Genomic DNA, 144,179 nt, shown 5'->3' with positions numbered 1-144,179 from the left:
CCCTTTCCTGAGACGAGGTGGAAAATAAAGATTTTATTCCGACGTAGGCCTATTTGAGAACAGTCTTGCTTGACCTACCAGTGAAATAGCTTCTGGGTTTTCTAATGCTGTGAGGACACACTAACCCAAATGTACAGTGTGCCCTATTTTTATACTGTGGCCTTACAAGGCACACCATGGTTTATTTATTGCAACAACACAAATGGCATCACACATTACTTCAGAAAATGAAGTATTTGGCAACATTGTTTTTTAATATTATGTAGAGCAGGAATAATAAATAATGGTTAATATGCCAGATTTCCCTACTGAAAATATTGCATATCACTGAAGTGCCATTTTGCATAGATTTACAGCCTGATTATAAGTATGACGGTCCTGGAACCACCGTACCCAAGGTGGTGGTTCAACTACCGCATCCTCGGTTGTCTGATCACCAGATCACAAGTATGGCGGTCGGACCGCGACTTGACCACCGCAACCACTAGGATCTTGGATCCCATAGTGGTGACAGCAGGGACAGTGGTGGTCAATCATGGCAATGCCAATGCAACCCTGCTGATCACAACCTGCCTTTCCGCCGAGCTTTTCATGGCGAGGAACCCGCCATGAAAAACTTAGCAGAAAGGCAGGGAAGAGGGCAACAAACAAGGCCCCAGGGTGATTTTGCCAATTGGGCAGTGTGGCTGGGGGCACATGTTGCGCCCCCTACGCCTGCACCGTCGGTGCACACTGTTGCTATGCACAACACTGTGCATGGCAACAGTGTGCCTGAGGTGCATGTGGCATTGCACTGCAGCAGCATGTACTTCAGACTCACTTTCTGAGCTGAAACATGCCGCCACAGTGACACCACCTCAGACACTACCGCCACCCCGGTGGTAGACATAATACAGTGGTGGGGAGGCTGCCGGCTTGGCGGCGTCCTCCCGACCACCGTATTGGCGGGCCGGTGGTCTGGACCACCAAATCATAATCAGGGTCTTAATTTTTTTTAATGTCAAATGCACTTTAATTCAATTTGATCAGTATCAAGAGAGGTTCTTCTTTCTTTGGTAGCACTAAACTGACAAATAAAGATAGTGAAATAGGTCTGGTCATGTGTTTGCAGCATCCGCTCACAACAGTGGCACTTTTGGTTTAAAGATTTTGTTATTTCTCATGCTGTTAGAACATGAACATTAGACTTTGGGAGATATCAACAAACGTACTGTGTTGGTGGGACAGTGCAATTTTATTTTGTAGGGGTAGAACAAGTACTTAATTATTTTTGAGGCTGTGGAACACACATTGTGTTTGGAATGGGAGTTACAGATATGCACTCATTATTTTTCAGGGGCAGTGAATGAACCCTACTGATTTAATTTTAAACATATGCTTCAGGTATCACTAAGAAAATACAACAAAAGCAATGACAATGCAACAGCCAATAACGGTCACACCAGCAAATGGGCCAACTGCAAGTGTGGGCACTAGGAATCTCTAGGGTGGGTGGTCATGGAGAGGGGCTTGTGAGGCAAAGGAGGTGGGATGGATGCTGGTGAGGGTCGATATGGATGGATATGCGAGGAACAAAATAGGATCACAGCTACTAGCTATGGAAGACTCCTGAAAGCAGTGCATGTAGGAGGCTTGCCCTCTATTGGGTATGTAAAGCTAGGCACACTGTGCAGGGGGTCCAGCCAACTGCACATTGGTTTACAAGGGTAAAAACTAGATTACCGAATGGTTGAGCAGTTAGGCTAATCTTGGAGAATTGCAAAGCATTTGCTGTACTCACAATATCAATCTTGTAACTCACACACTCAAAGGAATAACTTGAGACCAATTTATAAAAATACTTCAAATTGTTATGTAATTTTGAAGACCAAGGTTATCAACATTGGCTAAGTACTTTTTGAGATATGAATTTTTGAAGTTTAATAAACATAGGCGGTCATTCTGACCACGGCGGGCGGCGGTCGCCGCCCGCCATGCGGTTACCGCCGAATGACCGCCCCGTGGTCAAAAACCACAGCGGCCATTCCAACTTTCCCGCTGGGCCGGCGGGCGACCGCCAAAAGGCCGCCCGCCGGCCCAGCGGGAAAGCCCCTGCAACGAGGAAGCCGGCTCCGAATGGAGCCGGCGGAGTTGCAGGGGTGCGACGGGTGCAGTGGCACCCATCGCGATTTTCACTGTCTGCAAAGCAGACAGTGAAAATCTGTATGGGGCCCTGTTAGGGGGCCCCTGCACTGCCCATGCCAGTGGCATGGGCAGTGCAGGGGCCCCCAGGGGCCCCACGACCCCCGTTCCCGCCATCCTGGTTCTGGCGGTGACAACCTCCAGAAACAGGCTGGCGGGAAGGGGGTCGGAATCCCCATGGCGGCGCTGCAAGCAGCGCCGCCATGGAGGATTTCCTGGGCCAGGGGAAAACCGGCGGGAAACCTCCGGTTCCCCTTTTCTGACCGCGGCTTTACCGCTGCGGTCAGAATAGCCCAGGAAGCACCACCAGCCTGTTGGCGGTGCTTCCGCTGACCTCCGCCCTGGCGGTCACAGACCGCCAGGGTTGGAATGAGGGCCATAGTCTTTTTGTGCATAATTACGCACCATAGGAATCAATGAAAGATCACTTTTAAAAATATATATAAAATTGTAAAGTTGGTTTACCAAGTTCTTCTTTTGCAGGTTGGTCAAGGTTGTCGGTGGACACACTGTGCCAGCTGGAGAAATTTGGATGGCTCCCAGTTACGGCAGGAGCAGCGATGAAAGGTCTTTGGAGTTGGTGCAGGACCACTGTGGGCCACTACTTGGAAAAGCACTGCACAGGTAAGTTTAAAGATGGCTCCTTGGGGTCCTCTGAGAGTGTCGAGGTTGCAAGCCGTGGGGGACCCTTAGGGCACAGCAGGTTCTTTGTTGCAGGGCACATGGTGGCCAGGTGCAGAGTGAATTGTGAGTTCGGACCTGTTCGCAAGGATGCCCTCTGGAGCAGGAGGTAAGTTGATTCAAGGGTCGTTTGCAGGACAACGGGGGCAATCTGGCAGGATGTTTGGGGTTTTCCAGAAGTCCCTCGACTGAGGCTTCCTTCTGATTCTTTTTCAATCCCTGGCGGACTGGTTTTCTTGGTGTCTGACATAAGTTGACCAATACCCAGGGTGTTGGTACAGTTTGATCACTGGAGGGCGCAGTGTCACCAAACTTGGCACACTTACTGGGTTTGTCCTCGTGGTTGTTGGTGTGTCATTTGGTCTAGCTGTGACTTCCGGCTCAGGAGTTAGCAACTGGTCAGTGAAGTGACCCTCACTGGTTTGCTGGTTTCTTGCTGCTGTAGAGTGGTACCTCCACTCTGGAGGGAGTTCTATGGCGATTTTCAAAGCCCGGAGGTCCTCTGAGATTCTTCCAGTTGTGCAGCAGCTCCTCAGCGGTGATTTTCGGGTCCTGGGTGCAGCAGGCAGGATTTGGCACATTTTCTTTGTTGCAGCAGGTCCACAGTTCTCATGCCTTACATCTTCTTGTTTTTTTGATTTCCTGGTCTAAGGATGCCCACTAAATACTGTATTTAGTGGGCGTTTTAGGGGGAACCTGGTAGTGACCAATGGTTCACCTACCTTTGGGTGGCTACACCCACTAAAGTGACCACTTCCTGTGGGAAGGGTCACTTTCCTATCCCTGATTGGCTATTTTCCTTCCATGCAAGATGAAGGGAAATAAAATTGAGTGCTCACCTCGCAGGCAATACCTTAGGGGTGGTGCATGCCAGGTGGGGCCACTCCTCCTACGCTTTGTTTGAGTTTCCTGCTGTTGCTCCCACAAAAAGTGGGGCTTTGCGCAGCGGTTACCTTCTGCTCCTAGCAGCAGGCCTGAGGGTCGAATTTCAAAGGCGGTTTGCCCTTTGAAGCTTGCTGTCAGGGCAGTGCACATTCCTTATGGAGGGGGTATTGGCACCTTCACCCAGGAAGGGCTTTGTTCTACAAACCAGAGAGACGGATCTCTCCCCCAAGGTTTGTAGATTGGGTGTCTGGAGGTGGCAGGCTGGATAAAACCAGTCAGCAACCATGCCAGGGTAGATAGCTTTTGCATGAGGGATAAATCCAGTACTGGTACCAGGTTGGATTTATCATTCTGAGTTGTTTGATACCAAACAACCCAGGTTTCAGAGTGGCCATCATGTAGCTGGGAAACTCATATTGACCAGTGTCCAGCACATCTATTAAAATGGCTGCTCTATTCACTCACTGTGTCCTAGGTTTGGCAAGGACACAGTGGGGGCATATTTCTCATGCAGCTGTGCCCTCACTTATGATATGGTGCACCCTGACTTAGGGCTGGAAGGCCTGCCAGAGGGATGTATTACCCATAGTATATGCAGTGTCGGGTGGATAGGGCACACAGGCAGTGTGCCATGTCGAGTCTGTGTTTTAGGTTTGCACCAGGACACCCAGCCTGCAATGGCAGTGCTGGGTGTATCTGGGTGCATGGCCCTAGAGGATGGCACAATCAGTACTGTTGCCCTCAGGGGCCTACCCTTAGTATCCCATGCCCGGGGTACCTAAGTACATTTTACTAGGGACTTATATTGGTATCTAAAGGGGTATCCAATTGTGTCAATGAATCACAACAGTTTTAGGGAACGAGCTCTGGCCCAGGGAACCTGGTTAGCAGGGGCACTGGGAAGTACAATTTCTAGGCTACATCATTCATCAGGCAAGAAGTGGGGGGCTAACCATGTCAAAAAGAGGCTTTTTCTCACAGTGCAGAGAGTAGAGGAGTGTGAAAACAGGGTGTCTACAGACTCAGGACAAGGCAGTCTCATCTGTCAAAAAAAAAAGGGGACCCACACCGGATTGAAGGCATCCAGCTTGTCATTCATTTTTACATGATTAACTCATCCCCAGTCACTCTGTGAAGTTCTAACCACCACTTGTCACATGTAGGTGTGGTGGGTTGTCTCTAATGCCGGAGAATGCATAGTTTGGCTACTGCAAGAGAAGTAAGTAACTATCCACATTCGTAGGTCATCAAATCAGGCAAGTCAGCAATGCAATGTAGGAGAACCAACTGGGGGTGGATAAGCAGCTGTAACGGTGGTTGTGGCACCTGTCATTTGTCCGGTATCCAGTGAGTGCCAGGCATGAACACAGAATATGATTTAGGCCACAGTGCTCTGTAGTAAATTTCCAACAACATTTGTAGGGTAACAGTTTGGCCTGTTTTAGGCCCTGATTTAGAACTTGGTAGACAGGTTACTCCATCACAACAGTGACGGATGTCCTGTCCACTGAAATCTAAATCTCCTTGAATATAATGGGATTTAGGTTTCAGTGGATGTGTAACCGTCTACCAAGTTGTACATCAGGCCCTTAGTTTCCACAGGGATCAATTCCTATCATGAAGTATCCTTGAAGTATGGAAACTTCAATTTGGAGTCCCTGAGAGCTCTTTTGTGATCCACCAGGAAAGTTGATCACTCTTCCAGTGAGTAAGTCTTACCCTGCGATATCTGCCACACTAGTCTGGTCGTATTACAAGGGCCAGAGTGCAGGGACTTAATGAGTACTCAATTCAGCCCAAAGACAATGCGGTGGTACTGTCCCAAAGTATTGGAAAATAGGTGAAACAGTTAGTTCCAGCAAATGGGTGTCAAAAAAAGATAGCAAGGGATGGGTCAGTTGGCAATATCAACACTGGTCTGTGGGTTGGAGTCCAAATTCTGTCTGCAAGTCAGTTAACAAATTAAGCTGTCCACAGGCAACCATCATTTTAAACTGGTGAGGTATTATTAAATTATGGATTCATATTGTGGCCTTAAAAAGGGATTTGCAAATATCTGATCTGCTTAAGGTACAATGTGGGGTACCACAAAAAGCAGAAAGAGGTAAGAGCACACAAAATACCCAAAACAGTACTTTCAATTGTGCTTTACTGTCTTGCCAGAATTTGATTGTGAAGGAGGAGGCTGCATTCATTGCAACAGAGATTGGAACTTTGGTGATCAAAACAGTTGGGAAGCGAAAGCATATAAAGTAGCTCATATTATTGTGTCATTTGCCCATGGTGAAACTACTGCACTTAAGTTATTGACTCAGATGCTCCAAAAAAGGGATTTTTACAGCTAGAAAAAAAGAGGCTAAATATACTACCTTAACCAAACACTGACATAATGAATCACGATCTATTACATTGCTGGTGATATCACATTTACACTACTGCACAATCTTTGATGGCATCACTATTGGCCTAAAAGAGATGTTTAGAATTTAGCAATTTAATTACATTTTATTAAAATATTTTTTTATTATTTTTGTATTCAAAATATATTATGTCAATATTTTAAAATAAAGTAATAAATATATTTTTATTTTTGACATTTTTAACATTAAATGTTAAGTACGTTTTATTTAATGTAACTTTATTGCATATGTGGACATATTGTAAGTCCCAACCTCCATTATTTTCTATAAGAGGGTGTTGCAGTACTAGTAGTTGGCCACATGTGGTGCTCGACTACATTTATTACATATTATACAATAGTAAAGTGGTATATTTAATTAAAACTAGTGTAAGTATATTTGAATACAAATTAATGTTACATTAATTTATAAATTCAACAAGGGTTGTTAAACTATTTTATATCTACAATAGGTTTTATTTTTAGATGTAATTTTAACATTACATTATATTTATTTATATTTTTAACTATTTTAAATAATTGAATTAAATTTAGCGTTATTTCCTATGAGGTTTAATTTTAAGTCCCTACCTCCATTATGTTCTTAGGCAGGGTGCTGCAGTACCAGTGGTTTGCTATGTATGGTGTTGGATTTACTCTATCTCTGAGCTGCAGTATATTTACTACTGTTTTAGGTCCTTTTTGGCTGTAGTAACTTTAGAAATGCAGTTTAGGAACAGGAATGGGCTTTTTCTTTTGAAAGTGGATGCACCATCCAAAACCCTGCCCTACATCTCCCTGAAGATGTCTCATTTAGTAGTAAGTATGCACTTTTTTCCACCTACTCCCCCGGTCCCTTCCAAATTTACTGCTAAGTAGTGTGTGTACATGTGAGGATCTCCACATAGAAATGATAGGAAAGGTGAAGGTGAAGATTTACACATGGAGATTTGTGAACTGCATTTTGTACTAAGTAGTACTACTGCAGTACTACTTTACCTACTACAAAATGCAGTTTGTGAACCAGGCCCAGAGTGTAGATGACACATTGAATACTTGAAAGCTTCATTACTATGCTTAGTAGTCTTACTAGTCTTCCTTGTCAAAGTCCTTACTAAGTAAAGTTTTCCTCCTGCAGACAGAAATTAACTGAAAACCAAATTAATATCAAGCAGTGCCAAACTCTGCTGAGAAATCATCACACATCCTCAACCTGTAACAGGACGTGAATGTGTGTAGCGATGCCCAGGAGGCCATAATGCAGAAAGACTTTCAGGAATCACCACTGAAGGGTGACCAAGTGATACACATGCCCCCAGTGGAAGGTCCCTCGATTGAACCTGGAAAGGATGACCCAGAAGAAACATGTGCCAGGAAAAATTCTATATAAATGCAATGATTAGGCATGGAAGTAAAAGGCTTTTTTTCCTTGCCCAAAAAGTAGAAAGGTGACAAAAAGAGAATTCAACATTTGAAAGGGATTATTCTTGGTGATGTAAATAGAGAGAGTTGAGAATCCATTGGGTATCCATGGAATGGAGTGATATATTCTCAGAACAAGGAAATTCTGGAAAAAAATTCAGCTTGTGTTTAATAAAACAGAGAGGAGACAGTAGGATGGAAGCCAGGCATCAGTTGTAGGACATCCTGCACGGGAAGAAATAGAGGAAAGGATCTGAGCACATCACTTGCAAACCTTGTCTGTCTTGAACCCTGAGAAGATAACAACCCTAAATACCACTTTAGAGTTACTCAATTTGAGATACAGTGCATACAAGGGTTTGAAAGGGATCCTCTACTCCCCCGGGAGTACCAGAAGCAAATCCCTTGAGAGGGTAGGAAAATGTACCTTCAGGTGCTTATTAGAGGCTCTCCTTAGGAGCTGCTGGTGAGCTGATTCTCAGAATACATACATGGCTTCCCACTGATTCCACAAGGTGTAGACAGCCAGACCCACCAAAACCTGATCTCCTAGCACACAGCTAGAATAACAAGAAATGGCCTGCATTCCCTGTAGAGCATTAAGCCTGAAAATTCTTCCAATGTTGAACATAAACCTTAAAAGTAGCTAGATGCCGAGACTGTTAAATCCATTGGGTTCCTGCTTAGGTGGCAACCATGGCAGAGTCTTTAGAGTACCCGTGGACCAGAGGAAGCCAAAACATCCACTAGGACTTGAGAGCATTAAGCGAGATTGGATTGACAGAAGGCAGCCGAGGGGAGACAACTCATGTACCTTGTCTTCCTCCACATACAGAAGCAACCTGGAGAGACATACAATAGGACAAAAGACTGCAGAAGACTACTTGGCTGGGAATGACCACAGCATTGATCTCCAAACCTGTGGAGAAGTGAAAACAAATCAAAATGTGAGCCAAAGGCATTCTGTTCCAAGGTTAACAGGCACAATGAGGAGAGGCCATAATGCTCAGTGATAGTCTGAGCCAGTCAGACTGAGGCAGAGAGAGATGGAGTGTAACAACCTGTTCAACTTATCTAAATAGCCATACTCATGCCATATGAGAATACACAGTCACCAGGCACAAAGGCACAGGAGATGGAGCTCTGCCCAATGCTTAACTGTTTGAGCCTGAAATACCAGCTTGGAAACACTTGCTACCTTTGGTGGTTGATATAGGTTCCAGCTGGGCCACCTTTGGTGATCCACATAGGTTCCAGCGTCCTGATCGTCTGTTTGAATGTACATGGTAGCATGATTACTAAGAAGGTGATCAAAAGACAGAAGGGACTGAGAAATGGCTACAATTTCCTTCTAATTGAACCAGTTCTGGGAATTACTCTTGGACCAAAAAAAAACCTTATCTCCTAGGGTCACTCTAAAACAATTCCACTCATATCCTAAGTAAGGACCACAAAAGTAGGAGGTGACAGTGAGACATTCTCATTCACATGCTCCAGAGCAAAACACTACTGAAGGTCTCTTTAAAATACCTGAATCAAGACTGTAATCTTCCTATCAACGCTCTAATAGAATGCAGACTTTGTGGCATTTTTTTTACTAACTGATGTTTTGTGGTCTCACCTGTGGCATCTAATTAAACGGCACTACAGTTAGAGGTGGTGAAGTGACCATGGGCAGGGTGGGCACAACAAAAATGGCAATCACTGCAGGGTTGACACTGATCATGAAAGTGGGTCAGTGTTTGCCATGCAGTGAAATGTCTGCAAATCGGCTCCAATGCCCAAAAGGTTATAGACAGGGTCTGAAGGTGAAGCTGTACCCATGAAACCACCTGAAAGCAGAAATTGATTTCGGCTTGCACCCACAGCCATTCTCTCCACCAGTGCAGTCAAATGAGGCACTCGTTTCAACTTCTTTTGCAGGCTGCCCTGAAGACTCTTGAAGCCAAGGCAAGTCCAAATGGAAGTATCAATGTTGATAGTGTTTACTCTGGGTAGACTGGGATCTAAAGCCAGCTATAATGGAGATGCAAATAGCAGCCAAATACAGAATGGACTATAAAGTCAACATTTTGAAAGTTTTAAAATGAAGGTAGCCATTTACACTTTCAGGACCAGAATGGGATGAAGCTCTCTTGAAGGCTTCTGCAACGAAAACAGACTGGAATAGCAGGCACTTTTGCATTCTGTTATGACTTGTAGCACACTCATATGCTTGGTCACCAAGTCCAGAATCACTTGCAGTGGGGATTGCCACTTCTGGGACTGCATTGATCTGAGTTAGAACAGAAAAAGTCCACAAGAACTTCTTGGTACTGATTTTGGTATCTGAAGTCCAAAAAACTCTGGATTAAAGAATCACAGTTGGAAGCTCTCTAGGGAGCAGGAAACTCTTGAGACATCTCCCAATTAGCACATGGTATCCCAGCAAATCTTTGAAATAGCATTGCTTTGAGAGGAGAGGTGATGGGGGGTGTACAGGTTCAGGGCTGTGCCAGCATAAAGGATATGGACCCCTACTAGAAAATAGCTTATTAATATATTGTCGATATGAAGGCCTTGCCCAAACTCTTCTGGAGAGATAGATGTTATGAGTTTATGTTCCTTTGCAGAATTCTTGATTAGATGCTTCAAATGGGAGCCAAAGAGCTTTGCACTTGAATTGGTAAATGGTAAGAAAGGTAGTAATGCTTTTTGCAATTTACCTATCTTACAACTGCATATCTATAAGTGACGACACACTACCAATGCACTATAACTTCACAGAAACAAAAGAATTGTCCAAGAGGAAACTAACCTGCTATTCCATGATGACAAGGAGAGCTGTGAGCCCCCATCTATGACCATCTTATCAGTCAAAGCTTTGGAATCCACTCACAGTGACTGCACTGAGTAGGTTGGTTGGGTGTTGACACCGATTTAAAAATCAAAGTCAGAAAAGGAAGGATTAATGCAAAACTACTTTGATAACAACTGTATCCATAGAAGATACACCCTTGAAATGACGACACTCTATAAAGAAAGGGCAACCATCAGAATGCGGACGTTGATAACTGCTTCGAACGCCTCATGAAATTTGGCCAGATGGTGGAACTTGCATAGGAAACCGGGGCAAGTGGAACATACCACTTATTTCCATTTGTAAGCCAAAACCTAGCCAACCATGCCCTTTGAATCACAGCAGAGAACAAGCTGAAAAAGTGCTTCTCTTTAGCTGAGTAGCGGGGTCTATTAAGCAAATTTGGCCCTTAAGTACTGGAGAACATTTGTAAGTCGGCATTATGGACACAACAACCTCTCTGGTCCTGCTCCTCATCATCACCAGCATCTGCATTCCGCCCAAACAAATGTTCACACCTCGGCTATTTAGGAAGGCTGCAATCTCACAACATTGCAAGGCAGCAGATACTGCATCATTAAAACAACTGGTTAGCAGGCTGACAGAGGGTAGCATGAATGAAGGTAGTGGCTGTGTAGTCTTCTGATCTGAAGAACAATGCTGGCTCATTCACTGCAGGTACTTAAGGGAGAATTTGTTAAGACTCCATGGAACCAGACAGAATGTAGCAAGTGGCTTCTGTTGGGCCTCCTCTAGCACTGCACGCATCATTAGGGAAAATATTAGGCTTCCAGCATCTCCAATTACCCTGATCCCCAAACGATGGAGAGAGGAACAAACTCTTCTGCCCACAGGTGAGTAGAAGGCGGCAGCTCACATGCTCAACTCAAAGTGGTTAATTTTAGTTTTGAGTGGAACAAAATTACTTGATTTAGGTGGTATGACAATGTTAATTCTTTTGATTTCAGTAATAGTTTTTTTCTTTTTACGACAGAGGTCATTTAAATTTGTTTATAGTGTAATGAGATTGTATGAGCTGCATCTTGTCACATCTCTCCCAATCTACCCAAACTCCCCCCCCCTTTCCTTTTTACCACTCCCAAACAACCTTGCCTCTCCCCGTCCTCCCCCCTCCATCCTCTCCTCTCGCTGCCCTTCTCGTTGACATGGCTATTGAGGGGATTATGCTGGAAGAAAGCAATGATTCAGGTTAGTGGAGAGAGGATTAATGAAACAGAGCTCCCCTCCTGCCAACATGCCAATTGGGAACACTGGGTTAGGTTTGGGCTATGATTCAGGTTGGTGGAGAGAGGGTTAATAAGGAAAGACTGCTGAATAACAAAAGATGATTACGTCATCTTTCCGGTTTCGTAACGTCCTTGATGTTATCTGAATGCACCTAGGCGGGTGTTTTCAATTCCGAATTGGAAGGATCAGAAATAGTATGAACTCTGTAGCATATGGCGGTGAGTTAGCGTATTCTTGTTTTTTGAAGTTCTTTCTAGTGTTATAGGCATTTTCAAGGCCGCGGTTGTATAGATTGAGTAAATCTTTGATGTAAACGTCGGATGAATTTTTTTACTCATCGAAATTTTGGGAGGCTTGTGCAATTCCTTTGTGAGAAGATGTTCTAGGGAGAAGGTTTTTCTTTGATTTCCTTCTCCACATATTGAGTTGAGCGATTTGTGAGAGGGTGGATTTATGACATAGCAATTTAGTGAAACTGAGATTTTTGCTTCATATATGTAGACTGATAAATTTTTGAATTTTAATACTAGTGAATGGATTAGTATTTTATTTTGGTTTTCTGGATTAAAATATGATGATTATTTGGTGATTTGTTTTCTTTTGATATTTTATTTTTAGGAAAGATAAGTGTAGAGTGTCCCTAAGGACTGGTTTACGGAAGGCAGAGCAATATCACTGACCTGCCTCCCGCAAGTAGAGTCCTTCCTTCCTGTTTAATCTGACTTCTGTCAGGAGTTCGAGGTCCTCCTCCACTTGCAGGCTTCTGCCTGCGCCTCATCCCTGGTGTCTAGTGGGTTTAGTTCAGCGCTTCTACTAGGCTGCCCTCTGCCTCTCGTCTCCTTTTTTCCTCTTTTGCCTCTGTTTCACTCTTTGTGTGCTTTTCCTTCCGTGTTCTGTCCCTATTGTGTTCCTTTTGTCTTTCGCTTTCTGCGTTTCACTCTCTCCTCCCCATTTCTTTCTCCTCTCACTCTGCTCTTTCTCCCTCTCGCTATCTCCCTCTCTCTCTCAATAGCCGCTGCTGCCCCTGCGGCCCGCCCCCTCCTCTCTCTCGCGCCCACCCCTTTTTTTGCACCGTTTTCCGCCCCGCTCCCGTCTCCCAGCTGTCCTCTCCCCCCCTACTTAATGGCAGCCACTGCGCGGTAGGACAAGCAATATCACTGACCTAATCAGTGAACTGCTCTGCCTCCTGTAGCTCCACCGGCAAGTAGAGCCCTTTGATCCTCTGAACTCTGACCTCTGTCAGGAGTTCGAGGCCCCCCCCCCACACGCAGGCTTCTGCCTGCGCCTCATCCCTGGTGTCTAGTGAGAGAGCTCTGGTCTTCTACTAGGCTGCCCTCTGCCTCTCTTCTCCTTTTTTCCTCTTTTGCCTCTGTTTCACTATTTGTGTGCTTCTCCTTCTGTGTTCTAGTCCCTTTTTTCTTTCCCTTTCTGTGTTTCACTCTCTCCTCCTCGTTTCTTTCTCCTCTCACTCCGCTCTCTCTCTCTCTCTCTTATTCTCGCTCTCCCCCTTTCTCTCTCTAACCCGCCACTGCTGCCCCTGCGGCCTCAACTCCCTCCTCTCTCTTGCACTGCATCCCTGCTGTTGCTACCCCTGTGGCCTGCCCCCTTTTTTGGTGCCGTGCCCAGCACCGGAACCTCTGGTTCTCGCTCCACCCACAGCTGCGACCCACGATTCCGCTACGACGCCATCACTCTCCACGTGCTCAACGCCGTCCGCTCATCCACCTGCCACCAGCCCTCCGTGGCTCATCCGCAGACCCTTCTCCTGCCGGAGCTGCACCTTCACCAGCTTCCATGCCAGTGACCTGTCCGCCAAGGCAGGACGCAACCATCTCAGATGCATCTTACTTAACACCCGCTCCATCCACAAACACGCCATCAAACTCTGGAACCCACTCGACTCAGCCTCCCCGGACGTCACCTTCCTGACCGAGACCTGGATGAACCCCTCCTCAGTGCCCGACATCGCCATCCCGGACAGCTATAAGATCACCCATAGACCAGGAGGAGGCATCGCCGTCATCCACAGGAATACCCTCAGAATCACAACCAGCACTGAAGACACCCTCAGCGCCGCCGAACACCTACACTTCCAGATCCACACCGATCCAAACACCACCCTCAGAGGGACCCTCGTCTACAGACTCCCCCCGGACCCCAACAACAGTTCAGTGACTCCATCACCGACGTCGTCAGCACGCACGCCCTCGCATCCACAGACTACATACTCCTAGGGGACCTGAACTTCCACCCCAAGAACACCAGCGACAACAACTCCACACCCTGCTCATCAACCTCGCCAACCTCGGACTCAAGCAGCTCGTCACTACACCCACCCACTTCGCAGGACACACTCTTGACCCCATCTTCTCCACCAGCAAACACGTCTACTTCAGCCACACCACCGAACTCCACTGGACCGACCACCACTGAATCCACTTAACCTTCGGAAACCCACAACGCACCACCACCCGCAGCGGATTCCCGACTGCAGATGGAACAAGGTCACCAAAGACCAGCTGATCACCACCCTCTCCCGGAACCCAGCAATCTACACCACCGACACCGACACAGCCACCCGCAACCTCGGCCAATGGATCGACGACTGTGCCAACACTCTCTCCCTGATCAAGAAACCTTCAAACAGACGCACCAACAGAAAGGCCTTCTGGTTCACCGCCGACCTCCAAGAATCCAAGCAAACATGCAGATGACTCGAGAAGAAGTGGCGCCAAGAACAGACACCGGACAATCACACAGCCTTCAAGAACGCCATCCGCAGACACCACCAACTCATCCGAACCACCAAAGGAACCTCCTTCAAAGGACGCATCAACAACAACGCACACAGCTGTAAGGAGCTCTTCAACATTGTGAAGGAACTCTCCAACCCCGGTTCCAATGCCAACGACATCCTGCCATAGCAAGACCTCTGTGACTCCCTAGCCACATTCTTCTACTGCAAGATCGCAGACATCCATGACAGCTTCAATACCCAGACCCCCTTGTCAACCACCGACACCACAGACTCACCTCCCCACAGCCACACCGACCTCCTGCTCTCCTGGACCAATGTCAGTGACGATGACACCATCAAAATCATGAACACCATCCACTCCGACTCACCATCCGACCCCTGCCCTCACCACATCTTCAACAAAGTGAGCTCCGTCATCGCACCCCAACTCCAGAAGATCATCAACAGCTCCTTCGAGACCGCCACCTTCCCGGAGAGCTGGAAACATGCCGAGATCAACGCCATCCTCAAGAAACCCAAGGCAGACCCAAAGGACCTCAAGAACTTCCGGCCCATCTCCCTGCTCCCCTTCCCAACAAAAGTCATTGAGAAGATTGTCAACAAACAATTGACCCACTTCCTCGAGGAGACCAACCCTCTGGACTCGTCCCAATCCGGATCCTGCAGCAACCACAGCACCGAAACCACCCTCATCGCCTCCACCGACGACATCAGGACCCTACTTGACAACGGCGAAACCGGGGCCCTCATCCCCCTGGACTTCTCGGCCGCCTTCGACACCGTCTGCCACCACACCCTACGCAGACGCCTCAATGACGCAGGGATCTGCGACAGAGCCCTGGACTGGATCACCTCCTTCCTCACTGGCAGAACCCAGAGAGTCCACCTCCCTCCATTCCTCTCTGAAGCCACCAAGATCATCTGCAACGTACCCCAAGGGTCAACCCTCCTCCAGACCCTCTTTAATGTTTACATGAGTCCGCTCGCAAACATCGTCCGATCACACGACCTCAACATCGTCTCATATGCCGATGACACTCAGCTGATCCTCTCCCTCACCAAGGACCCTGCCATCGCCAAAACCATCCTCCACAAAGGAATGAAGGCCATCGCCGAACGGATGAAGAACAGCTGCCTGAAACTGAACTCTGACAAGACTGAGGTCCTCAACCTCAGCTCCACCCTCTCCGCCTGGGACAAGTCCTGGTGGCCTGCCACACTGGGAACCGCACCTACACCCACCAACCACACACGCAACCTGGGGGTTCTTCCTGGACTCATTGCTATCAATGACCGAGCAAGTCAACGCCATCTCTTCCTCCTGCTTCAACACCCTCTGCATGCTTTGGAAGATCTACAGATGGATCCCCACCGGAAGCAGAAGGACGGTCACCCAAGCCCTCGTAAGCAGCAGACTGTACTACGGCAATGCCCTCTACGCAGGAACCACGGCCAAGCTCCAGGAAAGACTGCAACGCATACAGAATGCATCCGCACGCCTCATCCTGGGCATCCCCCACCACAGCCACATCACAGCCCACCTGAGAGACCTGCACTGGCCCCCCTTCAACAAGAGAATCACGTTCAAGCTACTCACCCATGCTCACAAAGCACTGCTCACCGCCGGACCAGAATACCTCAACAGACGACTCACCTTCTTCATCCCGACCTGCCAGCTTTGCTCCGCTAACCTTGCCCTCACCACCGTTTCACGCATCCACAGAACGAACGTTGGTGGCAGATCATTCTCCCACCTCACCGCCAAGGCGTGGAACACTCTTCCTATCCATCTGCGACAGACAGAGGACCTGCTAACCTTCAGGAGTCACCTCAAGACCTGGCTGTTCGAGCAGTAGCAGCACCCCCCCGGCCCCTTGAGACACTCATGGGTGAGTAGTGTGCACTACAAATGCTTGATTGATTGATTGATGGATATGAGACCAATAAACCTTTTTGAAATTGAGGATGGCATTTCCCTGGGAAGAAATAACGGGGAAGTTATATGAGGATTCTTCTTTTTTGTGAGATGCTAATGGTGAGTGTTTTTTGATAAGATGTTCACTTTATTGTTTAATCCAAATTGGAAATGATGACATTGATTGACGTTTGGTTTTCCAGGTATGAGATCACTTGATTTTCTAAGTGAAACAAACCATTTGATGAACATTAAAGATGATAACCTTTATGTGAGTATGATGTCATTTCTATTATTATCATGCAGCATATGGTATTGGGAAGATTAGGAGATTAAGATTGGTACGCTCCCCTCTTTTTTTGATATTTTGATAGGTTGCCCCATAATATGGTTTACGTCCTGATGAAGACCCACAGTTGAGGCAGAGAGTGGGCCCTAGATATTTCGCCGGGTCGAGATGTCGATGACTTAGATTGAGCCTGGATTGCATTTTGGGGATCAATAAAGGGGCAATAGTGATTTGGACCCTTTACCCCCATAAAATGTGTCATACACATTGTTGTAAAGTGGTCAACTGACAGGCACCTATGTATCTAATTTGTATAATAAATAAGAGGTGTCTTCTGAATTCTCTTTTCTTTTCTTTCTTTCACAAGCACTTTTTTTGTACCCTATATTCTTGGGTGTTTTAGGGCAACAATTTATTTTTTAATACATTTTGTATTTATGAATAAATTGCATATATTTTCCTATGATTGGTTTAAGGATATTATTTGGCATTCTTTACATTGAAGTCTGCTGCATGGATATATTTATATATTGAAATATCTTTTTTGTAAAGAAAATTTCCATTTGGACCACCGTAGTGTGTATTGCATGATTTACCCAGGTCCTCTTGGCTACTATTGGGTTACACTTGGTGTTTCTAATGGTCAACTCAAACTGGAGTACGCCCACAAGAGTCCTATACGCAAACATGACCCTCTCTCTTTGCCATAATTTCTCCATGGCTGCAGATACTAGAGTGATAGGGGATCCAGGGCCAGCTCTGTAGGAGAACCAATTGCACAAAAGATCATTCTGAATGCAAGATCCATTTGCATTGGATAGACCCCAGTCAGAATGAAAGTACAAAGTATGAACATAATGCACTTACCAAGGGGTAGCAATTAAAATAGACATTGCTACAAAGCACTGGTGTTAGATCTGACAGCCTAAGAGGTGGTGTTCCCTCACCTTTTTGCCTGCTTCTGCCCATTTTTTCTGATCTCATTTTTGCTAGTTTTAGGACTCTGTGCACTTTACCACACCTGACCAAGGCTAAAGTGCTTGTGTTCTCTCCCCTAAAAATGCTATCATTGGCTCCTACCCAATTGGCATATTTAATTTACCTATAAGTCTCTAGTAATGTGCACAATATTGTCCCAATGACTGTAAATTAAGTGCTACTAGTGGGCCTGTAGCACTGATTGTGCCACCCACATAAGTTGCTCCTTAACCATGTCTCAGGCCTGTCATTACAAAGACTGTGTGCAGTTTGACTGCCACCTCGACTTGGCATCTAAAATTCAGATCCCTTTCCCAATCCTTAAACACCTTCTTATTCCAAATAAGTCAAGCTTAAGGTAGGCCCTATGTGACCCACAGGACAGGGTGCAGTGTACTTTAAAGGCAGGACACATAGGTTTAAGTTTTACATGACCTACTAGTTAAAAACTCCTAAAATCGTTTTCCATTATTGTGAAGCCTGCCCCTCTCATAGGCCAGTATTGGGAATTCCTTAATATACTTTATAATGTCCTGATCAGAAAGGAGTCAATAAATCATGTTTCTTATCTTTGGAATAGTAATGATAAATCCTCTTTACTGATTAGGTGGGATTTAACGTTACTATTTTAGATATGCCACTTTTAGAAAGTAGTAGGCATTTCTCTGCTCTTACTGCTCTATGTGCCTTACAGCCTGTCTCCAATCCAGGTCTTGCCTGTGCTGGGTGACAACTTCCTTTGTTCATTCAATCCGGACAGCCATAAACACAGGGCACTCAACTGCACCTACATTCTTCTGCATACTGATGGGTCTCCCTGGGCAGGAACGGTGGAGGAGATCTCACACTTCAAAGGGTGGTAGCCTGACCTCCCACAAAGGACATATAATCCACCACAGATCGCCTGGCAGATAGGACTGGGCTGAAAAGGGAACAGGTGCACTTCAAAATCAATCTTTGAAGTCTCCCCCACTTCAAATGCACATTTTGGTATAAGTACTGGGTCTCTGGCCCCATCAAATCAGACACTTTTGGACCTGGAACTGAATCTCTGTCAGAAGGACTGCTGTACTGTGCAAAGGACTCAACTGATGTGCTTTGCTAGGAGGACTGCTTTCTTGCTTGTTGCCCTGCCGCCTGCTGCCCTCTGACCCTGCTGGACGGACTCTGCCTTCCTTCCCAGAGGAATCTCCAAGGGCTTGTTGGCTTGCCCCATGTTTCCGAAGCCTCAGAGCCATCAAGGACTTCCCCATTGCCATGGGACTCCACACAACGTGTGTCCGGCACCTGTAGCTGACAAGCACTTTCTGAGGAGAAGATTGAGCATTATGTGCTTCCCTCAGGTAGCGTGTGTCTGATCTTCAACTGGGTGAAAAAGAACGTCCAAGCGCCGCTTCTGTGACTCAGATACCAAGCATGCTGCTGTATGGTCAGGCGCCGATGCGCTGAAGGAAATTCCTTCCAGTTCAACCTTGCAGGTCAAGTGCCGCCACGCCAAAGGAAACTCCTTCCAGCGCAACCTCGCTGGTTCCCATGACAATGCAGAGGTTTCTGTTCGCCGCCAGCTGGGAGAAGGACTGCCATGTCAGTGGGCTGTGCCAATCATGAACTGACCCCAACTCCTCGAGGACAGTCTGGTGTGACTCACCCCTGCATTGCCTCCCCAACCTGGAGAACCTCCAGAACCAAGGTACTGGCCATCGGACCTCAACCTGCGAGGCCCGTAAACGCACCTGGCACACCTGATGACGATTGTCCTGTGCTGCACACTCTGATCCCAAAGGAGTGATTGCTCTGTACAGACTCCCAAACAAGTGCCAATTGGGCACAATACTACAGAGGAACTTTTGAAAACCTTTAATGAGCCACTGTGGGATTAGGGACACCTTTCCCCATGATTTCTCTAGCACTGTATTTCCACCAGAATACTTTCAAAGTTCATATCTAGAACTGTACTGCTGGTATTTTTATTGTTTTGCCTTATCTTTTTTTGATAAAGATTCTTACTAGTGTGGAGTATTTTTGTGGTGTCACACTGTTACTGTAGGAGTTATTGCAGAAATGCTTTAGACATTGCCTTCTAAGTTAAGCCTTTCCTTTCTGCTCTGTGCCAAGCTACCAGAGGGTGAGCACAGGATAATTTAGGTTGTGTTGCGATTTACCCTGACTAGGATTGTGATATCTACTTGGACAGGGTGCATACCTCTGCCAGCTAGAGTCCCAGCTTCTCACAACTGGATTTGTACAAGGTTCAAAAACAGGACATTTTTGGGAGTCATTATGCTCCATAGTATTAGGGTAATCTAGGGACTTGGAAGAATTATTTATGTTTTGTCTTATTTCGGGGAGGATAAGTAACACGTGTGCTGGGTGAGGAAAACCTCACTTTTAAGGACTGTTATGAGGAAGACGGACAAGACATTAATGAAAAATAAAGGACAGAATGTGGAAATACATCTGATAATAATAGAACATCTGAGTTTGTCATTGATGAATCTTCTTTGAAAATGATGAGTTCTGTGATTTATAATGCATGTGTTCGTCATTCACTGGAATGGTAGGAATTAAAATTGAATTTTCTAACAACATTATTCTAATTGACAGTTAGTCCCTAGGGGCCTGAAGTAGTACTGACAGATCGCAAGTAGTGGGTGCAAATTGTACGTCCACTGCATTTCTGCAAAGTGATCTATGTACTAGTAGCTCGCATTGCAAAAATCTCCATTCTAAGGTGGTTGCAAAATTACTAATGACTATTAATTATGCATATTCCTCCCACTGTCATTCGCTGCAAATGCAGGGATGGAGGCAAGTAAAGGACAATAGATCTTTGCCCTGTCTTTTAATTCCCAAATGCTAAACATTGTATTTTAAAAGTGGCCTCTCTCTATAAAAAGAGGCAGATGAAGGTCGTTTGGGCCACTATCAGATTTCCTGAGGCTACCAAGATGATTCCCAAAGAGGAAACTGTGCATGTGGCCAGCTTTTTCTTTGTGAAATAGTTGCCACCCCAGCTCCGGGGTCTGCAATCAATGGTTTGTGATTGCTATTTCAGTCACAACAATTGATATATTCTGTTCTGACTTGCAAAAAAAGGTGTGGTGTCCTGTTTCACGTCCATTCAATTTGTGCTTGGCAAAGGGTCACAAAAGTCATTTCCTGAGTCAGAAAAACTTGTACAAAGCTCTGTGATTTGGCAAAAGGGATTTGTACACTGGGGCCCATATTAGCATCCCTCAAAATGAATATTTTATGTAATAAAATAAGGCAAAATAAAAGGCGTAATCATCTCTGAAGCGTATCAAGAGTGACCTGCTACTAAGGCAACTATGAAGATGATAGGAGCATGTCTGCTGACCAAAATTAGTCATTATCAAAAGAACAATGTCTTGAGTGCTTTCCTGGAATTCAGGTGACCAGATATTAAGATGAAAACGGAGGATGTTACACTATTTAGGCACCTGTAAGGCAAACATGAGTACCCAGAAAACAATCCGTGTGGCCGAGAAAACAAAGTGACATACTGTGAGGTGGTAGTGCTAAAATTTAGCTTGCACATAGCTCAGACTAAGAGCCTTGAACAGAAACCCTTCTTTCTTGAGGTAGCCAGTGAAGCAGAATTTCAGAAGGAAAAATGTCTGTACCTCTCGGAAGGTCAAAACAATGCAAATAGCCCAGTTCTGAAATAGGTGGATTCTAGTTATCAAGCACTTGGTAGAGCCTACGAATACTGTGTTGCAATAATCGAGCCTCAAAATAATCATTGGCCTAGCCACAATTTTTTGTCATTCAAAAGCTAAAAACAGACAGATTTTCTTCAATATTTTAGGTAAAGGAATCAGGAAGAGGAAACGGTTATCCTCGGATCTCATTGATAAAGAAATGTCAAAACAGAAGCCCAGGTTCTTAACTGTAGAACCTGGAATGGTCAGTCAACTAATATATAGGGGCCACCGGTGGTCAGAGTAGGTTTCATTAGAGCCACCAAGTAAAAGCATCTTAAAACTTGTTAGTGCAGAGCTTTAAGGCACTGCCTCTCATCCATAAGGCTAATGCTAAGAGACAGCTTTTATATTTCTCTTTAAACTGATTTAGCGCACTATCCAATCACATGGTCAGTTGTGTGCCACTCATATAAGCCAGTAAGGTAAAGCCATAGGACCTAATCAAATAGGCCAACAAAGTGACACACGCATTAAACAAGGCAGGGCTCAATGGTGAGCCCTGTGGTAGTGCATGTGGCTGATTTGAGTGCAGAAGAATTAAAAGAGATCTTTCTGACTGGAGTTCTATCCTGGAAATATGAAACAATCAGTTCAGTCAAGAGCACCATCCCCTACCCCAATCTCATAAAGCTGAATCAGTAGGATATCATGGGATATAGTATTGAAGGCGGCAGAGCAGGAGGTTGAGAAGTATCAAAGTCACCCCTCCCCACCCGCTTTATTGATCAGCTATTGCACCACAGGCCAGCCACAAGGGTCTAATACCAGACTGAACTGGATTAGGAATAGAACGGTGTTCCAAGAAAATGTAAGAACATTATTGATGTGTTGATGCTGACTGGCATACAAGGGTGGTGGAACAAAGCATCACACAAAAAACAACTGTAGCAAAGGAGACATATTGATTCAGAAGGAGAATGGTAAGGGTTTGATATGCAGCCAGTGTTGGATCATGGAGCACACTCTTGCAAATAGAGGACTAAAACACAGTCTGGTAGAGGACTGTCATTTACAGACAACACATTTTCCATCAAATTGGTTACTGAATGTTCACAGATGTGAAATTTAATGATAAAGTAATACAGCACTCAAACTATAATATTTGTTGAAATCATGGTTAATTGACTAGCTATCATTTGATCATCAGTAAGCAAAGTGTCTTGGTGTATTTTGATTCTATTAAAATCTTTGTTTACACCACACTTCAAAATTACAAACAGATTGTGCTTCACTTGTGCATTCCAAACTGCTGATATATTTTGAAATATTCTTACAGTTCATTTACAGATATCTAGATTTTCTTGTGTGTTGGCAAAAAGTACATCATGTAGCCTTTCCTTTCACACTCCCTATACCTAAGAATATTGTCACATAGTTGACTTTAAAAATCCTCCCACTTTACAGTCATAGAACGACACATACACATCAAAGTCCATGTTAAAAGAACAAGCAGCAATTTGTCTGAAAACACAGTCTGGCATTTGACCTCTGTCTTTAAACGCATATCAAATTGGACAAGATAAAAACAAAATGTAAAGGCATCTTTATTGCTCATTCACCTTCTGAACTCCAGCATGGATATGTTGGGGGTGTTGCAGTACCTCCGCACGTCTATTTCCATTACCTATGCTGGCAAGAGGGAATTTGACCAATGATCACTAAAGATGCTGGGTCCACAGAAGGTTCTTTTAGTTTAGGAGAGAATACTGCATGCTGTGAGGCCAGCAGCACCTTGGAAGCAGAGACAGGCATAGCATTAAGCCATGACAGCAGAGAACTGTCTTTTGAGCTCCAAAGCAGAATCTGTACTGGGCAAATTTCACAAGGTGATCCTGATTTATTGGATTGAAGTATACCTTTAACAATATAAAGAGTAAATGTATCAAACTGGGTGATGATGCTGCAACCTCTGTCTTGGCCCGTGTGGCCCCTTGGCACTGCCGTTGCGAAAACTGGCCTCCTAGGTGACATTGCATTTTCTGTTTGGTAAAAAAATGCAGGGCAGCACTTATGAATACATCATAAAATGAAACACCTTACAAATACATGTTTTTTAAACTTGTTGTCGTGCTTCATTATTGTGAATACATGAAAAGCAAGCACTGGCAAAGTCACAAGGTCAAGTCTTGGCAGTCTGGTGAGATATCTACTGTTTATTAATTGAAGGATAGACCACAAAAATAAATGAAGAAAATGTCGCCTAAATGTGGTGCCATAAACTTGCAATATCAATTTTAAATAAAAAATAACAATTGTGTAAAATTTTAATAGAATAGCATGTGTCCTTCCTAGCAGTCATGTGTACTTAGAACAGTTGGAGAAACTTTGGGCCAGAATAAAGAAGCCCCTTGTCCCACCTTGCCCCACATTAACGTAATTTTTCTGATGCTAATGTGGCATTAGGTTGGCAAAAACATCGTGCCTATTTTCAAAGTGGCGCTATGCCTAAACCCTTGCCCCACATTATGCCTGCGCCAGGCATAATGTATGCAAAGGGGGTGTTCCGGTGTTAGGAGTCCCAGAAAAATGGCGCAGTAGAATCTATTAGATTCCACTGCACCATTTTTAGCATCATTTTTAATGTAAAGCAGACAATGCACATTCCGACGGTGCTGGGCAGGGGGCCCCCCAGCACTGGCTTTCTGCCAGCCTTTCATGGCAGTGTCCTTGCCATGAAAAGGAAGGTGGAAAGTGGAGTTGTAATCAGCCAGGCGGCGCTGAGTTCAGCGCTGCCATGTCTGATTACAAGCCTGACACTGTCACCCTGTTGGGATCTATGATCCTGGTGGGATGGGGGTCTTTAGGTGGGTCTGCCCGCCTAAGTCATAATTTGGTGGTCAGACCGCCTGGAGTGCGATGGTCTGACCGTCAACACGAGTGTGGCAGTCCTTGGACCGCCACACTCATAATGAGGCCCTATATTTTAAACATAAACATTGTTTAAAAATATATAAAAACAATGTCCTTATCTTAAATGTCATGACCATTGATAACTTGAGTACAATGTAATTAACAACTGATATTTAGGAGTTTTTAGGTACCACACTGTAGAAACAGCCTAATGGTATGAGTACAATCTCTCCTTTTTGGGAACTCTGTAGAGCAAAACCTTTGTCATATAAGAGAGATTTAGAATTAGTTTGATGTTATCAACTATGGTGATAACAAAAACATATACTTTCACCATTATTGAAATCAATTCCTCTGCTTGGCCATTTACTAATCTTATCACTTTACCACAGATTTTACACAATGAGCTCTCTCTTCCTTGACAGCAACATTTTGAAAATTCTGACTCACATTTCCTGATTGGATCTTCTTTGTGAGTCAAAAGTTCATCCCTGGGAACACCCCTGTAGTTCTGTTTTACACACCCATGTAAGTATAAAGTAGCCTCACTCACGTCCAACTTACGTCAGTCACTTCAAATGACTCTTGTGGGACCCACACATATAAGCCAATATACCCATTGTAATTATTCCTTTTGCCAGACAGTTTATCTCTTAGTTTGAGAGTGTTAACAGGCAAACTTAAAGCAGTGGCAGATATTTTTGGCCTTGTTTAGGCTTTCTCATAATTGCTGAGTAACAACAACTGATGTAACTGGCCAATCTGCTCTTTGCATTACCCCAAGCGTTACCACCTAATAAAAGCTCACTTCAAGAGGCGATGGCTGGGAGGTTTAGCAGGTTCTGCATTCTTTCCTTGTCTGGTATTTGCTCAATTTGACTCTTCGATCCATTACTAACCATCAGGAATTTAGCAACCATTTCAAAATCCACTGTTTTCTGTCACTAGCATGCTCACTTTCCACTCTGGTCAATTTCTTTTGACTTAGCAACATATCATTTATTTGTGCACGTAGTGCTAAATGTGCATAGCTATGCACTTTATCTTATTTTGAATAGAACATTCTAATCGTATGCTCTGTAGGCATATTTTGGAAGCATGTTAAGGCAGGTAGAGCATCCATTTTGGGCTTAGAATCAAGGTGTTCATATGAAATTTATGTTTCAATAAAAATTGTAATATATATATGTAAATTTTAGGGCTCCATAGGCCAGAGAAGTGTCGACAGAATAGGGTTGATTCATCAGGTACTTCCTGACAAACTATATAGAAAAGCTATAGATTCCCCCATGTGACACAATTTTAGTAGTTTCCCATAGCTTGGGTTACATTCTGGAATAACTTATAGTAAGTTTTAACTTGCAATATTACCAAAAACTATAGCATTTCTAAGACAAAGGATCATGTTCATTGAGGTCATGCCCTCTGGTTGAGCATGCACAGGACTTTGGACCTAATTACAAGTTTGGCGGTCTTGAGACCGTCAAACTCATAGTCGGACTGCCGCAATCCTGCTGGTCTGACTGCCAGGAGACTGCTGCCTCCGCCGGGATCAGGGATCCCGACCGGTTGGCAGTGGTCGAAGTGGCGGTCAACCATGGTGGTGTTAAGTTTGGCACCACTGTGCTGATCACAACTTCACTTTCTGTCAGCCTTTTCAAGGCGGGGTCCAGGCCGTGAAAAGACAGGTGGAAAGACAGTGCTGGTGGACACAGGGGGGCCCCTGCACTGACCACGACCATGTCATGGGCAGTGCAGGGGCCCCATGCCAGCACCCTTGGAATGCATGCGCATTCCTAGACTTCTGTGTGCAACGGCATTAACCTTGTCTCCCTATGGGTGCCGAGGCCGATGCCACTGTACTGTTTCCACCAGTTTTACTGGCAGAAACGTGGTAATATGGCAGTTTCCAATGGTCAGCCCGGTGGAAAGATCGTAATTCAGCGATGGTGAGACCGCCGGCTTGACGGCCGCCTCACTACAGCCGTATTGGAGTTGTGGCAGTTCAACTGCCCAACACATAATCAAGCCCTTTGTCTACAATACTCAGACTCACACCTTGCCCCAGACACTATTGCCTTAGCTCCAAGGCCAGAGGCACATGGAAGCTAATGTAACATTGCAGAGTATCTACCTGAAAAATAAAATAGTGAAAACATGGCCATTGTTTCACCAAAATGCCAGCGTATATACCTGAACAATAAAATAGTGAAAACATGGCCATTGCTTCACAAAAATGCCAGGGGTAGCAGAAGGGACATTACATAGCATTTTAACTTGATGACATTAAGAAGAAGCTAAAAAACATGTCCTTCGATCTATACTCCCAGTAACAGATGCCACATGACTTTATCCTGAAGACTGCACAATAATTGATGTAAATGAAGCCTAATGTATAACTTAAAGACAAAATGTAAAAATAATTAACAAGTAGATTCAGAACAAAGAGGTTTAAAAAACAGTAGTGGTCATGCCTAATGGTATTAAATAGGGGCGGGTGGGTGTGACTGCTGTAATTCTCTCTGGCATAATTTTAGCAAAATAACTCCTAATTATGTGTAAATATATGAGAAGCATAATCTAGCAGTTAGTGATATTTTCTTAATGCACCCTCGCATCCAGTATGGGCCCGAGGTTACATTTTGTGCCAAGAAAATAGCTTAAAATCCTACAAGAACAGCAGTAGCCAGTGGCCACTCATTCTCTCTTAGATCATTGATCCTGTGCTCCTTTGATAGGATTCTTGACCCAAATTACTCAAACTGGTGTAATCTCCTAATTTTGGTAATTTCAGATCACAAGAGTAGTTATTGGAATTACTCTGATTACTCCGGCGTAAGTAAAATATCTTTGGGGGGGAGGGTGTGTGTATGTATGTATATTTCATATATACTGTCTGTATGACAGTAAAACCTTTTACCTTCACTGGAAGTGTCTTGACCTTTCTTGTGGTCACAAGAATTTGTTTAATTTAATTAATGGTTTTCCCGAAACCATGGTCAGACCGCCACTTTTAGAGCCTCAGTATTTCGGGACTTGCTTGGTGGATATATATAAATATATACATCCTAGTGGTGGTTGCCACGAGGTAGTTATGCCCTCATTATGACTTTGGCAAGCGGAGGACTGCCAAAGCCGTGGTGACGTTCGGACTGCTGCACTGCTGGGGGACCAACAACCAGAGAACTGCCCTGGCAGTCGGACCGCCCTCCAGGGGACCACTGCCACCGCCAGGGCCACCAGCGGGGTGGCAGCAATCAGAGTTGTGGCCAGCCACATCGGTGCTGAGTTCAGCATCACTGTGCTGATCATGAGTCCCCTTTCTGCCAGCCTTTCCTTGGTGGGGTCCCCACCATAAAAAGGCTGGCAGAAAGGCAGTTCTGAGGGCCACAGGTGTGACCCTGCACTGTCCACGACCATGTTGTGGGCAATGCAGGGCCCCCCTGCCCAGCAAACTCAGAATAAGCCCTGTCTGCTATGGCAGACAGGGCTCATTCTGAGGGTACTGGGGGCCCCTCTGTGTAACAACATTGGCCTAGGCTCCAGGAGCTAATTACTCCACATATTATACTATTGATGAGATCTTCTATGGCATCTTTGATATTATCATTGCAACATTTGCAATAAAATTATTAATAAAACTGTGAATGGCAAGGGCGCGAGTTATAGTTACTTGAAAGAACTCTAACTATAACTGCTGAATTTCTGTGGTTTTGTATGAGTAAATGCAGAACCTAACTATAACATCTCTGTAACATTTGTTTTTTTCAGTGAATCTATATATAAATAAATATATGGAGCATATATTTAATATAAACCATGTTATTGGATTGATTTACCCCTAACTATAGTTGAAATGTTTTGATTTATGATCATGGTTCACTTGTAAGGAACCGTCATGCTTGTGAAGCATAGTGGTGACTGCTTTGTTCAAATATATTATATATAGCCTTGAGACAGCTTTAGTTCTTTTATAACATGAGACACCCTCACTTAATGTAATAAACCAAAAGAAAATGCACAAACATATACATATACAGATTGTCTTTGGGTCAGCTCTCTTAGGCGGTCATTCCAACCGCGGCGGGCGGCGGTAGCGGCCCGCCTGGCGGGAACCGCCGAATGACCGTACCGCAGTCAAAATACCGCGGCGGTCATTCTGGCTTTCCCGCTGGGCCGGCGGGCGACCGCCAAAAGGCCGCCCGCCGGCCCAGCGGGAAAGACTCAGCAACGATGAAGCCGGCTCCGAATGGAGCCTGCGGAGTTGCTGGGGTGCGACGGGTGCAGTGGCACCCGTCGCGATTTTCAGTGTCTGCAAAGCAGACACTGAAAATCATTATGGGGCCCTGTTAGGGGGCCCCTGCGCTGCCCATGCCAGTGGCATGGGCAGTGCAGGGGCCCCCAGGGGCCCCACGACACCCGTTCCCGCCATCCTGTTCCTGGCGGTAAAAACCACCAGGAACGGGATGGCGGGAAGGGGGTCGGAATCCCCATGGCGGCGCTGCAAGCAGCGCCGCCATGGAGGATTCCCTGGGCCAGGTGAAAACCGTCGGGAAACCGCCGGTTCCCCTTTTCTGACCGCGGCTTTACCGCCGCGGTCAGAATGGCCCAGGAAGCACCGCCAGCCTGTTTGCGGTGCTTCCGCGGTCCCCAGCCATGACCCCCTTAATCTATTGTTTTCAACAGTCATTCACATTTTGCTTCTGCCCACTACAGCATAGAGCAATGGGTAGCTCACTTCATTCTTTGACTGATTTACTCTGTGAGTGGTGGCATTTTGCATGATCATGTGCACTTTTGCCTAAAAAGAAGTGCACAGCAATGCCAACACAGATGCATTAATGCTTTATTTTTCTAAAGGTTATTTCTGTTAATTTTTTATCCTTTTTTTAATTTATTGATTGTTGTGAGTTTAAGCTGTGTCTGCAGGTTACAGTGTTTCAGAGCCAATAGTACCTTTTCTTTGCACCAACAAGAAATATATTTTCCTGTGATGAAAATGAAAACTAAATAAAGAGCCAAATTTATGAAACTTTTTTGCGCCCCATTTGCCCCCCGCTAATGCCACCATGGTTGTGCTGTATTCATGATATGGCTCACCAGGACACACATTAGGGAACTAGCATCAAAAAGGTTGATGCTAGTTTGGCACTTTAAAGGATTGGCACCAAAAAGTTTGACGCTAATCCTGCAAGTGAAAGGAAGCCTATTTAAAACAATGGGAGCCTCATTGCTTTGGAGACAGTGCGCATTCCGAGGGTGCTGGATGGGTCCTTCCGTGGTTCGATATAGGACTCGGCTCCCTCAAGAGACTGACCGGCAGGAACGCGTAATTTTTTTTTCCTGCCGGTCAGCTCAGTGGGAACATTGTAATATGCACGCTGGAGATGTCACCGCCACTTGAAATGAGGCCACTAGTATTTTAAAATATAATTGTAGAGGTGTATAGTATTAATGTACTTGGTGGTGTGTATATTTTTGTTATAATTGTACATCTATACATATAGATAATTTTAAGTATACTAATTAAAACATCAAAACATTTTTTATTTGTTTACTGATTTTGTTTTCTATTTATTTACCATATCAAATATTTTTTAGAATGTCATAGGTTTACTTACAATATTGTGGTTTGGGTTCCTGGATTGTTGAAGAATGTTAAATAAATTTGATTCATTGATAGGCTTTAAGTACAGTTTTGAAAAACTAATATTTTTATGATCATTACTAAAATTAGTAGTAGTAGGAGTGATGGTAAAAGCGTAGTATTATAGTTATTATTATTGTTTTATTGATTAAATGTAAATGAATTTAAATTGTTTTTAAAAAGTATTGCATAATTTAGTAAAATCTGGGGATTCATTGATATATATTTTAAAATTATTTTTAAGTTATTAAAATGAGTAGCGTATTGTGATGGGTTTTTATGGGCTGCTTACTATTAGTACAAAGAATGATGTACATAAATATTGAATTACTAACATTATAGAGTTTTGTAAAATCTTAAACAATATGACTTCTAAAATGATATTTGGGTTTATTATTTTAGTTTATATATTTTATTATTTTTCAGCTTAATTTAAAAAGAAATAATGGGACTCATATTTACTTTTTCATATTTATTCATAATCTTTTAAATTTGGGAAATAATATATTTTAAGTATGAACCAGAAAATTGGTTTCATAAACATCTAAATTATAATTTTATGAGCAAAAGTAATTAGATTTCATATTTCAATAAGACATAAGATTTAATATATGATAACTAAAAATAAAAGTTAAGAGATTGCTTTTAAAATATTAAATACAGATTTCCATGTATTCAATTTACCAAACATTTGTGTATTTGGAGTTAGGACACAACATGTATCCCTGCTCCATCAATACATGTTGTTTCTTTTAAAAATGTTTTAGGGAGTGGAGTGATGATATTAAACGTCACCCCTCCCCTGAAATGTTTGCCCTTTCCCCTATATTTGTATGAATAGAAATGTAATAGTGTTTCAGTCCCTTTTCCCCAAAATATTTGCACTTTGCTCAGCATTTCTGAGACTAGACTTAGGCTAGTTTTCTAACCTCCCGTACCCCAAATATATGCTCACTTCCCAAAGTTTTGGGGCTGGACTTATAATAGATAACACCCAATATATATGGCCTTTTTGAAATCGCTCACCCTTCTTCCCCAATGCACTGTCCTAAATGTTTATGAGACTGGAGTTGGAATATGTAATATGACCCCCACCATATATCTGCATTTTACCTAATATATATATGGGTCTAGAGTTAGAAATGTAAATATGACACCCTTCCCACCACCTAAATACATGCACTTTTCCCAATATTTATGGGCCATAGATAGAATAGTACATTTTATATACTTTATGTGCTTTAGTCAGTTTGTGTTGGGGTGGAGTTAATTTAATAAATATGAACAAATGCCTACAATAATTACTTAATAAAATATTTTTTTGTTTAGATATATTATTTTAAAAGCCTTATAGATTTTTATTATGTTTGCATTTTTAGTAAATGTTTTCTCTATTCTTTTAAACATTACACTCTGTAAGTATTTACTTTTGGAATGTATTTAGAACAGCTTTTGGTATGCCCTTCAATTTTTGAAACTTTAGTTTGATGATGTTAGTATACTTATTTAAAAACAAATTAATTAAATTGAGGTAATAAATGTCTCTAAAATGCAGCTAACATTATTTATTAAATAAAAATTAATTAAATGTATAAGCCATATTAGGTATATATTGCTTGTTTATTTTAAAAATAATGTTTTGAATGTTTGGGAGTGAACTCCATACACCAATATTTAGATCTGTAACCCAATGATCACAATACCAAGAAATCCTCAAAATACCATAATTAAGCTCAGGAGGTTCCATTCCAATTTGATCTTGCATAAACAACACCCCATCCAATATCATTTAGCAGAGTAACATAACAAGTCATAGAGACCACTCAATTAATGATTTCTAGATCAGGGAAAAGCTGAAGGGGTTTCTTACAAACATCAAGCTGAGAGTATTGCTATGAAGGCCCAAATTGCAAAATTAAAATAGAGTAATTAAAATGTCAATCAACCATTATAAGTTCCAAATTAGCAACAAAATTGAGAAAAGTTGGACTGCATCCCCAATAGAATAAGAAAGTCTGCAAGGGAAATCTGGCTTACCACTAAATTCAAGGGCTTTTTATACACAATTATTGCATAGAGAATTAGCTAAAAGCAAAGGTTCAGTGTAGCATGATCCATGTAACTTTTCCTTTGACAAATCAGAACACATCACATCAGTGGCACTGTGGGCCCGATTTTGAGTTTGGTGGATGGAAAACTCCGTCTACTAAACTCCTGACAGGGTGGCCACTGCCTACGCAGGGTCCTCCCCATAGGAGTTAAAAGCTGAAACCTGAGTTTCCGGCCACTGATCTAGCAGGAAACAGGCTACAGAATTGTCTCTGGCCCCTCCACCCGTTCTCCGCCAGCGACCATGAAAAGGCTGGCGTAGAACGAGGTCGTAATCCACTTCCCTGTCCTGGTGGAGCTGATTGTGCCCTGGCGGCCCAGCCGCCAGGATTGTAATATGGCACTCGGACCACCGCATTGGCAGCAGTCCGACTGCCATCTGCGAACCTGGCAGTCTGGTGACCGCCAGGTTCATAATGAGGCCCTATATGTCAGCACTATCTCATTATCTATGTAGCAGGATGCTCACCATTGATACAGTCTCCTGGAGAAGTTTTGAACATAATGTGCAACATGGAACAAAAACTATTAATGAATGTGTGAAATTAACTACCACTGAAGAACAGCTGAAGGAAGCTTGAATGTTACAAGTTTCCTAGTACACTATAATAGTCATTTAATTAATAGGTATTTGTAATATTGGTAATCAAGAAAACACATTGCATCAGTTGCCTTTGCTTTTGCAGAGCCTGTTGAGAGAGAAAATGCACAGATGAACCTGAAGGAAGGGAGTGAAATACAGGAATGAAGGCACAGAAACAGAAACATCATCCGTTTTAACTAATATGATGTTTCTCTAAAATGTGGCAAAACCAGAACCTATTAATAAACACATTTCTAAATCTTATATTAAACATGTTTCAGCTGCATATGTGCCATTGTTTATGCACAGAGTTCAATAGAAAAATCTCTAATACTCAGGTGGTCATTACGAGTTTGGCGGTCCCCGGACCACCAAGCTGCCTGTGGCAGTCACACCACCGCAAGGTCGACAGAGTAGACCGCCGTATCATGACTATGGCGGTGATCCAAATGGAACAAGGCCAATACACCGCCAATACCACCAGTGCAGATGGACTGCCGCAGCTGGCGGTAGGCATCTCCAGATCAGCGGAGACCATGTTTCTGCTGAGCATATTAAAAGGTGGCACACCGCCGGGATTTCCGGGGCGGTCACACCACCACAAAAAGCCTGGCGGAAACAACCAATATAAAAGGACATCATGAGGAAAGAGGTCACTTCCATCTGTCCTGTGCATGCAGGACAGGCGGCTGGCATTTTAAATGTCGTGGATGAATTGTAGTGACAAGTGCATAGACTGACATTTTGTTCACACATCAAAGCTGGGTTCACACATGAGACATTCCTGGACAGTGTAGTTAGATGGGCTGATGACAATGACAGGGCATGTGCAGTCACTTGCTCCCTAATAGCTGCTGACACCAGTGAGATACCCATGTCAGGATGCGTTGTGTCATTGAGAGGACCTTTGGGCTACTGAAGGCCAGATTCCGGTGTTTACACATCTCAGGAGGTGCCCTGCTCTGCAGACCACTAAAGGTCTGCCAGATCATTGTTGCCTGCTGCATGCTACACAATCTGGCCCTGAGACTTCACATGCCATTACTGTATGTTGAGGAGGTGACAGTTTGACCAATGGCTGATGATGGTGACTTAGAAAGTGATGAGGATGCAGCTGCTTCTAGAACAGAGTTGATCCACCAGTACTTCCAATGAAATTCAGGTATGTGTTAACTGTTTTGTCTGTGAACTGGTCTCCTGTCTGCTTTGTGACATTGCTCCTCCTGGTGTGTGCCATGAGGGGAGGTGTTACTGTTCAAATGTCAGAGCTATGCTTACCATGCTGTTGGCTAGCATCACATCTGCAAAGGATTGGGCATCTTGTATGCACCCAGTAATTCTGCGTTGTCAACTGCAAAAGCACTGTCAACCAAAGTAGTGTTATCACTATAGCTACTTATCATCACTGTACACAATGGACATATATGAAACATAACTTATACTGACAGTGGAACTTGGCTTTAGTTGTGTTATGTCAGCTGTGAGGGATCGAACATTGCGAATGCAGGTTTTGCAAATGTGGATCTGCCATTGTAATTTCTGTTAACACTCCACTTGCCAATTCGCACTAGGAAGGACAACAATGTACTGCATGTGTGTTAGGTGGGCAACATTGACTCCTATTGTGATGGTTGTCCCTGTCTTGGTATATTTGCAGGTCACTTAGGTAGTGCTACTCTGGTTCCTGGCTAGATTGGTGGCTTCCTGGACACAGGAATTCAGAATATGTCTGTTCTACTATCAAACTTGCTGCCCCTTCTGTCCATCTTACAGACTTTTGCTGGTCAATAGGTCACTGAAATGACATGTTGTACTACAGAAAATATTACTTGTTAAATTAAAGACACAAGCAGTAGCTGTGCTCATTGGTGTTTAATATGATTCTCAAGTGCAAATGGTGAAGAGTGGGGTCATGGTGGATGAAATCATCAGAGCAGTTGGCCCTGCTGCAGGTAGTACAGGTCCAGTATCCAAGGGCCATGGGAAAATGGAGACATGACAGTGGACAGTCAACAGGGTGTGTCTGTGGCACACAAGGGAGAATGTTCAGGAGAGGCTCACTTCCTGGCAGTGGTTTTGGTCTTGGCATCAGGTCCTGCAGGATGTCTGGGTGGATGACCTTGTTTGCGTGGGGGTTCCTAAGCTACAGAGGGAGGGGTGCTAGTGGCCTGTGGGTCCTCTAGCAGGGCTTCCATTCCACTAGCTGCAGCAGAAGTGGACGGCTCAGTTGGTACGTGGCTAGTGGAAGGGGCCTGCTGGTGGGTGAAGGACACACGCAGGATGGTTGTTAGTTCTTTGAGCACCCCTGTAATGGAGGCCATGTTGGCATTGTGAGCCTGCCACTGCTGCATGGCCTCCTGCTGGTATTCCCTCTGCAGCCTCTAGTTCCCCTGCAAAGTGAAGAGTGTCTAGCCCATCTTGTCCTGGGATTGCAGGTATGCTCCCAGGACTTGGGAAATGGCCTCCTGCCCAGTTGTTTCCCTTGGAGGCCCCATCCCTTGGCCCACAGATGCCCTCCCATTGTCCCAAGCCCTCTGTGTCTGTGCCCCTGGCACGGTGTGCCCACCAGGACCTTCATCGTCTTGGGTGTGAGGGGTAGACTCTGGTCCCTGTACTGTGGGGCACACTGCTGATTGACCATTTATTGGGACACAGGCTTGTGGATGAGGGCTTGGCTGTGCTGTTGTTGCCACAGGGGTAGGGGGGCTCAGATGTGGGCAGTGTGAGGATGGTGGTTGTGGACTGACCAGTTGTCCCAGATGGGCCAGGTAAGTCATCAATGTCGAGACATCCAGAGTAGTAATCCTCACTGGGGCCTTCATCCTGGGGAGGGTTGGCTGTCTCCAGCATCCTCTGCAGGGTGGCAGTGGCAGGTGTATCTGTGGATGGAGAGGGAGTGAGTTACATTGTGAAGGTGTACTTTTTCATATCATTATCTGATGCATACAGTGGCTTAACTTGCTTCCCAGTGATGGCATTAACAGATGCGGCACTGCAGACATTGTGGATGAAGGATTGTGACATTGGCTTCATGTTCCATTGAGACTTGTGGATAGGATTGCTGTCATTGCCATGTAGTAGCATGCAGTCGAAGCATCTAGTTGGTGTAGCTGATGAAATGGTTTTACGTGCAGGTGTTCCAACATTGAAGTGGGAATAGCAGCTTTTCATGTGTAGGGAGTTATGCATTGTGGGAGTTGTAGTGCTTGCCACTGTGAGTGCTATCCATGCACTAGGGAGGAACTGTGTGGGGATAGTGGCAGTTGTGTGGTGTGGCATGCAAGGGAGGGGCATTAGGTGATTGGGTGGGGGGAGTAAGTATAAGATGGGGTGAATTGGGGAGTGAAAGGGTGGGGGGACACATGCTGTACAGAAATTGTTGGTGCCAAGGGAGTATTAGTGACTTACCAGAGTCCAGTCCGCTGGTTATTCCAGTCAGGCCCTCCAGATGCAAGATGGCCAATACCACGTTCTCCTACGATGTGAACTCTGGGGGAGGAGGTGCGGTCCACCGCCTGTCTTGTTTATGGCAATCTGTTGTTGTGATGTCATGGAACGCACCTTCCCCCCTAGGTCGTTCCACCTCTTCCTGATGTCCTCTCTTGTGCGTGGATGGTTGCCCACTGAGTTTACCCTGTCGAAGATTCTCTGCCATAACTCAAGTTTTCTGGCTATGGATGTTTGCTGGACTTGTGCTCCCAACAGTTGTGGCTCTACCCTGATGATTTTATCAACCATGACCCTCAACTCTTCGTCTGTGAATCGTGAGTGCTTTTGAGGGGCCATGGTGGTAGAGGAGTGGTTTGGGGGGGGGTGTTGTATGCAAGGGTGGAGTGTTTGGTGCTAGATGGGATATGTGGGATGCTTAGGTTTGTGTGCTGGTGTGCTGGTGTGTCGTGGTGTTTGTGTGCAGTTGTGATGTGTGTGTATAGTGTTTATGGTGCAGTTGTATGGTGTGTGCTAAGTGTGAAGCATATATGTGCCTATGGTGTATCAGTCAATCAATCAATCAATCAAAAAATGTATAGAGCGCGCTACTCACCTGTGAGGGTCTCAAGGCGCTAGTGTGGGGGGGTCGAGGAGGGGTTACTGTTCGAACAGCCATGTCTTGAGGTTTTTTCTGAAGAGTACGAGGTCTTTGGTTTTGCGGAGGTTGGTGGGGAGGGAGTTCCAGGTTGTGGGAGCGAGGTAGGAGAAGGCCCTGCCTCCTGTGGTGGTTCAGTGGATGCGGGGGACTGTGGCTAGTGCGAGGTCGGCAGATCGGAGGTTGCGGGTGGGAGTGTGGAAGTTCACTCTTTGGTTGAGGTAGGTCGGGCCGGTGTTGTGGAGGGATTTGTGTGCGTGGATGAGGATCTTGAAAGTGATTCTCTTGTCTATGGGGAGCCAGTGAAGAGATTTGTGGTGGGGGAGGCCAAGGGCGAGGCGTGTGGCTGTGTTCTGGATTCTCTGGAGTTTGCGTTTGAGTTTGAGTGTGGTGCCGGCGTAGAGGGCGTTACCGTAGTCAAGTCTGCTGCTGATGAGTGCATGGGTGACTGTATTCCTGGTCTCTGGGGGAATCCATTTGAAGGATTTTTTTAGAGTGCAGAGTGTGTGGAAGCAGGAGGAGGTTAGTGCATTGATTTGTTGTGTCATGGAGAGGAAGGGGTCCAGGATGATGCTGAGGTTGCGTGCGTGGTTTGCGGGGGTGGGTGCGGGGCCTAGGGCGGTGGGCCACTAGGAGTCGTCCCATATGGTTTTGTTGGGGCCAAAGATGATGATCTCGGTTTTGTTGGAGTTAAGCTTGAGGTGGTTAGTTGTCATCCAGTTGGCGGTGTCGAGGAGAGCAGCGTGTAGGTTGGTTTTGGCGGTGGTGGGGTGGCGGGTGAGGGAGAGGATAAGTTGGGTGTCATCTGCGTAGGAGAGGATAGTGATTCCGTGTGGTCGGAGGATGTTGGCTAGGGGGATCATGTAAATGTTGAAGAGTGGGGGGCTGAGGGAGGACCCTTGGGGGACTCCCCAGATGATCTTGGTAGCGGTGGAGTGGAAAGGTGGAAGACGGACTCTCTGGGTCCTGTCGGTGAGGAAGGAGGTGAGCCAGTCTGTTGTGGAGGCGTGTGCAGAGTGTGTGGTGGCAGACAGTGTCAAAGGCTGCGGAGAGGTCTAGGAGGATGAGTGCGACGGTCTCGCCTTTGTCGACTTTGGTCCTGATTTCGAGAGTGCATGCGATGAGGGCGGTTTCCGTGCTGTGGTTCTTGTGGAACCCGGATTGTGAGGGGTCAAGAGTGTTGTTTTCTTTGAGGAAGTGGGATAGGCGGGCGTTGACTAGTTTATCAGCAACCTTGGCGGGGAAAGGGAGGAGGGAGATGGGGTGGTAGTTGGACAGGATCTCCGGGTCGGCTTTGTTTTTTTTTAGGAGAGCAGTGATTTCCGCATGCTTCCAGGGGTCTGGGTAGGTGGTGGTGTCGAAAGAGGAGTTGATTACGCTGCGGAGTATGCGGGCAATGGTTGGGCTTGCTTTGTTGTAGATGGGATGTGGACAGGGGTCAGAGGGGGATCCGGAGTGGATGGAGTTCATGTTTTTTTCAGTTTCTTCGTGTGTGGTGGGGGCCCAGGTTGTGAGTGTGGTGGGTGGGTCGTGAGTGGGTTCTTAGAGAGGTTGTGTGCTCCTGCATTGGGGTCGTTGGTGTGGGGGGGAAGGTTGTGAGCTAGTTGGGAGTTCAGGCGTTCTGTGGGAATCTTGTCCCACATGCGGTAGGGTGTGGTGTGTTGATGGTGGTTTGTGCTGAGTGGGTGGGTGCGGTGACCAGTTGTTTGAGTCCGAGGTTGGTGAGGTTGTTTATGAGTTGTCTAGAGTTGTGGACTTGAAGGTTCTCCAAGTGAAAGTTGAAATCACTGAGGAGGATGTAGTCTGTGGAGGTGAGGGCGTGCAAGCTGATGGTGTCGTTGATGGTGTCGCAGAAGGCGGGGCGTGGTCCTGGTGGTCTGTAGATTAGTGTACCTCTGAGGGTGGAGTTGTTGTTAATGTGGATTAGGAAGTGCATGTGTTCTGTGTTGTCGATAGTGTCCTGGGAACTGGTGGTGACCTTGATGGTGTCCCTGTGTAGGATGGCGATGCCACCACCTGGTCTTTTGAGGCGGTCTTTGCGTTGGAGTTTGTATCCCTTGGGGGTGGGGGTGGCGGTGGCTATGTCGGGTTCCGAGGAGGGGTTGGTCCAGGTTTCTGTGAGGAAGGCGATGTCAGGTGAGTGTGATTTGATGAGGTCCCAGAGTTCTATGGCATGTTTGTGAAGGGAGCGGGTGTTGAGGAGCAGGCAGTTGAGGTGGTTGTGGTGGGTGGTGTTGGTGTGGTGCATGAGGGTGTTGTTGCGGGGTGTGTTCTGGTTGTGGGGTGGTGTGCTGGGGGGCTGGTTGGTGGGGGCAGAGCAGGTGTGTATTGCGTTGGGGGTGTTGTGTTTGTTGTCGGGGGTTGCTATGGTTGGTGTGTGGTGTGAGGGATGAGGAGCAGGAGAAATGACAGGTGTGTCAGATGAAGGGGCCATGAGTGTGTGTGGGGCTGGAAAGGGTGCAGGTGGGGCGAGGGCCTGGGTTGAGTGAGTGGAGGGTGAGGGGGTAGTAGATTTGTCTGAGGGGGCCAGGGGGACTGGCGCTGGGAGCGGTCTTGGCGCGGACGGGCGCAGACGGGCTGCCATAAATGGGGAGAAGGGAGGGAGTGGCAGCTGGGAGGAGGGAGGTCTGGGCGAATGGGAAGGCTGGGGGGGTGGGGCCGCAGGGATAAGCAGCGGCGGGAAAAAAACAAAAGGAAAAAAGGATGGTGAGGAGGTGGGGGGAGGCGGGAGGGGCCACGGGGACGCAGCGGCAGGGGAAAGGAGAGAAAGATTGGAAGATTGGAAAAAGGACTGTGAGGAGGTGGGGGAGGCGGGAGGGGCCGCCGGGACGCAGCAGCAGGGTAAAGGAGAGAAAGATTGGAAAAAGGACAGTGAGGCGGGAGGGGCCGCGGGGACGCAGCGGCAGGGGAAAGGAGAGAAAGATTGGAAAAAGGACGGTGAGGAGGTGGGGGAGGTGGGAGGGGCCGCGGGGACGCAGCAGCGGGGATTTCAAGCAGAAGGGAACGGCCAAGTGGAGGCGGCGCGGGGCGGCGGTGCGAGGAGTGACCAAGGGTTGACCGCGCCGCGGCTGCCATAAATGGGGAGGAGGGAGGGAGTGGCAGCTGGGAGGTCTGGGCGAATGGGAAGGCTGGGGGGGTGGGGCCACAGGGATTAGCAGCGGCGGGAAAAAAACAAAAGGAAAAACGGACGGTGAGGAGGTGGGGGGAGGCAGGAGGGGCCTCGGGGATGCAGGGGAAAGGAGAGAAAGATTGGAAGATTGGAAAAAGGACGGTGAGGAGGTGGGGGGAGGCGGGAGGGGCAGCGGGGACGCAGCAGCAGGGGAAAGGAGAGAAAGATTGGAAAAAGGACGGTGAGGAGGTGGGGGGAGGTGGAGGGGCCGCGGGGACGCAGCGGCAGGGGAAAGGAGAGAAAGATTGGAAGATTGGAAAAAGGACGGTGAGGAGGTGCGAGGAGGCGGGAGGGGCCGCGGGGATGCAGCGGTGGGGATTTCAAGCAGAAGGGAACAGCCAAGTGGAGGCGGCGTGGGGCAGCGGTGCGAGGAGCGACCAAGGGTTGCTCCTAGTTACCGCGCCGCGGCTGCCATAAATGCGGAGGAGGGAGGGAGTGGCAGCTGGGAGGAGGGAGGTCTGGGCGAATGGGAAGGCTGGGGGGGTGGGGCCGCAGGGATTAGCAGCGGCGGGGAAAAACAAAAGGAAAAACGGACTGTGAGGAGGTGGGGGGAGGCAGGAGGGGCCGCGGGGATGCAGCGGCAGGGAAAAGGAGAGAAAGATTGGAAGATTGGAAGATTGGAAAAAGGATGGTGAGGAGGTGGGGGGAGGCGGGAGGGGCCGCGGGGACGCAGCGGCAGGGGAAAGGAGAGAAAGATTGGAAGATTGGAAAAAGGACGGTGAGGAGGTGCGGGGAGGTGGGAGGGGTCACGGGGATGCAGCGGCGGGGATTTCAAGCAGAAAGGAACGGCCAAGTGGAGGTGGCTCGGGGCGGAGGTGCGAGGAGCGACTAAGGATCTAATTAGTCGATTTGTGGGTCCTCGCTGTGTCTGTCTGTGGTTATAGTTGCAAAGGATTGTGTGTTGTGTGGGGCGGTGTTTTATAGTGGTGTGTGTGGCTGTGTCTAATGTGTGTATGTGTTTCAGGTGTGGGGTATTTGTAAGTTAGAAATAATTTAAAAGAACATTCAATATTTTCTTTTGAATAAATTCCTATATTAAAGAACTACAATCTTTTTATATTAAAATATATTTTTCTAGGGTGTGGTTAACTATCTTTTTTTTAAACAATATTATGGTTAAAGATGGTTAGCTTTAACTAAATGCCCTCTTGATTTTTATACTTTTACAAGCAATAGTTTTGTTGTCTATGTTTTTCTTATTTTAATTTTAATTATATAATATCTAGATTTTTGTTATCAGTATTTTTGACAAAATTATTTTGAATTATAATATTTTGTATATCAATATTCTGCCATACAACCTGTTTCAGATGTTTTCACTGCAGATTTGTCCTTGGTGAGACCTGTGGAAAATCATCTGGCTGGCTAACAATGAAGGAATTTGTGTTTAGTAATGAATGGTGTTACAGCACAAAAGACTGGCTTACACTCTCTTTCAAGCACCTATCAAAAAGCTGTAGGGTATTCTCGAGTGTAAATTTGGATGGTAGCTAACCAAGAGGAAAAAAGACGCTGGATGCAATTGATTTGATCTCTTTTCTCAGCTTTGGCATCAACCACAATGGGATGCAGGAGCGTTTTCACTGGAGACTATAGGAACATAAATTCTTGCAGGAGACAAATACCAATCAAGAACACCCATTTAAACAACTATGCATGCTTTTGCAGGCTAACAATACAAACTGAAGGGCAACCACACTGCAATTTTTGTCCCATAAAGTGCATTACAATTAAAACGCATTAACTAATAATAAATGTAAGCATCATGGAAGCTTAGATCAAAATTAATGGGCTGGCAAGCTAAGCTAGCCCCCTGCATCTTCCAAATATATATTTTTATGGTACCTCTTGGCTCCTTAATCTATTTTCCTTTGCCACTGTTCCTTGTTGATTTTTTAGATACACTCTTCAATTCTTACCTTACCTTTCTTACCTTAACTTATCATATCCATGTTGTGTTTAGTGCTCTTTCACCCAAATGATGAACTTATCACCAAAGAACATCAGAAGATTGTGACCGGCAAAAATCATGCCAAGGATTTGTGAAGTGGACTGCTAGTTGTGCTTTTGTAAACCTATCTCATTTCCAGATAAATCAGAATGACAAGGGACAAGGCATTTTAGAGAAGAGGAAAGGGAGCATGTGCCTTTCAGCAATATTGTTAAGCAACAACTATGCTGTAAGATATTAGGTTGCTGGTTGTGGGAGGTGAAACCCTACAAGCAGAAACCACAATCCTAGTCAGGGTGAAATCACAAGCAAACCTAAATTAACCCATTCTCAGCCCTAAAGTAGTTTGGCACAGAGCAGTCAGGCTTAACTCGGAGGCAAAGAGTAAAATATTTGTGCAACACTTCCAACAGTAACACAGTGAAAACACACCACAAAAGAATCCCACACCAGTTTATGACAATAGTCATTTTTAATAAATGAAACAAGATCAAAACAACAAAAAAACAATCAGTGGAAGCAGAGATATGCAGGTTTAAAGCTTTCAGTGAAAATAGCTCCAAAAGGCATAAAGCACCAACTGTGGTGATGTGGTCATGCTAGACTGGGACACAGTAACAAGCTCAGGCAGACTGCAATAGAGCACAGGATGGCAGCAAAGACCTATTTAGTTTTGCTGAGAGGAGTACCATAAGTCCTGGTGTGCTGTCTGCATGGCGTTGCCGTGCCAGACTTTTAATTTTCGGGCGTCAGTTCCAATGAAGCTGTGCAGCAAGGCTTTGCGGGATTGTGCATCTCCTTTGCATTGGTACTAATGAGCTATGCAGCGTAGCTTGGCGGGCCATGCATCTCTGTGCATTGGTTATGATGTAGCTGGCAGCTCTGCAGCGAGGCTATGTGAGGCTTTGTGTTGCTTTGTGTTGGTTCCAATGAGGCAGCTGTGCAGTGAGGTTTTGTGGGGCTTCACGTCATGTCACTTTGCATCGTTTCGATTGGGACTAGAGCTGGGCTTGGCAGAGCACATTTAGGCTCACTTTCAAGGATCCAGGACGGGGATGGCAACACTAAGGAGGTCACAGGTGGCAGAGTCCAGGTGCTGGGTTCAAGGTTGTTGGAAGCCTGTTATGTCCGTGGGGCTTCAGATCAAGAGGCCAGCCAACTAGACCTTGGAGTCACTCTTGGGTCCTAGGTTTGGAGATTAAGGTCCAGTCTGTCTCACCCAGGCAAGCGGGCGACAAGTCAGCACAGCAGCGCAGCTGACATTCAGAGCAGCACTCCAGCAGAGTGGCAGTTCTATAAGCAGCACAGCAGTCCTTCCTGGCAGAGAATTCACAGGTTAAAAAGTGTCCCGAAGAAGTGGTGTCTGAAGTCTAATATCATTACCTGGTGCCTTTCCTCTGGAAGGTCAGAGAAACTTCTAGAGGTTTCCTTTTGAAGTCCCCAAGCATCACCCCTTCCCTGCCCTGGCTCCAGACTAACTACAGGGGGTATGCAGCCGTTTGTGTGGAGACAGGGCACATCCTATTAAAGTGTAAGTAGGTCTAGACCCAACCCCACCCTCCCTTTTTGCCAGTGTTAGCCCACCCAAGCACACCTAACCTCTATATTGTGGGTGGCTATCTAGGAAGAATACACAAAGGCCAGCTGTCTGCTACACCCAGTCATGTGGCCCAGAGACAGGCTACAGGCACTAAATGGCTAAGGCAGTAAAATGCAAACTTTCTAAAAGTGGAATTTGCAAAATTGTAACCTAAAATCATACTTCACCATAAGTTAGGATTTTTCACTACAATTCCAAAGACACCAAACATGGACCGGTTACTTGTTCCCATTTGGTAATTATCACTTATTAAATGTAATAAGGTAACTTCAATGTTATTATATGGGAGAGGTAGACCTTGTTGTCATGAAAAATTGATTTAAGTGTTTCTTACTATTAGGACATGCAAAACCAGCATATGTCCTACTTTGTAAAATATAAACTGCACCCTGCCCTTTGGACTTCTCAGGGCCTATCCTAGGGCTGATGTTTTTTTTTTTAAATGATGGCTTGGACCTTACAAAAGATTTATTTTGTCATGTCAAAATAGCAGTAACTGCACACACAGGCTGCAATGGCAGGCTGAGATATGTTTAAAGGGCTAATTATGTGGGTGGCACAAACAGTGCTACATGCTCACTTCTAGCATTTATTTACATGCCTTGGACACAGGTAGTAAAACTTTCCTACACACCTACAAGTAAATTAAATATGCCAATTCGGTATAAGCCAAACCTAGGGCCATATTTATACTTTTCGACGCACAACTGCGCCAACGCAGTTGTGTGTCAAAAAATTTAACGCCAGCTAACGCCATTCTGAAGCACCATGCGGGCGCCGTATTTATTCAATGACGTTAGCCGGCGTTAGCTGGCGGAGCTGCCTGGTGTGCGTCAAAAAAAATGACTTACACCAGGTGGCGCCGGCGTAGGGGAAAATGGAGCTTGGGCGTAAAAAAATGGGGCAAGTCAGGCTGAGGCAAAATTTTCGCCTCAACCCGATTTGCGCCATTTTGTTTTACTCCCAACCCCCATTGAAATGACTCCTGTCTTAGCAAAGACAGGAGTCATGCCCCCTTGCCCAATGGCCATGCCCAGGGGACTTTTGTCCCCTGGGCATGGTCATTGGGCACAGTGGCATGTAGGGGGGCACAAATCAGGCCGCCCTATGCCACAACAAAAAAAAAAAAAAACTTACCAGCACTTACCTTAATGTCCCAGGGGTGGGTCCCTCCATCCTTGGGCGTCCTCCTGGGGTGGGCAAGGGTGGCAGGGGGTGTCCCTGGGGGCATGGGAGGGCACCTCTGGGCTCCTTCCGAGCCCACAGGTCCCTTAACGCCTGCCCTGACCAGGCGCTAAAAAATGACGCAAAAGCGGCTGGACGTCATTTTTTTTGACCCGCCCACTCCCGGGCGTCATTTTTGCCCGGGAGTATAAATACGGCGCACATGCCTCGGAGTCATTTTTTAGATGGGAACGCCTACCTTGCATATCATTAACGCAAGGAAGGTGTCCACGCTAAAAAATGACGCAAACTCCATGAACTTTGGCGCTAGATGCGTCTAACGCCAAAGTATAAATATGGAGTTCGTTTTGCGTCCAATTTGCGTAAAAAAAAACGATGCAAATCCGGCGCAAACAGAGTATAAATATGGCCCCTAGTATGTTTAGGGGGAGAGCACAAGCACTTTAGCACTGGTTAGCAGTGGTAAAGTGTGCAGAGTCCTAAACCCAACAACGAATTCAGCAAAAAGTGAAGGGTAAAATGCAAAACATTTTGTGGTGACCCTGCAGAGAGGGCCAGGTCTGACATATTTCAGCCTTGCTTGGGGTGTTTCCACTGTGTCCCTAAAACACCTCAGCAAGTTAAGCTAGAGCCTCAAAATGTTATTTATGAGCCTTCCTATTTTTATCCAAGACCTGCAGATCTCCTAACAGAAGATCATAAATGACACTGTAAACTTTAGCAGGGCAGAGATCAGGGGATGGCTAATGGGTGTCCTAGATGTAAACTGTGTTACAGAGAGAAACATAGACAGAAATAGAAAGTATGAAAAGGGAACAGAAAATAGATGAAAGGCAAACAGACACAGAGGATGTGGCAAAGGAACATTAAAAAAGGGGAATAAGAAGATGTGGCAATAAAGAGAAAATATGAATTGGTCATTAACCACTAACAAATATGGCCCCCTCACACTGAAGCTCCACAGTACCACCAGGGGAACAGTCTGGAGCCGATGAATGTAGGCATGCAAAGGTGGCTTCAACATTGGAGACGCATGGGGAATCTCTGTCTGCATATCCTTATGACATGCAGTGCTAGGGTGGACTGTTTTTGACTCTGAGGGGCAACAAAGAGCATAGGCACCCTCCCTCACCTGAACCCCACCACGAGGAGGACTACCTGTGAACATTTGTGACTTAAAGCCAGGGATTCCCCCACTGGTGCCCCCCATCAGTTACCATCCGGACATAAGGAACACGCTTCAAACGCAAGAGGAGCAAACACCTGTCTGGGAGTTCTTTAGAGAAAGAGTCACCACCAACAAGACATATGGGCACCCTGCCCCCAACTGACCACTCTACACAGAGGCCAGTTTGCAGCCAACCCCCGAAGAAGGCTGCCAGAGGCCCGCCACATATCATAAAAGTGATGACACCACCAGGGTCCTGAGGTCAACAAGAAGTGACTGGTAGGGGAACTATACATGAGTGATCTTCCAGGACACAGGATTATTACACCAGTGAGACTGGAGCAGCATGAATTCTGAATTTTGATGAGACCGCTGCTGCTATGAAGCTGATAGTGAATGTATTTTCCTGAAGGTCTGATTATGACCACCCAAAGTCCTCTTATATATCCAAGTGAATGTGACCCACGATGCCTGTTACTTGATACTATTATAGTGAAACCTAGGTGGAGGGAACTCAGACTCAGTGGCCCTTCAACCCTAATGTATTTGATGTAACTCAGGGGACACAGCTTATTGTAAACCATGCATTCATCTTCATAAATATTCCTGGATAACTGTTGCCTGCACAAGTACTGGCAGGACAGATTACGTGGCTCATATAGGTCCCCTGAGAATTGAGATTACCCCTATGATATAGAACTCAGGGACTGTGCGGTGGCGAAGGGCCTGTGATACCCAATTAATCAAGCCAATGCTATAATGCTCTGTTATCTTCCTGTCATTGTGAATGCTATTGTATGACTTTTATGTGGTTGTGTGTTTTTTATCATCATAACCCTCCTTAAACCCCTTCCTAATTTCTTCAAAATCCATTAATCCATTCAATTTAGGAATAAGTATTTTCCACTTTCCAATCACTTGCTCTTGTTCTTCTCACATTTACTACTAAATCGTATACCTCTGTGTGTGGATATTCTGGCACAGAGGTAGGAGAGACGAAGGCAGAGACATCTGTGAGTTACATTTTGGAGTATGTAAAGTAGTAAAGTAGTATTACATTGCGCACTCCAAAATAGCTTTTCTGAATAGGCTATGTATCATTCCCTTAGGAGATACTACATTTTCATAACTTGTATTCACCTAGGACTACGACAGTACCAAGGGACATCACACATGCACTAATAGTTTAAACAATGTTTTAAAATGAAAGTAAATGTTAATGTTCCTTCCTTTACCCCTTACAGTATCATTTGTGTTGAAGGAGTCACAATCTTGTACTCAAGGTTTATAATATTTTTTAAAATGTATCATATATATATATATATATATATATATATATATATATATATGTATATATATATATATATATATATACACATATATATTAACCCCTTGCCAGCCATGGACGTAATGGTTACGTCTGTGGCTGTGCCTCTCAGGCACCACGGACGTAACCATTACGTCCAGGTACCGGCCCTCGGGGGAAGCGCTAGTGCTCCCCCCAAGGGCCGCCCTCCCACACCCCCAGGGCAGGGCTGGAAGGGGAATCGCTTCCCCTTCGAGCCTGACCCCCCCGACCTCCCCAGGATCGTCTAATGATGTCAGCACGAGATCGCATGCTGAACTCATCAGAGGCCACCTCCCATCGCACTGGTCAGAACGATGCAGGAGGGAAATGCTTAGCATTTCTCTTCCACTCAGGTGGAGGGGGCCTGCAGAGGCATGTCTCTCATGTCTCTACAAGCATTTCGCGATCGGGCAGCAGAAATGCCCACTAGACACTAGGGAATTCTTTTTTATAGGTAACTGTCGAGAGGAGCGGCCCCTCAGGCAAGGGCCGCCCCCCAGGGGGCCAAATAATTTTTAGGCCATTTTTGTCCCCCCTGGGGCAGATTGGCCTTGCCCCCGTGGGGGCAGGAAACCCCTAGACACCAGGGATAATTATTTTTTTCTTTTTTTCTTTTATGTATGGGGAGCAACCCCTTAGGCAAGGGCCGCTCCCCAGTGGACCAAATTATTTTTAGGCCATTTCTGCCCCCCTGGGGGCAGAAACAACTAGACACCAGGGATTTTTTTATTTTTTATACTTACGCACAAGGGGAGCAGCCCCTTGGGCAAAGGCCACTCCCCAGGGGGGGCAAAATATTTTTAGGCCATTTCTGCTCCCCCTGGGGGCAGATCAGCCTAAAATAGTTAGGCCGATCTGCCCCTAGGGGGGACAGAAAACCCCTAGACACCAGGGATAATTTTTTTTGTTTATTTAATTTTTTATGTATGTGGGGAGTGACCCCTTAGGCAAGGGTCGCTCCCCAGGGGGCCAAATTATTTTTAGTCAATTTCTGACCCCCCCCGGGGGCAGAAGACACTAGACACCGGGGACATTTTATTTTGTATGCTTACGCATAAGGGCAGCGGGCCCTTAGGCAGGGGCCGCTCGCTGGGGGGGGGCAAAAAATATTTTTAGGCCATTTCTGCCCCCCGGGGGCAGATCAGCCTAATATAATTAGAAACCTCTAGACACCAGGTATATATATATTTTTTATTTACTTTATGTTTTTATGTATGGGGAGCGACCCCTCAGGCAAGGGTCGCTCCCCTGGGGGCAAATTGTATTTAGGCCATTTCTGCCCCCCTTGGGGGTAGATCGGCCTATTTTGGTGAGGCCAATCTGCCCCCAAGGGAGGCAGAACCCACTAGACACCAGGGATTGATGTGTGTGTATGTGTGTGTTTTGTTTGGGGGGGCAGCCCCTTGGGCAAGGGTCGCTCCCCATGGGGGCACATTACTGTTTGCCATATCTGCCCCCCTTGGGGGAAGATCTGCCTATTTTTGGAAGGCCCATCTGCTCCCAAGGGGGACAGAAAGCCCACCAGAGAACAGGGAAGATTTTTTTTCAAAATAAGATGGTGGGGGTATGGCCATGCCCCACCCCCAAAAAATGGGGCCATATTTGTTCTGCCCACCAGTGGGCAGATTAGGCAATTACCCCAGATCCACACCCCGGGGGGGGGCAGAATGTCTACTAGATGCCAGGGAATTAAAAAAAGAAAATAGTGGGGGTGGCGGCTACCAACCAGTATGGGCCTGGTTATGCCCCCACCCCAACTGAAGGGGGTAACAGTCTTTCAGCTCTCCCCCACACACTAAAACATCTTATCCCACGGCAAGCAAGAGGACATTTGATTATTTTGGGTTTTGTTTTCACATTTGGGCCATGAGAGCCAGGAGAGCTTGGAATGGTAAGGGGCTGCACTTTTTTGAATTTGGGACGTTGCCATGTAGAAAAATCCACAAGACCTAGACACATCTGAAAACAAAACATCTGGTTGATTCTGTCAACACCAGAGCAGTACGCGCTCTACTGGCGACAAAAATGTAAAAACCCAGCACTCTCAAAACAACGTAATTTATGCATTGTGCTGATATGTTGTGGTTTAACCTTTTGCATTGCAGAGTTCAATCCTGAAAACTTATTTTTAATATGCTTACAAATACTGTTCCTTTGCAATGTCTTGCTGCAGGTTTTCAGAGTGTGTTAGGTTGTGGCCCCTTTCCAGGGCCTTCCAGAGACTTTCCCTGCAACATGCCTGGGCGTGGTTCTGGGCTGGGCCAAGACTCTATAAAAGAGAGCCAGCCCAACTCCCAGTGCTCACTATTCAGAGGTCCTGGTGCAGAGCAGCAGCTTCTTCCTGAGCTCCTGTTCCGACAGCCTATTTGGATCTTCCAGTCTTCTGCCCTCATCCTTCATTGGTGATCATTGTTCCAGGCGGTAAGACGGTGGTTGGACTGTCCCGACACCGTTATTGAGAATTTTCATATTCTTGGTTTAATTCTTAAATGAGTAACAGATTACTTGCGCGCTACCATTTCTTGACATTTATATGGTAGTTTACAAATAGGCAAGACGCGCGATTTATTTCATAAAGGTTTGACTTTGTTATTCATTACGCGCTACCATTTCTTGACATTTATATGGTAGTTTACAAATAGGCAAGACGCGCGATTTATTTCATAAAGGTTTGACTTTGTTATTCATTACACGCTACATTTACATAGTGGCTTAAGAATCGGCAAGACGCGCGATTCGTTTTATGGTGTTTAAACATTGTTGTCCATTGCGCGCTACTATTTCTTGACATTTACATGATGTTTTACAAATTGGCAAGACGCATAACTCGTTTCATGAGCATTTAACTTTGTTGTTCATTGCGTGCTACCATTTCTTGACATTTACATGGTGGCTTAAGAATCGGCAAAAGAAGCGCGATTCGTTTCATTGTACTTTGATCTTGTTATTTATTGTGAGCTGTTATTCCTTGACATTTATATCGTGTTTTACGAATCGGCAAGACGCGCAATTCGATTAATGATGATTTGACTTTGATATTCATTACGTGCTACCATTTCTTGGTATTTTACATGGTAACACTCGAATTGGCAAGACGCACGATCCTCTCCTCGAGTTTAATTCATGTTGTTTATTGTATGCCTCTATTCTAAGATATTTATTATGTAATATTCGAGTTGACAAGTTATGTGATTTGTTTCCTGAATCCATATTGTGTTATTCATGGTGCACAATCCTTTTATGGTGTTTACTATATATATATATATATATCTGCAATATGAGCAATTTATGTTGAAACATTTTAAGAGTACACAAAAGGGCAGAATTTCTAGATGCAATATTGTATGGTCCTAGTATACATTCTCAAAACAGGATTTATATGACTGGTTTAAAATTGAGTCAGAATGTTTTTTCTGATTCTCATGTAAAGGAAAGTACTTGAATAAGAAAGTTTTATTTTAATTCATCTTGATTCCCCTACAGGTATCCGGCCATTTTTAAACTTAGTCATTTTAAACTTATCTCTTAGATTGTTCATGTTTTCAGAGTGACTAGGCTTAGAATCTTAGTCTAGTATTGATTTCAGGAGATATCATTTTCATATTGTGTGTTCTAACCTTTTTCTTACTACAGGTCTCCTTCCCAGCTGTTCCCTTCCTAATCCCCTCTTCCCCTCTTGAACTCTCTCAGTCTCTGTGATTTATCTATCAGAGTTTTGGAGCTGTTCAGTGCTGGACGTGTTGGGAACGTGCACAGACCCCAAGGATCTGGTGACTCTGACAGATTCCAGGCTGGTGTGCTTCACATGCACCCTGCACCATTTTCTTACCCACAATGCCCTGCAAACCTCCAACTTTGATGGAAATCACACAATTTTCCCACATTTTTGTGATGGAACTTTCCGGAATCTGCAGGAATCCACAAAATTCCTACCACCCAACATTGTCTCATCTATACCGATAAAAATTCTGCTGCACTTGTCAGCCTAAAAATGTTTTTTTTCAAACTGGCCTTTTGGACCCGCTTTGGTTCCCCCTCAATTTCAACATGTTTTTGGCTCTTTCCTGTCACAGACACTTGGCCCTCCTACACAGTGTCATTTTTACCAGGAGACTGAGGGAAACGTTTGGTGGTAGGAAATTTGTCTCGGTGCGGTGATCCCACACAGAAATGTGGCAAAATTTGATTTTTTAGCTAAATTTGAGGTTTGCTGAGGATTCTGGGTAAGAAAACATTGGGGGATCCACGCAAGTCACACCTCCCTGGACTCCCTAGAGTGTCTAGTTTTCAGAAATGTCTGGGTTTAGTAGGTTTCCCTAGATAGCTGCTGAGCCCCGGACCACAAACGCAGCCCCCCCCCACAAAAACAGGTAGTTTTGTATTTGATAATTTTGATGTATCCAGGTAGTGCTTTGGGGCATTTCCTGTTACGAGCACTAGGCCTACCCACACAAGCGAGGTACCATTTTTATCGGGAGACTTGGGGGAACGTTGGGTGGAAGGAAATTTTGGCTCCTCGCAGATTCCAGACCTTTCTGTCACCAAAATGTGAGGGAAAAGGGTTTTTTTGGCCAAATTTTGAGGTTTGCAAAGGATTCTGGGTAACAGAACCTGGTGAGCGCCCCACAAGTCACCCCATCTTGGATTCACCTAGGTGTCTAGTTTTAAAAAATGCACAGGTTTGGTAGGTTTCCCTAGGTGCCGGCTGAGCTAGAGGCCAAAATCCAAAGTTAGGTACTTTGCAAAAAACAGCTCTGTTTTCTTTGGGAAAATGTGATGAGTCCACGTTGTGTCTTGGGGCATTTCCTGTCGCGGGCACTAGGCCTACTCACACAAGTGACGTACCATTTTAGGCGGGAGACTTGGGGGGATGCTGGGTGGAAAGAAATCTGTGGCTCCTCTCAGATTCCAGAACTTTCATTCACCGAAATGAGAGGAAACAGTGTTTTCTTGGCCAAATTTTGAGGTTGGCAAAGAATTCTGGGTAACAGAACCTGGTGAGAGCCCCACAAGTCACCCTATCTTGGATTCCCCTAGGTGTCTAGTTTTAAAAAATGTGCAGGTTTGGTAGGTTTCCTGTTAGACCTGACAGCCTTAGGGTGGTCACCCCTAACTTTTTGCCTGCCTCCCTCCACTTTTTGGACACTGTTTTTGCTGGTTTTTAGACTCTGCGCTATTTTCCACTTCTAACCAGTGCTAAAGTGCATATGCTCTATCCCTTTAAACATGGTAACATTGGATCATACTCAATTGGACTATTTAATTTACTTATACATCCCTAGTAGTGTGCACTATATGTGCCCAGGGCCTGTAGATTAAATGCTGCTAGTGGGCCTGCAGCACAGGTTGTGCCACCCACTTAAGTAGCCCATTAACCTTGTCTCAGGCCTGCCATTGCAAGGCCTGTGTGTGCAGTTTCACGGCCAATTCGACTTGGCATTTAAAAGTACTTGCCAAGCCTAAAACTCCCCTTTTTCTACATATAAGACACTCCTAAGGTATGCCCTAGGTAACCGATAGGACAAGGTGCTGTGTAGGCAAAAGGCAGGAAATGTACCTATGTCGTTTACATGTCCTGGTAGTGTAAAACTCCTAAATTTGTTTTTACACTGCTGTGAGGCCTGCTCCCTTCATAGGCTAACATTGGGGCTGCCCTCATACATTGTTTGAGTGGTAGCTGCTGATCTGAAAGGAGTAGGAAGGTCATATTTAGTGTGGCCAGAATGGTGATATAAAATCCAGCTGACTGGTGAAGTTGGATTTAATATTACTATTTTAGAAATGCCACTTTTAGAAAGTGAGCATTTCTCTGCACTTAAATCTTTCTGTGCCTTACAATCCTTGCCTGGCTGGGTTTAGTTGACAGCTCCTTGTGCATTCACTCAGACACACCCCAAACACAGGCTTCTCAGCCTCACTTGCATACATCTGCATTTTGAATGGGTCTTCTTGGGCTGGGAGGGTGGAGGGCCTGCTCTCACACAAAGGACTGCTACACCCCCTACTGGGACCCTGGCAGACAGGATTGAACTGAAAGGGGACCTGGTGCACTTTTAAGCCACTCTTTGACGTCTCCCCCACTTCAAAGGCACATTTGGGTATATAAACAGGGCCTCTGCCCCTTCCAACTCAGACTTTTCCTGGAGAAGATAACTGGAACCAGAACGTGCACCCTGCCAAGAAGAACTGCCTGGCTGCCCAAAGGACTCACCTGACTGCTTTCTGTGAAGGACTGCTGCCTTGCTGTTGGCCTGCTGCCCTGCTGCTGCCTTACTGCTCTCTGGCTGTGGTGAAGAAGTAGTCTCAGAACCAAAAAGACTTCTCTTTTGCAACTGGACTCCTTGTGCGGTGAAAATTCGACGCACAGCTTGCTAAAACTGACGCACAGCCTGCCCCGCAGTGAGAAATTCACCGCAAGCCGAACCGGATTGACGCAGCGTGACTTCGCAAGGAGAAGATCGACACAGCGCATGCGTTGCATCTGGAACTTCGACGCACGGCCCACCGGAATGACGCACAGCCGACCTGGGGTGACGCAGCCAGACTTCCAGAGGGGAAATCGACGCAGCGCCTGCCGTGCAGAAGAAACTTCCATGCAACGCCCACCGGAACGACACAGCGCTTGTGTCTTCGCGCCGCAAGCCCAGGATTCCATGCACAGACCCCGGGGCATCTGACAACCCCACAACCCGAAGAGGATCCACGACCGAGCACCGGAAATCGACGCACAGCCGTCCCTGCGTGTAAAGTTAATGACACATTGCCGTGTGCGGCCTGGGAAATCGACGCACACCCCTTTGTTGTCATGCCTCTCCTCCTCTGCGGCCCTATGCGGATATTTGTCACGCGAACCAGGTACTTTGTGTTTGAAAGAGACTTTGTTTGCTTTAAAAAGACTTAAGCCACTTTATATCACTTTTCAGTGATATCTCTACATTTACTTATTGCATCTTTGATTGTTTTGACCTGCAAATATCCAGATAAATATTATATATTTTTCTAAATACTGTGTGGTGTATTTTTGTGGTGCTATCTGGTGTTATTGTATGATTTATTGCACAAATACTTTACACATTGCCTTCTAAGTTAAGCCTGACTGCTCAGTGCCAAGCTACAAGAGGGTGGGCACAGGATAATTTGGATTGTGTGTGACTTACCCTGACTAGAGTGAGGGTCCGTGCTTGGACAGGGGGTAACCTAATTGCCAACCAAAGACCCCATTTTTAACATTTCCCTGCGTGCCGGCTGAGCTATAGGCCAAAATCCACAGCTAGGCACTTTGCAAAAAACTGCTCTGTTTTCTTGGGGAAAATGTGATGTGTCCACATTGTGTATTGGGGCCTATCCGTTCTGGCTGCTAGGCCTACCCACACAAATGAGGTACTATTTTTATCGAGAGACTTGGGTGAACGCTGGGTGGAAATACATTTGTGACTCCTCTCAGAATACAGAACTTTCTGTCACCAAAATGTGAGGAAAAAGTGTTTTGTTGGCCACATTTTGAGGTTTGGAAAGGATTCTGGGTAACAGAACCTGGTGAGAGCCCCACAAGTCACCCAATCTTGGATTCCCCTAGGTGTCTAGTTTTTAAAAAAGCGCAGGTTTGGTAGGTTTCCCTAGTTGCCAGCGGAGCTAGAGGCCAAAATCCACAGCTAGGTACTTTGCAAAAAACAGCTCTGTTTTCTTTGGGAAAATGTGATGAGTCCACGTTGTGTTTTGGGGCCTTTCCTGTCGCGGGCACTAGGCCTACCCACACAAATGAGGTACCATTTTTATTGGGAGACTTGGGGAATGCTGGATGGAAGGAAATGTGTGGCTCCTCTCAGATTCCAGAACTGTCTGTCACCCAAATGTGAGGAAAAAGTGTTTTTTGGCCAACTGTTGAGGTTTGCAAAGGATTCTGGGTAACAGAACCTGGTGATAGCCCGTCAAGTCACCCTATCTTGAATTCCCCTAGGTGTCTAGTTTTCGAAAATGTGCAGGTTTGGTAGGTTTCCTGTTAGACCTGACAGCCTTAGGGTGGTCACCCCTAACTTTTTGCCTGCCTCCCTCCACTTTTTGGACACTGTTTTTGCTGGTTTTTAGACTCTGCGCTATTTTCCACTTCTAACCAGTGCTAAAGTGCATATGCTTTCTCCCTTTAAACATGGTAACATTGGATCATACTCAATTGGACTATTTAATTTACTTATACATCCCTAGTAGTGTGCACTATGTGTGCCCAGGGCATGTAGATTAAATGCTGCTAGTGGGCCTACAGCACGGGTTGTGCCACCCACTTAAGTAGCCCCTTAACCTTGTCTCAGGCCTGCCATTGCAAGGCCTGTGTGTGCAGTTTCACGGCCAATTCGACTTGGCATTTAAAAGTACTTGCCAAGCCTAAAACTCCCCTTTTTCTACATATAAGACACTCCTAAGGTATGCCCTAGGTAACCGATAGGACAGGGTGCTGTGTAGGCAAAAGGCAGGATATGTACCTATGCAGTTTACATGTCCTGGTAGTGTAAAACTCCTAAATTTGTTTTTACACTGCTGTGAGGCCTGCTCCCTTAATAGGCTAACATTGGGGCTGCCCTCATACATTGTTTGAGTGGTAGCTGCTGATCTGAAAGGAGTAGGAAGGTCATATTTAGTGTGGCCAGAATGGTGATATAAAATCCCGCTGACTGGTGAAGTTGGATTTAATATTACTATTTTAGAAATGCCACTTTTAGAAAGTGAGTATTTCTCTGCACTTAAATCTTTCTGTGCCTTACAATCCACGTCTGGCTGGGTTTAGTTGACAGCTCCTTGTGCATTCACTCAGACACACCCCAAACACAGGATTCTCAGCCTCACTTGCATACATCTGCATTTTGAATGGGTCTTCCTGGGCTGGGAGGGTGGAGGGCCTGCTCTCACACAAAGGACTGCTACACCCCCTACTGGGACCCTGGCAGACAGGATTGAACTGAAAGGGGACCTGGTGCACTTCTAAGCCACTCTTCGCAGTCTCCCCCACTTCAAAGGCACATTTGGGTATATAAACAGGGCCTCTGCCCCTTCCAACTCAGACATTTCCTGGAGAAGATAACTGGAACCAGAACCTGCACCCTGCCAAGACGAATTGCCTGGCTGCCCAAAGGACTCACCTGACTGCTTTCTGTGAAGGACTGCTGCCTTGCTGTTGGCCTGCTGCCCTGCTGCTGCCTTGCTGCTCTCTGGCTGTGGTGAAGAAGTAGTCTCAGAACCAAAAAGACTTCTTTCTTGCAACTGGACTCCTTGTGCGGCGAAACTTCGACGCACAGCTTGCTAAAACCGACGCACAGCCTGCCCCGCAGTGAAAATTTCACTGCAAGCCGAACCGGAACGACGCAGCGTGACTTCGCAAGGAGAAGATCGACACGGCACCTGCGTTGCGTCTGGAAGTTCGACGCACGGCCCGCCGGAACGACGCACAGCCGACCTGGGGCAACGCAGCCCGACTTCCAGAGGGGAAATCGACGCAGCACCTACCGCGCAGAAGAAACTTCCATGCAACGCCCACCGGAACGACACAGCGCTTGTGACTTCACGCCGCAAGCCCAGGATTCCATGCACAGACCCCGGGGCATCTGACAACCCCACAACCCGAAGAGGATCCACGACCGAGCACCGGAAATCAACACACAGCCGTCCCTGCATGTAAAGTAAACAACACATCGCCGTGTGCGACCCGAGAAATCGACGCACACCCCTTTGTTGTCATGCCTCTCTTCCTCTGCGGCCCTATGCGGATATTTGTCACGCGAACCAGGTACTTTGTGTTTGAAAGAGACTTTGTTTGCTTTAAAAAGACTTAAGCCACTTTATATCACTTTTCAGTGATATCTCTACATTTACTTATTGCATCTTTGATCGTTTTGACCTGCAAATATCCAGATAAATATTATATATTTTTCTAAATACTGTGTGGTGTATTTTTGTGGTGCTATCTGGTGTTATTGTATGATTTATTGCACAAATACTTTACACATTGCCTTCTAAGTTAAGCCTGACTGCTCAGTGCCAAGCTACCAGAGGGTGGGCACAGGATAATTTGGATTGTGTGTGACATACCCTGACTAGAGTGAGGGTCCTTGCTTGGACAGGGGGTAACCTAACAGCCAACCAAAGACCCAATTTGTAACTTTCCCTGGGTGCCGGCTGAGCTATAGGCCAAAATTCACAGCTAGGCACTTTGCAAAAAACTGCTCTGTTTTCTTTGGGAAAATGTGATGTGTCCACATTGTGTTTTGGGGCCTTTCCGTTCTGGCTGCTAGGCCTACCCACACAAATGAGGTACTATTTTTATCGAGAGACTTGGGGGAACGCTGGGTGGAAGGAAATTTGTGGCTCCTCTCAGAATACAGAACTTTCTGTCACCAAAAAGTGAGGAAAAAGTGTTTTGTTGGCCACATTTTGAGGTTTGGAAAGGATTCTGGGTAACAGAACCTGGTGAGAGCCTCACAAGTCACCCCATCTTGGATTCCCCTAGGTGTCTAGTTTTTAAAAAGCGCAGGTTTGGTAGGTTTCCCTAGTTGCCAGCTGAGCTAGAGGCCAAAATCCACAACTAGGTACTTTGCAAAAAACAGCTCTGGTTTCTTTGGGAAAATGTGATGAGTCCACGTTGTGTTTTGGGGCATTTTCTGTTGCGGGCACTAGGCCTACCCACACAAATGAGGTACCATTTTTATTGGGAGACTTGTGGGAATGCTGGGTGGAAGGAAATTTGTGGCTCCTCTCAGATTCCAGAACTGTCTGTCACCAAAATGTGAGGGAAAAGTGTTTTTTGGCCAAATGTTGAGGTTTGCAAAGGATTCTGGGTAACAGAACCTGGTGAGAGCCCCACAAGTCACCCATCTTGGATTTCCCTACATGTCTAGTTTTAAAAAATGCGCAGGTTTGGTAGGTTTCCCTAGGTGCCAGCTGATCTAGAGGCCAAAATCTACAGCTAGGCACTTTGCAAAAAACACGTCATATTTCAATGTAAAAATGTGATGTGTCCATGTTGTGTTTCCTGTAGCGAGCATTAGGCCTACCCACGCAAGTGACATACCATTTTTATAGGGAGACTAGGGGGAACACAGAATAGCAAAACAAGTGTTGTTGCCCCTTGTCTTTCTCTACATTTTTTCCTTCCAAATGTAAGACAGTGTGCAAAAAAGACGTCTATTTGAGAAATGCCCACTCCTTCTCAACACCTTATCTTGTGCCCATGTTGGAAATACAAAGGTTTTCTTGATACCTATTTTTCACTTTTTATATTTCAGCAAATGAATTGCTGTATACCCGGTATAGAATGAAAACCCATTGCAAGATGCAGTTCATTTATTTGCTGTGGGTACCTAGGGTTCTTGATGAACCTACAAGCCCTATATATTTCCACAACCTGAAGAGTCAAGCAGACGTAATGGTATAATGCTTTAAAAACTCTGACATTGCAGGAAAAAGTTACAGAGTAAAATGTGGAGAAAAATGGCTATTTTTTTCACCTCATTTTCAATATTTTTTCATTTCAGCTGTTATTTTCTGTAGGAAACCCTTGTGGGATCTACACAAATTATCCATTGCTGAATCCAGAATTTTTTCTACTTTTCAGAAATGTTTAAGTTTCTGGGATCCAGCATTGGTTTCACACCCATTTCTGTCACTAACTGGAAGGAGGCTGAAAGCACAAAAAATAGTAAAAATGGGGTATGTTCCAGTAAAATGCCAAAATTGCATTGGAAAATTGGGTTTTCTGATTGAAATCTGCCTGTTCCTGAAAGCTGGGAAGATGGTTATTTTAGCACCACAAACCCTTTGTTGATGCCATTTTCAGGGAAAAAACCACAAGCCTTCTTCTGCAGCCCTTTTTTCTCTTTTTTTTAAAAAAAAAATGAATTTTTCGCTGTATTTTGGCTAATTTCTTGGTCTCCTTCAGGGGAACATACAAACTCTGGGCACATCTAGAATCCCTAGGATGTTGGAAAAAAAGGACGCAAATTTGGCATGGGTAGCTTATGCGGACAAAACGTTATGAGGGCCTAAGAGCGAACTGCCCCAAACAGCCAAAAAAAGGCTTGTCACCTGAGGGGGAAATGGCCTGGCAGTGAAGGGGTTAACTGGCGTACAGTATATTGTGTATATATATATATATATATATATATATATATATATATATATGTGTGTGTGTGTGTAGATAGATAGATATATATACATACAAAAAATGCATTTAAATATTTTATCTAAAAGTACTTATTAATAAACATAAACATATATTTTATAAAACAGTTCAATTCAAAATGTTATTTTGTTTAATGTAGTTTATGTGTTTGCTTTTGTGTCAGTGTTATTGCCTCCTTTCACTGATTTATACGGGAGTGTGTTGCAGTATCAGTGACTAGCCAAATTGTGATGCTTGAGTTACTCTAAGGTTGGGCTTGAGTAGAATTAAGCCTGCTTTGTCAGTAATACGATTGTGGCAGATTTAAATGTGCTTTTAAATATGCATTTTAATCATTAAAATTGTCTTTTTCTTTTTTCGGTGTGTATTTTGTAGCCTGTCCCTCTCTATACCTATTCTTCAATCTCAGTTTACCCCACCCCCACTTTTTAGACTAATTATTCTCCATTTTGAAACCACTCTCCTTTGTCCCTCCCATGTTTAACAATGCCCTCAGCTCTGGGTAGTAGACGTTTCCATGTGTTGCACCCTTCAGACCAGAGACCATGCCACAGAATGAAAATCTTCCTTTTTGTCAGAAATACCTCAACCCCAATACCATCCCAATATTCATGTTCCCAGTTTGCCTAGAGGAATCACACCTTTCACTGTATTTCCATTCATAAAGTCCACAATGGGTTCCCTGAGTTACTTTTTGCATTATGCTAGCTGCATTAATTTTATTTCCCACCCAAACAGCTTATGTCTTGTGCTGCAGTTCAGAAGGACTGATACATAAGGATGGCCATGTGTAGCGGTGGAATTGTCCACCTAGGAACAATTGTTCAATTTAGTAATCAAAACTCACCACTTGCCCTACTGACACCTCTCATCAGGATATCATAATCTCAGAGATGGGCCAGCTGCCCACCCTTCACTAGTTTAGGTTGTCTAGTAACTCTTGCAATAATTAGGGCCAACATGAAGTAGGTATTGAATATACCTACACATGAAGTAGGTATGGAATATTGAGTTACAAGAATATTTTGACCAAAATATTGAGAAACAAAATATTGACAGGTAATTACATGTAGGTAAGTACAGGTTGTTTATACTTCAATCCACATCAATGCATTTTGAGAACATTTATATACTTAAGGCAGGTAAATATAGAGGTAACAAAAGTATATCAGGGCTTACCTATATGTATTTACCACCTCAGTATCTTTGGTCCTCATTATGATTCTGGCGAGCTGAAACCCAAATTGCCAGACCTGTGGAGAAAAGACCGCTGTGGAGCTGGAGGTCTCCTTCCCCCCAGCCCTATTACAAAGTTTCCACTAGGCTGACCAGCGGAAACCTCTGAAATCAGAGGTTTCCGCCAGTCATCCAAGGGGATACCATGCGGCAGCACTGGCTCCTCATGGAGCTGAGGCCAATGTCGTTGCACAGAGCGTGCCCTCAGCACCCTCAGAATGTGCACTGTTTGCCCTAGCAGACAGTGCATATTCTGAGGGTGCTGGGCAAGGGGACCCCTGCACTGGCCACAACATGGTCGCGGGCAGTGCAGGGGCCTTCGTGTGGCCTGCAGCACTGGGTTTCTGCAAGCCTTTTTATGGCCGGGTTCCCACCATTAAAAGGCTGGTGGAAAATGGACTTGTGATCAGCGCAGCAGAGCTGAACTCAGCGCCACCTTGGCTGAGCACGACTCTGACTGCTGTCAGCACTTTGGGAACCATGTTCCTGGTGGGGACAGCAGTCCCCTGGAGGTCCAACTGCCAGCGGTGGTTCGACCGCCAGGGTTGTAATGTGAGGGTCGGACCGCATGGAATGCATCAGTCCGACTGCCACCACGAGTCTGGTGGTCTCAAGACCACCAGCCTTGTAATGAGGCCTTAGACATGATATTCTTTTAACTCAATATTCAGTATATAATGTTCCACACTACAACCAGCAAATATGGGGGGGGGCTATTCAATAACTGCATTTTGTAGTCCATATATTAGCTCTATAATAGTACTACTAAAGTACTGGAAAATGTGATTTACCAGCCTACGAGTATAAATTTCTACCTCCACCTGTCCTATCTTTTCTGTGGGTAGATCCTCACACATGTAAATGTACTACTTAGTAGTCGATGGATCTAAAAGGAAGGTGTTTACGGATGAGAAAGGAGGGTTTTAGAGACGTTTGGTGAGGGGTTTAGAGAGGGATAGGTGTCCCCGACAAACAGTAAGGTTATTGCTATTCACACACTGCACTTATAAACCTACTACAGCAAAAAAATAACCCAAACTAGAAGTAAATTACTCCCTCTCAAAGTTGGAGTAAGTCCAGCACCACACATGGTCAACCATTTTTACTGTAACATCTCCCATAAAATAATGGATTCAGGAACTTAAAATGAATCCTCATAGGTTAGTAATGGTAAATTGAATTGAATTATGTAAAATAGTTGAAAATATAAATAAATATAATTTAATGTTACACAAAAACCTAAACTGACATTTTTACTAACAAACTTTTCTGAGTTTAAAAATTCATGTAACATTATTTTTATTTAACTATATTTAAAGTGCTTTTAATTATTTGTATACATTACTTGTATTAATTATGAATGAATAATAAAAATATTTTTCAGTTTAAATTTACAAAAAAATCTCATTATCTTCTACATTTAAAATACCTGTATTCATAGTTTACATAAAAATATCTTAACTAATATTGTTTGCATTAATTGAGCTTTTTTTTTGTTTTTGCTTACTTTACCTTAGGGAGACTCCACAGTTGGGGTTGACAGCTTTTTATGAAAAAGAATAGAAAAAATGTAAAACGCTATAAATTCATTTTATACATTAATTTTAAATTTAAAGGGAGAACAAAATAACAAAAACAGTACTGCATTATCTTAATTTTCAATTAAAACGTTCATTAATTTAACCGTATTTTGTTGCATTTTTGTGAAACTTCACTTATAGAAAGCTTGCCACCTAAAGTATAGAATTATGCAATAATGATGATTAAAAGTGATATAGAAATATCTAAAAGTAACTGAATTATATTTTAATAAAATGAATGAGATATAATTTATAAATTCAAAAAAGGTTGTTAAAATATTTTATAAATAGATAAAACATGTTTTATTTTTAGATTCTCTTACATTAAAATATATTTATATATATTTTAGCTATTTTAAATCTTTAATTTAATTATGTTCTATGGGACGTTGTATTAATTTCCTAACTCCAATTATGTTCTAAGGGATCTTATATTAATTCCCTACCTCCAATATATGCTATAGGAGTGTGTTGCAGTACCAGTGGTTGGCCATGTGTAGTGCTGGACTTACTACTATTTCTTTTTTGGAGGTAGTAATTTGCAATTTTACATTTGTTGTCACCCCCTTTTTTAGAGGCTGGAGACATTTAAGCCTACACTTTTAAATAACTTTACATTCTAATTTTTTGAAAAGCCAAAAGTAGTAAAGTTATTCAAAAGTGTAAGATCAAATTTCAAGTGTGAATTACTCACAAGTGTAAGTTACATTGATGAATAGCCCCAAAAATGTGAAGTGGCATGCCAGGAACTGACATTATATGTTCTTCAGCTTACATTTCCTCATGGTTGTACATGCCTGCTGGACACTGGAATTCAATGAATTTAACTTGTGGTTGCTAAGCAAAGCATTTCAGCATACAGCTGTGGCCCAAAATGGCTGATTTATCCTTGGCAGTTAGCAAGTTGGCCAGCAATGCATGTCAACAAAATGGTGGCCTTTTGTGTAACATGACGATGTGCAGCCAGCAGATCCACCTACAAGATGACAGTGCCAGACCTGCACATCACCAAAGGCATTGCACTGTGCCTTAGTCCTCCTTTGGTTCCACATTGACAGATAATGGTCATGGCAACTTCAAAATCGTTAAACAAAATAGTAAAGCTGCTTTCCTCGTAATCTTCAAACTCCACTAGATGGATCACATCTCCAGAGCTGCCCTCTTTCAGTTTGGTGCCTACTGCAGGCTAGCAGCATTACTTCATAAGTTATTGGTGAGGGTTATGATTACATTGGCACTCGTCACCATTGAAAGGAAGCAACTCCTAATCAAATGAGAATAGTACTTTATTGAGCAAGCTACAATATACTAAACCATCATCCTCCAGACAATAAATTCCCCATTGCAAACATACCACCACTGCTAAATTCAATATCAGATCCAATGCACACGTACCAAATACCACTTTTGTTGATATTGCCGTCAAGATAAGGTCAGAAATAACTTAAGCGAGCCTGTGAACTAGCTGGATTAATAGTTTTGAATGGCTGCTTTCTGGGACACATTTTCCCATTATAGACATGGTTGACGAACAAAGTGGTATCCTACCTTGACTACTCTTTAGTAAATTGTAGCTTATATGAACAAGTCATTTATTTTAAAATCAACCACCAACACCAACACAAGAGTGATCATCACCCGCGAAGCATCAGGGTTGGAGCAAATTTGTACAGACTTAAACCGGCTAGAATTCTGCAATAGGATGCTCATACTGAAAACTTAAAGCATCTAAAGTCTAATGTTGACAACATCCAGTCCTGTCGATTTCTGCAGAGAAGATCCAAAAAAAACTTCAATCAGTAAGGAGTCAAAACCAATTGTGGTGTGGGAGTCTTTTTTGGAGTCCTTGATGTCAAAATATCCAGCCAAAGGATCACACAAAGGTGCAAGTATCAACTCCAATAAAAATGTTTGTGTGCTGAGGGGGATTCAACTTTTAAGATAAAAAATCAAAAGGTAGCATAGGCAGCTGCGACGGTACCCTGAGAATCTTGCCATGTTAAAATCACTACATGAAGATTGGAAAAGGCTCTAAAGAGAGGTTTGGGCTCTTAAGAAAAGCAGGGATTAAATTTTATGGGCTAAGCTCTTATATTCATTTAAACAAAAAGACTCAAAAAGGTTTTGGAAATTAATCAACAAGGTTGAAAAAGGCACAAGCGTGGCTATCAATGCAAACATAAGTGATGATGATTGGGTATTTGAAGTATTAGAAGTATTTGAAGTCACATTTTTCAGGGACCGTGGATGTCCCAAGCACTTCAGTGCCATCTCTGGTAAATGTTCAAAACAGTTATCTATGGCTTTGTTCCCTTAAGCCCTTTTTAACCAAAATATACCAATCTGGGCAATTTTTTAGGCGGTGATGTTTAATGCCATTTCGGTCTCTGGGATTTTTCTAAGCAGTTGGTGAGGTTCAACCATCCATCCTATTTTTTAAAAAGAAATAGCTTCATCCTCAAGCAACTATCACTTGATAACGCTGCAAGATGTGGCTCTCCAATATTATGCAACCTTATTGCTACAAGATCTGTCAATGTGGGCACTAGAAGCTGGTAGATTGCCCTAAATCAGATGGGATTCACGAAGAGTCAAGCGACCTTACCTAATCTGATGGCTGTGGGCTTGACGGTGTCCCATGAGATAAACCTTGGAAAAAGTTACAGTGCTTCGGGGTCCCGCAAAACCTACTTAGGGATATAAGATCATTATATGCAAGACCTGGGTCAGGATCAAGGTCGGGATGGGAGTCACCTGTCTGGGACAGTGGGTACAGAAATTGGCCTGACAAAGGGGTGTGTGCTTGCACCCTTCTATTCAATCTGTATGTTTCTAATCTATCACCTGCCTTGGATGAGCTGGCATCCCATGCTCCAATACTTGGTGTTGGGCCATTGTCAAATTTCCTTAATGCTGACAATTTGTTTCTTTTAAGTAATACGCAGGTAGGGTTACAAAGACTGATTAATTGCCTTGTGAGGGAATAACCGATGAAAATCAATCTCACGAAAACAAAGGTAATTTCCTTAACCTAGCACATTTTGAATCGGATTGAAAGGATCTCCCATAGAAGAAACCACCACTTATACCTACCTGGGTGTCAAGCCGGACTCGAGGGATCTCCATGTGCCACAAATAGAAGCTATTAAAGGGAAGGCAGTGGCTTTAAATTTTGCCTTCTCAACCCTAGGTAAAAGTCTTGGGGCATAACCTCAAGCCTCTGGTTACGGTGATCAAGTCAAAACTGATCTCGCCATTATCATATGGAGGCGAGATTATGTTTTTATGCTAATTTGTATGATGCTCAACATGCACTGCCCTATTTCAATGTCGCCTACTCTGTAAGCAGTAGGAGGGCATTCATGGTGATGAGGTTGGGGCAGTTACTTACCCTAAATTTCAAGTCCAAATGGAGGAAGGATGGCGGAGAACACGAGTTATTGTTTATGTCAGACAAAAGAAACACTGTTGTACGTCCTTTTTCTTTGCCCATGCCACCTCACGCGGTGGAAGGTAATACGTAATAAATTTATAGCACACAAATATGAATCTGCAGTAATGGAGTCTTTAAATCCTCGAAACATCAAATTTAACATTCACCTCGTGCAGTTTCTTGACATTTTTAAAAGTCTGGTTAAGAACACAGCTGTATTATTAAGGTGCCTACGGATGGGTACAGAAGGTCCCTGGGAGATGAGTGGCCAAGGTGTGCAGTGAATGTTAAAAGTGAAGAGAATACTGTGCCCCCTGTCCCATCAAAGGCGGTTGGACTGGTTGTGTACTATGGATTTAGCATTGTTTTTTATGTGTCTGTTAAGATGGGAAATTAGTGGGTAGATAGGAATGCACTGTGCACTTATTATCTACCTTGAACAGAGTTTAAGTAGGGATGGAGTTGTTTATTGCACTTAATCAAGTATTTTGAACTTTGTAGAATAACAGCCATGTGGTTAGCCCCTGGATTTATATTTTTTTTAGGAGTGGGTGGAATTGTATATTGCACTTTACCATACATTGTGCACTTTGCCTAATTATAGACGTGGTTATGTTTCGGGATGTTTACATTTTTCGCTGTGCCCCAGGATTTTTAAACTTTTTGTTGCCCCTTGACCTGTCAGAGGAGGTTGGATTGGTTGTATATTATGCACTTTACTGCCATTGTTTTTATGTGCCTGTTAAGATGGGAAACCAGCGGGCAGATGGAATTGCACTCTGCATTTTACTATGTATTGGGGTTTAGGAGCGATGGAGTGGTTTATTGCACTTTTCCATGCATTTTGCACTTTGTAGAATAAACGGTATGTGGCAATACCCCTGAATTTTTTTAATTTTTTGTTTCTATATGGTGGGATGTTCTAATCTTCGCTGCTACCTCTTGAGCGCGGTATGGGGGGAGTCAACCTTGGATGATTGCCTAAAAATGCATTGCATATGTATTCAATTGAATAGTGCTGCATTATGTGTTTAAATGTGCTTACTAATTGGTTTGGGAATTGTTATATAATTTTTTATATCAATTAAAAAATAAATAGTGGCGATATTGACATTATATACTGATTAGCCTTCCCCAAAAACCCTGTGGGGGTCAGAATAGTTCTTGATCTATGTGGTATTCATTACTGCAGAGGTGTTAGGCCCTTAAATGAGTCTGTTGTCTCCTGCCTCTCTCCCCTCCTGAGGCATACAGTTTACTGAGGTCATTTTCCTAACCAGACCTCCTTGGATAACCACAATGTATTTCACCAGGTAATGATGTGATCTTGCATTCCACTGGTCAGCTGTTACTGAGATATCATGGACTTCTGCGCACTTAGTCACCATTCACTCTTCCTTCCTACGTCCTATCTCCCGGATGTCATCAGTCTGCATGCAGTGTAGCCATCAAAGCAGTAACATCTAAGAGGATCCTCACCTGGAGGCTTAAGCATAGAATGGGTCCCTCTCTCATCATTGGTGACTTCACTACCTAGAGACTTTGGGGGTCATTCCGACCCTGGCGGTCGCGGAAGCACCGCCAACAGGCTGGCGGTGCTTCCAGGGCTATTCTGACCGCGGCGGTAAAGCCGCGGTCAGAAAAGGGGAACCGGCGGTTTCCCAGCGGTTTTCCCCTGGCCCAGGGAATCCTCCATGGCGGCGCTGCTTGCAGCGCCGCCATGGGGATTCCGACCCCCTTCCCGCCACCCTGTTTCTGGCGGTTTTCACCGCCAGAACCAGGATGGCGGGAACGGGTGTCGTGGGGCCCCTGGGGGCCCCACGACCGCACATGCCACTGGCATGGGCAGTGCAGGGGCCCCCTAACAGGGCCCCACAAAGATTTTCACTGTCTGCTTAGCAGACAGTGAAAATCGCGACGGGTGCCACTGCACCCGTCGCACCCCTGCAACTCCGCCGGCTCCATTCGGAGCCGGCTTCCTCGTTGCAGGGGCTTTCCCGCTGGGCCGGCGGGCGGCCTTTTGGCGGTCGCCCGCCGGACCAGCGGGAAAGTTGGAATGGCGGCCGCGGTCTTTTGACCGCGAGGCGGTCATTCGGCGGTGACCGCATGGCGGGCGGCGAGCGCCGCCCGCCGCGGTCAGAATGACCGCCTTTGTATTATTTGGGTCTGACATGACTCAAGGATTGTGGGACCCCTACCAGACTAATCATGAGACAGCCCCCATGTCACATTACAAATCTAATACTACCTGTGCCCGCCAGACAGTGTTTTGGCTAGTAGGAGCCGGCTCACTCTAGCATGGGCTCGAGCCACCACTGCACCCTGGGCCATAATTAGGTATTTCGGCACACAGGAAGCAGTCATATATGGGGTGTAGTCACCCAAAGGGTACCTCTGTGGACAGATCAGCATAATCTAGCCCCTCGGCAGTCTAAATACCCACTAGACAAAGGGGCTCTTGTAAATGGAATGTCTTGTTTTATAAGTGATAAGTGAGGGGCTTTACTCCAACCAGCAACCAAGGGTGTAATTATTTCATTTCAGCTACTCGGTGCAGGTTGGCATTATTTCCCCTGATTTATACCCTGGGGTTTCAAAATAAGGATCATGAAAAGGGCAGTTTCATTTTTGATGGCGGCAGATAGATGTAAGGAGGAGGTCACATGGCCTTACTTCTAACTGCCATCAATAATGTAATTATTTCATTTCGGCTCCCTTAGGAGCAGATTAGCATGGGTTTCCTTGATCAGAGCTTGGAAAGTCATACTAGCTGGCAGAGACTAGCGGTCATGTAAATGGACTATTTTTCACATGTTTGCAAAAGGGGGGGAGAGCCCCGGTTCACATGGCATTACTCCTTAATTCCAAGGGTGTAGATGTTGTGTTTTAGCTTGCCTGGTGGTAGAGCGTTGTGATTTGCAAACGATCTGCCCTAATTCATTTTGCCTTGCCTCAGATTAAATCGGCATGATTTGCCTCTGATCTTCCCCATGGAGTCAAACTGATCACGAGGGACCTTAAAAGTGGATGGTTTTGTTGGCAACTGGAGGGCTGAAACCCTAGGCAAGTGCCTTTGCTCAAAACGCCTTTGAGGATGTAATTATTTAATTTCCTTGTGACAAAACAGCATGATTTGCTCCTCAACATGCTCCTGGACAAGAGTCGAAATAGCCACTAGACATAACAGTTGGCGAATATTATCGTTTTAGACAACAGTATATGGCCTGCCACTAACAATGGGAGAGTGATCTAAAAGGAGCCCTGTGACCGCAACAGTCTTACAGCTTTCCCCAGATTACACTCCAGCAGGTCTACCTATGCATAAAGGATTTAGATGTGTATATAATGAAAGGTGTATGGAGAACATGTTAAGGTCCCACTCCCCAGATGGAACTCACATTCTAGGAGGGAATTATGGAAGGGAAATACTAACCATATGCTATAATAAATTTTTAGCCCTGATAGCCTCCTGAGTTTCTCAATAGTGTCCACGAGGGGGGTCCAGGGCCATACAAATATCACATGTAGCACAGTGCCCCTTTTGGCTATGGTCATGCTCATGCATGAGCAGATATGCCCCTGTGATACCTAGTGCGATTGCTGAACATTTCAAAGTGAACAGGGAGGCCATCTTAAGGCATGTATTGGAAAGTCATTGTTACAAGTTCCACAGCTACATATTGACTTCACGGAAACATATGTTTTTTGGGTTCAAACACCTCATCTTAATAAATCCAAGTTGATGTCACCCTTGGATTTATTATGACGTGAAGCCAGAGGGCACCTTAGAGGTGCCCCCTGAAACCCCCTGCAACCACCTAGTCTCTTAGTTTTCTGGCAGACCGGTTTTGAACCGCCTGCCACCAAAGACTTTTTTCCAACCCTCTGGAGGTGAGATGGCATGCTCTCAGAGGCCAGAAACAATGCCTGCTCTGGACGAAGGTGTTATCACCTACTCCAGCAGGATGACTAGTGAATCTGAATACCAAGGACTTCAAAGACCCTGCCACCTTTGGTATGAGACCATGGCTTCCCCTGACCTTGGAATTGCCAGCCCCCCTGCACTGAGGCCCACGTAGCACCAGAACAGGTGAGAAAATTAGTTAGGCAGTAGCTGTGCTTCACCTTTAGGCTAGCCACAACCCTATTGTGAGCTACCTGAAGTGGACGCTCAAGGAAGGGTTCCACCATCTTGATTTTATTGGAACTAAAACTTATGGAATAGTGCTATGCCCACCCCCCCCACAGTAAGTGGTCATATGGGGGTGTAGTCACCCCATGGGTAAATAGCCCATTGGCTACTACACTACACTTCCCAAAAACACCCCTACATTGAGTATTTAGGCGGCTCCCTGACACCAGAAGTACAGATTTGTCTGACCCAAGAAGAAGAGGACAAAGAAGAGCCAAAGGAGTGAGAACTGTGGACGATAGGTGACATTTTTGGCAACAAACTCTTCCTGCCTAACTGCTTCTGCCCCAACAATCGCAACATTCTGACTCGTCCTGCAGCTTTGGGGATCCAAAAGAGTCAGAGATTCTCCTGCACTTTGTAAACACATCAGCATTCCCCTTGAAGTGAAGGAGCCACTTCCCTGCTTCTTGTAGGCACCAACAGCAATGTTCAGACCCTCACCAACTGTGCTTCCCATTGGGAGCTCCCGGACTTGTCCCAGAGTCCCCCCTTGCACTCTCTTTTTAGGTGGCCCCCCTCGTTGCCAACTGTGCAGTGGGAAAAACACCCGACTTAACTAGCACCACTGTACGCCGACACCTTAGGGCAGCTAAAACTGTATCGCTGGTCTTGTTTGTGACCTTGCACTCCTAGCATCCTACAATTCTCAGAGAATCCCAAAGAACTGCTTGCAAGGACCCCTTTGCAGTAAAAGTAGTTTGGAACCTTTACCGCCTAAAAGCGCATTTGAGTAAAAGTGTTACTTATTTGCTAAATCAATACAACTGCAACAGTATTTGTCTTCTTGAAAGTATTCTGGTGTTGAAACATAATTTAAAAAATGTGACTATATTTCTAAACATTTGTCTCGAGTTCTGAGTGTGGCTCATTTAGTGACCGTGTGTGTTCAACAAATGCTTAGCACTACCCTCTGATAAGCCTGACTGGTCGTCCGCACTACTGCAAAAGAGAGCTTTTGTGATTATTACTTTTACCCCTGTAAACCAATGAATCGCCTGTACTATCTGCATAGTGTACCCCAACATTTGGTACACTACATAGATAGGCAGCTTCCTACATCACATATAAACAGTATTATGTCGTCTGCGTAGAGAGAAATTATGTGTTTAGATACCCTTATTGAGATGTCTGAAGCTAGTCCTTGGACACATAGTTGTGTTGCCAAGGTTTTGGAAGCCAAATTGAATACCAAAGGGAAAAGGGAGTAGTCCTGCTTCGGCACTCTGGCCACAGAATAAGAGTCTGAAATGTGAAGACTAGTTTTGACCCTAGCAGTGGGATTGGGATAGAAAAGTCAAATCCAAAGTAATATTTTGGGGCCAAACCCAAATTTTTGTTGTACATGAAACATATATTTCTAATTAAAGGTGGCAAATCGCCAGACAAGGGGTGCACACTCCTCAGAACATGTAAGTCTGACATTTAATGGAGTATTATGTCTGGGAATTCGAAAAACGTGACCAATGATGCCATATTTAAACAATGTATACAAAAAAGTGAAGAATACAAAATTGTGATTGATGGAGCATCTAAATTAGTTTCAGCCGCAGGTAATTACTTGAGCTGGATTCCAGTCCATTGTAAGTTTGCACACCATGCCTCTTCAGTAGGGCACAGCCATAAGTAAATACATTTCGATCCAGCTCAAATAGGAACAGTCCAGCCCAAACTACCAGGCCCCCCTGAAACGGAACACAAGCAACCTAAGACTGGTGTTGCCCTGATTGGTACTCAGCTGTCAAGTGGCACTTGGTTCCAGAGGCACAGTGAGCATAGGCCCGGCCTTTGGGCATACCCGTCACACGCTGCGCATCCCACTGAAGTAGAAAATACGTGATAGATGGAATGCTTGAATACATTTCAGCCACGGGTAATTACTCGGGGCTGCATCCCAGTCCACCGATATTCAACTATCAAAGTGGTGCAGAGAGCACTTGGCTGTGAATTGCAGCAGCATATGTTTTGTTAAGACATCACTTCCAGCACTACATTGATGTTGCAAAGAAGCTCCGGGGCTCCATGTGGATGTCTACAGGAAAGTGCCTAGAAGCGGACAGATACAAGAGGGATCGTTGCCGCACACAGCAGCAGAGGAACTATGTTTCTGAGACGGATTATCCGGGATCTGTTCTGGAGGCCGTGCCTTTCAGCGCCACGATGAGAGACAGATGGGACAAAATGAAGGCAAGAATCGTTGAGGGGGGAGTGAAAAATAAATGACTGCAAAATGCTTTAGGAGTGATTCATATGGTGCGTCTTTACTTGGAAACAATCATTTTGGGAAAAAAGACTATATCACATAATGGCACATACAATAGCCTGCGTCAAACACCGCATCTTAATGCATTGCAGCACTCTATCTCAGTTTATTGTCGCATTTAGCGACTCAGCTTCAGCTCGTCTCAAATAATAACTTGTGGTAGTGTGTGTATTATAAACAGGCCCGCCATAAATTGTCCGAAATAAACGTTTTTAAGACTGAACCCTGCTTTGTATTTGCTTACATCACTATTCCCACAAATTGCCAGAGCACCGTGTCTGATTCATCCTGCTCACACACCGTGGAATTTGTTTTATTCTGTAATTTAGAAAGGGAGTGGATTGCAAACCCAAGTCTGGGTGGGGGAGGGGTTCTTCTCCTTTAAAAGCAATGTATGGCGCTGCACAAGGCATTTCCAGCACGTACATGCACAAAACAAGCCTAAATAAAGGGCCGATTTCAATATTTCCTGTTGTGAATGATACACAAAATACTTTTGAGAGGCAATATAAATCCTATCGCACCTTGAATTTTGCTAGAAAGAAAAAAAAAACAATTTGCGCATATTAAAGGCAAGTGCTGTATGCTGGGAGCCATGAGTTGGTAAAGGAGGGATCATAGCAGAGATGGTTGGGTAAAAAGGATGAGACGCCATTACCTAAGTCTGCTTGCTGTGAGATGCTGCACCGCAGTCTGTTATTTCCTGCACTGGGAGGAGGTAAAAAACACAGACACTGCAGCAAAACTTAATGTGAATTAGTGATAAGGTTGTTACTTCCAAACTGCAATGTGTCTTGGGATGCGGGTAATATTACTGTTTGTTTTATAATGGGTGAGAGTTAGTGGTAGTGAAAAATATCAATTTTCAGCCATGAATGTTAATGGCCTGGGACATCTGTTCACATCTGTTAGTGTAGCAGTATACACTGTCTAAAAGAAAGCGAACTTTTTTTTAAAAACAGTATACCGGCTTTTGCATAATTCTATTAAATTCACAATTATCATAGGTGACATTGATTGCATGAAATGTGCTATATTCTGCTCCTATTTCCTGATAGACTTACTTTTTACATGCCTTATTGACTCCGGTTATGGACTAAAGGACACGAAAGGCATCCGATTGGCCTGAACCCTGTCTGAACAGGCTGTCAATGACCAGCGGCGAACAAGGAGACCCTTAATAGGATCATTGCTATTTGTTGGTAAACGGCCTGACTGAATGTCGTCCGAGATTTCCTCCAGTGACTAGGGGCCCTCATGATTATAGGATTTTGAGCGTTCAAGTTCACTTTAGGCGCACGAATGTCCTTCCTTCTTTGTGGAAATTCCCAAGCCTGATTCAATGAATCAGGATTCGTGGAATTTTCATTGTATATAAAAATGTTAGAAGTTTCCGAGGATTTTTTAAATGTCCTTTTTTTTGCGAATTTGGCAGAAGGGGTGTATTTTGGGGCCTGCTACGATGATGCACCAGTATACATTATTTAATACCCACAAAATCGTAAGTGTGTGACTATTCACCAGTAATCTGCAGATAATTTCCCACGCTGGAAAAGCATGGAGATTCATTCGATGTCGTTGGGAAGGTACCACCCAGGAAAACCTTTTTCCTTGTGGAGAAATAACATTAAACATTTATGTGCAGAAGCACTTTGCATTACATTTGTGTATGCATTAATGTACATCACAAAAATCTGCAGCATAAATGTTATGCATGTAAGTACTTAAGGCAATCTAGGCCTGTCTCACTTTTTTAAAGAAAAGTCCTATAATTCTTTGTGGATTTCCAAAAATGGCTTACTTTTTCTCTAAAAGTATGAGTAATGCCACTGGCACAGTAGTCTAATTTATTAAACGTGCCCTTTATAATTTAAAATTCGATGGGAATAGACATTTAGGGACGAATGCACTGTTCCCATTAACAGGCCTGGGATGCGCAATTTCTATACGAACTGGTTTGCGAATAGGAATGCGCATTATATGCAACCTAAGTACTGATAGAATGCATCGCAAATTGTACATTTGCAGTGGGCCATGACATGAGGGTAATGCTGCATTAAAAAAACGAAACACCTGTAGATGAATATATTCTACTGTATGTATGTTTCAGAATTTTTTTTATTAACTAGGAGTACCTGTGGTTTTACCTGAAAGTGTAGCCATAAAACAAGAGAAAACCTGTCGTTTTTTAAGTGTAGATGTGACTACCACACAAATTAGAGGGAGTATTGTTACATTCAAATATGCTGCATATATTTTTTATGAATGAAACTGGTAATCAGCCACACACACCTTACGACTACCATACACTATCAGCACCAATAACAATTCAAAGCACATAAATCAACCACAACCAGCAACAAAACCTTTCCTTCTTCCTGATGTGTTGCATGTCGTTTTGGACCTACACTGCCAACTCCAAGTAACGATCATCCTACTCAAGAATAAGAAATAACTTTTAGAAGGAGGAGCTAAACATTTGTGGTTAGTTTTATAGTTGAGCACAATGGTAAACTAGATGTTCTGTCTTCACACACCCTCGGTGGAACCTACCAGCATGCCCTATGGACCTATGTCTCTGAAAGAGTTAAAATGCTGGGGTGGAGATACGCAGGATGGCAAGATAAGAATAGGCTTATGAAGGACACAGACATCAAGACGAGGGTGGCAGCTGCACTCTCTGGTGAACAAGCATGCCAGCCTCTCACTACACTGAGGTAGAGTGTCCTTATTAGCATGCATCCTCATCAGCTGCATGGCTTGCATATTATGGAAATCACCATCATAAGGCCAGGTAAATTGGACACTGGTGTACTGGTAGCAATATATCTCTTCTTCTGAAAAAACAATCATATCCTCAAAGGTAATGCAGGCAAATCCCAATACTCAGGGCCTACTCCCACACATACAACACTAGCCACATCGCCATACACAGGTAACACATTCACATGCCTTCATTCATCTCTGTACTGCTGGAAGGAACATCAGAGGGTGCTGTCCCCGTTTGTTCAAGAAAACAATAAAACCTAGCTCCGTAGAACATCCACGTCAGCCAGCCAGACAAGTGCCACAGCAGAAGTGTTCCTACTCACAGGCTGCAATAAGACTGTTTGCAGGGCAATATCCTCTGTGCAAATGTCCACGTCAATAGTATGTTTCACAACCAGCCATCCCTCTATAAATGTCTGTGTAAATATCATTTTAACACTTAATGGGAAAACAATCACAAAACATCCATGCATCTTAACATACATGGACTGTGATGACGCAGAAAAGAGGGTCCAACATATATTCATACATATCATGTAATCAAAAGCATATAATGTAGTGTGATTTTAGTAAAGAAAATAATGTACGAGGGAAATTGTGCCCTCGGGGTAGTTCGCCATCATTGTAAACGAGCTTTATTAATCATGAAGTATTGAAAATTGTAGTAATCCGTCATAATTGCAAATGTATGCCATGATTTCTTAGTTGAAACTGTTTCGCTTAGCTTAAATTTAGTAGAGGCTTTGGCCTAGTTGCCTGGTCTCAAATTCTAACTGCGTGGCTTTTTCCTTGAACTAATGAAACATATATTCTTGCTTGAAGTTGTATTTTTCCAGTAGAGATGACTAATACACTTATCTCCAAGCTTTCGTACTAGGCCGGTTTCATCCCCTTTGATACAAATTCAGTCTGCAGGTGCGGACAATGAAGGTATAGATAGTAAAATAATTGGCAAACCATGTTACAACTTGTGTTCCAAGGCTCCAAGGACAGTGTATGCATAAATGAGAGCTAGTAAAAAGACAATTTTCATTGGACAATTTGAAGCCAACCTATGAACCCTCCAATGGAAGACCCTGCAGAATTTGGAATGTTTCTTACTTAAACCCACTGGACAAAGAGAAGTCAGCCATTTTCCTTGATGCCAATTTGAAGCCAGATGCCAGACTCCATTTTTTGGACGACACCCTGATGCCCTTTTCTCTATCTGAGAGAAAGAGACTTTAAGAATTCTCACCCTAGAGACTTTAACTTTGATTTGCCCCATCTTGCCCATGCAGTAACTTTGCCCCATTCTCCTTGCCGCTGCAAGGAAGCTTGCCCTTAACTTTGCCCCTTTGAAACTTGCCCCATGCTGATCGAACCGGTACCTGAAGGACGAAGACTTTTCTTGAATGCTGATTGTATTTGGTAAATATGAAAGGATAAATGTATTATGCATTGTGTTTTTCCTTTTAGGTACCAACTGCTATTTTGATAGGGTCCTAGCTAGAAGTTTTCCAAATTTGTGTTGACCAAATTCGTTTTCCATAAACCCCACATGCCAATGCTAATTAGAGGTTAGTCGAGGTATTCATTCGATGTACCATGCTAATTTGAAATCTTGTTATGCTGACCAATGTATGAAATTAGTCAAATACAGTTAGTCATATTAGTGATTTGCATCGCCATAACTGAGTGTATCATTATCCAGATTTTGCGTAGATTGCGTTTCTTCCGCCATTATGGACAGCCAGTAATGTTCATATACACATATCATTTGGTTTTGAGACTTATATACATCGTGTTAGCTTTGTTAATATAGGGAAATAAATTCACTAACTTTTAATAAACTGGTGTGGTTATTCATGACTGAAAGGTCATGGTGCGCCGAAATACCAACTCTTATTGATTTTGATGTGCTATATTGAGCTATTAACTGAGTATTGATTAACGATTGCAATAGTTATCGATTATTGATCTGAGTGACCCGACTATTTTAGGATGAGGAGAGCCCGACTCGGTTAAAAGATCCACGACCTCCAACGTGTCCAGGTACAGGTAATTTATAAGGGCTGGACGCGTTATCAGTAGTTGGTAGCAGAGATTGATGATTTAGCCCTTTGGGACCCCATCCGAGCAATAGACGGAGTTAAGTTAGAATTTTCCTTTATGAAACAAGTTGAAGGGATGATGATGCCCTAAGTCCCCAATGACTTTCCCGGGATCTCGGAGCTTGCGAATGAAGGACATGGAGGTGTGAGAATGGTTTCGGCGTTTCTAGTGACGGTATGAGTGAAGTTAGGGTTTCACGCTTGCACAGCTTATTGCTGCAGATTAATTGAGAAGTTTGTGAGGATTTTAGGGGGTTAAAAGATATTAGAGGAGTGTTACTCCAAAAGTGTGAGAGTAGGGAAGTCGTCGAAATTCACGTGTGTGTAGCGCTTTGTGCAGAAAAATTGTCCACGTGGTTGTTGATGTTGAGACGGGCCCTGCGAGGTCAAGAGACTCCGGAGTATGTTGAAAAGTGTATGAGACACTTGTTTGATGTTGTGATCTGGTCGGTTTAATAGGTTGATCGGGCGTGGTCAACAAGTCGGTATGAATTCTGAGGAATGAAAGAAAATTTAGACTTTGAGATTTGACGAATTCTAAAGTGCACTAGAATAGTTCATTGATCAGTTGAGAGTAAAGTTTGCGGGTCAAATTTTGCTTGCGAAAGCGGGAAACCGAGAAAGATGGAATAACTGCAGAGGCTAGTGAAAAATCCCTAAGGTTTCTGAAGCAATTGTATTACCTTTCCTGTAGTAAACCGACAGAGCTGTTTTATTCTTTTGGTTAGTGCTCGCGTTATATTGCAGAAATTAGTTTGTGAGTGAAGACGAACGAAAGCGGACAAGCCGCGGGACATTGTCAGCCGCAGTGTGTGAGTGTGACATCACTAGGAGCCGCGCTGGAATAGGTCGGTTGGTGAGAAGGGTGGCGCACGGATTGGACACAGTCCGTGAAGCGCAACTGGTAGGGGAAAGGCAAGCGAAGAGTATTCCGGGAATTAAAGTCACTTATTGATTACACACTTTAGAAAAATAAAAGACGGAAAGATTACATTTTTCAAAGCATTTAAGAGTGCCATGAGGGGAGATGTTTATATTAAAGCAAATGTAGGAGAAGAAACACCGCCTGAGGGTACACCAGCTTACATTGTCATTGAAGAAAAGGGTGTAGCACCATGTCTTTGGTTAAAACAATGGTGCAAATTAACAGAGAAGCATGGAAGTGTAGCGTTCCCTATCCACGGGTCGTTTAATCTAAGGGTTTTAGAAAATCTGAGATTCACGCTATACGACATGAAAGTATCTCCAAGACCAGCACAGTTTGAGGTACTAGCAATTTGGGAGCTAATAGCTAGAAACCAACAACAAAAGAAATTTGAGACAAGAATAAGAAAAGTAGAAAAGACACTAGCGGATGCTAGATGGGACAACACACAAAAGGTGTGGAGATCAGATGTATTGCAGGGAATTAAATTGTTTCCAGCAATTACTGATGAAGCGGAGACGGAGGGAAGGAAAGCTACCTATAAGACAAACAGGAGTCAGTCCAGAGATAGAGAGAACAATAGAAACTCGAAAAGGGCAGACGAGTCAGACGATGAGGAGTTCATTATACAATTACTGAATGATCGCCCGCCACCATATGTGGAAAGCGAAAAAGGCTCAAGCATTAGTACTGCCCCTCCAGAACCAATACAGGGTAATGTAACACCAAATTTGAGAATATCTCAGAGGCCGAGCAGTTCCGATATGCCTTTCTCACCACAAATACCACAGGTCCAGAGAATATACCCAGACGTGCCTAATTTGAAACCTGCTGATAATTATCGGCCACAGGTTCAAAGGCACTGCTGTGATAAGCATAACATGGGAATGACTTCTGATTCAATGGCGCAGGGAGAACAAAACTATCAGAGACCGACATTGATTCAAGCCGAATCAACACAGTTTTTGATGCATCAAAAGCAGGCACAAGAAGGGCCGAAGTATACTCGAGTGACAGAGAGCTAGTTAGGTATGCCAGCAATGATGAACCATAATGTGGGGATTAACATGCTACAGAATTCGGGGAACAGACAGAATCCAGACGCGATATCTCTGCCTATTACTGTAGGTCCACCAGTACCACTGTACATACAAGGAGACCCAAACGTATGCGAACAAGGGGTAGTAATGACACAGAGTGGGACAGGGAGAAGATGCATAGAGACCACTCCAGAAACAACTCCAATAGCGGCACTGCCAAATGGATCTGGGTCCTTGTCGGAATTCAGTCCAATTCCAATTTGTGCTCCATCGACCGTGGTAAGGTCACATTCACCACTATTAGTACCGTTAACCTCAGAGACTGAAACATTACAGAAACCCTCAGTAGCAGTTGATGTAACTGCTACACTGATGGGACTGAACGCGCAACAGTTAACACAATGGTTCAACAGCCTGAACTCCCCACAGAGTACATCCAGCGGGAAGGGAGAAGAATACCTGAATAAAATAAGGTTGGGTATGGAGGCAGATGAACTGGTAGAGGGAACAATAGGTTTGAACAGATTAGAATCATACACAGAGGAAGAACTAAGATACATGTGTCCTAGGATTACAAGAGAAGTAAGCAGCATACATAAGAAGTTACAAGAAATTGCAGACAGAAACGAGATCGATATAAGTAAGACTAAACACCTGAGCAGAAGTTACAGGTTAGACTTTGAGACAAAAGATTTTGAACACTTGAGATCCGCAGGGATGAAAACACACCTTAAAGAGATACTGCAGAGTGCACAGGTCTGGAGATGTTTAGACAAGTGGGAAAGCAGGTGGGTTAAGAAAAAGGACAAAAAGAAAGAAAATACTCCAGAGCGGAATGAGAAAAAACAACAGAATGACGCTCTGATAACTATGTTACCAATGAGAGAGACAGCAGGGGGAAAACTTGTACATGTACCATGGCACAGGTGCGATATTCAATCCTTTACGGATGACTTTCCCAAATTGAGAGAGAAGCCGATTGAGTGGTATCAACAAACAGATAGATTTGTGAAACTCGCGAAATGTCTCTGGGAAGACCTGAATACTTTATTTGAAATTGTGGTTCCGGCGGATTTGTGGGAAGTTTGTAAAAAGGCTGTAGGTTGGCCGACGAGTGAACCAGAGAGAGATAGGGACACAGGTGCGCCATCACCTACGGTAATGAGTTTGTACCACAAGGTGATCGAGCACTTGAAAACCAAGGTTGTGTCGAAAAATGTGGATTGGCAGAGGATTGACAGGACCGCCCAAGAGGTTAAAGAGTCTATACATGCGTATTATGAGAGGTTGTTGAAGGCGTTTAAAAATTACAGTGGCACGGAAACGATTGAGGCAAAGGACATGCTCCATTTTGTGTTCAGGTTTGTGGAAGGGCTGAGACCCAAAATCAGCCAGATGATTAAAACGCATTTGATTTGTTGGCAGTCAAAGTCGATGGATGAAGTGTTGAATTATGCAAAATACTGCAGTGATGAGATTGAGACAAAGCAGAAAAGACTGAAAGAAAAGGTGATGGTGATGCAGCTTAGGGCAGCTCAGACAAGTTTGCAAGGTTTTCAAGGTTTCCAACAACAGATGCCGCAGCAGCAGGGAAATGCTATGTTTCAGCCGCAGATGAGAGGCAGAGGCCGAGGAGGTTTTGTGAATAATGGTCCTGATTTGAATACCGTTATGATTCCAAATGGTATACAGGCAATGAAGAAGGTGATGCCATGTCACACGTGCGGAATTGTCGGGCATTGGAAACGGGAGTGCCCGATGATGGTGCAGGAAGGTGTAGGTCAGCAAAACAATGATGTCAATGCATTTCAGACTATGAGAGGACAAAAATTGAGAGGTCCGAATCCAAATTTCCAAAACAATATAAACCAGATGCAGGGTTTACAACCCATGCAACCGCAACAGTTGCAAATGCCCCGTGTGCAAATGGCACAATTGCAGCCAATGCAACAGCAGTTTCCTATGGTACCTAATCAGCAAATGCAAATACCCTTAGCACCAATGAATCAGCAGCAAGCAATGCTTGCTCAACAGGTCACGGGTCAAGGAATGAATCAAAGTGACACAGTGCACCAATTCCCCTTACATAGTGAGAATGGAATAAACGATGCATGGGAGAGTGAAAGTTCAGATGAGGAAGGAAATTGTATGCTTGCAGCATCTTTGGAAGTTGATGAAAAGGGTCCGTATGTGGAGGGAAGAGTTATGGGTCATCGCGTTTCATTCTTGGTTGACACAGGAGCTACACGTTCCACTGTCAGGAGCATTGAAGTACCAAATTTGCCACTTTCAGGGAGAACAGTTCAAGTAGTGGGAGTAGCAAACAGGTACCTGACGAACCCAATCACAGATCCAGTTCAAGTCAGAATTGGTAACTATCAAGGATCACATAAATTTGTGGTGTGTGATTCAAGCCCGATATCACTATTAGGGAGAGACCTATTGTGCAAATTGGGATGTTCGATTATGTGTTCAAATGATGGAATTAAAATTCAGACAAGCAGTGATGGGGAAGAAGAGGACAGTGTAGGAGGGGACGAAGTGGAAACTGTTGATGAGGAGTACCCTCTGATTACTCTTTATCCAATGCTCACTGAAGCAGATATTCCTGCTGAGTTACAGGAAACAGTCGGAAAGGAAGTGTGGGATATGACAGGGAAAGTAGGATTGGTCAAAGGAGTGGAACCAGTGAAAGTGACGGTAAAACCCAATGTAACCTTTCCCCAGACCCCACAGTACCATATGGCGCAAGACACCCTCATGAAAGTCGCCCAACTCATTGATGAGTTTGTAAAGCAGGGAGTACTGAAAGAAGTGTTAAGCAGTCCATGTAATTCACCAATCATGGGACTAATAAAACCGAGTGGAAAGGTCCGAATTGTTCAGGATTTGAGGAAAATAAATGACATAATAATCAAATATTGCCCCGTAGTACCAAATCCAGCTGTGATAATGTTTCAAGTTCCCTGTGATGCTCAGTGGTTCTCAGTCATCGACTTGTCGCAAGCATTCTTTTCTGTGCCCCTTCACGAGGACAGCCAATTTCTCTTTTGTTTCAAATTCTTAGACAGAGTCTACAGTTGGTGTCGACTTCCTCAAGGGTTTTCGGAGTCACCATCAGTTTTCAATCAGATTCTAAAGAAAGATTTGGAATCATTAGAGTTACCATTTGAGTCAACCTTAGTGCAGTACATTGACGATTTGCTGATCGCATCCAAGACAGAAAGTGACTGTACAGCTGACACCATTGCCCTATTGAACCATTTGGGAAGGACTGGACACAAGGTGTCCGCTTCAAAATTACAGTTCTGCCAGAGGAAAGTGAAATATTTGGGCCACCAAATAGAGAAAGGGTAAACGAAGAATTATGAAGGAAAGAATAACAAGTGTACTTCAAATGAGACCCCCAAAGACGAGGAGGGAGGTGAGGATGTTTTTGGGAATGGTGAGCTACTGTCACCAATGGATTCCCAATTTCTCAACCCTAGCAAAACCTTTACTGAAACTGACCCAGAAGGATGCGCTGGATGAAATAGAGCTGAAAGGAGATGAGATGGATGCTTTTATTGAATTGAAAGAATGCATGTGCAGGGCTCCAGCTTTAGGGATGCCTGATTACACAAAGCCTTTCACATTGTTTTGTCATGAACGTGATGCGTGTTCCTTGTCTGTCTTGACCCAAGCCCATGGCGGCGTAAACAGACCAGTAGCATATTTTTCAGCTACTTTGGATCCGGTCGCAGCAGCACTGCCAGGGTGCTTGCGTGCCGTAGCCGCAGTTGGTATCAGCCTCACTCAGAGTGAAGGAATAGTGATGGGACACCCTTTAACAGTCATGGTCCCTCTCTCAGTCGAGATACTTTTGACACGTTCCCGAACACAACACATGACTGGTGCTAGACTCACAAGGTATGAAACAATAATTCTGGGATCACCTAATGTGCAGCTGAAAAGGTGCACTACGTTGAACCCAGCAACCTTGTTTCCCAGTGAAAATGCCGAAATTGAGAACGCTGAAGACATCGAGCACGACTGTCTTGAGGTGACTGAATTTTGCACCAAACCAAGACCTGATATCAAAGATACCCGATTGGAAGAAAATGATCAAGTCATTTTTGTTGATGGTTCATGTTTGAGAGATGCCCTGGGAATATTAAAAGCAGGATATGCTGTATGGACGGTAACAGGCGTTCTGAAAGCATCTTGGCTTCAAGGAGTTTACTCTGCACAAGTAGCGGAATTGGTAGCCCTTACTAGAGCTTGCCAACTCTCTGCATTGATGAAAGTCACCATCTACACTGACAGTCAGTACGGATTTGGAATAGTGCATGACTTTGGACAATTGTGGTCACAGAGAGGCTTCATGACCTCTTCAGGATCACCAGTGAAAAATGGTGAAAGAATAAGAGAATTGTTACATGCCATTCAATTGCCAGGGGAAGTAGCAGTGGTAAAATGCAGTGCACACTCGAAGGGACAAGACTATGGCGGTCATTCCAACCGCGGCGGGCGGCGGTAGCCGCCCGCCTGGCGGGAACCGCCGAATGACCGCACCGCGGTCAAAAGACTGCGGCGGTCATTCTGGCTTTCCCGCTGGGCCGGCGGGCGACCAACAAAAGGCCGCCCGCCGGCCCAGCGGGAAAGACCCAGCAACGATGAAGCCGGCTCCGAATGGAGCCGGCGGAGTTGCTGGGGTGCGACGGGTGCAGTGGCACCCGTCGCGATTTTCAGTGTCTGCAAAGCAGACACTGAAAATCATTATGGGGCTCTGTTAGGGGGCACCTGCACTGGCCATGCCAGTGGCATGGGCAGTGCAGGGGCCCCCAGGGGCCCCACAACACCTGTTCCCGCCATCCTGTTACTGGCGGTAAAAACCGCCAGGAACGGGATGGCGGGAAGGGGGTCGGAATCCCCAAGGCGGCGCTGCAAGCAGCGCTGCCATGGAGGATTCCCTGGGCCAGGGGAAAACCGGCGGGAAACCGCTGGTTCCCCTTTTCTGACCGCGGCTTTACCGCCGCGGTCAGAATGGCCCAGGAAGCACCGCCAGCCTGTTGGCGGTGCTTCCGCGGTCCCCGGCCCTGGCAGTCATGGACCGCCAGGGTCGGAATGACCCCCTATGTTTCTCTGGGAAATGGATATGCGGATCAAGTCGCAAGATTTTGCGCATTGAACTGTATATTGCTCAGGGATGAATGGAACTTGATAAATGAGCCAGAACTTGAACCAAGCGAAATATTTGCTCTAAAGGTTGTGGATACAATGGATGAATTGAAGTCCTTACAGAATGATGTCAGTGAGGATGAGAAACTCTCATGGACCAAATTGCAGTGTGTAAAGAGACTGGATGAATTATGGGTTTCAAGTGAAGGGAAGTTTGTTCTGCCAAACAGTCTTTTGACACAGTTAGCCAGATTCTATCATGGACAAGCTCATCTTGGGAGGGATGCCATGATTAGACTATTTAAAACTGATTGGTTTAACCCCAAATTCCATCAAGTTGCTGAAGCAGTTTGCCATAGTTGTGTAATTTGCCAACAGATGAACGCAGGGAAGGGAACCGTAGTAAATTTGAGCCACATTGGAAGAGCAGGGGTTTCCCTTCAGCAGGATGCAAATGGACTTCATTGAGATGCCTGTGCATGGAGGATTGAAGTATGTGTTGGTGGTTGTGTGCATTTTTAGTCACTGGATTGAAGCATACCCTACACGCAGAAATGACAGTCTCACAGTTGTAAAACTACTCTTGAGAGAACTAATACCATGTTTCGGATTTCCGATCTCCTTAGAATCAGATTAGGGGAAGTCACTTCAATAACGAAGTAATAAAATTACTTTGTGCAGCGCTGAACATTGAGCAAAAATTGCATTGTAGCTACCGCCCTGAAGCCTCAGGTCTAGTGGAACAAATGAATGGCACATTGAAATCGAGGATGGCGAAAATATGTGCATCAACAAACTTAAAATGGCCTGACGCATTGCCCTTGGTGCTAATGTCAATGAGAAACACCCCTGACAGAAAGACTGGACTGTCCCCACACGAGATTCTCATGGGCAGAGCCATTAGACTTCCAGCAGTTCCTGCAAATGCTCTTTTGAATATTACAGATGATATGGTGTTAGACTACTGCAAAGGTCTAGCTGATGTGGTCCGCTCTTTCTCTCACCAGGTGGAGGCAACCACCCTGCCACCGATCCAAGGTCCAGGACACGCCCTGAAGGCAGGTGACTGGGTCGTGATAAAGAGGCACGTGAGGAAGTCGTGTCTGGAACCCTGTTGGAAAGGACCTTTCCAAGTGATTCTGACAACTACCACCGCTGTGAAATGTGCGGGAGTTCCCAACTGGATTCACGCCAGTCACACAAAGAGGGTGTTGTGTCCCACAGACGAGGAAGTTGAAGCGCTGAAATCACCAGTGTCTAATAACAAAGTGCCAAGCGCCGAGACAGAGCGAAGAGGAACCAGAAGCGAACAGGTAGAAATAGAGGAAGGAGAAATATTTTCTGAGGACGAAGCAACCGATTCATTTGGGGAAGACCAAGGAGGAGCCTCAGAAAGTGACGAAGGTCCTGAAGGTGACAAAGAGCCTGAAACAGCTGAAGGTAACAAAGAGCCTGAAGCAGGTAACAGTGACAAAGAGCTCAAGACAAGTGAAGGAGCAGGAGAGTCTGATCAGAGGAGGGCTTTCCCAGAAGCAGATGATACAGGAAAAGAAAAGGAAAACCTGATTGGCTTCCCAGAGGGAGAAGACAAGGCAGGACAGAGCGAAGCGATTCAAACTCCTTCAGAAGAGATTGCAGGTCCATCAGGTGGACACAGTGCAAAACGGAGACAAAGCATATCGCCAGTGAAATTAAGGATCAGAGAAGCATTAAACGAAAGTGAAGGGCCAAAGGTGAAAGAGAAAAGAAAAGAAGTGTCTTTCGCAATAACAGCACCAAGTGAAGAAAAGGACTTGGCCAAGGAAGAAAGTACCAGCGAGAGAGAGTCAAAGAGAGATGCAAAATTGAAAAGAAAAAGAATATAGAGCAAAAGATATTCTGGTCCGGAGTGGGCATACTTAGCCACTAATGATTGGTCAGATGAATTCGTATCCCTCAGTCTCGAGAACGAAGAGGCAGAACTTCACTTTGGCACTTGAGGAGTAAAACTCCATGAACTTTATTGAATAGAGACATTAATGACCTGATTGACTTTTCAACCGGCTAAGACATTGCTAACTCGATTGACTTTAAAACCGATTTTGAGACAACGCTGCTAACCGATAAGAGACTAAGCTGCTAAAGAAAACTGTGTGAACATTGAACTCGTTCAGCTTTGTAAATATTTGCAAATCCGCTTTGATAAGGTGTCTTCAACTTTCTGATTCTATACAGATCATGACTAGCTTCACTACACAGGGGCATAAAATGAAGTGTTGTAAATACATGTGTATAGGTCTAATAACCGCATGCGTACTAATAATTGTAGCGATAGTTCTTGGAATGCATGGAAAGAACGAGAGTGAGACGAATGATGCTTCTACTTCTAAACCTACTATTATTACTGAACTAACAGCTTTGAAGAGACTCGAGCAAGATGAGAGATATTTGCATGATAAAAAGGAACTTTCGTCTAACGTTTTCTATCGTTTGTTTAGTGAGTATGTTGAGACAATGGATGCAAAAGATTGTTACGTGTGCACACAAATACCTACCTCAGTAGTGGAAGGGGTGACGTATCATAGCATGCCTCTTACTTACGGAAATACATGTAGTATAATAACGTCCAGATTTTATGGTCAACAGTACATTCATTATTTTTACTCTAATTATGATGTTACATTTGCATATGTCCCCATAATTGAGTACCTGAGTAAAATAGCTAGAGATTATTATTTCAAATTAATGAGGGAATTCTTTGAGCCGTTGTCACCTTTTCACACAGCTCACGCACATAGAGAGAACCTTACATGCTTGCTTTCACCAGTAGAGATAAACTTTTTAGATCGCACTGACGATAGGAGGAAAGAAATGAAGGAGGAATTAGAAAGGGAATTACACAAAAGGACATCTGTAGATAACTATGCTTTTGCCGCAATAAAGACACAAGGGAAAATAGCTTTAGATACATTGCACGTAGGGAGATTTTGTATACATAGACATAAATCATACTATGACACAGTTTTTGTGGGAACGAGTGAATGCAAACATACGTTTTTGTTTCAACCTAAGTGGAAGTTCATGCTGAATGGACAAGATCCAGTTATTCCTGGAATATATTATATTTGTGGACTTAACGCCTATTATCGTCTTCCTAAAGGATGGTATGGGAGATGTTATTTGGGAATAGTGTTCCCAAAGATTTACCAACTGGATGACTTAAAGAAATTTCCAAAGCTGTCTGAATCACATCATGTTCAGAAAAGGGAGACAGCTTCTGGTGTGGTAGGAGATATATTTGGAGCTTTGATTCCTTCAGTGGGAGTCATATTGAATTCAATCAAAATACGAAAGTTGTCTACTATTGTGGATAACATGCTGACAAAATTTTCAGGAGCTATAATCCTGATGGATGCTGAACTCGCTGCAGAAAGAGCTATGACTCTTCAAAATCGGCTTGCCTTAGACATTCTTTTAGCAAAGGATGGCGGCGTTTGCAAAATGCTTGGTACACGTCACTGTTGTACATATATACCGGACAGCAGTGGAAAAATTAGAACGATGCTTACAAATTTAACTAATGAAAGTATAGATTTAAAAGAATTGAAAGAACCAGGAGTTTGGGAGAAAGTTGGAAAAGGATTTGCTTCTGTGGGAAATTGGCTCAGCAACGTTTGGAACGGATTGTTACTCAAAATAGTAAAGGGAGTATTAATAATATTAATTTGTCTATTAGGCTCTTGGGGAATATGGAAAGGTATCAAAATATTGAAAACAAGACACAAAAGGAGAAGAGAAGAGAAAGAACAAGCAAAAATGGTAAAAATATATAGAGAAAAATCTAAAGGGACTAAAAGAAAAAGGGAATTAACTGAAGTGCCAAATTACTATACAGAATTTTAATGGAATAAAATTTGTGGGTAGATTTGATGTGATGACATAATTAGTCATCAGAGGAGGGATTGATGACGCAGAAAAGAGGGTCCAACATATATTCATACATATCATGTAATCAAAAGCATATAATGTAGTGTGATTTTAGTAAAGAAAATAATGTACGAGGGAAATTGTGCCCTCGGGGTAGTTCGCCATCATTGTAAACGAGCTTTATTAATCATGAAGTATTGAAAATTTTAGTAATCCGTCATAATTGCAAATGTATGCCATGATTTCTTAGTTGAAACTGTTTCGCTTAGCTTAAATTTAGTAGAGGCTTTGGCCTAGTTGCCTGGTCTCAAATTCTAACTGCGTGGCTTTTTCCTTGAACTAATGAAACATATATTCTTGCTTGAAGTTGTATTTTTCCAGTAGAGATGACTAATACACTTATCTCCAAGGTTTCGTACTAGGCCGGTTTCATCCCCTTGATACAAGGTCAGTCTGCAGGTGCGGACAATGAAGGTACAGATAGTAAAATAATTGGCAAACCATGTTACAACTTGTGTTCCAAGGCTCCAAGGACAGTGTATGCATAAATGAGAGCTAGTAAAAAGACAATTTTCATTGGACAATTTGAAGCCAACCTATGAACCCTCCAATGGAAGACCCTGCAGAATTTGGAATGTTTCTTACTTAAACCCACTGGACAAAGAGAAGTCAGCCATTTTCCTTGATGCCAATTTGAAGCCAGATGCCAGACTCCATTTTTTGGACGACACCCTGATGCCCTTTTCTCTATCTGAGAGAAAGAGACTTTAAGAATTCTCACCCTAGAGACTTTAACTTTGATTTGCCCCGTCTTGCCCATGCAGTAACTTTGCCCCGTTCTCCTTGCCGCTACAAGGAAGCTTGCCCTTAACTTTGCCCCTTTGAAACTTTCCCCATGCTGATCGAACCGGTACCTGAAGGACGAAGACTTTTCTTGAATGCTGATTGTATTTGGTAAATATGAAAGGATAAATGTATTATGCATTGTGTTTTTCCTTTTAGGTACCAACTGCTATTTTGATAGGGTCCTAGCTAGAAGTTTTCCAAATTTGTGTTGACCAAATTCGTTTTGCATGAAGCCCCACATGCCAATGCTAATTAGAGGTTAGTCAAGGTGTTCATTCGATGTACCATGCTAATTTGAAATCTTGTTATGCAGAGCAATGTATGAAATTAGTCAAATACAGTTAGTCATATTAGTGATTTGCATCGCCATAACTGAGTGTATCATTATCCAGATTTTGCGTAGATTGCGTTTCTTCCGCCGTTATGGACAGCCAGTAATGTTCATATACATATATCATTTGGTTTTGAGACGTATATACATCGTGTTAGCTTTGTTAATATAGGGAAATAAATTCACTAACTTTTAATAAACTGGTGTGGTTATTCATGACTGAAAGGTCATGGTGTGCCGAAATACCAACTGTTATTGATTTTGATGTGCTATATTGAGCTATTAACTGAGTATTGATTACCGATTGCAATAGTTATCGATTATTGATCTGAGTGACCTGACTATTTTAGGATGAGGAGAGCCCGACTCGGTTAAAAGATCCACCGACCTCCAACGTGTCCAGGTACAGGTAATTTATAAGGGCTGAACGCGTTATCAACTGTTTCTGCCACCATTGCAGGGCACACCAATCACCTGCCATCACCTGCAGTGCTGTTTGCCTTCCTGTGATGCCATACGGACTGACCACTTAGACTAGATTGATGGCAAAGCCTGGCACGTGTCCTTCCACATGTACAATAACTAGTGTCACTGGAATTAGGACATTATGCAGCCTTGGTATTTTCCATTTTAGGATGGATTTAACACACTTGCCAAAAAGCATTATGTACGGCATACTTTGAAAACGTCAACAAAAGACAAGGGCGGTCATTCTGACCGCGGCGGTTGGCGGTCACCGCCCGCCAAGCGGTTCGCGCCGAAAGACCGCACCGCGGTCAAAAGACCGCGGCGGCCATTCCGGCTTTCCCGCTGGGCCGGCGGCCGACCGCCAGAAGACCGCCGGCCGGCCCGGCGGGACAGCCCCTTCAACAATGAAGCCGGCTCGGAATGGAGCCGGCGGAGTTGAAGGGGTGCGATGGGTGCAGTGGCACCCGTCGCGATTTTCACTGTCTGCACAGCAGACAGTGAAAATCTTTGTGGGGCCCTGTTAGGGGGCCCATGCCAGTGGCATGGGCAGTGCAGGGGCCCCCAGGGGCCCCACGGCACCCATTCCCGCCATCCTGGTTCTGGCGGTGGACACTGCCAGAAACAGGCTGGCGGGAAGGGGGTCGGAATCCCCATGGCGGTGCTGCAAGCAGCCCCGCCATGGAGGGTTCCCTGGGCCAGCGGGAAACCAGCAGGAAACCGCCGGCTCCCCTTTTCCGACCGCGGCTTTACCGCCGCGGTCAGAATCGCCCAGGAAGCACCGCCAGCCTGTTGGCGGTGCTTCCGCCGCACTCCGCCATGGCGGTCATGGACCGCCAAGGTCAGAATGACCCCCAAGGTGTTGAATTTCAAAATAGCAAGATAATAATAATGCCACAGGATGTGCCACGTAGGCCTGCAAAATTTGCTCATCCTTGTCCACCACGTAAATTTGGTACTCTGTTGGCAGGTAGCTCGAGTGGCCAGGGCAATAACCTATCATTGCACTGCATCAGTTCCCCCTGAGAAGGACTTCATTGCCTGGTAGAACTCCATGAAATGTGTCAGGAGTTATTTCAGGGACAATAAAACCACCTACCTTGGGACCCTGATTACCAGATTGCACAATCACACCAGTGCAATGTAAAAACACAGCCAGCTCCCTCAGAACTAGCATCTGCAGACCACATTGGGGTTGCACCCAATTAGTGAGGAAGGAGACTGCCAGATGGCTTAATGAGGTCCTGCATCTCACTTGCATCTTGGCTGATAGACCATCAGTCACGTTTGTATAACAAAACCATGGGCCAGATGTAGGAAAGCTTTAGCGACTCGCAAACGGCGAAAAACGCCGTTTGCGAGTCGCTAAAGCCCATCTGGAATGTAGAAATGCATTTTGCGAGTCAGAACCGACTCGCAAAATGCATTTCAGAGTCGCAAATAGGAAGGTGTGTTCGCACTGGTATGCAATTCCATTTGCGACCGCAAAAGCGGTCGCAAATGGACTCGCAATAACCATCCACTTGAAGTGACTGTGACTGGACCAAAAAATAATTTTTCAGAGCAGGCAGTGGTCCAATAGACCACTACCTGCCCTGAAAAATACCGAAACAAAAGATTTCGGTTTATTTTTCAAAGTGCAGCTCGTTTTCCTTTAAGGAAAACGGGTTGCACTTTGAAAAAAAAAACTGCTTTATTTCAAAGCAGTCACGGACATGGAGGTCTGCTGACTACAGCAGGCCTCCATCCCCGTGAGAGCCCTGACTCGCTATGGGGTCGCAAATTGCGACCCACCTCATTAACATTAATGAGGTGGGTCTTTGCGACCCCATAGCAACTCGCAGAAGGTGGCTGAGACACCTTTCTGCATCCCAAATTGCGACTTGCAATTTGCGAGTCGCAGGGACTCGCAAATTGCAAGTCGCAATTTGGGAAGTTGCTACATCTGGCCCCATGTCCCTGGTACTTCTGGTGGACAATGACTACCTGCAGGGCTCCACAATTGCAGCAACCCACATCCCCATACTGAAGATCCAGCTCTAGATCCTAACTTGGGCCTATAATTAAATACAGGTAATTTTGCTAAGGCTATTTTAAGAGTCGTAAACAGACTGCCACCCTGGTCCACCAAAGTCCATTCACTGTACAAAATATGTTTGATGAATAGTTGGACAAAGAGATGTATCTTTGCCAAACAGGGAATCCGCTTAGGAGCAACTTGCAGTGTGATATTTGAAAGATAGTTAGGTGATTTGTCTCAGAAGGCCTTGTGACCAATGTGAAGGACTATTTATGAATAGACTTGAGCTGGTGAAGCACTTTCTAAGGTGATGTATGTGCTTGAGCTTGATTTTTGGCTATTTTAAGTGAATAGTCGCTTTTTGGATACGTTTTGCATAGAGTACAATGTTCTTAGTATATACATGTTAATTCTCTGTGGTGTACTTCTCATGAGAGGTTCATTGTCTGCAAACAGCGTGATATAGAGTAAAAATTCTCCACAGAGTAAATACTGTTAACACAACCCACTTTTCTACTCCTATCCACTTCATTTCTCAGTGTGGGTTTAGTGACTGTCAGATGTTTTCTACAGGTAAAGAGTGTCCATAGTAGGGTATTAGTTATGTAAGAGTGCTTGAGTATCTTGAGGAACCAGAACCTGGTTTCCCCTGAGCAGTTATGTACAGATTGAACACCGTGTTCAGGATAAGGTACCCTTTCGTCTGTGGTTCATAGCCAAAATGAACTCGGCTACCCTTGTTGTGTATGGTCCAGGGTCAATGTTACAAATAAAACAAGCTTGCTTTACCTATTGGGGTTTTATGTATGATAGCAATAAAGGTGCCTCATATTATTCTGACCTTTTCTGCACTTACTTTCATATCTCTTATGTTATACATGTTTAAAGAACAATGTGTACAAAAGAAGCTAGGTGATGTCATCAGTGATGTCATAAATGGAGGGGACGTGGCTGAACAGGCCAAGATGGCAGCCGCATAATTCGTCGGCTCCGGAGGGGCCTACAATAATCCGCCAAACCGAGCCCTACCCCGGGGCCATCACCGAGAGTATTGTGTGCGGGGCCCATCAGGGGCTGGAGGAGGGCGGCGGTGCCGGGTCTCTGGGCCCCTAGGTCGCCTTTGGACGTGAACGACGGGGCGGCCCTGAAGAGGCCCAGGGGTGAGTGGAGGCCGGGGGCTCGAGTTGCGGGCCTGTCCGGCTGCGGCCGGATGGTCCTACGGGACTCTGCAAAGGGAGGGAGCAGCGGCTCCGGCACCTAGGTCCCTGCTGCCTAGGACAAGGCCTGCTTGCCCTGGACTCCGGGCGAGGTGGGCCTGACCTGCCCCGATGGAACCGGAGGAGGACGTGTGGTGCACCCGCGCGGCGGCCTCATCGAGGCGTCCCCAGCGCGCGGACGGCGCTGGACGCGGGGCCCCAGATTCGGCCCTGACAGAAAGGCAGGGAGACCCCGGGACACACCAGTCCCCTCGACGGAGCGGAGATGCCAAAGCGGAGCGTGGCGAGACACCCGGTCACTGGCGACGCTGCTGCGGGGTCGGATCGGCCACGGGCCTTGAGGTGGGGACCCTGCTGCCGCCAGCCGCGCTGGACTGCGGGGGCATCAAGATGGTCAACGGAGCTACGGGGAAGGCCAGAATTCTTTGGCGAACGAATCCTGGGGCCCCCCGTGGAAGTGTGGTACCGGCTGGACCTGTGGGGGCCATACTTTGCGACGAGGAGAGGGGCCCCGCATTGACCCTGGGGTTGGCCCTGGGGAACGGGCACAGTCGGACCCGGCTGGTCCCGCCGGGGTGCACGTGGCACAAAATAATCTGTCACTACATAGCGGCCAGAGGAACGGGCCGCTAAGGGACCAGGACGCTGCCGACCGGCACGGTGGCTTGAGCTGGGTGCATCTGGGTCTGGAGTGGCGGAAGTCGGCAGTGTCGCAGCAAAGGACCACAAGCCCTATTGGAGACCCGGGTACAAAGCTGTCCAGTGCCGATGATCCTCAGGAACTGGCACAGGGGTAAAGCTATGGAACGCACAATATCTGCCGACCGTAGTGGAGGGGGCCTGAAGAACCTCACGCAGTCTAAAGTCCAAGACACCCTGGACAAAATACTTGGTTCAATCGAGGACACAAAAGCAACTCTACAGCATGACATTAACCAGGTCGCAGTTGAAGTAGGCCTCCTGCAGGTGGGCCACCAAAAGCTAACAGACAGAGTTAAGGAGACGGAGGCCACACTAGCGGACCTCACACCGAGACAAAAGGACCTAGCTGCCATAGTGATGAGTCTCATGGATAGAGTGACACGGCTGGAGCACAGGGCAGAGGATGCGGAGGGAAGAAATCGAAGGAACAATGTACGGGTGGTAGGTCTCCCGGAAGGTGCAGAAGGCACGAATATGATGGAATTCCTTGAGGAATGGTTGCGTACAGTTGTGGCACCTGGACAGCTGACACCATTCTTTACATTGGAACGAGCGCATCGAGTCCCCACGAGGCCCCTAGCACCTGGGAGGCCACCCCGAGTGGTGATTGCCAGGTTACTCCACTACAAAGACAGAGATATCTTGCTCCAGCGGGCCAGAGAGGCAGGTCCCTTTAGAGTAGCGAATGGAGAAGTGACTCTCTTCCAGGATTTTACAATTGATGTCCAAATTAAAAGAGCCTCGTTTCTGGCAGTGAAAAGGGCCCTTAGGGACGAAGGGATCCACTACTCACTTATCTTCCCGGCAAGATTGAGAGTGATAGTGGAGGACAAGACCACATTCTTCCAGAGCCCTGAAGAGGCATGGGAGTGGCTGGAGGCCTGCAGAGGACAGAGAAGACAACGCGCAAGGTCGGGCGACGCTGAACGTGGATCATGGGGGTGCTGGGGGGGTGGCGCCGGCGGGCCCGCCTCTGGGCCGAGGCATCACTATCCCAGAAGAAGTCTGGGAGGAAAGAAGCCCTGAGGGTGGCGGCCTCCATGGGCAGAGAAGTATCCCCCCAAAGAGCAATGGGAGGGACTCGGACGGCACAACTGTCTCGTCGGTGGATGGCTCTGGGCGGCCCCGAGGGTGACTCCGCAGACGGCAGATGAACTGGGATAACGGTACCCATAAACTGGTCCTGAGGTGAGGTGCACTGTGTAATCAGTAGGCCCCGACGTGCACGGACCCACCCCCCTATCGGCTTCTCTTCCACTCAGTCAGACTGGCGAGAACTATATTTACTTGGTTGATAAAGTTGCACCGTTGCACAGTCTGCTTGGGCAGCCTACCTTTTGAGAGGCGCCCTGGGGTTGGGGAGTTGGGTTTTTAAATTTTGAGTTTTGATGGTGCCTGGGGATTGTGGATTTTTTATGTGCAGCACATGGAAATGGACAAAGGGGAGTGGGATGCCGAGGGAGGTGGTCGGGCCGCAATTCTCTTGATACATCTATATGACAGACTATAGTTTCCTAACGTGGAATATACGGGGGATGGGGTTACCAGCTAAAAGACACAGAATATTGTCCCACCTAAAGAGGAGAGGCATACAGTTAGCAATGCTGCAAGAAATTCATTTGACAGCAAGTGAGATGGAGAAACTGAGGCGTAGATGGAGAGGGCAGGTGTTCGCCACTAAATATACAGCTTACGCCAGAGGAGCGTTGGTCTGGGTTCGTGCGGGAGTCCCCTTCGAAGTAGTATCGACAGACATAGATCAGGAGGGTAGGTTTGTGATAGTGGAGGGGAACTTCAAGGTGTTCCAATAGTACTAGGAAGTATTTATGCTCCTAATCAGGACCAGATCCCCTTCCTACAGTGTTTGTCGAGCCACCTTACTCGCCAGCAATATGGAGAGTTGTTACTGGGTGGGGACTTCAATAGCATACTGGATGTAGACCTGGACCGCTCTACCCCACCGCTGCCAGGAGCAGTAACGCATAAAGTAGCCAAAAAACTGAGAGAGCGGGTGCAGGCCTGGGGATTGATTGATGTCTGGCGTGAACAGCACCCTGATGACAAAGACTACTCATATTACTCAGGACTACACCGAGTACATATTAGGATAGACAGGGTAGTATGCTCAGCCAACCTAGCGCGGGGTATGACCCATTCAGAATACCTGGGGCGCACATTATCCAATCACAATCCCCTGTTGCTCACTTGAAGGGTGGTTGAGGACAGACCCCCCATACCGATGTGGAGATTACCTCCAACTGCGCTGGAGGACCAGGCATGCAGAGAGGCGCTCCGCTTGTATGGATCACATTAATATTAATAAGGGATCTGCCTCCTCCAGATATGTAGAGTGGGAAACACTTAATGTAGCAAGGAGAGGTTACAGTATAGGACAAACTGTAGGGATAAGGCGCACACTGGAGCGGGAATTAATCAGTCTAGAGAAAACCATACATGAGGGGGAAAAAGAAGGGAGCAATGGAATACCGGAACAAGAGGAGCATATGCAAGCGAGGAGGTCCCACTCTCAGGTAGAGGAACAGCTTAGATGCCATTGCACGCAGAGCTACTTAACATCGGTGCAGGCCGAAGAGAGTAGGTCCGGTAAGATGCTGGCCTGGTTGGTGAGGTCGGGCGGGAAGGGGTCGCCCATTGTGAGTGTGCATGATATGAAAGGCGAGCATAGATTCAGGCCGAGCCCCATAAACAATGCTTTTAGAGATTACTATACCTACTTGTATCACAGTCCGGACAATCTCGAGGTAGACCACCTAGATCGTTTTTTACAGCCACTCCCACTGACTACCCTGACACACGAGGGGAGGGACGGACTGGGGGGGCGGTGACAGTGGAGGAGGTACGGGAAGCCATTACGCAGCTAGCCCCAGGGAAGACGCCCGGTACAGACGGTCTCCCAATGGACTTTGACAAGAAGTACTCGGCGCTGCTGGCGCCCCAGTTGGTGGAATTGTACGCAGAGGCATTACACCGTGGCCTACTACCAGATTTGCTTAGAGAGGCCCTGGTGGTCCCTCTGCCAAAGTTGAAATCGGGTGAAGCATCAGTCACTGATTTCCACCCGCTATCCATGCTGAACAGTGATTTCAAAATTCTTAGCAAGATCCTAGCCAATCGCTTGCTCCAATATATATCCACGTTAGTACACGCAGACCAAAATGGTTTTGTCCCGAACCGTAGCACATCGCTGAATCTCAAACGACCCCCATCTGGAACGTTGCTTGCAATAAATTTCAAGAAAGCATTTGACTCGGACCGATGGGACTACTTGAGGACAGTGACGCTCAGGATGGGCCTGGGAGAGGGATGGGTAAGATGGGTGTACCTAGTACATGCAACCCCACTGGCGAGAGTGAGAACGGGTAAGACGATTTCAGAGCCCTACCCCATATACAGGGGTACCAGGCAAGGTTGCCCGCTGTTACCACTACTATTCGCCCTACCTATTGAACCTCTGGCGGCCCAGCTATGGATGGAGGGAGCGGACAGGGGTGTGGAGTGGGGACGGACCAAACACATAATTTCACTCTATGCTGACGATGTCCTAATCTATCTCAGAGATGGGGAGTCTGGGCTTCCGTGGGCCCTGCAAACTCTTGACTGCTTCGGGGGTCTTTCGGGACTATGCCTCAATAGGAGCAAAACATTTGTCTTCCCAATGATGGCGGGATATGACCGCCCCTCCTCGTGCCCTGAGGACGTGGTATGGCCCTGCATACTTTTAAGTACCTGGGCATACATGTATTCCACGACATTAAAGATCTCCGTGATGGGAACATAGGTAGGGCGCTTTCCTCCCTTCTGGTTTTCAGTCGGATTCTGGCGGTCACCGAAGCTATCGGTAATGGCCAGAATATCATTATCTAAAATGATTATGTTACCCCGCCTCCTCTATTATTTCGTTAACCTTTCTGTACTGATCCCCTCGTCGTGGTTCCGGGAGCTAAATACATTGCTCCGAGACCTTGTGTGGGATGGATGTCGAAGGCGTACAACGCTCTCGATTCTCTGTAGGCCAACCCTTGAGGGAGGACTAGGTGCCCCAGATTTTGAATTCTATTACCTGGCGTGCCAGTTACAGTGGGCTACCAGGTGGTTTGCAGGAAGAGATCACCTGGATAGAAGCACGGCCAATGGTGAGATGAGTCGAGATGGGATCATAGCTCAAATGAGAAACCGGAGGGTGAAACCCCAGGAAAAGAGTGCAATCACGAAAGTGGCCTTAGCCTGCAAGAAGAGATGCTCACAGCGAGTGGGTGTAGGCCTGGCTTACTCCCCCGCCCTACCATTATCGATACTAACGTCAGATACGGCGGATGTGAGCCTGACGAGCGCTGGACTGGGAGCATGGACAAAGGTGGGGGTGGAGACAGTTGGAGGCCTCTTCCGCGATGGGGTGCTGAGGACCTTCGCTGACCTGATGGATAGCGGCGGGGTCCCGCGAGGACAGTTCCTCTTATATCAGAGGCTGATACACATTTTAAAGGAACATTGGGACACGGTTAATGCGGAGGCCGCCACACACAGGGTCTTACACCTCATACTAACATCAGGAGAAGTTACTCACCTAATAACTAAACTGTACAGAGCGCAAGTCGAAGGTATATTAAACCCACTACAATCCCAGAGGGAAAGGTGGGAAAGGACATTGGGTAGGGTTCTCTTGGACACGGAATGGCGGAAGGTGTTGGCATACCCATGGGTGGTCTCGAGGAACATGCGCCTAAGATATATTCAATACAATTATATACACAGAATGTACCTCCCTCCACATCGCTTGACTCTAATATACGGAGGAGTCCCTAAGGTGTGCCCTAAATGTGATGAATCGGATGCTGATTTTGATCACATGGTATGGCACTGTCCCGAACTTCAGAGGGACTGGGGGGCAGTGATGATCGACTTGAAAGACCTGCTTGGAGTGGAAATGACTCAGACACCGACTGTGTGCCTACTGGGCCTGAAAACGGGATTAGCAACTGGGAAGGTAAATTAGCGCTTCCTGGACATAGCCATGGTCCTATTTAGGAGATTAATCGCGCTAGTTTGGAAGTCACCCAAGTGCCCCTCCTTGACTGAATGGAGACGAGACGTGATGAGATGGGCTAGGGCTGAACCACAAGTCCTGAAGAGCGAAGAGGCATGGGGCCTGCACCAGACACCCATTGCTCGGTGTGGGAGGAAGAATTGATGAAATGGGAACGTATAGTGAAGGGCGAGAGAGACGCTGAGGAGGGGACTGATTGACACACAAGATAAGGCGTGGAGATCTCAGGGATAGGGAGTCGTACTGTAGATCACAATGAACTACGAGGAGGGGAACAGGGCCACACTGGGTAAGGGATGGGAGAGCTGGAGGTTGGTGTGAGATGTAGGTCTTTCTGGATCATGAACAGAGCGGGATGGGAGTGTGGTTAAGTATCAAACGGAGTGGCCCCTGACACACATAAACAGACTGTCGGAGACTGAGCAAGGGACCGGGCCCCCCCCTGGTATGGGTACACTGAGGCATCCCCCAGCAACTAGACCTTACACGCCACCAAGCGCACCATCATGTTATTATGTTGTTCAGAGTTTGACTAAGTCTGTGATGTAGGGAAGTGAATGATAACATGGTATATGACAGACGCGTCCATGAAGGTCTGCACCCAGAAGTACATCGTATGGGACTTACAAAAGCGTGGCAAGATATAGTAACAATATGTCGCAAATGTTAGACCCAGGATCATGTCTGGGAGAAGCAAACAATGACGTCCATTGAGGTGATGAGACCTAGTCAATGCCATAACTTTATCTGTATTTGTACAACAGCAAAATGTTAATAAAAACAATTTAAAAAAACAAATGAGTGATGTCATAAATGGTGTTATAGAACATGTCATGGGTGATGTCATATGTGAGGTCACAAGCAGTGCATGGTGGGGGCACAAGAAATAGTTAGCACTGCTAACTATAACTGGTAGATTTCTGTGTTATTTGTAGCTCAAAACATTCATGTCACTGCCAAACTCACCTAACTATATAGTTACTTTAGCCTTTTAATTTTTCAGGGAATTTCAAAGTTTTTTTTAAATATTTTAAAAACAGATCTTTTTTACCACACCTAACTATAACTTTACATTAGCCCTTGGTTCCTTCAATCAATTGTGAGTGGTTTTTTTTAACATATAATGATATTTAATTACCATACATAAATGTGCCTCCCCTCCCAGAGCTCCCTATCCCCTAGCGCTGTACAAATAATTTAAAAAGGGAGGAGGGCCACATGCTCCCCTACTGGAGCCATTATTGGCACCCATGCCACCTATTTAAATAGAGGGAAGGTGGGGCCACACGTCCCTCCTTCCTGATATTCTTTAGGCCCTGGGGATCTCACCCCTCGGGCTGTGTATTTTTGTAAGAGGAAGGGGCAGAGCGGTGTGCAGCCCCCCATCCCCAAGCTGTTATCAGCCCTGGGGACCCTATCTCCCGAGTCCCAGTGTGATTTTTAGGGGGAAGAGAGCACACAGCCCCCCTGCCCAGGTGATTTCACCAACAGGGACCCCATCCCCAGGAGCCGGGCATGATTTTTTTGGGGGCGAGGGCACATGGGACGCACTCCCTGGGACTATTTCAGCCCATGTGACCCCAGCTCCTGAGGGGATCTACTTTCAGTAGCGGCCATGAGGGGAAGCCCGCAGCCTCCATGGCAAATATTTATACCTTTACATTGTGTTAATTGAAGGACCCGCCAAACACCATATGTTATTCAACAACCCTTACTACCCAATCCCCCTATTCTCACAAACCATTAAAATGCTCTTACCACCCGATACCCCTAGCCAAACCCCTAAAAAACACCATTACCGTATATACTCCTGCCCACCCCTAAATCCTAAAAAACACACATATCACCCTGTACAGCTACCTGCCCTTAAACCCTAAAAACACCCTTACCACCCATTCCCTACCCACCTATAAACCTGCACAACACAATTTCCACCCTGTACTTTTACCCATCCTAAACCCTAACAATATATTTCCACCCTATGCCCTACCCATTTCTAAATCCTAAAAACACACTTGCCACTCTATACTCCATTCCTTCTTACCCTAAAAACACCCTTACCACCCTATATCCATGCCTACTCCTAAACCCTAAAAAACCCTAATCATTCTATGCCCCTACCCACCTACAAGCCCTGAAACCACCCTTAACACCCTATAACCTACTCACCTTTTGTAGAGTCAGTGAGTGTGTGTGTGGTTGCCATTTTGCCTTGTGTTCCATACCTCACTCTTTGTTGGCCAAGTGGTAGATAGATTTACTATCCTCTTATTCCACTTTTGAAAGTGATTTTATAACAACAGTTATTTTATTTTTCCTGATATATTTATTTGTGCTTGTGGATGATTGCAGTACAGAGTTGTTGTTTTTGATTAATTTATTCAGATTTTGCCTCTCCCCTCTGTCTGCCACAGGTTCTGGCCCTCGAGGGACACAGCAATTATTTAATTCACTTTTTTTATTTTTTTGCCTGTCCCTCTGCCGCCTCCAAAAGGTTTGCCATGGGCACCGAAGGGAAACCAAAAAATATTTACTTCATCAATTTGAGTTTTGCCTCCCTCCCAGGTGGTCTACATGGGCCTTAAAGGAGAACCAAGTTCGCTTTTTCTATGTAATGACTTGTAAAAGTAGTTAGTTTATGCCTGGCTATGCTACTGTTAAACATTTTTAGATTATGAGGACGGTGACTAGATTGCCCTAGCCTCACTGCCTTCCTGCATTGTTTTTAGTACCTGCAAGTGCATGAGATGCCACTTCGCTCATATTAGTGAGATAGAGAGAAGTGTGCAAATTAGCTGAGAGTGACACCACAGTCCTATGCTAAGTGGGTCTGCTTGTGATAATTACTACTGTTAAGCCATATAAAAATTAAAGAAGATGACCTCTACGAAGGAAGTTCTTGCCAAGAAAGTGGCCAGTGGGGACAAGAAGAAGTTTGTTGCAAGTTATGCCACTGGCATCAAGCTCTCCTTATGACTTTTAGCAGGAGCAGCTGGTTCATCCATAGAAAGAAGAAAGGAACATGATATTTGGTACTCAATGGAAACACTTGTTTAGATAGTCAACATTAATAATGGTAAAGAAAATCCAAAAATGTAAAGGTACTATTATGCTACAAGGAAACTCGAGGTACATCTTACTAATGGTAAGGCTATCCCGTGTGGGTAAACATAAACATGCATGCAAACAAAACATGTGATTAACTCATCAAGTAGTAATAAATGTCCACACTGGATCCATGTTATTCAGTCTGTGTAGCAATTAATCAGATCATGACTGATGTGGTAGGTGGCATCTGAATAAATGTGAGAGGTTTCCTTGTAGCATAATAGTATCTTTAACATTTTGGATGTACTTTTTTTTGGAGCACTATTAAGTTTAAATCAGCATCGATCCTGTATTTGACAAACAATGTATGGCAATTAATCCATTTCTCTTTTTCCCTGATGAAGGGCACAGCCCGAAATGCATTGGGATGTGTAATAACAACTTATGTATCCATGGAATGATATGAATATAGTTTCACGAAGAATAAACAGTGGAAATTCAGGACACAATCCATGAGCCTCATTGAAGTATTGATTGTTGTGTGTTCCCCTTAGTACCTGGGTTGGACCCCCTATTGTAGATTTAGTCAGGTAGCTTGTATTTTTAAATAGTTAGACACGTTTTATTCATTTGACTCATTTCATATTTTTTAGCTCACCTAGCCAGATTTTAGCTAATTGTTCCTTATATTTTAAAAAGCCACCTTTTCTGAGAAGGCATAGTTGTTCGCATTGCACCTTTATCAGCCCTTCCCATGCATTTCACTTTGTGCCCTGCTCAAGGCTGTCATGTTCGGTACATGATATTCTAACTAGTATTGCCGCTCCAGGAGTTAGGGAGCCAGCCCTCATTTTTAGACATATTATCGCAGCAAGTCTGTTTTTAGAACACTGTAGGATTTGTTGTATAAACACCACAAAGAACTAAGGAAGGTCGAGGGCATTTCAGTCATGGCTGTCCTGTGACGTACACCATTCCATTGACAGATTTTCTGATCCTGGCACTGACTTTTCACCCAACCAGGAGGATTGCCAGCAGCCAAGAGGCAGACCCTTGCCTGCCTTTCAGGTATGGGGTCGGGGTCCTTTCCATCGAAGGGATAGGCAGAAAAGTTAACACCTCTATGCTTCTAGGCTTTAGAAATTAGGGTATAGGTAGCAATCTCTAGGCTTTAGGAACATACAAAGATGGTGGGTGTTAGACCTGTCATCCCTAGGGTGATCTTCCCCCAAACCTTTTGCCTACTTGCCCGCATCTTGTCTAGATTGCTCTGTTGGCCTTAGGACTGCTAACCAGTGCTAAAGTGCATGTGCTCACTCCCCTAAACATGGCTTGATTGACATATTTAATTTACATGTAAGTCCCTTTTAGAGAGGTATACCATATACCCATGGCCTACACATTAAATGCTACCCACTTGAGTAGCATCATAAAACTTGTCTCGGGCCTGCCATTGCAGCCTGTAGGCAGTGACCCACTGTCATGTCAACTTGGCATTCAAAACCCTGTGCCAAGCCTTAAACTCTCCTTTCATATAAGTCACCCTTAAGGTAGGCCCTATGTATCCCATAGGGCAGGATGCTGTGCAATGTAAAGGTGGGACATCTGACACCAGATAAATGGTTGTGCCTTCTTGAATAAGGTGATCATAGGGACCACTATTTGTGAGAATTGTGGGATGAAGCGCCTATAAAAATTGGCAAAAGCAAGAATCTTTTGACACCCTTAACAGATGTAGGGGTTGGCCATGAAAGAATAATGCCTACTTTTTTGGATCCATGGTAATGCAGCTGGGTAATAAGTGATATCCAAGGAATTCTAATGAGTCAAAGTTAACCCTTTCGCTGCCAGACCTTTTCCCCCTCAGGTGCCAGGCCTTTTTTGGCTGTTTGGGGCAGTTTGCACGTAGGACCTCATAACTTTTTGTCCACATAAGCTACCTACACCAAATTTGTGTCCTTTTTTTCCAACATCCTAGGGATTCTAGAGGTACCCAAAGTTTATGGGTTCCCCTGGAGGAGACCAAGAAATAAGCCAAAATACAACAAACAATTTGTGTTAAAAAAAAATAGGGAAAAAGAGCTGCAGAAGAAAGCTTGTGGTTTTTTCCCTCGAAAATGGCATCAACTAATGGTTTGCAGTGCTACAATCACCATCTTCCCAGCTTTCAGGGACAGGCAGACTTAAATCAGAAAACTACATTTTTCAACACAATTTTGGCATTTTACTGGGACAGACCTCATTTTTACTATTTTTTGTGCTTTTAGCCTCCTTCCAGTTAGTGACAGAAATGGGTTGAAACGAGTGCTGGATGCCAGACAGCTAAACATTTCTGAAAAGTAGACAAAATTTAAAATTCAGCAAGGGGTCATTTGTGTAGATCCTACAAGGTTTTCCTACAGAAAATAACAGCTGAAAAGAAAATTGAGGTGAAAAAAACAGCCATTTCGCTCCACGTTTTACTCTGTGACTTTTTCCTGCAATGTCAGATTTTCAAAAGCAGTATACTGTTACATCTGCTGGACTCTTCTGGCTGCGGGGATATATAGGGCTTGTAGGTTCATCAAGAACCTTAGGTACCCAGAGCAGTAAAAGAGCTGCACCTTGCAATGGGTTTTCATTGTACACAGGGTATACAGCAATTCATTTGGTGGGAAAAATAGGTATCAAGGAAACCTTTGTATTTCTAAAATGGGCACAAGATAAGGTGTTGAGAAGCAGTGGTTATTTGCACATTTCTGAATTCTGGGGTCCTCATACTAGCATGTGAATTAAAGGGTATTTCTCAAATAGACATCTTTTTTACACACTGTCTTACATTTGGAAGGAAAAATGTAGAGAAAGACAAGGGGCAATAACACTTGTTCTTCTATTATGTCTTCCCACAAGCCTCCCGATAAAAATGGTACCTCACTTGTGTGGATAGGCCTTATGCCTGCGACAGGAAACGCAACATAGACACATCACATTTTTACATTGAAATCTGATGTGTTTTTTGGAAAGTGCCTAACTGTGGATTCTGGCCTCTAGCTCAGCCAGCACCAAGGGAAACCTATTGCATCTATATATTTTTTAAATCTAGACAACTAGAGGAATTCAGGATGGAGTGATTTGTGGGGCTCTCGCCAGGTTCTGCTACCCAGAATCATTGGCAAACCTCAAAATTTGGCCAAAAAAACCACTTTTTCCTCACATTTCGGTGATAGAAAGTTCTGGAATCTGAGAGGAGCCCCAAATTTCCTTCCACCCAGCATTTCCCCACGTCTCCCAATAAAATGGTACCTCACGTGTGTGGGTAGGCCTAGTGCCCGTGACAGAAAACACCCTAAAACGCAACATGGACACATCACATTTTTACATTGACAACTAATGCGTTTTTTGGAAAGTGCCTAGCTGTGGATTTTGGTCTCTAGTTCAGCCGGCAGCTAAGAAAACTAACCAAACCTGTGCATTTTTTAAAACTAGACATCCTATGGGAATCCAGGATGGGGTAACTTGTGGCGCTCTCACCAGGTTCTGTTACCCAGAATCCTTTGCAAACCTCAAAATTTGGCAAAAAAACACCTTTTCTTCATATTTCGGTGCTGTAAAGTTCTGGAATCTGAGGGGGGCCACAAACTTCCTTCGACCCAACATTCCCCCACATCTAGCGATAAAAATGGTACCTCACTTGTGTGAGTCAGCCTAGTGCCCGCGACAGAAAATGCCCCAAAACACTATGTGGACACATCAAAATTGTCAAATACAAAACGACCTGTTTTTGCCGGGGGGCACCTGCGTTTTTGGTCCTGGGCTCAGCAGTCATCTAGGGAACCCCACCAAACCCAAACATTTCTGAAAACTAGATACCCGACGGAGTCCAGAGAGGTGTGACTTGCATGGATCTCCCAGTGTTTTCTTATTCAGAATCCTCAGCAAACCTCAAATTTAGCTAAGAAATCATATTTTTCCCACATTTCTGTGTGGGATCACTGCACCGGTGCACATTTCCTACCACCCAACGTTCCCCTCAGTCTTGCGATAAAAAAGGATAGCTCACTTGTGTAGGTGGTCCAAGTGCCTGTGACAGGAAAGAGACAAAAACATGTTGAAATTGAGGGGGAACTGAAGCAGGACAGTTTGCAAGAAAGCGTTTTTAGGCTGACAAGTGGGGCAGAGTTTTAATTGGTATAGATGTGACAATGCTGGGTGGTAGGAATTGTGTGGATTCCTGTAGATTCTTGAATGTTCCATCACAAAAATGTGGGGAAAATGTGTGATTTCCATCAAAGTTGGAGGTCTGCAGGGAATTGTGGGTAGGAAAATGGTGCGGATGCATGTGAAGCACATTACCCCAGACTCACCGAGATGTTTAGTTTTCAGATGTGTCTAGGTCTCGTAGATGTTTCTACATGGCAGCGTCTCAAAGTCCAAAAAGTGCAGCCCTCACCATTCCAAGTGGGATGAGTTTGAGAGTTAGACAAGCTCTCATGGCCAAAATATAAAATCAAAACCCACAATAATCAAATGTCCTCTTGCTTGCCGTGGGATAAGATGTTATAGGGGGGAGTGCTGAAAGACTGCTACCCCCTTCAGTTGGGGTGGGGGCATAACCATGCCCATACTGGTTGGTAGCAACCACTGCACTATTTTTTTTTTTTATTCCCTGGCATCTAGTAGGCTTTCTGCTCTCCCGAGAGTGGATCGGGGGTAATTGCCCCAGCTGCCTGCCGGTGGGCAAAACAACTTTGTCCCCATTTATTTAGGGTGGTGGTATGTCCACTCTCTTATTTTGAAAATACGTTTTTCTGGTCTCTGCTGGGCTTTCTGCCCTTACAAAAATAGGCCAATCTGCCCCTAAGGGGGGCAGAAATGGCCAACAGTAATGTGTCCCCATGGGGAGGGACCCTTGCCCAAGGCGCGCCCCCCCAAACAAAGCACACACACAAACCAATCCATGGTGCCTAAGTGGTTTCTGCCCCCCTGGGGCCAGATAGGCCTAATAGAAATAGGCCGATCTTCCCCCAAGGGGGGCAGAAATGGCCTAAAATAAATTTGCCCCCCAGGGGAGCGTCCCTTGTCTAAGGGGTCTCTCTCCTTTAGTGAAATTGTGGTAAAAAAAATCCCTGGTGTCTAGTGGAGATTAGCCATACAAAAATAGGCCGATCTGTCCCCAAGGGGGGCAGAAATGGCCAACAGTAATGTGGTCCCATGAGGAGCGATCCTTGCCCAAGTGGCTCCACTCGCCCAAACAAAAACACACACACCAATCCCTGGTGCCTAAGTGGTTTCTGTCCCCCGGGGGCATATGGGCCTGATAGAAATAGGCCGATCTGCCCCCAAGGGAGGCAGAAATGGCCTAAAATAAATTTCCCCCCCAGGGGAGCAACACTTGCCTAACTGGTCGCTCTCGATCTGTAAAACATTTTTTTTTAAAAGCCCTGGTGCCTAGTGGTTTCTGCCCCCTTTGGGGCAGATCGGCCTAATTCAAATAGGCCAATCTGCCCCCAAGGGGAAAGCAGAAATGGCCTAACATAAATTTGCCCCCTAGGGGAGAAACCGTTGCCTAAGGGGTCGCTCCCCTTTAGTGAAATTGCCGCAAAAAAAAAATCCCTGGTGTCTAGTGGTTGGGGGCAGATTGGCCTAATAACAATAAGTCGATCTGCCCCGAAAGGGGAAAGAAATGGCCTAAAATAAATTTGCCCCCCAGGGGAGTGACCCTTGTCTAAGGGGTCGCTCCCCTCCTGTACAAAAGCAAAACATTTTTTATCCCTGGTGTCTAGTGTTTTCTGACCTCCTTGGGGGCAAATGCACCTAAGTAACATAGGCCGATCTGCCCCCAAGGGGGGGCAGAAATGGCCTATAAATATATTTGCCCCTTGGGAGCGACCCTTGCCTAAGGGGTCGCTCCCGTCATGTCAATAATAAAAAAAAATTAAAATCACTGATGTCTAGTGAGCATTCCTGCAGCCCGATCACCAGGAATGCTCGGAGAGACATAGAAAGGAAAAGCCTTTCAGTTCAGTTTCATTCCTCCCTTACCTCCCCTGCCCCCGTACTGAGGAGAAGCTAATCAGTTTCTCCTCGGATTGCCCTGGAAGCCATGCTTCCAGTGCGATGGAGGCGACACGTGATCTCGCACTGATGTCATCAGACGTCACTGGGGGAGGTCAGGGGGCAGGGTGGAAGGGGAAGCGATTCCCCTTTTATCCCTTCCCCGGGGAGGGGGGTGAGAGGCCCTCGGGGGGAGCGCAGGCACTTCCTCCGAGTGTCAGGTAATGGTTACATCCTCGGCACCCAAGCGGTGCTACTGAGGACGTAACCGTTACATCCTGGGCACCCAAGGGGTTAATGGTACATTTTTGTAATTTGGCATACAGGGAGTGTTCACGTAGATGTTGCAGAATGGCCCTAATGTGCTGAGTGTGCTCATGCTTATTTTTAGAGAACATCAAGATGTCATCTATTTAAATGACAGTGCAGGCATCTAGGAACTGCAATGCTGCCAGGGTGTTGCAAAGCCCATAGGGCTTTATGGTGTATTCAGACAAACCAAACTTTGTCCAAAAGGCGGTCTTCCATTCGCCTCCTTCCTTGACACTGATCAGGTGATAGGCACTGTGCAAGTCTATCTTGTTGTAAATGGTGGACCCCCAGACTTGGACCAACAGGACCGGTTTCAGAGGCAAGGGATAAAAAATTTTGATGGTTGCTTTATTAGCCATTATGTAATCAATACAAGCCTGCAAATCTCCAGATTTTTTTGCCACGAAGAAAAGAGGTGAAAAAATAGGAGAAGTAGAATGTCTTATGAACCCCAAATCCAACAACTCATCCAAATATTTGTGCAGATATTGATTCTCGGGCTCTGGTAATGTATATATTCTACCGCAAGGAAGGACTACTCCAGGAACCAGGTCTATCCGACAATCATAAACCTTATGGGGTGGCAACTGAGTTGCTTAGACTGGGTCACAGACGTCTAGGAAATCCCAATCTTCTGATAGCATAGTGGGAGAAGGGTCATTGGTTGCGGCACAATGTAGGTGTGTCTTGATAGCATGTAGTCATGCAGAAGGGGGAATCCAAGGTGACTGTTCAAGAAACCCAATCATTTTTAGGATTATGGCATTCCAGCCAGGGAATACTAATAACAACACCAAAGGAGGGGCTATCAATTAAGTCAAATGTATCTTCTGTATGGCCATTGTCACATACTATGGATAACGGATTAGTGTGAAACTGAATAAGGCCAGAGGACAAGGCTAAGTCATCAACTGCCCTAACTGGTTTGGGTACTGCCTTGGTAACACGTGATACTCCCAGCGTGGCCACTAGGGCCAGATCGAGGAAGATACCTATAGCACCTGAGTCTATGAGCACTGACAGACTTTGTCTATTCTATTTTGAGTGGGATAGAAAGAAGGTTACTCTAATAGTCAGGTGTCCAGGTACATGGTTTAGGACATTTGTCAAGTATTGAGAGATCTGGTAAAGGCACCCTCTTAGAAAGGTGATCACAGTTCTCTCTGAGATCATTAGTTTTCCTGCTGCAGTTCGGGAACACTCATTCTAGTGACAGCTTGTTTCTTTTTAGGTTTAACTGTGTAGTCTCATGTGAAGTGGTTGGATTTACCACAATATTGGCCCAGATTTGCCTTACAGCGCAGTTCTTTCTCTTCAATAGATAAAGGATCTCTAACTCCCCCAAGTTACATGGGTTCTGGTTCCTGTGCTTTTGCTTCGATTTCTTTTTAATCTATTTTTTAAAACAACTTCCCTGGGTTCAATCCGAAGACGTTGCGATTTCCTTTCTCCTAACCGATGAACTAATCTCACTACTAAATAAAAAAATTCAGGGCAATCTTCTGGTAATTCAACAAATGGAGTAAACTATCTTTTAAATCATGCCCTATGCCTCTGTAAAAAGGTGAGGTCCGTTTTTCTTCAGGCTATCAAGTCTCTGTAATTAACCGGTTGAAAGTAGTAATGCAAGTGAGGATGTCCTTGGGCCCTTGTCGTTCATGTAATAATTTGTCATCACAAGACTGGATAAAAACATGTTGTGCAAACAATTGTGTCAGGGCTGCCTTAAAGGCATCAAAATTATATAGGATGGGATCATTGTTTTCAATAAGTAGAATAAACCGATTGGCGGCAACACCACCAAGATGGGAAACTACAAAAGCTACCTTAGCAGCATCAGATGTAAATATTTGAGGTTTACACAAAAAATGCAATTGCCATTTGCTTATAAAAGCAGCAAAGTGACAACTATCCCAAGTGAATTTTTCTGGGGTGGTTCAACGGCACAGATGTCGGAGTGGTCACTGTTACATGTGGATTCTGGTCAGAAGGATTAGCAGGAGTGGACGTGGAGGGTTGAGTACCAAATTATGGGGACTTAATAATGGGCCGTGGACCTGAGGGATCCCTCCATTGCATGAAGGATGTTGAATGTGTTAGCGTCTCTCTGAGCTCTTGATTCTCGGTTCATAATTTCAGGGCTTGTTCCTGTAAATGTTGTACTAGAACTGCCAATTGCTCACTATTGGTTAAATTAAATGAATCAGTTACAGACTTGTGATCCATGATGACTTTGCCCTAAGAGAACTTTAAAAGTTGTGGCTTGGCTTTCTGTTCTGAGCCACTCACCTGAATTTCAGGTGTTCCGATGGGGCGATGATAATTCCCCAATCCCGATGAGGACTACGATGAAGAGTACATTGCCCTTGTGCTAGTCCTCAATGGGATGGGGGTTTTGGAAAGAGAAAAAGAGAAAATACCAGCTTCTGCTTCGTGGACTGCAGAATTGAATTGCTGGATCGAGGACTGTGTCATGTTGGGCATCAGGACTTCTGATTTCTCAAAATATTGCGTTCTTGGTTTTCAAATTCTGGGCTGCAAAATAATTATTTCAATAATACAGTGAATTTGCATAAACTATTGCAAGATGTCAATTATTGTTCATACATTGTGCATATAGTTCTATAAGGCTGAACAAGTCTCTTCCTCTTTTTACAATACTTTCAGAGTCTCTGAAGCAATGTAAAAACTCAAAAACAATTAACTTGACTAATAATTTTGATAAACTTGCTCTATTTCTGATCTTATTCTCAGGAGAGGGCTTGTTACAGGAAATATGTCTTTCCTTAATGTCTGTTTAGCGGTATCTTGAATTTCCACCCAAACGATGAATCATGCTAGTTCTTATTGTCATAAATTATTTAAAAGAAAGAGCTCTGTTTTGTTTCATTTAAGTGATTAATCTTTCTTTACCTTGAAATGAAGCTACTTACCTGAAAATTGCAGAAGAACCCAAACTGGGTTTTTTCACCTTTCTTATTTTCTCTCTTTTACAGAAAATATGGGATCGTAAGCAGAAGGCAGGAGTGGAGAGTTGGGAATCTGCAGGAAGCCGACCGAACTCGACTGGAGGCTGTCCAGAGGACAAGAAATGCTGGAACCTGACTGAAAGCTGGGCGGAGATTGAGGAACACTTGGAACTCAACTGGACGCAGGCTGGAGGACAAGGAACTTGACTTGCACTAGAACTCCATTGGAAGCAGGCTGGAGACAAGGAACTTGACTTAACTGGAATCAGGTGAGCAGAGCAGTAGGTACAAAGCCAAGCAAGGCCTCAGACTCACAAGCATCCTTGAATAAGCAAATGTGCACATGTGCTTTTTGGCAATTGATTGCTTGTTAAGGAAATGGGCAATTACCCTCCTAATTGTGGCACATGTTCAAAACAGATCACATTGTGAAGAGCACACGTTTTGGTAGTTACAGTTGACACAAGTTTTGCAGGTGGAATACAATGTGTATAATCAACAGGCATTGGTCACAATGAATGAGACATTTAACAAGCATTGGTTATTGCAAACTTGATATTCAAGGATGTAATGAATATACACAAATAAATCTGAATGTTGCAAGCAACAACACTTTACTGTAATAGAGCTCTTGGATGGGCCATAACAATATATTACCACTGCAAATTGTGGGGAAGTGTTTTGTTATCATCATTATGGACACCATTTTTTACATCGAGCTAGTACTCCAAGAAAAGGTTTTAATTATAAACAGTGCCTGATTTTGCCAGTGGAGAATTCCAAAAACTATGTAAAAAAATTTCCTTATTTTTCTGGGCATGATGTTAAAAATGCTAAGTCCTATTATTTCAAAGTACTAAATTCAAAAGCAAGGAAAATATTGCTTATCAACACTGAATTGATTTTTTCAGATTCCTTTATTTCCCAGTTGGCCAAGACGATTATGAATATTATAAAAAATTGATTGATTTGAAAAGCATTTGGGGAATGAAAGATTGGCAAGTTCAAGGCAATGAGACTTTATTTAGATCATATTTAATTCCGTTGCAAAGATTTTTCAAAATGATACTGTACAGCAAACGATTTGCCTAGGGTTAGCTAAAGTAAAAGAAATGAATGTGACAAGTATTCCCTATTTAGCTAAATTTGAAAATTGGCAACATATTCTGAATGTCGCAGAAGAACAGCTCAGTGCTTTGGTTCAGCACTATACCTATAATTCATCACTTTCAGGTCCCAGCGGGTAGATATCGTGACCAGTGTACACAAATGGTTCTCATGCACCTTTTATTAACTCTACATGGGGTTTTAGAGCAAGTAGACTGTTCCCTCGTTATGTCATCAACCGGCATTCAGGTATTGTCATCACATATAGCGTGGGTATAATTTGTCAGCAATCCTCCACACCAGCTGCAAAAGAAATCACTTCTTTCCTTTATGAAGATATTGACTTATAAGATTTCTTTTTAGATCCCACAAAACTACGGTCAAAAGGTTTCTTATATTCAATATATAATGAAATTTGGAAGGTTTTTGCAAATGGAAGCCATGCATGTTTTAAGGCAGGTATATAAGGAAAATGTAGAGAAATTCTTAGCCGTTGTTGATAATGGTATGAACACACTGTTCACTTGCATTTACACATTAAACATCATTGTTTCTTCTGCAATTGACATTATTCAAAATTACATGCCATTTTCATACCATGGACAGAGTCAGCTTAGGTGCATTATGCAGGTCAGTTGGACTTTACAAGTTCTGAAAAGTGGCAGCTTGCCCTGGAAACATGTTAAGTCTAAGGAGTTATTTACTGCATTTAACTTTACTCTGAAACAACAGATAATGAGATAATGGCTAAAAAGGAAGCTAGTTACATCATGATTAACATTGAGAAATTAGAAAAGTTGTCTTTTACTGTAGCTGAAACACCATCTTCAATGTGGTTAGTACATGGGGTGATCTCACTGCCAATATTGACATTTTAATTCTCTTTGTGTTTGAAAAATGTTTCTGTTGATAGGTTTGAACAATTAGGGGATAGTTACATCCATGAGATATGGATATTGCCCTTAGATTTCGAATGCGTGAACAGAGACAAGGAGGTTTTTCTTAGTGGAAACAATTGAGATACTTCTGTAAACCATTGTACAATTTGTAAACAGATGGCCTTGCACAGCACATGTAACAAGTCTGTAGCGAATTTAGCTTGCTACCATCTCTTTGCTTCGCCCAATGTTTGTTACTTTTGAATGGGAGTTCCTTGATGCTGAGTGATCAAGGCTACAGTGGGATGAGAGCAGGTGTTGCTTATGTGATTTCTGTTTCTCAAATAGTGACCTGTTGTGGAAATGTGCTTTTCCTCCACACATGAGATAAAAATAGCAGATTTGTAGCCTCACATTGCTATTTACAATGTCAGTTTCGACAAGCAGAGCACACTACAAGCACTTTTGTTTCAAAAACACGTGGCAATCCCATCAGCCCGTGAAACCTATGACCTGCAAGTGGCAAGGCAGTCCACAGGGATACAGTCCCTTTTAAATACCAACTTTCCAAAACACTTCAATGAATTGGTCAATCGCATCTTCAATTCATCTAACACCACACTTTTTTAAGACTGTAGGGTCTGGATTTGTCAGCACTTTCCAGACTGTGTTTGGAGTTATACCTTCAGCCATTCGTACACATTTTAAAAATGTTTTGGGAGGATTCCCAATAGTTTGGGCATTAATTGGTAGTATCTTGCTGTTGCTATTTTTAATTTGCAGTGGCTGCCCCATCTCAACTAAGAGGGGTGAAGGAGCTTCCCCCAGCCCAACTGTGCCATGAACGAGTGATATGGTATTTCAGGACATCACTATTGGAAGAACTTGACAAGAGTTGGACAATGTCATTTTGACCAGATCTCCACTGTGTGCAGCCCATTTCCTGCTGCTTATGGTGCGCTTTTGAATGTGCACTGGAAGTGTGTCTTGCTTTGCAACATGTACTTGCTACGGACATAAACCTGATGATGTTCTCGATGAGGGTTCATTTGCCATACCTGTCCAATGAGATTGCTGTTGCTACGAGATGCTTCCTATGAGCCACCCTTTGTGGATTTATTGACTCCTGATGCCTCAACATCTGGCAAGACATGGAACGCTCACCCAGGACTACGGCTGAGACTATGGATCATGTGTGCTCCTTCTACCTTTTGACTGACAAGCTGGTTGTTTAATTGTCTACCGAAGTGGGGTCTATCTTGGATTCCATCTCCACTCAGGTGCTTGATGCCCTCCTGCAGGATCCCGATGATTTTTAAATTGACATTTTTAAATTGATTTGTTTTTTATTCAGCCTTATGCTTTGGCCTGGTCTGCTTGTCAACTTGAACATTTTATCTCTTTTATGTATATTTTTTAGCCTGCTTTTAGGTAGTTGGCCTTTGCTTTATTCATTTTAGGTCTTGGATACTACACTCCTGCAATAAACATGGAGAGGGTGTTGTGGGTTCCCCTTAGTACCCAGATTGGACACCCTTATTGTAGCTTTAGGCTTGTAGCCTGTGTCTTTAAATATGTAGACATGTTTTTATTAATTTCATAATTTTTAGCACTGCCAGATTTTAGCTAATTGTTTTCATATTTTAATTGGTTGCATTTTCTGAGAAGGCATAACTGTTCACATTGAACATTTTATCAGCCCTTCACAAGTATTTCACTTTGTGCCCTGCTCAAGGCTGTCATGTTTGATACATGATATTCTAACTAGTATTGCCACTCTGGGAGTTAGGGAGCCAGCCCTCATTTTTAGACATGTTATCATGTCAGGCCTGCTCTTAGAGCACTGTAGGATTTGTTATATAAACACCACGTAGGCTTAGGAAGGATAGAAGGCATTCCAGTCATGGCTGTTCTGTGACATACACTATTCCATTGACAGCTTTATTGATCCTGCACTGACTCTCCACCCAACCAGGAGGACTGCCAGCAGACAGCAGGCAGACCCTGGCCTGCCTTTCAGGTACAGGGTAACGGTCCATCTCATAGACCAGGATAGGCAGAAGGGTTAACACCTCTATGTTCTCAGGTTTTAGACATTAGGGTGAAGGTAGGAATGTCTGTGCTTTAGGATCATACCAAGATGGTGAGGGTGTTTATTCTCTTCACACTGATGGTAACAATGATCACTGTATTATGTTTCATCTGCCTAATTATCGCAGCCCATGCTTTTTACAAGTGGATGCAATTCCTTGAATAAATATATTATAACTTATTTTGCATCTCTTTGTTTGCATTGGCATGTGTGAGTCATTGTGGAACTGAGAGAAAGGGGTAATATTTGTTCACCACGACTTCCCTGAGGAGTCAGCATGTCATGTTTAGATCACCACAAACCACCTTTACTTTCTAAGTTTGGTTGAGGCACTGTGGGCTAGCCCCTAATCAGGCCGCAGCTTCCAGACAGTGTGGGACTGTATCAGTCGCCCCCATTCAGTGGTGCTGGAACTATGCTGTTCTATTCCCAAAATAAGAACCATGCCGCAGTATCAATTGTGATTAGACTAAGTCCAACATTACATCCTGCACCCCAAATTCATTAAATTTTCAACAGATATTTTATTCTTGGCTATGGTGCAAGTGCGTGTTGAGAAAGGTAAGTGCTAATGAAACATCATAGTTTGGGCTAGGTTTCGATTTGGCTACAAAGAGGTTGGTTGATCATTAATACTGTATGCTTAGTTGTGTGGTTAATGGAAGGTAGAAGATAGAACAGTAATAAAAGCCATGAAAGTTAGATACACACAGAAACTGTGGGGAAAATGTGGCATGTGCACAAATGGGATTGTAATCGCTGGCTTGGTTGGAACAGAATAGTGGAGATGGTAGGTATGAGTGGGCACTGGGAAATGTATGTTTTCATCTACTCATTACTTTCAATGGTAGAGAGGCTGAGATAAAAACAACTGAGGCACAATAATTTATAAAAAGATTGATATCTGTGTTTGGAAGCAAGGAAGCATTTGTCCTTGAGCAAAAATGTTACTTACCACTCATGCCAGCAACTGCTTACTCCCTCCCCCCACACCAGGATGGTCCACACCATTCTTAGGAGCAGCAACAGCAGCATCATGGAGTACATGAAGACTTAGACAAAAACATAACATAAATATATAGAATATCCATACCAACCACAGTATTTTGCAAAAGTTTAAAAAATACCAAACAAAACTAATGTGAAGTTACAGCTAACCAAAGTATCACCTTGAAAGGTTTACTTGACACTTTAAAAATCAAATATTCAACCATTCAAGATTCCAAAAAATCATAATGGAATACATTGTCCAGAAAGGATAGGAAAAACAATGCTGAAAGGAGGGAGGGGTATTGAAAGAACATATGGCACTGATATACTGCCATGCCGACACAATAAAACCTTGTATTAAGGGGGCTACACAGAGTCGCATTGTGAGAGTTAGACCTGATGTGGATGCTGTGGTGCTACAGCCACCCTGGGCCATTGATGTTCTTCTTCTCTTTGGTTCTCTTCGGTTGTCTTGAAAGGAGGAAGTATAAAAAAGTACTGATTAGTAATTAGTAGTACTCTCTACAAAAGGGCACTTTACAGGCAAACCAATACACTACCTAACTAACCAGTCCTTTTTCTTCCTTCAACTCCATTTTGGAAATAATAAAGTTCCCTGTCATGCACATTGTTTCCTACAAATGATATTGCTCCTCTGACATGTTTGCTATTTAGTTACTCTGAAGGCTCTGGGCAAAGTTAGTCTTCCTTCATGAGACTATACTAGCAACAGTAATAAAAGGTGTGGAGTAATACCAACACCCTTGATATCTTACTACCCCCTTCACATCTTGTAATCAGCCTAAGCATACAGGGATGACTGTGAAACAGAACTGTATGATTCACTTAACATGCACTTCCCTCGAGCCCTGAACTAACTATAACTCGCACCCCCACCGTGCACAGAGTTGTTATCAATTATGTAATTTCAGATCTAATTTGGGAGCTTATCAATGTAGTCACAGAACATATCATGAGAGATGTAATATGTGAGGGCATAAGCAGTGCATGGTGAGAGCACAACTTATAGCTACTTCAGGGCTCAAGTTAGCTTAGTTAACTATATCTAGTGAATTTCACTGTTTTTTAGTTTAAAATGTCATTCAATCAAATCAATCCACAAATTCTTGTGGAGTGCAGGCTTGTTACCCTGGAGGGTCTCCAAGTGCTGGTTTGGCGCTGTGGGGTCAGATCCTCTGGCTGAGGTGATGGTAAAAAATCCAGGTCTTGAGCTGCTGCTTGAAGTCCTTCAGGAAGGGTGCGGTCTGGAGGGGGGGGGGAAGGTCATTCCAGGAGCATGGTGGGAGAAGGCGTGTCCTCCAAGGCATTTGCATCCCATGCGGGTGACGTGGGCAAGGGAGGCTGAGTGGCGATCTCTGGTGGACTGGTGGAACGTTGATGGAGGCAGGACTGGTGTTGTGGAGGGCTCGATATGTGATATACAGGGAGCCAGTGGGGGGTCCTGAGATGGGGAGTGATGCTAGTTCTTCTGGGGAGGTCGAGGACGATTCTGGTGGCTCTTTTCTGGATGATCATGAGGTGTGTTATTGAGTTGTTTGGTGGTTCCTTCATGGAGGGAGTTGCCCTAGTTGAGGCAGCTGGTGATGAGGGCTTGGGTGACTGTCTTCCTGGTGGAGAGGGCTATCCAATCGAAAATCTTGCGCAGGATGCGGAGTGTGCTGAAACACGCAGTGGAGACAACGTTGACTTGTTTTCTCATGGTGAATTGGGTGTCCAGAATGATCCCAACGTTGCATATGTGGTCAGCGAGGGGATGCAGGGCCCTAATGGCTGCGGGTCACCATGCGTCATCCAATGGGAAGGGCTTGTATTTGAAGTTGAGTATTTCCATTTTTACAGAGTCAAGCTTGAGGCAGTTGTCCTTCATCCAGGAGGGGATGTCTGTCATGGTGTCCTGGAAGTTGGCTCGGGTGACAGTGGCATTGTTGGTGAAGGAGAGGACGAGCTGGGCGTCGTCGGCATATGGGGTTATGTTGAGGCCGTGGGTGCGAACGAGGTCTGCTAGTGGAGTCATGTAGACTTTGAAGAGGGTGGGGCTGAGGGGCAAGCCCTGAGAGATGCCGCAGATGATGTCTTGGGGGGCGGAGTTGAAGGAAGGCAGAAGGATCCTTTTCATTTGTCTGGTGAGAAAGGAGGAGATCCAGTTTAGGGCCCATGTTTTGAATGCCGACTGTGTGTAGTCTGGTGATCAGGGTGTGGTGGGAGATGTTGTTGAAAGCTGTTGAGAGGTCTAAGAGAATGCGGGCTGCTGTGCCACCGAGGTATAAGATGTTCCTGATTTCATCGGTGGCTGCTATGAGTGCTGTCTCCGTACTGTGTTTGGGTCGGGAACCAGATTGGGAGAGGTCGAGAAGGTGGTTGTGTTTGAGGTGGTGGGTGAGCTGGCTGTTGATTGCTTTTCCAGATGGGGAACGGGAGCAGTGCGATTGGGCTGTAATTCTCAAGTTCGCTGGGGATGGCTGAAGGTTTTTTTAGTAGGGGTTTGGTCTCTGCCTGTTTTCAGGCATCGGGAAAGGTGGCAGTAGTGATGGAGGCTTTGAAGATCTCTGGGAAGGTAGATGCTATTTCTTCTTTGCCCAGGTTGCAGAGGTGATGTGGGCAGAGGCCAGCGGGAGATCTGGAGTGGACGGAGGCCATGAGTTTGGAGGTGTCTTCTGTGGATAGCTGCTTCCATTCAGAGATCTGGGGGACGGTGGTTGATGTGCGGGGGGAGTGGGAGTTGGAGGGCTGGATCTCAAAATTGCCGTAGATGTCGATGATTTTTCTAGTGGAAGTAGTCGGACAGCTTGTCGCAGAGGGATTGGGAGGGGTGCATAGTATTCGTAATGGTGTTGTGTCGTAGGTCGATGGTGAAGCGTACTATGCTGTGAGCCATCCATGTTATTCAGTTGTGTGGGTGAACCTGGTTATGGTGCTGGTGGAGAAGATGGGGTCCAGCATGAGTCCTGCGATGTGGGTGGGGGCGGAGACCAGATGGCTAAAGCCGATGGTGCTTAGGTATTTGATGAGCGCAGTAGAGTTGGTATCATTATTATCTTTGAGGTGGAAGTTCAGGTCTCCCAGGAAGATGTAGTGATTATGTCCACTGTCAGTGCGGCGATGAAGTCGGGAATGGTATTGCAGAATGAGGGGCAGGGGTCAGGTGGTCTATAGGCAAGGGTACCCCTTATGGTTGTGTTGGCATCTGTTTGACCTGGAAGTTGAGGTGTTCCATAATTGCCATGGTGTTGTTGTTGGTGGACATGCAGTGGATGGAGTCCTTGTGGATGATGGCAATTCCTCCATTGTGTCTGTTAGGGCAATCATGGTGGATCATTTTGTAGCCTGTCCGGGTCGCACGGATGATGTCAGTGGTGGATGAGGGAGTGAGGGAGTGAGGCAGGTTTCCGTGATGAATATCACATTGGGAGCGAGAATGGTGATGGCGTCCCGACTTTGATGGTGTGTTTGCACAGGGATTGAGTGTTGAGGAGGGCACAGCGGAGTTGAGTGTTGTGTCCGGTGTGTGTGTGGGTTGAGGTGGGTTCGGCGAGAACTGGCAGCTGCGGCAGGATAAGGGTCCTTTGGCAGTCCGGGTTAAGGCAATGCTGCAGTCCGAGGCAGGGATCTTTGGTTTGAGTTCTTTGAGTTCCTCGGGGGAGTATCAGTGGTGGGCTGGTGGACCAGGAGTCCTGGCACTGGCTGTGGTCCAGGCACGGATGTGTGCAGCAACAGGCATTAAATGGGCTGGCAGGTGGGCAGAGCCTAGCAGGAGGAGGGAGACAGGAATCTGAAGACATAGGAAGCAGTAATGCAGGAGAGCACTGTGAGCGCAATCAAAAGTAACAAAAGGAAAAAAGCAGGCTCAACAGTCCGGGGGCAGGAAAAAGAAAGCCCTCCCCACACCAGGCAGGTCAAGGCAGCTTCTCTGCCAAGTAGTGCTGCGACCAGCATTAAGTGGGCTGGTGGATGGTTGGGACCTAACAGGAGGCTGGAGACAGGAATCTGAAGCGGTGATGCAGGAGAGCGCTGTGAGCACGGTCAAAAGTAAAGAAAAGGAAAAAGCAGGCTCAGCAGTCTTTGGGCAGGGAGGAGAAAGCCCTCCCCCATCAACCAGGTCAGGCAACTTCTCCGCTGAGTCGCGCTGCGACCGGCATTAAATGAGCTGGCAGGTGGGGGGGAATTCCTGGCAGGAGTCTGAAGAGGCAGGAAGCGGCAATGCATGACAGCGCTGTAAGCGTAATCAAAAGTAAACAAAGGCAAAAAGCAGGCTCAGCAGTCTGGGGGCAGGGAAGAGAAAACCTTCCCCACACCAAGCAGGTCAGGCAGCTTCTCCGCCAAGTCACGCTGGGACTGGCATTAAATTGACTGGCGGGTGGGCAGGGCCTAGCAGGAGGCAGGAATCTGAAGAGGCAGGAAGCAGCGATGCATGAGAGCATTGTGAGCGCAGTCAAAACTTAACAAAGGCAAAAAGCAGGCTCAGCAGTCTTGGGGCAGGGAGGAGAAAACCCTCCCCACACCAAGCAGGTCAGGCAGCTTCTCCGCCAAGTCGTGCTGGGACTGGTACTAAATTGGCTGGCGGGTGGGAGTGGCCTAGCAGGAGTCAGGAATCTGAAGAGGCGGGAAGTGGCAATGCAAGAGAGTGCTGTGAGTGCTTTCAAAAGTAAACAAAGACAAAAAGCAGGCTCAGCAGTCTGAGGGTTGGGAGGAGAAAGCCCTCCCTACACCAGGTAGGTCAGTAGGCTTCTCTGCCGAGTCGTGCTGCGACCTGCATTAAATGGGCTGGCGGGTGGGTGGGGCCCAGCAGGAGACGGTAATCTGAAGAGGTAGGAGGTGGTTATGCAGGAGAGCACTGTGAGCACAGTCAAAAGTAAAAAAGGCAAAAAGCAGACTCAGCAGTGCGGGGCAGAGAGAAGAAAAGCTCTTCCCCCACCCGGCAGGTCAGGCAGCTTCTCCATCAAGTTGCGCTGCGACTGGCATTAAGTGGGCTGGTGGGTAGGCGGGCCTAGCAGGAGGCGAGAATCTGAAGAGGTGGGAAGCGGCGATGCAGGAGAGCGCTATGAGCACAGTCAAAGGTAAACAATGGCAAAAAGCAGGCTCTGCAGTCTGGGGGCAGGGAGGAGAAAACCCTCCCCACACCAAGCAGCTCTGGAAGCTTCTCCGCCGAGTCGTGCTGCGACCGGCATTAAATGGGCTGGTGGGTGAGTGGGGCCTTGCAGGAAGTGTGAATCTGAGGAGGCAGGAAGCGATGATACAGGAGAGCGCTGTGAGTGCAGTCAAAAGTAAATAAAGGCGAAAAGCAGGCTCAGCAGCCCAGGGGCGGGAGGGGAAAGCCGTGCCCACAACAGCTAGGTCAGGCAGCTTCCCCCCAAGTAGCACTGTGACCAGCATTAAATGGGCTGGCGGGTGGGAAGGGCATAGTAGGAGGCAGGACTCTGAAAAGTCAGGAAGCAGCAATGCAGGAGAGCACTGTGAGCACAGTCAAAAGTAAACAAAGGCAAAAAGGAGGCTCAGCAGTCTAGGGGAAGGGAAGAGAAAACCCTCCCCACACCAGGCAGGTCAGGCAGCTTCTCTGCCAAGTTCCACTGCGACCAGCATTAAATGGGCTGGCGGTGGGAAGGGCATAGTAGGAGGCGGGACTCTGAAAAGTCAGGAAGCAGCAATGCAGGAGAGCACTGTGAGCACAGTCAAAAGTAAACAAAGGCAAAAAGGAGGCTCAGCAGTCTAGGGGAAGGGAAGAGAAAACCCTCCCCACACCAGGCAGGTCAGGCAGCTTCTCTGCCAAGTTCCACTGCGACCAGCATTAAATGGGCTGGCGGGTGGGAAGGGCATAGTAGGAGGCGGGACTCTGAAAAGTCAGGAAGCAGCAATGCAGGAGAGCACTGTGAGCACAGTCAAAAGTAAACAAAGGCAAAAAGGAGGCTCAGCAGTCTAGGGGAAGGGAAGAGAAAACCCTCCCCACACCAGGCAGGTCAGGCAGCTTCTCTGCCAAGTTCCACTGCGACCAGCATTAAATGGGCTGGCGGGTGGGAAGGGCATAGTAGGAGGCGGGACTCTGAAAAGTCAGGAAGCAGCAATGCAGGAGAGCACTGTGAGCACAGTCAAAAGTAAACAAAGGCAAAAAGGAGGCTCAGCAGTCTAGGGGAAGGGAAGAGAAAACCCTCCCCACACCAGGCAGGTCAGGCAGCTTCTCTGCCAAGTTCCACTGTGACCAGCATTAAATGGGCTGGCGGGTGGGAAGGGCATAGTAGGAGGCGGGACTCTGAAAAGTCAGGAAGCAGCAATGCAGGAGAGCACTGTGAGCACAGTCAAAAGTAAACAAAGGCAAAAAGGAGGCTCAGCAGTCTAGGGGAAGGGAAGAGAAAACCCTCCCCACACCAGGCATGTCAGGCAGCTTCTCTGCCGAGTTCCACTGTGACCTGCATTAAATGGGCTGGCGGGTGGGAGGGACCCAGCAGGAAACGAAAATCTGAAGAGGTGGGAAGTGGCGATGCAGGAGAGCACTGTGAGTGCAGTCAAAAGTTAAAAAGGCAAAAAACAGGCTCAGCAGTCCGGGGGAGGGGAGGAGAAAGCCCTCCCCACACCAGGCAGGTCAGGTAGCTTCTCCTGCAATTTACATTGTCACCTTACTATAACATCACTTTAATCTTTGTTATTTTTGGTGCATTCTTAAGGAATTTTTTGAATACCTAACTATAACTGCCATTTTAACTTTTGTTTTTTTCCGTGAATTTCTTGTTTTCTTTTAATGCAAGTTACTGTCAGTATTTAAAAGGCAAGCCTATTGGTTTTGTCAAGGAGTAACTACTGTATCAGTATACAAGACAAATCCATTGGTTTTATAAAGGAATCATTGCAGTGGCTGTCAATAAACATTTAAATAAAGCTTTTGCAGTCAAAACAACATTAAACAGGTATTAGAATCTTTCTTTTACACTCCTTGCGCCACATAATGTATCCATAAGACCAACAAGAAGGGTTCCCTGTATTCTCAAGCTGAAGAGCAAAGGACCAAGTTTTAAGTGCACTTGAATATAGCTTTTCTTTTCCTGGAGTCATGTTCTGTAGACCCCAGGAAACACAGAGGTATTTATTTCAAGTATTTCTTGGGGGCTACTGCACTTGCTTTAGCTCCTCACAACACTTAAAAAAATATGCTGATGGTGCCCCTATCCAGACTGGGACACCACCTGGCAGCCCAATACATATAAATTAGCCCAGAAAGGGCATTATTTGCTGCTCCTTCCTGGGAGCATTAAACATTAAATGAGCGGCTCTGGACACTCACTTTTTTTTCTTTCCCCTTTATTATTTTTTTAATTTTGTTTTTTGTGGGTGTCCTGGTCCTACCGAGGACATCCCACCCACAGTTAACTTTATTGAGGGCTCCCACTGCCCCACGGGCTCCTTGCAAGCAGCCCCATTCCATTCTGCCATGCAAAATCTGCCCACAATTTTTATTTCTTTTTTTTTTTTTTAAATGGTGCCCAACCGGGGCAACCACATCTTAATAAAAATGTTGAGGTCTATGTGGTGGGGCCCATAGACACTCGACCCTTCCCGGAAAATTAAGGTGGTGCTGACCCCCGTTCCTGGCCCTTGGCCATCTTCATGGTTTTTTGTAGCGGCATGAGCCTGCCCTTTTTATTTTACCACTGATACGACCACAGTACCGTTAAAAAAAATATACCCTCCCAATCAGGCCTAGAAGGTGAGGGTGTCCATCCCTGCCACTTATAAGTTTTTTCTAACATTATTATGAGGACAAAGGACGGGGTCTCAAAGTCCTAAATTGTCTGCAGCAACATCTCTGTTGATGCTGTGGCATGCAGTCAGATCTTATCTTGATCTGCCAGGTCTGTGGTTCCTCCGCTGTGTGAACAAAAACATACATTTTGAACATTAATTTCTCATAAACTACTGAAAGATTTTACATCAAATCACAAAAGGCATGATTCTGGACAAGCTCTAGCTTTCTGCCAAATGTGGCTTAATTCTATTCAGCCATTTTTGTGGCATTGCTGTTCAATTTTCCTATGGAAAATTGCATGAGGAATATGCATTTTAAGACTCCCCTATTCTCGGGCCCTGCTTGAAGGGTCATCCTGAAACTTTCCAAGAAATAGTTGATGTGGATGAGATTTAGTTTCAAAAGTTTCTTGAAGATTCTTCAAATGGTGCAAAGATATTAGCAAACCAAAAACTCAATTTTATGGAAACATGATTGTGACTATAATTACCTTGAGGCAACAGCCACTGAAATATATAGCATATCAGTCTATCTAAAGTAGACTATTGGCTTTATCAAATAATCACCACAATAATTTATCAATAGCCATATTGCAAAGTATACTTATAAATAGACGCATGGTAATGCATACTTAAAATGTCACAAACATTTAGAATAAAACATTTTTATTCCAAACAAACATGAACGTGTGTTTGAGTACTTCTTTAACTTTCTTCAGGCTGCAAAATGCAGTCATAGAACGAATCACATGGTATCCCTGATCTCCAGCTGAGGAACATACAGCTTCAACTCAGAGTGCTTTTATGAAGATAGTAAGCTCTTATGCAGTCATGCAATCAATGATCTGGGAGACTTACAGTTTTCTTTTAAATTTTTGTGGGGGTCTTCTATGCTCCTACCCTCTTTGGGGCACCACAACAACTGGAATATTTGAAAACAAAGCCCATGAACGGCATTATGGGGCACTCCCCGGAGGGTGCAGTGAATAAATATTGAGCCACCAGCCCATTTCAATACTGAAGAGACAAGGCTACATTTATTTTTCTATTTTAAATCATATTTCATTTCTGTTTAAAGGGTGGTCCTGTCCCACCAAGGGCACCCAAAGCCTTTTTTTAATGGCAGTGCAAAGAGCATAGTCCAGCGTTGCCCTTCCATTTTTTACTCTTTTATTTCTCTCCTGGATGCCCCAGTACCTCCTGGGGCTCCCACAACACTGAAAGACCTTGAGGTCACAGGAGAAGGCCCATGGCCCCTGCACCCCTGTTGGGCCCCTGTCAGCACTCATCCTTGGTGCAGGAAAAAGCTGCCTATTTGCTTAGCTTGGGCACAGCTTTTGTTCTGCTTCTGCTGGGAAGGAGCAAACGTATGTTCCCTGGCCAGGGAGCTTGGGCAGGGAGTTAAGTTTCTGTTTCCGGACCATACTCTCCCATTGGGGAACAAAACAGGGTCCCTGGGGATGCGGTCCAAGGGATACTGTGTGCATCAAGTCTCAGGAATAGCGTCCTGGGGCCATTCTATGTGTTGAGTATTGGGACGCATGCATCCTCCCCAATAATAAAACATGAAGCCCTGGTGTATTGGGACCCCAGGGCCATTCTATGGCCTGAGGTGGGGGGGCCCCCACATCCCATCCTCAAAGCCCAGGGGATGGGGTTCCTTGGACTTTTCAATGGCTCAGGGAGGGGGCTGCATAGCCCCACCCCATATACATTGATCCATCGACCTCCCCCAGGGCCCTGGTCCATTGCAAGGGACTTTTATGGAAAGGTTTACAGCAGTCCTGATAAAAAGGTTTTTCTATTTTGGCCCTACTGGCAGTCCCTCTGGGACTGCTCTCCACAACTCCTAGGGGGTAAAGGTATCCTAGCCCTGCCCCCCCATATGTTGTTTTGTTTCAGCATTTGAAGACTGACTTCCCAAATCCTAAAGTGGTTATCAATTATCTTTGTTGATGTGAGGTAGTAAATCAGATCTTATCTTTTGATCTGCTGGCCCTGCATTACTACTATATATATATATATATATATATATATATATGTATATATATATATATATATATATATACCTTAATTTCTCAAACACTGCAGAATGGATTTACACCAAATCACAAATACCACGCATTCTGGGTAAAGATCTAGCTTTCTGTTTAATTTGTTTAAATTCCGTTCAGCCATTTTTGCTTTAGCACTGTTCAGTATTCCTATGGGAAATTGCAATGAGAAAAGATGATTTGGGACTGCTGCCTTTTTCCAAACCCTGCTCAACGGATCACCCCAAACTTTCCAGGAAGGAGCTGAGTTGACACCATTTTCTGTGGAAAGTTTCAGGAAGATTTGTCAAATGGCACCAAAGTTATTTGCAAACCAAACAAACTGGTCCTAACTGTAACTACACAGTGGAGGGACCTTTGAAAGTCTCTGAATTTTCATTAAACGAGAGGGTAGTTTGTGTGACATCAGCGTAAGACATGAGGGAAAAAGCTATTATATAATGAAGCCCACTAACTAGTTAAATATTTAAAACAGTGGGGCTAACGTAAGACCCCTAAGGGACTGCACATATCACATAGGTATGGATGAGGAGTAGTGAGGAGGGAGAAGTACTGCCTGCGTTTGGTTACAGACAAACACAAACGACTTGGAGATGGCTTGTCACTAATTCAGGGAGAAAAAAAACACAATGCAAAAGAATGTAATGGGACACAGTGTGTAAAGAGACACCTAGATATAAAGTATAAATGCTACACTACCACCAAAATCATTGCTAAGCCATCCGCATCCACTAAAAGTGCGGAGGTTAGGGAAAAATACTGATACGTGGTCATCAGTAACTTGAAGAAGTGATGCAGATAGAGGCACACAAGCCTCTCGCGATGATTCGGAGCTGGTGAAGATGCAGGTAGGCCTGGGTGATATTCTACAAAGTTCTTTTACAGAACTTACATGACATGGCCAAATAAGTATGTGGAATTATGTGTTATTCAAAATGCTGGCCTGACAATTTGAACTTTTCCTTTAGCCAAAATGCATCTTCACATCCATTTTGCAAGCAAGGACACATTTCATGCTAAAAATAGCACAAGAAAATGCATGTGATGTCAATAACAATCACTTTAGTTCTGCTTATTTACTTTGTTCCAATGCCCCCACGAAAGTATTTTTACCTTATTGAAATCTTAATGAAATAACATAGCGCAATAGTTCACGTTTCACATAACAAGCGTGACGTGAAATGCTAGAAATTAGTCATGGTTATGCTGGCTTTATCGAACTTTTGCCGGGTTTAGATGCAGATTGGAGGTACGTGGGCCTGTCCCGGGCACTGGACACTGGTGAAGATGTGGTAATGTAGGGTATGTGCCCATGGGCCTTTCATGGTCAGTGGGTGCTGGCAAAAGATGTAATGATGCACACAGGCCTCTCATGGATAGTAGAAGTTGAAAAAAAAATCCATGCTTCAGTGCACAGAGGAGACCGTACAGATCTGGTTGGTAAGCTTTTGCAGCTCCCCTTTTCAGCGGGCTCGGCTTACCCAACCTCCTCATGCCAAGACACTCATGTTGAACTGAGTCTCTCACTGATTAGCAGGTACAGTGCAAGCAGGGTAGTCTGCTTTCTAGTTCCTTCAGGAGCAGCAGAGCTACTTTTCAATAGCAATGTTATAACCTTAACCCAAAAGGGGGGTGCCACTGGGTCTTAAAAGGCTGCTGGGCCTCAGTGTCCTCTGCTCCGATGTGAAGAACTCCTTGTTTAAATGTAATCAATTTTATTGATTTTTTAGCGAGTAAAAAAGTATAACAGTATTCATTAACATAAGCCTATGCACATACATATATCAACACTGAAAATAAATCTATAATATGATATAATATAAATATGATATAATAAATGTGCAGATTCATGTAACCTCACAAAAGGAATATTGATGACAACAGCATATATAAGAAATATTAGGGAACAATATGTGTACACATATCCATATACATATGACAATGCATCAGTTAATCAAAAAAGTCTAATTCACACAATGAAATTCAATAAATTGTTAATATTAGAACTTAATGAACAGGAAAAGAAAAGTGGAAATGGAAAATATGATGGACCGGTAGAAAAGACAAAGCAGAGAGAATAGCAATTAGAGAGGGATTATAATCTATATTACATTAGCAAATGTATGTACTATAGAAAAATACAATAATAATTCCGAATTATAAAACAAATATGTTAAAATAATTAAGGTGGATTATAAATATTGTTTGAATTAGCAGACATATTATGCTTAATTAGTATCATATTAGTTAATGGAAGCCAGAAGAGAATCTCTTTTTATTTTGGTATGAATATTGAAAGTATTACAATTATCTACTCTATGATTTGTACATACAGTATCCCACCAGGACCTAGTTTCCATAGAAAAAGCGTTTTTTGACTTGGCTATATCTTTGGCACCGTTTGACAAATTTTCATGAAATTTTACAAAAAAAAGTATCTGATTGGGTCTTGTTGTGCATGGAAAGTTTTGAGGTGTTGCTGGTACCATACTAATTTTAGGAATTGTACTATGTTCTAAGGTAATTTTACCCTGTGAAAAAACCTTCTGCTGGGATTTCATAAATCATATTTGAGAGAAAACTGTTTTCTCAAGATTTTCCTTAGACGTTATGGAAGGTGCTCCAGAAGCTAAAATGAAAGCATATTTCCTGTACATTCCCACCATCTTTCTCAGCCGTATGAGAATGAAGTCTGACATTCTCAATAAAACATGTACTTGGGGAAAATAGGGGCATAACCAAGACTGACATCAAATTGTGTGGAAAGGACCGCTTTATTGAAGACAGGTGCCCTTAAAATTACAACCTGGCCTTTGCCTTACAAAACTAACCGCCTCACAATACATGCGCTTCAACTACGACATCCCCAACCCCTGCCCTACCCACCCCACAAACAGTATTGCAATGCTGTCCTCTTGTTTTTCTCTTTACAATAGCTATTTCAAAACTCCTTTCAAGATGCTATTACTCTGCAACTATAACTTCCTGCCGAACATTTTAACAATGTGGCTTGACCATGTGAAGTCCAGTCTCCCCTCTCCTTTCCCAACTGGGCTTCTGCTTTCAAGCCTAAAACTGTGCAAACCATGCCAACTGGCCCTGCCCCCGCCACACAGAAAAAGTCCTTTAATGGGCTCTTTATGTCTCCTACCCCTCCAAACTTCCTTATCTAACTTAGCCTAAAGAGGTCCTGCAAAATGTCTTTGATATGCAACAAATAAAGTTCTGTGCCCATGAAAGACAAATGAACACCGTCCACTCTACAGAAAATGTCATTCTTCAACTTCAGATCAGTGTGTTTCAAATATGTAACATTCCATTCCCTGCAAAAACTCCTCATCTCCTTGTTAACCTTCTTCCTTGCCTGTTCAATTGCTCCTGGCTGCCTTCCACCCCTCCACACCATCCACGGAACAAACGCTGTCCATACAACATGGAATCAGCCCATTGCTTCTGAATCTCCTTTAAATCTCTCTCCATGTTTTATAAAACCAGCAACCCTTTTGCTTCAACTAGATCATTCTTGCCAAGGTGAATTAGCAAAGCATCCAGACATTGACCTCACACAGCCAACCTATTCAAACATGGCAATAATTCTAGCCACTTCATCCCCCCCCTTTCCATGTCACTGTAACTCGAATGCTGCTGGATTAAACCCCAAATTTGCTCCATGACTGCCCCGGTGACCCTGCAGACTTGCCCATTTTATAAAGTAATGTCCCACGAGCCAAATCGCTAAAACCTAATTCGCTGGACCGGCTACCAAACCTGAAAAAGAACAAACACAAGAAAATTAAGACAAACGATCAACAGTTCCCTTGATCAATGCACATATACCTCTTAATAGCATCAGAGCACCATCTCCCCAACTTCATAATCTGTTCCCTATCCCATCCACTTTTGCCTGCCTCAGTCGCTATGCCTATTCTAAAGAAATGAGTACCGAATTCTGAATGAATGAGTCCTAAAGATAAAGCTGCTTTCCTTAACACTGATGGCAATTGGAATGCTGGCACCGGCCGGTTATCTTTATGTAAAAAGACTATCTCAGTAGGAGATCCCCTTCTTGCTTGTAGCTCATGGCCCCACACTACCGGGCATATGTGCCCATCTGGGTAAGAAGTCAGCTGTAACATATTTCCCAAACCTCTTTGGTCCATCTTTAACATATTAATCCAAATGCAAACAGTGTTCCCCTTTACATGGACGTCAGTCCACCGAATCCCCAATTGTCTCCTACCACCTAAAAGCTCAGACACTCTAAAGCCCGAAGAACATCCATACCATAAGTGTACTAAAAAGCAGCACCTCGTCCCTGTCCAAACAAATTTATTGTAACTTGTGAACAAAAGCCACCAGCACTGGTATTGTCACCGGATTCCTGGAAGTCCCTTTTGACCCTACCTCTCTAGCCCAACCTTCTAGCATTATTTTACCATGTTCTCTGGCCGAAGGAGCATAACCCCATAATAACTTGCCCATGAAGGCAATTCCAGCTAAGTTGCCCGAAATAGTGACCTTGGATTGCCCTCTCTGAATGAGCCGTAGAATAACCTGTACTACACCCTCAATTCTCTCCCACTGTTCCCATCGCCTACGGGCCCCACTCTGCTCAAACTCCCTCCAAGTTTGCAAATCCGCTTGTTGCATGGATACTGCTAGAGAATTCAGAAACAACTGAAACATGCTTTGTCTCCCAGTGTCCATAATTCCGGAGGCATCTGCACTTTCCTGATTTCCACGTCCATGACCAGCCCAAGGAATCTCTCCCACTTTGAACGAGACAAAGCATCCGCCATGTCTGTCCACTCCAGGAACATGTCTTGCTCTGAAAGCAACATTATACCTTAAACAAAGCAGCTTAAAAGCACGCAGCAACTTTGATATATGAACATCCCTTGCAGATTGACGGTTGACAACATGTACTACTGCCATATTGCCAACCCTGAAAAGATCTTTTTTGTGTGTCAGCTCTCCCCCCATAAGTTCACCACTACCAACAGATGAAACAATTCAAAAAAGGCAAAATGTGCTGAAGCATTCAAAAAGCACGCAAGATATGGAACAAACCATCGGCAGTGCTTTATCAGCATACCAACACCCTTCAACTGGATCCCCAAAAGTTCAAAATCGTCAGGGTGTACCGGCAACAGCCGAAAAGCTGACTTGATGTCACTCTGACACTCTGATGAGTTTCTGCATCGACCAATCAAGAAAATGGCCTGCCAAGCGACATTTCAAAATCTCTTTTTGTAACTTCTCCCGCACTATCTGTTTGTGTGATGTTACTGATTTCAAATTCTCTGCTCACCTACTACTCCTATGACCTGTGTAACCCACTCTGAACCCCATGTGAAACCCTCCTTTAGTAGATTAGCATTCTCCTGTCTGTGATTTTGCAGTAACCAAAATTCCAGCTTCTCCAATTTAACTGGAGTAGGAGCTCTTACCACCAAAGTCATGCGCGCCCTTTCCTCCTCTTGTTGTGTTCGTATGGAACTGTTGTGACCCCCCACTTCCTTGAGATGATTGCCACTGCCCTCCTGATCCCACAGCTGCTTGCCCCACACAACAGTTGATCAAAGCGTGCCTGCCTACACACACTTGGAAGATTTGTGCTGTAAACTGCAATATTCTCTTGTACATAACCCTTTATTAAAGTCCCAGCATCCTCCCACTTGTCCACTACCAAACCCACTGGATTTTTCTCTTGTAGGCTCCACCTGCCTCGAGTGGGATGGTCCCAAAAGGGACAGTAAGATATAGGAAGACCACTAGCCGTAAACACCGTCTTCCCAAATTTAGCCAGACCCATGGTATGCTGCCAGAGATCTGCATCAATCTCGCTCCATTAATCTTTTGGGTCTATCACCATGCGGGCCGGAAACTCCTCGTCATATTGCACCCATGCATAACCGCTGTAATTCAACTGCGCCTTCCTAATCACGTCCATGTATTTAAGAAGAGCTAATGAACACTCTGGATACTTTTTACAGTACACACCAGCGAATATCAAAAAGGCTGCAGTCCAATTCTCAATTGTTACAGGTACCTAAGGGCGTTTAGCCAATTCAGTTTCTTCTTCTTTCAACCCTTCTTTTGCTTGTCATTCTCTATGGAGAATTTTCAACATTTCCACATACTCCCCTTTCCATATCTTCTCTTTTCTGGCAATCATTATGTGGGCACCCAGAGACTTAGATGTTTCCATATATGGGAGTTTCTTAATTTTAACTTCCTTACTCTTCAAACCCTCCTTCTTATTCTCCATCGTGTCTATGATTACCTGCTCTCCCCGTACACCCCCACAATTTGCTGCCATTCCCTGTACTGCTTGATCACCCGTGCCTTTCTTAGAAACTGGGTCTACCTCTGATCCCATAACCCCATCTGTGCACACAGTCATATCAGTCATGTATACCCATTTCCACAGGTGTGCCTCACTGCCAACTGCTTCAGTGGCCTCCACCGCCACTGACACCACTGCATTGAGCTTCTGAGCTTTCTTACCTGGAGCCAAGATCAGTGGCCACTCGTGACTCTTCCGCCTTGCCAGCTCCTCCCTTTTTGCAGCACTTCACAAACCATTCTGTCCCACAGAACTTGGGCCCTGTAATATATGAAAAAAAGGATCATCTGTCCCCCCCGCCCTTGCACTTTTTTGGCCAAGCATCTTCTCTTTCTGCCACCATTCTACTTCTCCCCTACTAGACCCATACTCCTCCTGCACCTACCCTTCCTCTAAGCTCTCTCCATCAAAATCAAGCAACTTATGAACACTCAACACCTGAGAAGTAATACCAGACGGCCTTGGTTGCTTCTCCAAATAACTGTAGGGTACTGGGTGTATATTTTGGGTAGCCACTGATGGGCGTTGAGGGGTTGCTGTGAATCTGTTCTCCTACCTTGCCACCATACCTGTTGTTTGCTAAAGTGCCATTCATCTTCACCAAGTACATCTATATCATTCCATTCCAAGAGGGCCGCTACCAGCGCCAATGCTGGGCCCTTTCCCACCTTCAAACTATGATCTTCAAACTCCCACTCTTCAATCCCAACCATATCCCTATTAAGGTCAATGGTCTGAGCGCCCTGCATCTCTCCACCCTAAGTTAAGCCACCCTGCTGCTCCCTCTCCTGGGGCTCTCCATGAATTCCAGACAAAGCAACCTCTTCTCCTGGGTTCCCAAAACTGCAGACTGACACAAAGGGGCCCCACGGAAATCCTCCTCATCTACCCCTTTGCTCATTTTGTGCTTTAAACTGCTTAACCCTGCTCCAAAAACCTGCTCCCTCCCTCTCCCCTTTTCCCCCCTCTCACCTCCTATTTCTCGGCCTTTCACTGCCCCGCCTGAGTGTTAGGAGAGGCCCTGCCTATTTTTCCCCCTCCTTTCAGGTGAGCCAGCCCTGACAGGGGCAGTGCGCTTCACACGAGCGCACCGCCATCAAAATACTCCATTTTGGCCTGCATCACACCGCTCGTTGCCATGCGGCTCTCCAATGCATTCCGTGTTTGCTGCTGCCTGCTCCTCCCAATGAGGGCTGCTTGCCAAGTACGTGACCGGCCTCTCAGACTCACCTCCACCAATGCGCCCTCGTAACCACATGGCGGTGAGCACGATAACATGGCCACCACCACGCCCACTGCATCTCTCCTCACCGGTCAGCAATAGGACGTGCAACCGGCGCCAGTAGATCCAATCTGCCCACCTCTTCAAACAAGGACAAGGCCTGACTCACTAATTCATCCAACATATTCAGGTACTCAGCTCACACTCCATGTAATTTCTGTTCCTCGCTATTAACGCTTATTTAATATATAGATCTGAGTATGCTAATTTGATCTCTACTCCTAAAGCCAGCCAGCCACCGTGTCACCTTTGACAAAATGGTGACTAACCTCATAAAATGACCAGTTAAGTAACCGGAGGCGAACAAAGCCCCAAAGTAGCCCAAAAATCGCCAGAGCAGTCATGGGCCGCTCCATCGCCCCAATAATTCCAGGGGGAGACCTCCACTGGAAGGCTACTCCCCAAAACCTTATTCCAACAGATGCAGCCTGTCAGCTGATTCCCTTGTGTTATACTGCAGCTTCCCAGAGCATTCTAAAGATCAACTAGGGCGCTAACAGTCTTACCTATGTCAACAGTGTGGCACACTTGAAGCCATCTTGAGTGAGTCAAGCTGGTAAAACTTAAAACATTTAATTTAGAAAGGAACAAAATGAGGGGATTTATTTTATCATAGCAATTATGGTTAGTGTTGTAGAAAGAAAATTTAGGACACATTTTATCTGAGTTCTCAAATATCTTCCTCTTCTATTTCTTTAAAACATTCTAACAAGCAGACTGAAACATGAACTTTCAACACTAACAGCAGACTGCCATTTAACTTTCTGGTGGTCTGCAGCTTCACTACAATGTTCTATTGAGCAACTAGAGTGCTCACATTCAGAATTTATGCCAAAGGTGTGACACCTCTGAACGCCATCTTGTGGAATTGAAGTTGAAAACTGAAGCATTCTGCTGAGGATACTGCAGTAAATGGGGAAATTAGGAAGTTTCATAGCAAATAAGTCTCCCAAGATAGCCACCAGAGAAAAAAGAGCCAAACGTAGCACTGATATCACACAAATGTAGCCGAAGCATAGCCCAATGATAGAAGTGTGCCGAACACTTAATTTTCTTTGTTTTGTTGCAGTGTTATATAGTGCAGACTTGACCCAAAGGTATTGGAGTGCTTTACATGAGCATCAGTTACATTACACAAGGACGCATTCATTTTGGTTTTAGGTGTGGGGAGATGAAGTCATCTGCCCAGAATTACAGGATTTCAGGCTGATGCCAAACCTCGAATCTGGTTCCCCAGTTGCGAAGTCTGCAGCTCTAGCTGTTACGCCACATCCTCTCCCCTAAGTGAAACATATAATCAAGTGATCAACTGGATAAAAGAACAGAACAATAGCAAATAATTTAAAAGTGTGTTGTCACCATTTGAGAACTCAGACAATATGTCCTCATTTTAGTTTTTTTAGAGCACTAACCATATTATTTTCTATGGAAAGAAATCCCTCTCATTTTTTATTTTTTTTAAGGAAATGCTTTAGGTGTTACAGTTTTGATTACATCAAGATGACATCATAAATATTTTTTTTTTTAAATATAGAATGTTAGCAATTCAGTTGTTGCTTAGAATACTGCAGGGAGGCAGCGGTTAGGGTCACAGACTCGGATAACTGGGGACAGGGAGCAGAGTGAAGAGGTAACAAGATGACCACGCTGGGCAGGCGGGTGGGATAGTGGCAGCACAACGAACCATGGAGGACAAAGGAAAGGGAGGCAGGGGCAACAAACCAACCATTCAGGACAGGCAAGAGAGGCTGTGGCAATATAACGAACCACTGAGGGCAGAAGGAAGAAGCAGTGGCAGTACAACGGTACATGCCAGCACAATGGATTCAGGCAGGAGACTCCTGATGTTTTAAGCCCAAAATGGCTTTATTTTTTTTGTCTTGTGCCTAAACTCTCCTCTTTTTCAATGTAAGTCTATTTGGAAAATCAATTGCCCAGTGTTTTTGTTTAAATCTCCCTCTTACCAAGTTCAAAATGTATAGTTGGCAAGTATACTACATTGGATCACAGAGGGCAGGAGAAATGCGGTAGGGACGTGGACTTGGATAACAGAGGGCAGGAGGGAAATGGGCAGGGGCACCAGACTGAACTAACAGGGAGGCATCAGGAATTGCAGCAGCACAATGTACCACACAGGGCAAGCGGGGCAACAGTACAGCACAACGGACCATGGAAAGTAATAGGGAGGGGACAGGGCCATGCACAGAGATCATACGGGAACAAGGCAAGGGCAGCAAGCTGACCAAATCAGACAGAAAAGGGGAGCAGTTACAGCATAACAGGCCATGAAGGGCATGAGGTGGGGGCAGGAGCAGGACAGCAGACCAAACAAGGCAGGATAGAGGTTATAGGTGCTTGCACATGGAAATCAGAGTGCAATGGGCAACGGGGCAGGGCAGGGCAGGAGCAGCAAGCTGACCATGGAGGGCAGGCAGGATGGGCACTGGAAGCACAACACACCATGGAGGGCAACAGTGAGACTATAATGGCATACACACAGACAACGAAGGGAAGGGGGGGGGGTCAGGGGCAGCAAGCTGACCACAAAGGGCAGGTGGAAGGTGCTGTGGCAGCACAGAAAACCATGCATGGCAAGCGGGGGTTAGTGGCAGCACAACAGCCATGGTGGATGAGAGGGGGGGCACGGAAATGCACAAAGGACAATGAAGGAAAGTAGGGAGGGATAGTGGCTGGACACAGACAAGAGATGGAAGGGGGAGGGGCATCACAATAGACAATGCGGGGAAGCCAAGAGAAGCAATTGCAGCACAACAGAGCGTGGAGGGCAGAAGGGAGTGGCAGCAAAATGGCCCATGGAGGACAGGAGGGAGAGGATAGTGGCATGGAACTCAGATAAGGCAGGGTAGAGGTGGCAGGGACAGGCAGCAGCCATCTGACCATGCTAGGCAGGTGGGTGGGGCAGTTGGCAGCTCAACAGAACTCTCAGAGTAGATAGGAGGGTCAGTGGCAGGCCCATGGAACATGGTGGGCAAAAAAGAGGGTGTATGGGCATGCACACAGGCATCAGAGGGCAAGAGAAAGGAGGGTAGGGTCAGTAAGCTAAGCACAGAGGCTAATCAGGAGGGCAATGATGTGGCGTAGAATTGGCCAACCGAGTGCAGAAGGAGTGGGCAGGAATATCAAGGTAAATGGAGGGCAGTGGTAGGAATTCAGACCATGAAGGGTAGGAGGGAGATGGCTTATGCATGGGCTAGGGCAACTGAGGGTAGGGAGGAGGTGGATGAGGCAGCAAGCTAACTGTTCAGAGCAGGCGAGAAGGGCAGTGACTGAACAACAGCCACACAGGGCTGTAATGAGGGAGCAGGGGCATGGGCTTGTGTTGGACCTGGCCCTTTTACAGGGTCATTCCCCAGACATTTTGCCTTTTGCCTCCTCATTTTTCTGACCTTTGTTGGTTGACGTTTGACTCTGAGCACTTTTTCACTGCTAACCAGTGCTAATGTGCATGTGCTCTCCCTTGTAAAATTGGTATGATTGGCTTATACCTAATTGGCATATTTAATTTACCTATAAGTCCCTTGTAAAGTGGTATCCCTATACCCAGGGTCTGTAAATGAAATGCTAGTAGTAGGCCTGCAGTGCCGCTTGCACCACCCACTGAAGTAGCCTGTCAAGCCTATCTAAGGCCTACTAGCGCAGGGTCTGTGTGCGCAGTTTTCTGTCACAAGGACCTGGCATCTAAATTTACTTGCCAGGCCCAGACCTCCCCCTTTACTACATGTAAGTCACTTCTAAGGTACGTCCTAGCTAGCCCTATGGGCAGGGTGCCATGAATGTAGAAGGCAGGACATGTGCCAGGTTGCGTGGCCTGTCCTGGTAGTGACAAACAGCCTAACCTGGTGACTCACTGCTGTGAGTGCTGCCTTCTCATAGGATTGCATTAGAAATGCCCTGCCTTATGTGTAAGGGGTATTGTCTGATTTATGAGGGGTAGCGTAGGCATGTTTGGTAGGGTTGTGATAGTGATGAGAAATGCTGCTTACTGGTGTAGGTGTATTTTTTATTACTATCCAAGAAATGCCACTTCTAGAAAGTGTGCATTTATCTATGCTTATGACTCTAGTGTTTTTGCAGCTTGCCTCCAATCCACGTCTGGGCAGACTGACAGATGGGGCTTTGTGCATACTTTTCAGACAGCCTGTACACTGGGAGGGTGGAAGTGTCACAGAGGTGCATCTACATTTTGTAAAGCCTTCCTGGGCTGAGAGAAGGGAGAGGCTGGGCACACCTTTATTTGTAAAGGCTGTGCCCTGGCCTCACACAATAGGGTTGTTTACCCCCCACTGATGTTTGGAGCCTGTGCTGGAGGAGAGAACGGGCACTCCCAGAACCAGTTGTAACTGGTTGGAACCCTCTCCTCCCCATTGCAAAACACACTGTAAACTTAGTATAAGTACAGGGGAATTTTCCCCACAATTTGGACATCATTTTGGACATTCTTGGAACTCCAGGAACCTTACCTGGAGCTGGACGCAGGACGCTGTAGAGAGGACTCACCACGACCATCTTGGACTGGTGCTGCTGTGCTGCCCTGTGACCTGCCTGGTCACAAGGAGGAACTACCACTGTTTGCACCCCCTTGTTGTGCTGACCTGATTCTGGGTTCGCCAGCCCTGTGCCCCTTCTTCATTTGTTGTCTCCAGAGACAGGGTGCTGTGGCCCCTAACCTCTGTAAACTTCCTCCAGCATGAGGAGTGCTGCTGTTGCTGCATAGCACTTTGGGAGCGCTCCTTTCTGACCTTACTGTGCTTTACAAAGTGTGTCTTGCCTGCTGGAGAAATCACTGCTGCAGCCCGGAATCACTGTGGTTCCCCTCACGCTGTTTTGAAGCGCTCTTCTTACCAGCAAGATCACCGCCGCAACCCGGGCTACCTGCATAGTCCTAGCGCTTTGAAAAGCGCTCCTCGGTTGCTGAACGATCACTGCTGCGACCCGGGGCTCCCCGGAATGCCCCCGTGCTCGTAAGCGCTGTATCTCTGTGGGATATCACCGCCATGACCCGGCTGAGAGAGATTCCAGTGCGCCTGGGTCGCACTGTCCACAGCGCCCCTGGGGCACCCAGAAAAGAAGAACAGGAGTGAGTGCGCTCCAACAGTGCCCTCGGGGTGAAGCACACTTTTTGACGCGCCCCCGGGGCACCTGCAGACACCATCCTTGGTGCCTGCCCCATGCAACAGCCCAGGTCGGGCTGGAGAGCGGCATGCACACCGTACCGGGTGCGGCCGCTTTGGGAAGCAGAAGGGAAGCCTCATCGGAGGCCCCTGCTTCCTTCCTCATTTGTGGCAGCCACACCGAGGACGAGGGCGGCTGCCTACTACCATGCAGGACACTGGGCCAAAAGGGAGTTCCCTTCCGCCCAGTCACTGCCTTAAGGGCGCGATCGCCCCAGTTACGTAAACTCGTTGGCTTTTGGGCCCCCCTCTTTTGGGAGAGGGCCATTGGAGGCCCGGGGGAGGCCCACAAAGATCACAGGTCCCAAGAGGGGCCCGTTTTGTTACCGCGGAGAGGGTGCCGACCGCCCCTCTACCCAAGGAGCACCGCGTGGCCCCCGTTGTGCACACAGGAGCGCCGGGGCCCCCCGTGCTCTGCTTCTAGGCACTGGGAGTGCCTCTTCTGCAGGAAACCAGGTACTTTTGAGAAAGTATTGGCTCAATGAGCCTAGTATGAACCTTGGGGGGTATATATGTTTTACCTTCTTTCCTGCCATTACATATATGTGCTGATGTTCCTTTTATGGGCATGACATGCTGATATGTATTTTTTATGACTTGTGATATGTTCTCTAATGTTCCTTTTATGGGTATTTACGAGGTATTCATGACAAGTGCATAGATTTCCTTACTGTAATTCCTGACTACTGCTTATGTTGCAGAATCCTGAGTACTTACGTGTTCTAATGTGACAACTGCGTATTCTTGCTGAGTACTAGTAACTTGTGTATCATTCTGACAACTGCTAAGGTAGCAGGGTATTACTAACGTGTAATGTTGGTCTAATTATGTTTTGTGCAATACAGTTTATTTTTACGTAGCTCAGTGTTGTGTTTACTTTGTGGTGTACATTTTGTGTCACATGTGTTGTGTGTGTTGTGCAAACGCTTTACACATTGCCTCCGGGTTAGGCCTGACTGCTCGTGCCAAGCTACCAAGGGGGTGAGCAGGGGTTATCTTGAACGTGTAACTCCCTGGCCCTGACTAGAGTGGGTAGGTTCTGCCTTGCTTAGGTGCATACCCTAGCCAACCAGAAACCCCATTTCTAACAGCTTGGACAATGGATGGCAAGGAGGAGGGGGGCGTGAGAATCAAGCTTAGGTGGGGACAGCACAATGCCAGTCCAGGCCCTGCATTCAAAGCCCTCTCCCCCTACTGTCCCACCCCACTGTGCATTGAGATGGGCATCTTACTTAGCATTAAAAAAAACTAGTAAGTCACTGAAAAAGCAAAGGTTACAAGGACATTATAATTAGGAAATAGTTTAGAAAAATCCTTAGAAATTCACGACAAAACTAACGATTACAAGGATGTTATAGTTAGGTTCAGATTTAACACGCACAAAATCATAGAAATTCAGCTATTATAGTTAGAGGTATTTCAAGCAACTATAACTTGTTCCCTAAGGTATTTATAGCTTGCACCCTCACCATACACTGCTAATTACTCCAGATATTACATCACTCTTGACATTTTCCTATGACATCATTGATAATATCACTGTAACATCTGCAGTAAAATTATTGATGAGAAAACTGCGCATGGCTTAACATTTTTACAATGAAACAACATATGTTATACATTGGCTTCCTCAGATTTATAAGACCAACATAAAGTATTGCCATAATAATTTTTATTTAGTTTAACCAAGGTATATAAAAAGCTGTTATAAATTAAAAATATGGTTTACATTACATTTGCAGCTGAGTGAAAAGGTGAATACCTGGGGCCCGATTCACAAGGGCTTTTGACGCGTAAAGGTAGGAGTGCGGTTTTGCTGCACGAAGGGCGGATTCTCTGCGCTGAGCACTGCAGTGTGGAGATTTTGCCCTGGGTGCGGAAATCCACACTCCTACCTTTACGACTCATAAGTCCCTTTGTGAATCGGGCCCTAAATATTTGTAGAGGACATTTTCTATCCAGTCCTGGGGTTGGATCTAAAATGTTAGTTGGCTTTTCCAAATGTCAAATTAAGTTTAAAGTTTGCACTAAGATTATGGCAGGAACCAATCACTGCGAAGTGCTTTATCGTTTTGGTTGGTCCCAGTTCCTTGGCAGTCGTTTGGGGGTAAAACTGCCTTTTGTAGATTTCACAGCACAAAGCACAGAATGCAAGAATTCCAAGTCTCTGCATTGAAAGGGCGACCCTTGATTTTTTTCCAGGCCACAGCCCTTGTTCGAGTTCTCTCTTTGGGCAGGCCAGACCTTGCCTGCTGGAAACAGTTTATTCCCAGTTACCTGCAACTAAGTGTAATTCAAGTTATGCTGATTCAATGCCAAACAGTGCGCTTGGCTTTACCAAGCATTCCAGTACGAGGGGACTCGAAGGAGCAGCACAGTGGGCATGCAGGGAAAGGGAAAGAGCTAACTTTGGCTATCAGCACCTCTGTGAAGCATCCAACAACTTTGTCAGACCTATACAGGCAGGCAGAACCCCAACCTGGGTACTATACCAGAAATGTACCCCAGTATCAGCAAACACACACACTCCAAATACAATCAGGGAGGCCTTGAGGTGGTACAACTAACATACTACACACATTGTACAAGGGAGAGGTGGTAGTAGTTTTCCCATTGGTGTTAAGTTACAAAGGCCTGCAGCCCACTAAGAAAGTAAGCTGCCTTCAAACGTTGGTAGTGCTCTGGGCTGGCCACGGGCACAGTAGCCACTCAAACTAAAAGATTGCTAATTTGGGTGAGCAGCACACCACATTCGCGTATAGCACCAGTCAAGCGAGCTGTTATAAACCACATTGTTTTATCTTGAAAAATTAGATGAAGGAACATCAGTGTTACCCTTTTTAAACATGAGATAAGTCAAAAGATGTGAGAAAGGTTGTACATTTTTTTAAAGAAATTATAAATTACATCCAAATGAAATGCTTACATATCTGTAGAAAGATTACAATAGCCTCATTCTAGGCGCCTTGCTTATTTCAAACTCAGACACAGACGGCGATGACGTGGTTGTATGATCTGTTTTGGAGTAAACTGCACTCAATTCTAGGCTTTATTTTTTTTTTAACTTTCTGGTCTACCTGGAGGGCGCTGAGCGGGCAAATATACCATACAGAAAAAAAGTGGATGCAAAGACCGTTTTCACATACTAGTCTTCATTTCAATCTGCAAAACATGTAATCTTGTCCAAACATTGATCCGATGACATGCACAAACAGTACTTCCCTGGTCAGATGTTGCCCCTGCTTCTAACCTGGTGCCCTCTGAATCAAAATGTATGTGTTCTTCATATACAGAACTCTCCAGCAGCGCAGTGGGAGTTCCCTTGGATTACGACTGACCATGGGATTATAAATAACCCAAAAATATTTACATAAAAACCATTGCAGCAGTGCGTCCTGCCGAGCTGTGCACGCGGTCCTCCTCGTGACTCTGTACAGCGCTCCTTTGCTTCCTAGTTAGGTCCGCAAGATATAATTTCAAACATATGCGCACAATTGGTTACGTAGATAAAGATATACATAACTACATGCATGTGCACATACGTATGTAGTGCCTTTAAGAAACAGAATTTGACTGGTCAAGACTCACGTTTTCTCGCCCCCTAAGTCTTTGATCACAGCTCTTACGTTGGGATCCCATCTGAGCTTCCCATTCAATTTATGAGAGAAGAGAAGATTAAAAACGAACAAAAGAGTACTATTAGCTAATTACGTGCAACATATTTATGTTAACTTAAAACGGCAGGCACTTAAAATGAATTAATCATATCTTGTTCTTTTTGAAAGCCCTAGCAGTGCGGGGAGGGGTGCGAGTGGGCACCTACTGCGCAGCGATCCTGGCGTGACAGACATTAAGGCGTTGATGGACTATCATCCATCATAACTCCAGTATGATGCTGTCACTCTGATGATGCTGCCACTCTGTGCTGACTGCAAAAGCCATCTAGACCTGCATTAATGCGCAGCTGCTGTGCAGCACACGTGCCCCCGCTGCAAGAACGCGCGCGGAACAAATTCTTCAATCTCTGCAGAAAATCCCTAATTTTGTCCACCTTGAAAATGATTGGGAATTTTTCTTCTTGTATTTGAAATTTGGCGCTTCCAAGTGGCCGAGAAAAATATAAGGGTCTGCTTGGGAAGACGTCACGTGTGTAGTTCCCCATGACTTAAAAAAAGAGACAGCTAGATAACTTGTCCCCCTAATAGCTCAACAAAACCTCTGCTTCATGAAGTGCTGTCTCTTGTGTTCGTGAAACTTGGTCTGCGTTTCTGCTAAAAGTGTGTTGAGGCTCATTTGGCCGTTGCGTGCAGTACTAATGAAACTATTCTGAACGGATGGATTGTACAAAGTGCAGGGTTTGAAATACCTTCATAATTAGCATAATATCGCGCGTTGTGACACTCAAGTACAGTTCTGTTGAGGAGCCTGCCGTGTATGGATTGCTAAAGGCAGAAGCTTGCCAAGCTTCCTCCAAGTGCTGCTCGCAAGTGCTTCTTTCCTCCTCTGCCTTAGCGTCTCCTCTCACAGAGGCCCTTAGGTCTTTACCCTCACACACCCTGAACGCGCGCCCATGACTGTTCAGAAAAGAAGTCTCCATTGACACATCCTACGCGTAAACCCATTAAGACTTCCGGAAAATGAAGACACTGAAAAACTGCACACAGAAACATGTATGTATTTCTCTAGTTAGTAAAGATTAAACAGGGTGTCACTCTTGTAGAGCTTCTTTAAACCTCAACCCTCCCATTTAAGGTTCACTGTGCACATTGATGCGATTGGTGGGATATTCCTAAATAAGGTTGCTTGTCAGACTATGGAGCGCAAAAATACCCTGCTACTAAAATTCCGTAGCCAGAATATGCACTACAAATATTGGCAGGATTTAAAATGCAATGTCCTGGGGGGTGTCAAGAATTAAATAAGGCAATTAAAGATTGTGCAGTATAAATTATTACAATTAAGAAAAAAACTAAAGACAAAGCTTGTGTGGCCTTTAAAGATTAACAGTCTTGGAATTCACAAAGCACTGTGCAACCAAATGTACTTTTTGAAGAATTGGTTTATTGGGGAAAAGGGCGACAGAACCGAGACTGACACGAGGCTGTGTTGAAAATGCTGCTTTATTGAAAACAGGTGAACCTAGCAATCCACATTCCTGGCCTTTGTCTCACAAAAGTAATAACCTCCCTAAACAAGTCACTAAACTATGACACACCCTCCACCCCTGCTCTACCCTCCTCCCTTTTCCAGCCCCTTTTAGTACTACCCTTCTGTCCTCTTCCTTTTGTATTTTAGTGATTGCTCTTTAAGAACTCTCTTCCCATCTGATAGTTCTATGCAACTGTAACTGCCTGTAGTTATGTGTGTGTTTTGACCACAGACTTTGTGTTGCACGACTTTGCACCTGGCTTAGATGTCCCCCGTCACATTAGTGGTCACCAGTTACAGACTTCATTTTGTATTCAGCTTAGCCTTAGCTTCATTCTGCCTATTGACTTTATCTTAGCATTAGACACTGCCATGTTAAAAGCTGTAAGTGATTTTCCATGTTGTACATTGTGCATTCTGTCTTGTTTCGTATTTTTTCCCACCAAGGGCTATGGTTGATAAGAATGTGCTCAAACAGCAGGAAACGGCCTTGTTTTGGGTTGGCACCTTGGGATTGTGGCCACATCCTGACGTGCTATTTTCAAAGCTAGCCG

Source organism: Pleurodeles waltl, chromosome 2_1 (assembly GCF_031143425.1).
Source record: "Pleurodeles waltl isolate 20211129_DDA chromosome 2_1, aPleWal1.hap1.20221129, whole genome shotgun sequence".
Lineage (NCBI taxonomy): Eukaryota > Metazoa > Chordata > Amphibia > Caudata > Salamandridae > Pleurodeles > Pleurodeles waltl.
The sequence above is the reverse complement of the archived record's forward strand: the minus strand, read 5'-3'. Positions refer to the sequence as shown.